The sequence below is a fragment of the Aedes aegypti genome, chromosome 3, assembly GCF_002204515.2.
Source record: "Aedes aegypti strain LVP_AGWG chromosome 3, AaegL5.0 Primary Assembly, whole genome shotgun sequence".
Taxonomy (NCBI): Eukaryota; Metazoa; Arthropoda; class Insecta; order Diptera; family Culicidae; genus Aedes; species Aedes aegypti.
This window is the reverse complement of record NC_035109.1, coordinates 350290198-350434376: the sequence shown is the minus strand read 5'-3', so window position 1 is coordinate 350434376 and position 144179 is coordinate 350290198. Positions and strand designations below refer to the sequence as shown.

At 37.7% G+C, this 144179-nt stretch overlaps 1 protein-coding gene across 1 annotated transcript; it reads left to right on the top strand.

Moving 5' to 3' along the window:
- The first annotated feature begins 39047 nt into the window (after positions 1–39047).
- On the top strand, positions 39048–90928 carry LOC5578124. Its single transcript, XM_001656773.2, has 5 exons — positions 39048–39865; positions 54505–54662; positions 64677–64926; positions 85791–86112; positions 89147–90928. The coding sequence occupies exons 1-5, from the start codon at positions 39817–39819 to the stop codon at positions 89973–89975; spliced, it is 1608 nt and encodes a 535-aa protein (XP_001656823.1). The 5' UTR covers positions 39048–39816; the 3' UTR covers positions 89976–90928.
- The last annotated feature ends 53251 nt before the right edge of the window (positions 90929–144179 follow it).

Genomic DNA, 144179 nt, shown 5'->3' with positions numbered 1-144179 from the left:
ACCGTCTTGCTTGGGCCTTCCCAAATACGTACCCAGCAAGACGCTCCAAAACAAAGGGGAAAAAAAAAAAAAAAAATCTCCGGCGACGAAAACACGCGCGAAACCGTCAACAAACTCTATCGGACGACGCAAAACCGAACCGTCCTGCTTGGGCTTCTCGAAGCACTACCCAGCAAGACGCTCCAAAACAGGGGGAAAAAATTCTCCGGCAACGAAAACGCGCGAATCCGTCAGCTAAATCAATCGGACGACGCAAAACCGAACTGTCCTGCTTGGGCTTCACAAAGCACTACCCAGCAAGACGCTCCAAAACAGGGGGAAAAAAATTCTCCGGCAACGAAAACGCGCGAATCCGTCAGCTAAATCAATCGGACGACGCAAAACCGAACTGTCCTGCTTGGGCTTCACAAAGCACTACCCAGCAAGACGCTCCAAAACAGGGGGAAAAAAATTCTCCGGCAACGAAAACGCGCGAATCCGTCAGCTAAATCAATCGGACGACGCAAAACCGAACTGTCCTGCTTGGGCTTCACAAAGCACTACCCAGCAAGACGCTCCAAAACAGGGGGAAAAAAATTCTCCGGCAACGAAAACGCGCGAATCCGTCAGCTAAATCAATCGGACGACGCAAAACCGAACTGTCCTGCTTGGGCTTCACAAAGCACTCATGCAAAGCAAAATGATGCAGTTTAGTCACACTAACTTTCCGACAAAGTTCATTATTTTGGCAATTAGTGATTATGTCAAATGAAATTCCATTATCGTTTTGATTCATATTCCGAACAACAGTGGTGTGCCGGTCCCATTTTACACTTTCGGTTCGGATAAAAAGCACCGTCAACCAAAATATAATTCATTTTTTTTTTCATTTCTCATCGCCAAAAACCTTGTTTTATTATGGCTAATGTCAGATATCGCATTATTTATTCCACACCAAATGATCGAGAAAATATGCTGTTGACTTCACAGTCGTGCTATTCATGTCGCTAGGAATATAGACGCTCCAGTTTAAATTTCAATTGAACTAGCCCAAGATTCCTAAGACAATTTTTAGGTTATCATATGCAATCCACGACACCTCGTTGGAAATATTCAGTGCTCAGTTTGGTATTCCGATCCAAATTCTCAGCATTACGAGTATTAAACAGATGCAATTCTCTCTGAAAATTGTTATACCTATATGAATTATGGCCTAAAGGATAAGTGTTAAAGCTGCGCTGCTCAGGAGTTGTCACTATAGTCTTCCTCAAAATTTCTAATTTCTTACTGCGAATATGTTTTACTGTATTTACATATAATCTAATCCAAGTGTTCATTATTGCCACAACCCTAATTATTAAACTCTCATATCTTTCTAATCGTTTCGGTGACTCAACTGAAATCAATTTGGAACAATGGATTTTAAATGTGAATCATCGTTATACCGACGAAGTGCATTTTATTTAATATGCACACCGCCCAATCCGTTCATATCTACTAATTCATGCTTCTATCAGTCCACCCATCAATTGCAACAGCAGCATTAGGTAAAGTGGCTGGAAAATCGTGCCTAACATCGGTAAATTGTTTCGAATTCAAAATTCAAATCAATCTACAACTCCGATGTATGTTGGTCTTCTTCAATCCAAGTCAAACACTAGAGCTTCGTCATCGACTGCACCGGTGTGCACAGTGTTTTAGTTTTTCGATTTTGTGCGCTTTTTTGAATAGCTTATCAACCATTTATATTAGTGATACGGTCTGTTCCAAGAAGTTTAGTATTAGTATTTAGTATTTTTAGTATTATTAACCCGTATAGGCCTGAGTGAAAACAAAAATTCTATAACCTTCACCGCTCAGCGAATTCTTAATGGATTCAAATGATTTTTTGTCAGTATACTGGCACAAATATCTAGTTTCTAAAAGTTGACAGAGGAACTCGGAAATATTCCGGTGGATCACTGGGTCAGGTCGGGTGAGAAAGGTACTGTGCGTTTATGCCCCTGGCGATAGGCAAATTCCAAGACACAGATAATTTCCGGAATCGGTTATAATGTGGCCACTACATGACGGAATTTTAAGAAAATTGCATCAGTGTAAACCTTTTGAGAGACGATTGAATTGAATAACTATGAGTTTTGCATTTGATTAATACTATCTGAACAACTGTGCCAAGCTTATGGGAACGCAGTTTATTGCACAATTACATTTGATTTTTACTTTTCGAGCATTGAAACGGTTTAGTATCCAACAAATCTATAGCGGGATCTTCCGGGAATTGCGTCCAAATAGCCACATCCAGTATATTTTAAAAGGTGCAAAACTCTTCATTTATAATGTTGAATATCGGATCTTAATGATTTCTGCAAAATAAAATAATTTCATTATAAATAAATAAAGGTGACTTGGCATGTCCCAAAAATAGCCCTTTTTTACCTGACATGATCCAGTGACCCATCGGAATAACTCCGGCCACAGGAATATTTCCGAGTTCCTCTGGCCACTTTTAGAAACTAGATATGTGGACCAGTGCACTGACAAAAAATCATTTGAATCCGTTAAGAATTCTCTGATCGGTGAATGTTTCAGTATTTTTGCTTTCACTCAGGCCTATACGGGTGCAGGGCCTATCGAGTTCTGCAACGAGTTACGTACAACATTTTTTGCAATTTTGTAGAAGACCACTTGAGTGTATCAAAAATTATATCGGAATGCATTCACCATTATTTTACAATTTCTGGAAAAATTGTTGTGTTGTGATTCATTACGCAACTCAAAACTTACGACTCGTGCTGTAAAAATCATCATTCTGCAAGTTGTTCCGTAAACTACTATTACAACACTCCATGTTTTTGTGCAGGAAACTAGACCGTGTCATGACAGATTAGCGTGATGAAAACAACTTATTACGGCGGAATTCGAACCTATGACCCTCAGCTTGAGCTTGCTGAAAAGCTGCGCGTTTACCACTGGGCCTTAAATTTTTTTATCATTAATGAATATCAAAAAGAAACCTATAATTTTTAGGGTTAGGTGTCTGGTACTGGAGGATCTCGCGCTATATCGACAAAAATATAATAAACAGAAAAACCGTCTCTTCGACAAAGATGTTCAAAGCTTCCATTTCTACAACTTTGTCCAAGACACCATACGTCTTTAAAAAAGTCATGAAAAATTATTATTTTTATCTCACTATATTGATTACAAAACTTTCACACCCATTAGTATCCCATGAAACTTCATTGAACAAACAATATTGCTAAAATTAACTTATTAGACGTTATTAAAAAAACGCACGAAATCGACAAAATAAAACACTGTGTGGCTTTGTGTTAGAGGATAGGTTGGGCAGTATGAATCCAGTAATGTTTGTTTGGTCGCTTGCAATAGAACAAAAAGCATGCCGCCACCCGCCCGGAGCCAGAAGGGGGTGCCACGAGAGATGACTCGATGACATTTGTCTCGGGGAAAGAATTAACTTCATCATAGGCTCCAACACCACAGGTAACAACAGGTGCGGTCGATAGATTGACGTTGCAACAATCGACAGTGCTGCACGGTGGTACCGTTCACAGGCCAAAATAAAAAAATAACTTATGGTTCATTCCCATATGTTTTCATGGGTCAATTACGATCTCAAAAAAGTGGATACATAAATTACTTAAATTGTTAATGCTCTAAATAAAATTGTCTTATCTTCATGTGCTGAAATCATGCTACAAGTTTTCGAAGTGATTTCAATAACAACAATCAATAGTGTTTTTCTCTAATCAAAATATATCAAATAGATTAAGAATTTTCTGATTGCATTTTTCATCACATATTGTATTCGACAATTTATGATCATTTCTGGACAAACATTTCAAAAGGGCACATCGACATTGGTAAACATTGGCTTTGCAAGACGCTGTTGAGCCCAATTCAACTCGATCACGCTCACCAATACCACTATCAGGAAGAGCTAACACCAATCTTTCTGATAGTGGTGTTAGTTTGCGTGGGCGGGCCAAAAAGGGCTCAACAGCAACGTTTCTAAAAAAAGGCTCAAGACCTCTTGAGCCCTTTTCAAATGTTTGTCCACATTTCGTTGTACAAATGGAATCACCATGCGTCGGGGGCAGAAGCCGGAGGAAGTTCCTGCGCTCTCAGATATTGGTAGGAACATGGCAGCTGCGGGTGCGGGTGGTTGTTCGTGTTGTTTGACGAAGATTTTAAGACGACAGAAACAGCGCGAAACACATCGACCACGCGGACGATTGCGGCGGCGGTGCGCTGCTTGTGGTTGCGACACATCGAAAATGTTAATCATTTCGTTATAAGGTGGCTTCATTTTTGCATAATTTGTGCATACCGCACGATTCGTCGCGGAGACTGAGCTTTGCGATCGTTGAAATTTGTCGCTGGGTTGGCGAGGGTTTTGCAATAGCATGGTGATGGTTCTGATGAGTGTGTAGCATTGTTCTTCATTTGAATATTATTAAGTGGCAATTGCAATTGAGTTTATCTGATATGCTGCGAAATTTGTAAAAATATACGAACGATATTTTTCTATTCTTGTTATAACTGACAAATGTGCAGTTGAATGCATTTAGGCAAATTGTACATTCGGATGCATTAGAACTTCTATTAGCCATTTTCATACACATACCATGAAGTTTTAAACGAACAGCAGCGCTATAACCTAAAACATAACCCTTTGATATGCATAACACATACACAATCTTTCATCCCAGAACTTATGTTTTGTTCTTGCATCATGTTGAGTTGATAGAAGATTGCGGCTTAAAGTATTTTTCGTTGGCTTCCTGATCTTGAGAAATCTTTAAAGGATTTTTCTCACATTTTTCAATCGATTTCTCGTGAGATGCTTTGTGAATTTATGGCTTTCGGAACTTAAAATGTTTGTATTTACTAAATTTCTACTATTCTGAATATTTTCTTCAATGAATGTGTAAGTTACCCATAAATAATTATTTGCCACAAGATTTGAATAGATATATTTCGAAGACCTGATCTAAGTGTTATTTCAGCAAACTATCCGTTCTGGCAAATAATAAAAGCTTGCTGAAAGGATCTTCAGTGTTTGTGTCAAAGATAATAAATTTCAATAAATCAATTATATTTGTTTGTTTAATACGCTTTTGAAATTTAAACTGTTACACTGCGGAACACGTTTTTGTCTCCAGCACCAAAAAACCGCTATTCACTTAATTAAGGGTTGCTGAATGCATTGCCGTTTTCAGAAATATCACGTCTTGTTTTTGAGATATTGGCTGTTGAAAATGCAAAAATGACTATTTTAGCCAACTTGCATGCAAGTTTGCCAGCTTGTAAGGTAATATATTGGCCTAATTTGCCACAGAATTCAATCTTTATATGTATAACAATACTTATCATCAAAGATTGTAATACTTTCGATGCGGAAAAGTTATTTTTTGATGGTTTACAGAATTGTTGTATTTTGCCATATAGAAGAAACGAAGAATTTTGTATGGAGACTGCAAGCATGTTAGAAAAATCGGTTTAATCGAAATTTCATCGCGCAATTTCAATCAAATTATGTTTGAAACGAAGGTTCAAGTTCTATTTTGCATGTTTGGTGAATTAGATTACAAAAAAGTTCGATAAATTGTACTTTAAATTTCATGTAAACATTAACAAAACCAGTATTTTATACAACTTTAGCGACCTGTAGCTAAAAATTGTGACGTGCTGGAACATTTCTGAGAATGGCACCAGATTCAGCAACCCCAAATCTACTAGAGACACATAATTTGATCCTTGAGACACGCAAAAATGTCATTTTTGTTACGCTGTGTTATTAACCGATAGTATGTTTCATTATTTTCAATGGAAAAATGAAAAATATGTTTTGATAAGTTCTATGTATTACTTAATAAGAAACATCCGATTGCTTGCTGAAAGCTGGAAAAATAAAAATAAACTCGTCTAAGAGTTACTAATGAAATTCAAATAATCCTCTACTCTACATAATTTAACTTATATGTAACTGCAATTCTCGCTGAGACTGGCCCACTATTAACACTTTGTCTTTCAAAATGTTCATATTTATGCTCATTCGAAAGCTCCTGTTGAGTAAGTAAAGAAACTGCATTAGGTTGGTCAAATTTATGGGCCCCTTGGAAGTTATGATTGAAACAGTTTTTAAGGACCCCTCGATTTTTGACAATTCTTGGCTCACTGAAACTGCCATATCTCAGAATATTTCTTAACAACCGCTACACAATAACGTAGGAGTTTCATTTGCAAAAATAAAAATATTTGGCGGCCATATTGGATTTGGCGGCTATATTGGATTTTATCGGAAAAACTAAATTTTCATTGTGTTCGTAACCACTGATTTTAAAAGTTTTTGCAACATTGGAAAGCTGAGCTAGTTTTACACAAAATATGAGAAAATCATAGGTGTATGTTTTTTGATCGAAAGTTATACAGCGGCCCAATTTCATATTCGTACAGGATACTGTTTCCACATCAAGTTAGTAAAAAACTATTAAATGAAGTATTGAGCTACAAATACTTTATCCACATTGAAGGTAACAGGTGTCATCTATTGTTTGCCAATCACAAAATGTTTCCATTTACATTCATCTTTGGATTAATAGAAAAGTATTGAATTGATGTCTAAAATTCACCCAATTCCATATTCGTACACCTACCAAAACTCATACGCACAACGATCAAAACTAAATTTAGAAGCTCTATTTGATTACTAAAATGCTTTATTATGATGTTCAGATGTAGTGAAATACATTTGGACAATTCATTTGTGGACATATATGAAATTTAGGTAAAGTTATGAGAAATGCCAGTTTTCCAATGATTTTTGCTATTAAATCTTATAATTCGAACAATAACGTTTATTTTTGTCATTGGATCCAATATATAGATTATACTCGTAAGCTCTGATAGAAATTTAGTTGATATACATATAGTTTACAGAAATCATAAACGGTTTTTATACCTTTTGAGTTCAGAAAATTGTTGTGCCATAAGTTCAAAACTCTTCTAAAATGATATTTTTAATCAATGTAAACCAAATTTTCATTCTAAACAACAGGTAAATGTTAATTTTGAATTTGTCTGTAAAAATAATTTGAACTACGAACTTCGTTTTACAATAAAGTACCGTAATCCGGGGTAACATTGATCAGCGGGGTAAAATTGATCGCAATGACCCTCTTCGTAAAAAGCTCGATTCAACATTTGTTGATGAAATATTTTCAATGCATGAATGGCGATTCTCTTTCTTCTAATCATGAGCTAATAAACAATAAGGTTTTTGCGAAAATAAAGTTGTGTTCATGCGTAAATTTTTCAACTTTTGTAAACAATGATTTTCATGATTATGGATGACACCATAAAAGAATCATGTTTCACATGTGTTCTGTAAACGATATGAGCAAGAGAAATGCGGTTGTTACTAAAAATGACATCGCCGAAAACGACTCCGATGTCAAAATTTTCATAAATATGTTCAATAATACATAATTCACAAATTATTATAGAGCGTGAAGAATTTCCTTAGGAAATTGCATACATTTAGGCGTATTCCACAATTCAAGGTGTTTTTAATTTTAAAATAACTCAAAAAGTAAATGACTTATAAGAGTTTGACCTTCATATTCGGCTTCAGGGACCATGGTTTTAGTAAGTAATGATATTTTCAATATTACCGAACGATGTTTTCATGGTGTGATCAATGTTACCCCATATCAGCTAAATCAAAAACTCACTTAAAACATTTTTTTAAACATGCTTTAAACTTTCAGAAAACAAAATACAGTACATAAACACGAACAATGGGTGGCAGTACTTGTTTTAAAAATATAAAATTTGCAACACATGCATTTTCAAAACAAATGTTTAAGAAATATTCAAAAAAATGATCAATGTTACCCCGGATTACGGTACCCTTAACCTCGCTGTACATACCTCCACATAATTGATGTGATATTCAATTATCTTTGAAATAATATTCAAATTATATTCAAAATTGCACCCAATTTTGCAATTTATTGATTTTATAAGAAAAATACAAAATAACTTGAATGAGCAGAGAGCATTGATATACTATTTAATATATTCTATATCCTGTTGTTTTCATCATTTTAAAAAAAACGTTTGTATTGCGGTTATGGCAATAATATTTATTCTTTAAATCTCTATAATCATGTTTGGTAGTAAAATGTAAATTAAAAATGATAATTGCGCAATGTTTTGATAGGAACATTAACTATGGATTATGTATATACATTTAGGAGCCAAACATAAATAAATTGACTAAAATTTTTAATTAAATAAATAATAAAATTGACTAAATGTTATACTACCTAAGATTCAAAAGTATAAGTTGTCGATATTCACTCCCAGCTACTCTAAAACTGAATATAATTTTTTGAAACTTGTGCAATATTCGCAGTTATCATTCTTAAGGAAGTGATGTTGAAAAAAATGCAATTTATTGTTCGATTTACCGAGTATTTTAGCAAAAAACATGGGAAAACTGGTATTTTTCTTAAATTTACCTAAGTTTCAAATATGTCCGCTTTTAAATTTTCCAAATGTATTCTACTCCATCTGAACAACACAACGAAGAGCTCAAGTAATCATCTAGTCCTTCAAATTAGTTTTGAATGCTGTATATTTCTTTTTTGTTAGGTGTACAAATATGGAATTGGGTCAATTATAGACACAATCTCAATACTTTTCCATTATTCCAAAGATTTAAGCAAATGAATACAGTTTGTCATTCCCAAACAATAGATGACAACTATAACCTTCATTATTGATAAAGTATATCGAAGTCCATGTATCATTTAATAGATTTATACCAACTTGATATGAAAACAGTGCCCCGTACGAAAATGAGATTGAGTCACTGTAAGCGATTTTGTAAAACATTTCTTAACGCGCGCTGGTGCAATTTGCTGTCAAACAATGGTGCTATAGAGATTTACGCTCGCTGTGATGTATTTGAATTTAAAAAAATATCTCTAAGATGTGTTACATGAGAGGGGGGGAGGGGGTCAATGAAAGTGTGACAGCGCATGTATCTGGTATTGGAGAAAGCGAGAGAGAAGGGGGAGGGGGATCTAGAAATTTCGAACACAACAACGAACAATGGACGTCATATTTGAATCTTCCCCTAGCAAGGGGGAGGGGAGTACGAAAAGAGGAAGGATGTCAACATAGGGGACCCCCCACTAATTTGAAAATATAGTTTTTTCTCGGTATCGAGCACACATACTTTGTTGTTCTCAGTCTAGATACTTCATAGTGGTCACACGCAAATCATGACATGCTCTAAGGAATGGTGGAGGTTAGGCAGGGCGTACCGAGCGTTAAACAATCTTAAATGGCCTGTGGCTTTTGTCGACTCAGTTGAAGAAGTGATGAAATTCATTCAAAGCAAATAGCATTCGATATTACTTGAAGGATGGGGCATGGCGCGATTTTCGTGAGACCACTATGATGTATCTAGTTAGTATGTTTGCCCGATACCGAAATGAGTGATCATTGTAAAAGAAAACAATATTTTTATACTTTTTTATACTAGGGGGGGTAGTCTCCTATATTGACAAACTCCCTCTCTTTGAACCCCCCCCCCTTTAGGGAAAGATTCAAATATGATAGCCATAATTTTTCGAAATTTCTAGACCCCCGTCCCCCCTCTCAGTAATTGTGAACACCAGGAAAATTCAGTTTTCCGATAAAATCCAATATGGCGGCAAAATCCAATATGGCCGCCAAATATTTTTATTTTTGCAAATGAAACTCCTAAATTTTCTTTTTCCAAAACCATGTTCCAGTGAAAGGGTTGTTAAATGATTTCTGAGTTATAGCAGTTTGAGTGAGTCAAGTATTGTCAAAAATCGAAGGGTCCACAAACACTGATAATAATAACTGCCAAGGGGTCCATCAATTTTACCAACCGAATGCGGTTTCTTTACTTACTCTATAGGAGCTTTTGAATGAGCATAAATTTGAACATTTTGAAAGATCAAGTGTAAAATGTGGGCCGGTCTTAGCGGAAATTACATTGCTGATTTTAAACAATATCAAACAATCCTTATGCATGAAAATGATATGATGTGTTTATTATAGTGAAAAAAGTGTGATATATTTCAAAATAATTTCAGTAAGAGAAAAATTAAAATCCATGTCCCATATATTTAAATTCTGTATCAATAATATCAGGAAAAAAAGATGCAGTACCATGATATTGTTCGACTTCAAGTTTTAAGGTGTCCAGGAAAAACCCAGGAATTAGAAAACTGGTTTTGAATGAACACTCTGCATAGAAGCTAACAGAAACTAATGTTTTTGCGTAAATTGAGTTTCTTTAGAAATAAATTTTTCAACTTTCAAAGCAATTAATTGAATGATTTCGAATTAAATTACCAAAGATTCATGCCTTACATTAGTTCCACAAACAATATAAGTTTGAAAAATACTGTTTTGCTGAAAACAAAAAAAAAGTTTGTTCAAGTCAGTAAAATTTGCAAATAACAGTAAAGAACGCAGAAATTCTTTAGCGAATTGACCTTATTTAGGCGTATTTAATTCTATTATAACCATAAAAGTAAAAGACATGAAGAGTTTGGCCATCATACTCTGCTTCAGTGGCCATCGAATTATTATTACAACAACAATTATAACAACAATTTTACAATTTATTACACATTTTTTTTAGATAACGAGACATAATAGACAGGCATGATCTTGGGATGCCAGTATTTGTTTTAATAATAGGAAACCTGCAAAATTTGCACTTTTGAGTAATTTTCAAAAATACCACGGTTTAAAAAAAATCAATAACAGTCAACTATCATCAAGGTGACATTTTTCGGTACTCGATGGAATACGTGATCTTTTTAATCCAGCATACTTTGATGATTGAATGAACTGAATGAACTGTTTCCCCGAAAGGTTTTTCCATAGACATGTTCCAGATTTTGTTAAATTAACGGTATAATATATTGAATTCATGCAAGTTTGGCAGGTCTGCTTTATAAATTATGTTAAAAATAGGTTTAATATTTAAGAATCGTCATAAAATGCAGAAAATGTAGAGGATTGGTTTCGAAAGAATATTCGAAAGGCAAGACATAATTAATCTAAATGAAATCGTGCTGGACAATGGCAGAATTATGAAATAAAGTTTGGCTTGTAGGAATCATTTTGCAGGATTCAAAAGAGTGACCCGAAAAGGACATCATGATCTTCGCTGCATAAGAACTTCGAGTCAATTAGTTTATTTGGGAAGCATCTTAAAGATTATGAAATTTTTATCTGTTCAACTGATATTGATTCTCAAAATGTTCTCTCCCTAGCTGATAATTAAGGGCTTGAAACAGTGAACAATTTGTTAGAACAAATCTTTCTAGTAACTCTTCAAATAAACGAGTTATAAAATTTGGAAGTATCGAAAATTTTATACGTATGATTTGCCATATGTAGGAAAGTGGGTGGCAAAGCCGTCTTCCGCATCACCGCCCGCTGGATGGAGGTGTGTCTTCAGCAAATCTGTTAGCTAGTTCAAGGACAACCCCTTAGTGAGCCTATTTTCTTAGGAATTCAACCGCTAGGCAGCGCTAGTGAGCATACAAACGATGCACAAACTCGACAGATATATGCTGGTATCTCAAGATCCTGATCATTTAAAAGGAAGATTTCGTCGACAAGTTTGTTCAGATTAAAAATTGCTGTCAATCATTTCGTAATCCATGATGGCGGCCTGGTAAACAAGATGGCGACTTCCGGTTCATGAAAACCATTTAGAAGGAATATTTCTTCGACAAGTTTAGGTTGAAATTGATCCTGATCATTTAAAAGGAAGATTTCGTCGACAAGTTTGTTCAGATTAAAAATTGCTGTCAATCATTTCGTAATCCAAGATGACGGCCTAGAAAACAAGATGACGACTTCCGGTTAATGAAAATAATTGTACCTCAAGATCCTGATCATTTGAAAACATGATTTTTTCTAGTTCTTTTTTTAGTTTGACCAGGTTGAAAATTGCAATCAATGGAACATTTTGGAATCCAAGATGGCAACATAGAAATTCAGATGACGATTTCCGGCTCATGAAAATCATTGTATCTCAAGCTACTATAAATGTTCACTGTTTCATGCCCTAAATTATCAGCTAGGGAGATAATTTTTAGCATGTTCTTAAAGTACATTTTTCTATTTATTTTTGAAATGGTTCGTTTCCCTATACTGAAAAAATCATTTTCCCATACTAAACTTCAAGTCGCTTGCCGAGTAGCTAAACGGTTTTTTTTTTTTTGATTTTTTTTAATTTTGCAGGGCCTTCCTTAACCGAATGGTTAGAGTTCGCGGCTACAAAGCAAAGCCATGCTGAAGATGTCTGGGTTCGATTCCCGGTCGATCCAGGATCTTTTCGTAATAGAAATTTCCTTGACTTCCCTGGGCATAAAGGATAATCGTACCTGCCACACGATATACGAATGCGGAAATGGCAACTTTGGCAAAGAAAACTCTCAGTTAGTGACTGTGGAAGTGCTCATAAGAACACTAAGCTGAGAAGCAGGCTCTGTCCCAGTGATGACGTTAATGCCAAGAAGAAGAAGAAGAATCAACAGAACGTATTAATTTTAACAAAAAATCAAAATTATGAAAATCGGCCAAAAATTGTTACGAGAAAAACTTTTTTAATTAAAATTTCTCCATCATGAAACTTTGTCCCAAACATCTGTTTACTAACAAGATTCTATAGTGAAAATTGAAAAAAAATAAAATAAAAATGGAGTTTTTGTGTAATTTAAAATTTTAGTATTATTTTTGATTTATAGATGAAAATAAATAAAATATTTTTTCCGTGTATATTTTTTTTCTTGTAGGCCAAACGGTTTATTAAAACTTCTTCATAAAACATTTTTCTCTAAAATCAACAATTTCGGAGTTAGAGTTTTTCAAATAAGTTGCATGCAAAAATGTATAGGCCACACTCTTAAAAATAATGAAAATCACTCCGGACGTAATTCACATTATGACTGAATGACACATGATGTAAGTGATGAAATGACGAAAAATGGTTTCTGAAAGATGTATTGAAAGTAAAATGTAATTTTACATTATGAAGGACATGAAAACGATGCCACTATGATCAGCATTTCTCGAATCAGACACCATCGTATTTAAAATTAGACACAAATCCACGTCATTTGGCTCGCTTCTTTTATGTGCATCCAAAAGACGTGAAATCGCATGATTTTTTCGGAGTGTGCATTTTCATTAGTTATTCTCTAGTCAAAATGATCGATTTTTCTATGGAAAACACTTGTTGTATCAAACCAAACACATTTGCAAAATTTACTGCAAATCGAAGATGGTCGAGTTCTGTGACTGACCGATTTGACATGGAATTCGTCTTAAGTTATTCGCATCTTATTGATTCTAAAACTCAATTGAAGAGAGCAATAAGCTATCCCTTGTTACTCTCGTGATAATCGGCAATACAGTCAAATGCCTGAAAATGAAAAAAAAAAAGAAAAATGCTTGTTCCGGTTTTACTAAATTTTTCATATATTTATGCGATATTGCATCCACGCCATGGCCAAAATCGCTGCACTGCTGCACACCGTATATCTGACCATTTCACTTCTTCGGCTGACCATTTTTTATCGCCCTCATTAACGCTACGATAGTTTATTCACTGGCGAGAGGAGTGATAATAAATTTTTATGGAATCAATTTGGGTCGTAGTGGCAAGACAGGTATTTTGCATTCGCTGAAGGTCACTATAACTCACGTTGGCGCCACCACCGATCACTATTGGGATCGAGTTGCGAGTTGCGATTTCGATTTCGGGGGTGCTAGCCTATTATACACGATTTGGCCTTGAGCGAACACTATCACCCGATTGCGATCTGATCATCGGAGGGACTTTTATCGGATAGCAGCTCTAATTTACTCGTCCTTAGGAGAGACTGGGATGATTTGATCTCCAGGGAGGCTTGATCCTACGCTGTTTTCTCGAATCCAACAGTTTTGTTCCAATTAATTTTGCGCAATACTTCGTCCATACGCAAGACAGTATCAGAGCCAGAAATTCATCAAATGATGGAGCAATTTGTCTTTCTCAAAGAAAAAATATCAACGGAAACTTTAAAAAAAAATCTCGAAAACTTTACTTATATTTCATTAAAACGCCTCAAATATTAAAATACAATTCGGAAACATCAGATTTCTTATAATTGTGATGTCTACGGCGATACACCTTGTTATAAAACAATGGTAGCACTTAGCTTCAGTGCATATAGTAAATAGAAGGGATCAAGTCTCACCAATTGAAAAAAGTGTTTTCTAGAATGTGTTTAACGATTTCTCATTTTTGATCTGGCACACTTCGTTTGTGGTTTGAATAATAGCAAAACGATACTATACCATTTTTTTCCAAATCCAATAACACTTTATATAGTACATTTTTGAAAAGGGAATCAAGGGGCATGAAAAATAAAATGATTTTCAAGACATGTCATTACAAATAAAAGATTTGAATACTTTAACAACATTTCACATCATCTCATTGCAAATGAGACAATATGGCATTGCAAAAAATATTTACAGGAGAGCCTGTGATGAAATTTAATCAAATTTTGATTAATCTGCAGAACCATATCTGTATTTAGCAAAGGGGATCAAGTCTCCCCAGTCTCCCCTACCGTGAAATGGAGAAGATCCGGTAGTCGGACAGACGTCGCGTCGGGACAAGTTTTTTTTTGCTGGCCTTATTTCGGATGGGTCTAAATTGGTTTGGAGGCGAAGCGACGAATAGCTAATGATAGTGAATTCGATTTGAAGGTGATGCTTGCTAAATTTGTGTGAAAGATTGTCACTGCATGCATGCATCGGTTTCATAAAACCACCATGGTATATCCTTGAACCGCACCGGAAGCACTACACGATCCATTTAAAGCAACTTTTTTTCTGGCCATTAAAGTCCATTTACCCATGTCCCGAGAGACCTGTTAAACCGCTCCTCCCAGTTATGAGCAACGTTGCAAGCATTATTGTGTGTCCGTTCAACTGGAACTTGCCATGCTAAAAGAACGGCACAGAGCTTCCGCCAAAGGTATGCGATTCTACGCTTTGTATGTGAGAAAAGGTTTGAATTGTTAAAATCAATCAACCGGGAAACTATTGTGAATGGAAGCTTCAGCTTTCAGTGAATCCATCACATAAAAACCGGAGAACGTAATTTGGTAGGTCTATATTGATGTTGGCACATAAATTCTTTTCTTAGCACTTTCAAAGCAACTATCACGAGAATTTTTGAAAGCTACTGAGCCAATATTTTACAACAATGTGCTCCGATTATGGAAGCATCAAACCACCAAGTTTTAAATAATTAGCCTGAGATCAAAAAGCTTTTGAAAAACAGGCCCCCTTGTAGCACATTTGTTTTTCAGACGATTCATCAATCTTAGTGATCCCCTAACTGCCACATGTTGCCTTCGACAAGGTTTTTAGTGGCTTGCAGATTTTGAATATTAATGTAATGTGGGCAAATGTTTTGATTTCCTGATAGAAATATTTCATAAGTTCATAAAGTCAAATCCTTTAAAAAAAAGTCAACGGAATTCTTCTTCTTGGCATTACGTCCTCACCGAGACAAAGCCTCATTCTCAGCTCAGTGTTCATCTGAGCATTCCACAGTTATTAACTGAGAGTTTTCTTTGCTAAAGCTTTCGCATTCATATATCGTGTGGCAGATACGATGATATTCTATACCCAGGAAAGCCGAAGAAATTTCCATAACAAGAAGGTCCTGAACCAACCGGGAATCGAACCCAGACATCTTCAGCATAGTGGAGATATTTCTATGTGTCCTGGGGACCTAAACTTCCCATATAAAATTTCTTCGATCGTCATTTTGTTTATAATCAATATATCAAAACTAAAATATGGGCTACGCTACAAAATGCAATGTGTACAGGACTTCTCCTTATAAATCACGTATATCTGCTGGAAGATCAGAATATTATCAAATGATGTTTTGACGAGCTTTGCCTCTATAGATCAAAATGATACTATACACATAAATACTGATTGCTCAAAGTTAGTGGTGAACACGACATGGGTGAAAAGAAAAAACCACTTAGATAGAATAAATAATAATTATAATGATCACTCAAAAACGGTTGCGTCAATTGGTTTCATTATTTTCACAAAAGTATTTCATCTACCATCAAAGTGTTATTTTAAAAAATGACCAAACATGAGTAAATTTGCATAATGAGACCATTTGAAAATATCTGTTTCTTGGTAAACGGTAAGAATGACAGAATGAGATACTTATTTTCGAATAAAACCGTTACATAGCACGTCAATCTTCAGAGAATACATTCGTAATGATTCATAAAATCTATGTACCAAAACAGTTACAGGTTAAGCCGCAAAGTAAACCCGAGCAAAATATATTATTTTCGAAGAACATTTTAAGAGATTTAATATCTTTAGCATAGTTGTAGAATATCATTATACTTTTCCATGCTTATATTGCAAAATAGAGGCAAAACCACGTTAGCAACTGTAGGTAGGACAAATAATTTCATACATATATTCCAAATGTTCATGGGAAGCCCACACAATAGAAACCTCAGCCAGCGCAGTTGCTGGCTAGTGTAGTGTGCTATTTCAATACATAAAAAAAAAACAATGCGCTCTCGGGCTAGGCATTGGATATATATAGAAAGCGTTGTGTTTGGATGGGCATCTAATTCTTCCGAAAGAGGTGCACTTTGCGAAAAAGGACCACGTGATTATAAAGCTGAAATCGAATTCAGGTTAACTTCTGCGTTCATGAGTCCTCTCATGGCGTAGGGGTAACGCGCCCTAACTAGAGATCAGGGAGTCGTGAGTTCGATTCTCATTGAGAAGACGTGTAACTTTTTCGCAAAACTTCACATCAACTTGTCCATTTAATCCAATTGCAAAGTATATGTAATGTTTAGCTTTTCGGTAGTTGTTCAAAATGTTGCCAAAGAACTGATTATACAGACTTTTTAAAATGTTTAGAATCTATCTTGAAGAGTTACTCTTCTATCAAGTGGGTTGGGTGACAAAACGTCGTTTTGTCTTTCAACATTTGGTCGCTAAACGTCTCAAGTGACGCTCTCAAACTGTATTTCAATAATTTACTCTTTTAATCAAGAGTTTTAATCTTATATCGCACATATTGACGAATTGTTCTGAGATTGCTCTTGGAACTTAATAGGGGTTTGTCCCAGAGTTGTCCTAAGAGCTCTCAAGGAAAACTGTAACAGAGTGCTCCGTATAAACGATGGACCACTTCCTCAAGGCATTTGATATACTTTTCTAGTTATTTTTCCTGTAGTTCCTATAGTTATTGCTCTAAACGACATAATATTCATATAAATATATTCTTATGAGATTCTTCCTAGCGTTCTTTCATGACTTTTTTTTAGAGATACATCACTTAAATTCATGAAGAAGTTCTTCCTCAGTTTTACAATAAAACCTCATATATTAACAAACATCAAAGTTTACTCATCAATTTGGAGGCGTATTAAAAAATTCTTGATCTAAGTAAAAAACATGCAAAAAATCTTTGATAGTGAGCTAGAACTTCAAGAGAAATTCGATCCCAGTTCTGAGACTTCACAGGCTGAATTCCAACAATGAAGCCATGTCAAAGATACTTGCAAAAACATCTTGTGCAACCTCTCTGCAAACATCGGAGTAAATTACAAGAAAACGGAAAGAAAATCACAATATTGTTTGTCACCAAAATGTTCCAAGAAAGAACTTTCTCAAAACTATTTTGATGATTTCTAGAACATACATTTTGATTTTTGTTTTTGTTTATCGCATTGCATTTCACGAGCAATTAAATATCGAATTTGTGACGAAAACAATATATTATTTTTATAAAACATCCTATCTAAGAAATTCAACAGACTCTCATTAAGGATTTTTTTCCCCACACCACACCGTATTCTCACATATATTCGTCAAAATAATTTACATTTGAAAATATACCAATATGACACAATATTGCAACATGTGTAATTGAAGTATTCTGAAAAATTTCACCAAATTTTGTCCTAAGCTATATAAAATCATGGGTACGATCCATTGACTGTCCCACCTAGGTATTGTGTGCGTAGGATATGTCTTACCTGTCCTACCCACTTCTTGCGCCACTGTCGCCTAATATCTTGACGGAGTGTTTCACGAACCTTTTTGATAAGTCAAAAAACGGATTATTTGCGTATGTACCAACTTTATTAGTAAGATGACTTGTTGTATTTTCGGCAACTTTGCTACCTTCGTCATGGGTGGTTTTCCTAAAGGGTTGTGCTACTTTTCCCCGAGTGTGGCTTCTCCGAATGTCGTTTTCCCAAACGCCGGTTCCTCGAATATCCCAATTCCCCGGAAAAGTTTTAAAACTCAGAATTGTCATGACTTCATTCATTTCAGGGTGGTGAATGAACCGGTTATCTGATATGTATCCTTTTAAATTTGATAGACTGTTCTTTCAAGGTTCACCATCCTCAGCATTATTGGCAGCACGGACCTGGTGTTTTATAATTTTTATTTTTGAACATCCCTATCCTTTTTCATTTTTTCTTGAAGCCTCTTCTGGTTACTGATTTTTGGCAATAATAAAAGTTTAAGTTTTCAGGGTACTTTTAAAAATATGAAATTTTTAATTTTTTTCTGTGATATTTTTTATTTTCCGTGTAATTAACGGAACAACAGGTTTAAAATTATTTTAATACCACCAAGCTCTTCTTCAGTAATAGGTTGATCGTAGAAAAATGAAAAAGGTTCGCATTTTTATATTACACGTTAAATGAACACCAGGCATTTGAAGGTTATATAGGAATACAATTTTTCAAACAATTTTCAAAAATAGAAAAAAGTTTTAAAAGTCATAAAAAACTTTTCTTATATGCATGTTATGAGTCAAGGTTAAAGCCACAAATAAAATCATTTTGATTTCTGAGATACGAAAAAATACACAAAATTCCAAAGTGTACCCCGTCTAAAGGCGGGGTTGGGTATTAGAGGGTTAACTAGTAATAAATGTTTTATCGAAATCCTTCGATTCGAAAAAAATCACTCAAAATTCAAAGCGTGCTCCTAAGGGATGGTACACAAATTATGTCACGCTAAATTTCAACTTTTTCGACCACCTCCCCCCCCCCCTTTGTCACACTTTTTGTATGAGCCCTCCGAAAATTTTGTAAGGCTTGTCACGCTTGGCTTGACCCCCTCCCCCCCCCCCCTTGGAGCGTGACGTAATTTGTGCATGACCCCTAATAAGTGCGAAAGTAATATGTGTGAAAATCCGATTTTTGTCTGCACTAGTATCGAAATGGCAGTTTGGTTAAATCGTGCCCATACTTTCTGGGACACCCTATAGATCACCATTCTGCCACTGAAGATGATTTTTGCATCAATACTTTTAGCGTATAAGCGCATCTTACTGCTGAATTTCAGAAGATTTGGTCGACAAACCCCCCATGATGAGGAGATCATAACGGCTGAAAAAAAGTGCGCATCGTACCTTCGTGCTGTGCGTACACGAATTCTCTCTGCTCTTGGAAGTTTTCTTAAAAACTACCTAAAGCAATAAAACAGTACTTTTCAGTGCTAAAATTAAAAACGGTACTTTTCAGTGCTACTTAAACAGTACTTTTCAGTACTATTTTTTCTACTATTGATCCCTTTACGATCCTTGTTTGGACCCGTGCCTTCGATTTTTCGTTGGACCCGTTGGCGAAAGCTAGCGGTGGTAATCCTTCTTGGACACCGTCTAGGGAAAAAACCTCTCGAAGGTCACGTCTTTCTCGTTTATTAACTAAACATGGTATCAACAACTAACAAAAGGAAGGGTGAATCTCTGAATTCACTACTTCCTTCCAAAAAAGTGGGTTTTAAAACTGTCACTACACGTGGCAAGAATGGAAGAAAGGACGCTTCCCCGGAATGCGAAGTTTCTTCCAAGGGTGAAATGAATAATTGTATTGAAATGAGCAATCAATTCGATGCTCTAGACAAATTTTCCGAACACCAAATCGAAGCAGCCTCTAGCCCAGGCTCTTTGATTCAAGTGAGGAAGCAAAGAGTGCCGCCTATCGTGGTCAGTTGTTCCGAATTTGGGGGATTTAGGCAGGAGATCTTGAACTCCATTAGGGGAATCAAGGTTTCCTTCCAAATCGCAAAGAAAGGAGACTGTCGCGTTTTGCCGGAAACTCTTAAAGATCGCGAACTTCTTCTCAGATATCTTGAAGAGAAGAAGCACAAATTTTTTACTTATGACGACAAAACTGAACGTTTGTTCAAAGTCGTCTTGAAAGGTCTCTCAAGTGACTATAAGTCACCTGAAGAGATCAAAAATGGAATAAATGATTTACTTGGATTTTCACCAGTCCAAGTAATCATTATGAAAAAGAGAACCCAATCTGGCATTGTTCGGAAAGGGCTTTCTCAAGAATATTATTTAGTTCACTTTAACAAAAAAGAACTAAATAATATTAAAGCTTTAGAAAAAGCTAAACTTATGTTCGATGTCCGTGTGACGTGGGAACATTTCCAGAAACCTGGAGGAAATTACCAGAACCCCACTCAGTGCCGTCGGTGCCAAAAGTGGGGTCATGGTACAAAAAATTGACGCATGGATGCTAAATGCATGATTTGCGGAGGTTCTTCTCACGCTAAGGACGATTGTCCTGTGAAAGAAGATACCAGAAAATTTCAATGCGCCAATTGCAAGGGCCCTCACAAAGCTAACTTTTGGGAATGCATTTCACGCAAAAGAGTCGTTGAGGCTCGTGCCAAGCAGATGAAGGATAATATCCGTTACGATAACGGTCGTTTCCGGAATTTGCCTGGTAGAGTATCGAACAATGCTCATTTTTCAGTTAACGATCGCTTGATTAGGAATCATACCCACCAGGAAGATCATAATCATGCTCATTCACAAACTAATTTTAATCCGTCGGGTAGCCGTTCGAATCTTTCAATTTCGAATGTATCTACCCACGGTAAATCCTTTGCCGATATCGTAGCAGGTAATTTGAACTCTTCCCCTGTTCGTTCCATGAGTACCCATTCTACTTGTTTCAAATCAAATGGAAAAAACCCTACCGCCACAGGTAACTCCTACCCCGCTTCTTCGTCTACCGAAAATTCCAATGGGAAATCATCAGATGATATGTCTGCCTCTGATTTTAATTTTCTAACTGAACAATTGAATCTAATGATTGATGCAATGTTCAAAGCCACCACTATGACTGAAGCAGTCCAAGTAGGTGTAAAATTTACAAATAAAATTGTTATTGGATTACGTTTTTCTAATGGATCCAAATAATAATTTAAATATTTTAAATTGGAATGCTCGTTCTGTGAATGGTAAAGAGGACGAGCTGTTTAATTTTCTTACAGCTAATAACGTGCATATAGCAGTTATTACCGAAACTTATTTAAAACCTGGATCCAAATTTAAAAAAGATCCTAACTTTTTTGTTTATCGTAATGATCGACTTGATGGGGCATGTGGGGGAGTTGCAATCATCATTCATAGGCGTATAAAACATCAACTGTTTTCGTCATTTGAAACTAAAGTTTTTGAAACTTTAGGTGTTTCTGTTGAAACACAGTTTGGTAAATATACTTTCATAGCTGCCTATTTGCCTTTTCAATGCTCTGGACAGCAAGTTAATTGGCTTCAAACTGACTTGCGAAAATTGACTCGCAATAAGTCAAAATTTTTTGTCATTGGTGACTTTAATGCCAAACATCGGTCATGGAATAATTCTCAAAGTAATTCCAACGGCAGAATTTTATTTGATGAGTGCTCTTCAGGATATTTCTCAATTCAATACCCTGATAGCCCTACATGTTTTTCCTCTTCTAGAAATCCATCTACGATTGACTTGGTCTTAACCGACTCTAGTCATCTTTGTAGCCAATTAGTTACTCATGCTGATTTTGATTCTGATCATGTCCCTGTTACATTTCAAATATCGCATGAAGCGATTCTCAATCCTATCAGCTCCACTTTCAATTATTTACGAGCCGACTGGAATATATATGAAACGTATGTTGACTCTAATCTTGATGTTAACATTTCTTTAGAAACTAAAATTGATATTGACAATGCTCTTGAAACTTTAACAAATTCCATTGTTGAAGCCAGGAACATTGCAATTCCAAAATGTGAAGTAAAATTTGAATCCGTGATTATAGACGATGATCTTAAACTCTTGATCCGTCTTAAAAACGTGAGGAGAAGGCAATTTCAACGCACTCGTGATCCTGCTATGAAAATTATATGGCAGGATTTGCAGAAAGAAATCAAGAAACGTTTTGCAGATTTAAGAAACAAAAATTTTGAAAATAAAATTTCTCAATTGGACCCCGGCTCTAAGCCCTTTTGGAAATTATCTAAAATCTTGAAAAAACCTCAGAAGCCTATACCGGCATTGAAAGAGGAAAACAAATTATTACTAACTAATTGCGAAAAAGCTCAAAAACTTGCTATGCAGTTTGAAAGTGCTCACAATTTTAATTTAGGACTTACTAGTCCAATTGAAAATGAAGTTACTCAGGAGTTCGAAAATATTCTCAATCAAGAGAACGTTTTCGAAAATGCCTGGGAGACTGATTTGGAAGAAGTGAAAACTATTATTAAAAAATTCAAAAATATGAAAGCTCCTGGCGATGATGGAATTTTCTACATCCTCATCAAGAAACTTCCAGAAAGTAGCTTATCATTTTTAGTTGATATATTTAACAAATGTTTTCAATTAGCATATTTTCCTGACAAATGGAAAAATGCTAAGGTTGTTCCAATTTTAAAACCAGACAAAAATCCTGCAGAAGCTTCTAGCTATCGTCCAATCAGTTTGCTTTCCTCCATCAGTAAACTTTTTGAAAAGGTTATTTTGAACAGAATGATGGCCCACATCAACGAAAATTCAATTTTTGCCAATGAACAGTTCGGATTCCGCCATGGACATTCGACCACTCATCAACTTTTACGTGTAACAAATTTGATCCGTTCCAACAAATCTGAAGGCTACTCTACTGGTCTTGCTCTTCTAGACATAGAAAAAGCATTCGACAGTGTTTGGCATGAAGGTTTGATTGTAAAATTGAAAAATTTTAATTTTCCAACATACATTGTTAGAATAATTCAAAGTTATCTGTCAAATCGTACACTTCAGGTTAATTATCAGAACTCCAGATCTGAAAGACTTCCTGTAAGAGCTGGTGTTCCCCAAGGCAGCATCTTGGGACCAATATTATACAATATTTTCACATCTGACTTACCTGAGTTACCTCAGGGATGTCAAAAATCTTTGTTTGCGGATGACACAGGCCTCTCCGCCAAAGGACGAAGCCTGCGTGTCATCTGTAGTCGATTGCAAAAAAGTTTGGATATTTTTTCTTCATACTTGCAAAAATGGAAGATTTCTCCTAATGCTTCCAAAACTCAACTAATAATATTCCCACATAAACCAAAAGCTCTTTATTTGAAACCTTCAAGTAGACATGTTGTCACGATGAGAGGGGTTCCAATAAATTGGTCAGATGAAGTTAAGTATCTAGGACTCATGCTAGATAAGAATTTAACTTTCAAAAATCACATTGAGGGCATTCAAGCCAAATGTAACAAATATGTAAAATGTCTCTATCCCCTTATTAATAGAAAATCAAAACTTTGTCTTAAGAACAAGCTTTTGATATTCAAACAAATTTTCAGGCCAGCCATGTTGTATGCTGTACCAATATGGACTAGCTGTTGTAATACCAGGAAGAAAGCTCTGCAGAGAATTCAAAATAAAATTTTGAAAATGATTCTGAGGCTTCCTCCCTGGTATAGTACCAATGAGTTACATAGGATATCCAATGTTGAAACATTGGAACAAATGTCAAATAAAATAATCAATAATTTCAGGCAAAAATCGTTACAATCTTCTATTGCCACGAATAATACGTTATATGATTAGGTTAAGTTAGGTTAAGTATATTAAAAACTTTTTTTTTTCTCTTATAAGCAGGTGAAATCAACTCACCTGTAAAAAATCTGAACTGCTACGGCAAATGAAATGTAATATGTTGTTAACAAAATGTTAATAAAATCTTAGATTTGTTTTACCAAATTAGGATGATAGTGTTGTCTGAATGTAATGTTTGGAATGATACTAATAAAGAAATTAAAAAAAAAAAAAAAAAAAAAAAAAAAAAAAAAAAAAAAAAAAAAAAAAAAATAACGGCTGAAAATAAGTCACCCTACTGCAAATGCTTTGAAATTTGAAAAACTATCAATATTTAAAATTAAGTCAAAGCTAAAACATGATATGTCTAAGAGATATATCGTCCACATCTAAAATGGGATACCTCTTCTCTTCATAGGTTTAACAAACTTAACCAAAAATTCTTTCAAGGAGTTCTGCAAAAAATATCACAAATATACCATAGTTTTATAAGTGTAGAACTAGCCCTCGTGTGTTAAAATACACTCAAATAAAGATTTATAAAAAAAAAAAAAAAACATAGTTTTATATTAATGGTAGCTATTGATAAAAAGTCGTAAATATATTCATTTGGCTATGTTCTTGATCTAGATCATCGTTTCACAAACTTTTTTGGAACGTACACACTTAGGGCCTATTCACAAATTTCATAACGCTAAAGGGGGTGGGTGGGTGTCCTAAGCGTGTTACAACTCATACAAAATTTGAAAAATATTCATATAAATTACGTTACAAGGGGGTGGGTGGGTATTGAAAATTGTAATTTTTTGCGTTATGAAATTTGTGATTGAACTCTTAAACAGACTTTATGAGTTCGGTACACGAAATCACCGAAACCGATCTGTAATTCATAAAAATACTGATGTATCGGTAAATGGTCAGCTTTTAACAAAATTACTGAATTTCGGTAAGCTGGGGTAAAAATTTACCGAACATTTTGTAAATGTAAGACATAACCGAAGTCTGTAAAATATTACACTGACAATCAATGAGTTAGACTACCGACAACTCAGTAATCTGGCTCAATCGAAACGTCAAAACATAGCTATCGGTATTCACCTATGGAGCTTGATTTTTAATTTTGTGTAGCTACTCGCAAAACATTAATTTTGAAGATTTAGTGTGGATGTTAAGGTCATATTGCGTAGACTATATGAAATATTTTATAGTCCATGTTCACGTCCGTCTGCAGTCTACCCGCTGCTTCTTAGCAGCACTACCTACACCAAGATGCCACGTTACAGCTTCATTTGCTGCATTTGGTCGAATTTGGTAGCATCAGCATGTCCCCAATAATTGCCAAGCCAAGTGATAATAATGCTCTACAAGATAATCTGATAATAAAGTGTAGTGAAATAATCCTTTACGTTTGTTTTTATTCTTGTTAGAAACAACCTTCCGGGAAAATATCACGGGTCCTAAGTTACAGATTTTCGGTAAACGATTACCGAATGTTCAGTATTTTTCACTGATTCCATCCCAATCGCAAATTACGGACCGTTCGGTAATCTTTTCATTTACCGAACCGGTTACCGACCGCTCAGCTGTTGAGATTTCGGTAAATATATATTGTCGATAATACATGTTGTCATGCTGTTTAGAATAGAAACCATGTCAATCAAATCATCTCAAGTAACTAGGCTAATCATTTTGGAGGACATGTTCTTCTTTTTGATCATAACTATAACCTCCCGTCCTCCTTTGGGCTGAAAATGTCCTCCTTTTCCAAAGAAATCGCACATTAAATTTCATATTTACCATTCCCTTAGAACCTATCGAATAAGGATGACGGGATTTTAACTGTAATCCCAATTTTAAAATAAACAAGTTTTCACCACTGTTTTAGTACACTTTTGTGCAATGCAATGTCAAATTTTAAATATTTTTATAGATATTTGGTATATACATCGTATCACTTTCGAATCGAATATGGAACAGAATAAATGATTTCTTAAGCCTCCAAAAAAAAATATTTTTGCGGTTGCTAAGCATGTTCAGTTAACAGCGACCTTTGGCATGCTTTCTGGAGCATTTAATTAAAAGGTTGAAATGCCTTTGGTTTGTTTTTTTTTTTTCACAAAAAATATTTTCACCTAGGATAATGTGTTAATTAAATAGAACCCATTCATTTAATCTTAAAACAATTGTGTGAAGAAATCGACAACCCTCGTTGGACAAACGTACAACTTGTGCTGTAAAAATCATCATTCTGCAACTAATTGAATAAACTCCTTTTTTGCAATTTCGTTGAAGACACTTGAGGGTATCAGAAATCATATCGGGATGCATTCCCATTATGTTTGCAATTTCGGAAAATTGTTGTCCAATGATCCATACCGCATCTCAAAATAGTTGCATAATGTTAAAACGTTGCGTGTTATTTATTTCACAACTGATTTGAGTTTCGTAATTTAACCTGTTAAGATGAGAAATTTCAATAACAAACTTTTTAAATCAGTTACCAAATAATTCTTTCCACTTAAGCTACTACGATTAAAACGTTTTGCACTTCTAAGAGCAACACCCTTTCTAATTTACGAAATTATATACGAAAATAACCTCATCCATAAAAAAATGTCGTGTCGTGTTTAAGAAGTAAAGAACTAATATTTGTGTGGTCATTATTATTATTTACATAAAAAGATGGCTTTTCACACTAAGCGAGTTTACCCTCAAGGTTTAAACTTCTAAACAAAACAATAATTAAGTGGGGTAAAACTGTTTGGTTTTTAAAAAAAATTCCCGATGGGTTTTGTAGTTTTCTCAATTAATGATTCAATTCGCAGTATTTTCAAAAGATTTTCTTCTAATTTTAACAAGAATTGAATTTTTGTTCTGGTAGGAAAAAGTTTTGAAATGTCCGTCCTTTTCAAAATTTGTCAAATATTTTTAAAGAGAACTATTTTCAGGTTTGTATCATTAAGCGATTTTTTATAATATATACACTTATTTAAGCTTGGGTTATAAATATTTTATGATTCTAAGACCACTTAAACATCTTATATTAAACATCAATGCAAAGAGTTGTGGAATATATTTTGAAATTCCTAGCAGTCATCAACTTCAAGTTTACTTTAAAACCATGTTAAAAATTACATTTTTTAAATAATTTATCAATTTATATTTTACGAAATTTTCAAAAAAAAAAAAATGTTTTAGGACTTGTAAATATAATAACATTTTCTAGAAGTGAGCTCTCAGAGAACTCAGTTATTTCTTCATGGTATCAATGTTTCGGTACAAGTTTGCTTCATTCATTCAAACACAATCAAACATGCTACATTTTCTTAAGACTTTAAAAACAAAAATTAGAACTGACTTCGATACTATACCATTCAAATCCACTTGTTTTCGATTCTTCTGTGTCGTATACTAGGCTTGACTTAGATTTTTTACTTTTAAGTCGAGTCTAGTACAGAAGACGGCCTAACAGTTGAGGTCAAATTGCGCAATCTCAATACAAATTGATGATGAAAATCGGAAAATCTAATTACGATCTCAGCTGTCTTGTTTTTCACAAATATTAAATTAAAATAAAGATTATTACTTAACATTAAGTGACCTACCATATAAACAACTACTTTTCAAACCATACATTATATCGAAATTATCACAGTTATTAGAAACAAAACTGACATGCTTAAACATAGTTATAACAAAAAGGTAATGTTTTGATTAACGAGGCTTTCTCCATAAAACCGGTTATTAATATATGAAAGGTGCAATTAGCAGTCAACGTACTGAAACTCGATTTGCATATTCAATGAGCTTGAATAAAAGTAATAAATTTGAATTAATTAGAAAATATCATTCAACTTATTAAATCACCATAAATAACATTGTTGATCTGAAATTCTGAATAAATTTCTGGTAAAAACTAACCTTTAGCACAACCACTTAAACAACACGTGTACTGCTCGCTCTTACACTCACATTCCGGGGGCTATAATGAAAAACAAGAATCAGGAAGCCATTATCATTCACCGTCATGATTGAGAACACATTCTCGCCATTCGATCGGACCAGTCCTCGTCAGTGGCAGCAGTAGCATTCATAGTAACTATAGATCGGTCTTATATGTTCGGTAGAGAGTGAGAGTGGTGAAACCTGTTCGATACCATTGGGACAACCCTCTTGGCAACAAGTTGAATCCCCCTTCTTTTTCTTGTTTCTGACGTTACATCCCAACTAAATTAGAGTCTGCTTCTCAGATTAGAGTTCTTATGAGAACACAGTTATTAACTGAGAGCTTTCTTTGTCAATTGACAATTTTTACATTGTGTGACAGGTACGAAGATACTCTATGCCTTGGAAAGTCGAGAAAATTTCCATTACGAAAAGATCCTCGACCGGTGGGAATCGAACCCATGACCCTTAGCTTAGTCTTGCTGAATAGCCCCGCGTTTACCGCTACGGCTATCTGAGCCCAAAAGTTGAATTCCCCGTTGTCCCCAAATTCCTGTCGTCCACTTCTGGCGTGTTGATGTAGATGATATCCACATACTCCCGATTCCTGATATCCGTCACACTATCGTAATCACGTTAACTTGCCCAGCAGCTATCTGCCTATCCAATCCAGTAGACGCCCGACTGGATGGGATGTGTGCGGAAAATGAGATTCAAGATCAGTTCACCTTGAAATTATTATGCAAATCAATTGGAAAGATGTATGTCGTCGCCCCGAACCGGCGACGACCAGGATAAGTCTTTATAAGGCAAAAAAATCAGCACCCGGTCACCATCTCGTTGATATTTGGGAAGAAAGAAAAAAATCTTGTTCCACCACAGCGAAATGCCACTGCCGAGATTACGATTATCAATGGCAGCTTTCTTAATGCACCAATAAAAAATTGAAAATGTTTTATAGGAAATTTAAAAATGTCACCTAGCATAAACAGTTATACATCATTAAAATTTGGGACATGAAAAACAAATAGTAATGCTTCAGTGGTACCCATAGATTCAGGACTTCTTCTTATTTTCTTCTTCTTGGCATTACGTCCTCACTGGGGCAAAGTCTGCTTCTCAGCTTAGTGTTCAATGAACACTTTCACAGTTATCAACTGAGAGCTTTCTTTGCCAAAGTTGCCATTTTCACATATATCGTGTGACAGGTACAATTATACTCGTTGCCCAGGGAAGTTAAGGAAATTTCCGTTACGAAAACATCTTGGACTGACCAGGAATCGAACCCAAACATCTTCAGCATGACTTAACTTTGTAACTGCGGACTCTAACCACTCGGCTAAGGAAGGCTCCATTTGTTTTTTTGTCGTTTATTCATGGAACATGATATACAATCTCATTTTTCAATTTTTGGATTTATATGAAGCATTTTCATCTTATTATATGCAAAAACATTTTGCCTTTGCCACTTGACTATCCAGTACATAGTAGCGTAAGCAAAATTGCTGCATTTGAAGTTCTTTTTCTCTGTTTGAAAATAAAACAGAGCCCCTGCCCCTTAGAAGAAGAAGAAGAAAGTGAACACGAACGGATAAGTGTAGGCAAATTTCAGTAAGTGCATGTATTTTGATGCCACTCACGTTGCCATCGCCATCACTGAGAATTGCCGCCTTGAGTATCGAGCGGAAGATGTTGCATTCACTCGGATTGAATGATTAACGATGCAAGCGTCTAGTGTGTTTAGCACTTGTGAGGCCAACTTTGTTGATGATCGAATCGGCTGCGCATGGCTAATGGTAGTTCTTGTGGTTGTTGATCATAAACAACAATATCACAAACAGAAAACCAAACAAATCTTGAATAATGGTGTTCACTTTCCATGGTGCATTATTACGAGGGAATATCAAAAATGTACTCAAAATAGTCGGAGAAGGTATTGGTAAGATTTCTATTTGTCTCTCTTGCGTTACGTCCAAACAGACTGCTTCTGAATTGAGTGTTCTAAGAGCACTTCAGCAGTTATTACCTGAAAACTTTGTCATCATGTTGAATAAGTATCGTATCATAACTATTCAATGGGAAATACAGAAAATAACAAACCTGATTATATCCTCAAGATTCAAAGCTAGCAACCTCAGAATGAGCTATCATGTTAAATTCACATCGTTTAAAACAATCAAATTATCATCAATATTATGTAAAACTGGGCTGCCCAACGTGCTGACCCCTTCCCCATCCGGCTCGCGACCACGTTTTGAACGGCCCGTGGAGGACTCAAAGATTCTTCTCATATTTGGTCCGTTGACTTTCCTACTAACCCAGAGTTAGAACAGACCAAAGCTATTTGATTCTTAATTTGGTTTCAACCTAATATTTTTTTTAATTGTTTTGTTTTCTTCAAATCTACCATGACTTCCTTTGGCATTCAAGAAATACAGCCTGAACAAAACTAATGGACAAGAGGCTAAGTTTTCATACATAATTTCACTGAATCATTGAGTGATATTCTCATAGAATCCTGGAAATAAATTTTACCGACACCTGGGCGTTATTTACGCAAATTTATTGACAAGATTATAAAATGACACGATTTTTACAAAATCTTGAAAACATAACATAATTTTCTAAAATCCTGCACCAGACTAAAATAAACCACTATGTAACATTTTGCTAGAACCATAAGCGAATAAAATAAAATTTTGAGCAGCTTACTTTTGAACTACTTTTAAACACTCTCCAAGTTTTCAAGGATGCATTTCGAAATGTTTTTTTGAGTGAGATTCTGAAGAAATCCTAGGCACTATTCTTGTAAAATCCTGGACATCCTGATCAAGATTTTCGTAAAAGCTTGATCAGGATTAAGCACATTCCGGGTTGGATTCTGACAGAATTAGGAGTACATTTTTTATAAAATCCTGGGCATTATTCGCACAGAACCCAATTTTTTTTGGAGAAGGCTCTTCACAATATTCAGCACTAGATTATTATACAGTTTTGAAAGAAACCTTTACAATATCCAGAAGAATGGTTTGCAGCAATTATCTGTTGCTCAATTTCTTCAAATTAAGTTTACTTCATTCGCTGATTTTCTCAGATTATAGGAACTTCATTTATTTGCTTTAGTTAGACTTTACGCGAATATTTGAGTTTTTTTTTAAATGTAGCCCGCGTTACAAAACTGTTTCTGTGATTTAGCCCACGGTTCAAAAAGAATGGGCAGGCTGATCATTTTGCAAATAGGGCTAAACATATTTCTAGGCGTTCTAATTTTACATGAAAATATCAGATTTAGATCACAAAACTGGCCCCGATTGCGATAAAACAAATAATAAAGTTTAACGCCATATTCAAGTTCAAATATAAGTGAACTCTTCATGATTCCATACAAGTGAACCGTGCATGATTTCATCAAATAGTGATCATAGAACAGTTCACAAGAAATCAATATACGGAGTTTGAAAAGATTTATATTTCTCAATGTACACTTATTTGGATTCCGAACATCAACGCTAAAAAAGGTAAGTAGTACACTGTAACCTCAATTTACGAACTAGATCGAGGGTGCGTAAATTGAATTGGTGCGTAAAATGAATCAGTGCGTGAAACGAGGGAGCATAGTTCGCGAAACGAAGTTTTGCCGTATGGAGTCTGCAAGTATAAAATAATGTTTTTATTATTTAATGAAACTGTGCTCTTTTAACTTCATTTCCATATTATTGATATTTTTGGTCCTTAATCAGGCTAAGATGTGTGCTAGTTAAGGTCTTCTAAGAATTTTTTGGAGTTAATGACATTTTACATGTGGTAATGGAGATCAATTTACCATTTTTATGTAGAAGAATATCTCACAATACTGGACCCTAGAAAATTGTTATATCTGGAAGAATCGTTTGTATTGTCTTATCCGAGTTTTGGTAACTAAGTGAATACAACAGGTGTTCTATCGTAATAATAAGTTCTATAAGTTCTGTAATATTGCGAAGGCCCCTAACTATCCATTTAAGTAAACGAAGTATTGTATTAAGTTGTGTAGATGTTCAAGGACCTTCAAGGACTGCACGGAATATTGACCTGAATATCTACAAACGTAAGTAGTTGTAAGGACTTCGTTAACTGAGGTTTGAGAGAATTGGATTTCAAAATGGCGTCGGACATCGATTTTCGTCATCCCCTCGTCGTGTCTGTTCCTAGAATACCCATACTTCATGGGTTTTCAATGATATACTCCAACTGGATGTTGCCATCTTGGATTTCGAAATGGCGTCGGATATCGATTTTCGTCATCCTCTTGTCGTGCCCCTTCCGAGAATACCCATAATGCTTAGGTTTCCAAACTGGAGGTCGCCATCTTGGATTCCAAAATGGCGTCAGACATCGATTTTCGTCATCTCCTCGTCGTGTTCGTTCCGAAAATACACATATCGCATGGGTTTTCATGCAATGATATACTGCAACCGAAGGTCGCCATCTTGGATTTCAAAATGGCGTCGGATATCGATTTTTGTATCCCCTTGTCGTGCTGTTCCAATAATACTCATACTTTCCATTGATATTCTCAAACTGGAGGTCGCCATCTTGGATTTCATGGAATTGGAATGGCGTCGGATATTTATTTTCGCCATCCTCTTATCGTGCCCGTTCCGGGAATACCCATACTACATGGGTTTCCAACATTTTTTCTCAACCGGAGGTCGCCACCTTGGATTCCAAAACGGCGTCGGACATCAATTTTCGTCATTCTCTTGTCGTATCCGTTCCGGGATTACCCATATTGCATTGGTTTTCAATGATATACTCCAACCAGAGGTCGCCATGTTGGATTTCGAAATGGTGTCGGATATCGATTTTCGTTATCCCCTTGTCGTGCCTGTTCCAAAAATGCATATATTGGGTTACCAAATATTTCACCCGTTCCATTATTTATTTTCCCACATAATTTTCAAAACTCAATTTACGCGTTTCGTTAAAAAGTTGCGTTAATTGAGTTTGAGTAAAAGATGACTTCGTTAATTGAGGTTCTAGTGTAAAACGCCCGAACAAAATAACGAATAAAATTTCTAACAAAAAATTACAATTTTCACGTTAAAAAAACAACAAAAAGCCACGTCAAGAAACAACGAAAGCTATTGTTTTTAAACTCGTGAATGGAAAAAAATATTTTGTTCTATTCTAAGCGCTCGCACAACCAATATTGGAAAGGTTTCTAGAAATATCAGAATATCTCCTGGTATTTTATTGTCAACATTAATACTTGCAACACATCGGTAATGTAATACAAATATTAAAATGACCTGGCCCACTGTTCAGACTTGGTGTTGAAGGTAAATTAAAAACTGAAGGCGATTACAATATTCACTTATGAATAACATGATACCACCCTACCAACCGTTTCATTTTAGGGAATAGGTAAGATCGTTGGGAGTGGCTTTGCTAAGAATGATAGTGCACACTCCATTGTATGTTTTCCTTTTCCTGGGATGGGACATAGGTATTTAGGCCTCATGTCCTGGCTCTAGAGCCTTGGCTTAAGCGCCATTACTCGCCCTTTGAAATGGAAAGAAAACTATCACTTTCCCGTTATGCAATATATTGTATGGAAAATGGTGGTAGGTCATTTGGCATAAAGTAGTTTGGAATAAAGCCATTTGGAATGAAGTCGTTTGGCATAATGGTCATTTGGCATAAAGTCGTTTGGCATAATAGTCGTTTGGCATAATGAGTCTGAAACCAAGAATTTCTCAATTTTTCGTTTTAACGTTTCTATTGAATCTTTCTGATGACATCAGGCTTGTTTTGGAGTCAATTGATACAAAATGACACACTATTCAACAATCACTCGCTCTTGAATAAGTTCAAGCATATTAGGATACTTATTGCCAATAGTATTTTATTATTCTTCCAGACATTACCCTTCTTTCAAATATTAATTCTTCTGTTGAAATTCGCTATTGGAACAAATTTTTGCACTGAAGATTTTTATATATTTAGCACAAATTTACCCTTCTTTTAATTGTTTTATTCTTTGTTCTCAATATGATGTAACCATAATTATAGCTATGATAACTGTTGATTTAATATTACAATAAATTTCTCCTTCTTTTATGCATAGGTGTTCTTTAGAGCTATATTTTTAAGTATTTTTTGTTTCCAATTGACGAAAGGGCGGCAATCGATAACATTGATCTGCTCAAATTATCAGCGAAAAGGGAAATCGATTACTGCAGTTACTTCGATGGGTTGTGCTACTTTTCCCCGAATGTTGTCTCCCCGAACGCCAGTTCCCCGAATGCCAGTTCCCCGAATATCCCGTTTCCCTGACTAGCCCACTTACTTGGTTTGAATATAAATTTTGCCTTCTTTTAAAAATAGGCTGTTCGTTATATTTATACTATTTTAAATTTTATTATTTAGTTAAGCTAAATGGTAACCATTTTTTATATTTTGCTGTTTTATCAATTCTTGCCAGATGTGTTGTTAGAATAATAATTTCTTTAGAACCTGCCAATATTCAACATATACTTTATTTTGGGGAAAACGCATGATTTACTTCCGAAATATGCTGGAAAAAATATTATTTCAATCACAAATTTTCCCTTCTCTCGATAATAGACGGTGTTTTTGATGCTCGCTTTCAAAATAAGAATTTATATTGAACCTTTGAAAAGTTTTACCACAAATGTTTTTTTTTAAGATGTGTTGTTCATTTGAGCTATGCTGTGAAAAGATTTTCTTGCGTTAGAGCCTTAAATATTTTAAACCAAAAATAATCTGCTCTCGTATATAGGCTATTTTTGCATTAAGTCGCATTGGTAGATCTTTGCATTAGAGCTTTTGATATTTAGCATAAAAAAATAGATTCTTTTATCAAGTAATATTCATCGAGTGTTACGTGCAAACTGGGACAGAGCTTGATCTGCAGCGAAAAATTCTATGAGCGTTCCCTTGATGAATAACTGCGAACTTTCTTTGCCAATTTTCTCTTTTTTAAAATATGTACATTGCAACAAGTTCAAAGATACTCTATGTTCTGAGATGTAGAGACCCGTCACGAGTTTTATTAGTAATGCTCTCTAATGTCACAACAATTTTTGAAATTCTTAGCTTGCAAAATCTCTGAACGCACCACGCTTGTTTAGAACCTACCAAATTTTTCTGCTATGAGCTCGGTGGTGTTGATCTCGGTAAAAGCTTAAAAAATGCCGATATTTATTTTAAGTCAATCACTAAGACGGCCATTATGCCAAACGACCATTATGGCAAACGACTCTATGCCAAACGGCTTTATGCCAAACGACTTTATGCCAAACGGTACAATTAGCATTGGGCGATTTTAAATCGATGTTCCAAAAATCGATGTTTTCATTCCGATTAATCGATTTTTTTAAAACGATGTTTGGAACACCTAAAATCGGGTGAATCGATTCTCTTCGTCTGATTTTTTGATTCGATTCATTTTGTTAAAATCGATAAACATTTCCTTATAAGTTGGTGGAAGAGAAATCAACATTTAAATTAGTTTTGAAGTAGTAAATCTGCTCGATTGATTTTAAACACTGATTGAGTAAAAGACGTTGAAATCGAATGCAAATGCATTTGGTCTAATTTCAAACTTTATAAATTTCAATTTGTATTCGATTCGAATCGATTCAAAAACATCGATGCTAACGATTCGATTAAATCGGTGAATTTATTCGGCAGTTCAAATGTGAATCGATTCAGTAACATCGATGTTCTGGAAAAAATTGCCCAACACTAGGTACAATCATGGAAAATACAGGGACAAGGGTTGCTATTCAAAAAACAAAATTTAAGCTTACCATGAAGAATCAACCAGAATAATAGTACTCTGGTAAGAACAAGCTACAGCCTCAGCAGTAAAATTTTTATCGATACAGTGCCCTTTCGGTTTTAGAAACATTCCGTTCGGTTTTAGCAACATTCGGTTTTTGTACCATGCCAAATTCGAAAGGTTTTCCAAAATTTTAAATTTCGGTGTTTATTATCTACAATTTCTATAATTTTATCAAATGTTTAACGTCTTCACTACAAACATAAATCCAAATATATCCCTATATGAAGGTAGGAGGGCACTTGCTTCAAAGTATTTTTTAAATTATTTTATTAGTAATCAGTGATATAATTCACATATAATTCAAAATAGAAAATTGTGCCAATGCAACTTAAGAAACTACTCCTATAGTCAATGTGACTTCTATTATTGTGATTTTGTACATACAATAGTGTCCTGGTGTACAGAATTGTGGAAGTGGTGGAATAATCTAACACCATCACCAGTCAGGAAAAGCTTTTTGTCAATCGGAGCATTACAAATATAAAGTCGATAGTTTTTCCGCTATTTTTCCGACAGTTTTCTCCATGGTGAAAATTTTTCCGGGAAATGTTTTCCTTTTTATAGTTTTAATAGATTGCTGAGGATTTCCTTTTGATTTCACTAAAAGTCTTTTGCTCTACGATGAATAGTTCAGGAGATATGAATTTTTAAAGTTTGATGAATATAGGGGAATCGCGAAAATTCATCTAGACTTTTCCGGGAAAATAGGTCACTATAATTTTTTTGAATTTCACTTTTGGTCATATATCCACGAGCTTTACCACTGGTGAAAATTTCATACAAATCGGAGAACCTCCGGCCCAAACCTGTCCGATAATTTAAAAAAATGCCCTAATGGTAAAATGTTCTACATTTTTTTGTTTCACATTTCTCAATAATATTGCATATGGAAAGGTTGTTTACCTAGCAAAAACCCACAACTTTGCTGAAGGCAGCATACAGTTAACTTTAAGATCTTGTGAGTTTCAGGCAAATTTCGAGTTTTTAAGGTTTATTTTTTAAATGAATTTTCTAAATTTACAAAAATTACGTCCTTAAAGATTTTGCAGCAAAAGTTTCGTAAGATATGATTTCTCGGATGCCACTTAAAAAATATCGAACCAACTCCATGAGTTATGGGCATCTAAATATTTCATAGTTTTTCACTTAACTTTGCTTATAATGTTAAAATCATAAGAATTACATCCTTGCAATGTTCAGAACAAGTGTGTATCATTACTTTCTCTACAACTCTTCTGAAGACCACATTCACTTAAAACTGAAACAAAATAGTTGAACCAAAAATAAATGATTTTTCGGGTCCACTCTAAGTTTAAGCTTTCAGAATTAATTTACTTAGTTCAAATCAAGAGTTAGATCAAAAGTATCTTCGACAAAGTTTGAACAACTTTGAAAAACATTTTCTAAAAGTTTGCAGAAGAGCGCAGCCACAAGTTCCATCGAACAAAAAAATTTGAGTCAAAATTCGAACTTATATAATGATTACCCTATTCATTTTTTTTTTCTTAGAAAATGCAAAACTCAATTATGAATAACTGCTCTGAAGGCAAAGAACGTCTAAAATCGACGAGAACAGAGAAAACACCTTTTTCCTGCTAAATTGTCGATGCAATGTGTCATTAACAACATTTGAAACATGGTCAACGCCTAATTAATCGATTTAAAATTAACGTTTTTAATTATCATACCTCACAAAGGGCGTAGCTTCGAATTTCGACTATCTTCTCATTCAAAACTCCGCCCAGAAGTGACAATCAACTACACAAATCAACCTTTAATGTTATTTTTAGGTTGTATTCTTTTTCATAATCATGGTCAATAAAACCCCGTTTAAATATCTCAGATTTACTTTAAAAAAAGAGTTACACAATCAAAAGGACGTAACTTAATAACGATGTTAAATATTTTTTAAATTTTTCCCAGACTGGCAGCTTAGCTACAGAAAACGGCTAGTGAACACAGAATTGATGGAGTTTTTTATTCTGATGATAACGGTCAGGGGAGCACCGTGGCAAAAACTAGTGCAAACAAAGAATCACCTGCAACTGTTTTTGTCATTGTTTTATTTATTTCAATTCATGATCCCACATTGATTTATCTTGAGAATGATGGATTATAATGCGAAATAAGGTGCAAAGACACAAACATTTGAAAAAAATAACGCATTATTGTATGCTACTTTGTTAACGAATTTCGATAATTCCGAGAATACTGCCGTATTATTTCTTAGCAAAATATGAAAACTGAATGATTTATGCCTATTTGCATTATAAGACGGTATATAATTAAAATTGACGAACGATGATTAAAATTGATGACTACGTCAATGATTCTCTGTTGCCTATTTATTTTTTGTTTTTTCAATTCTTGGGCTGTTCGGTAGGTCACAAAAAACTACAAAACTCAGAAGCACTCTAATTGACCTTATTTTTGTTTCAAAATTTTCTGGTTCAAACACATAATAGAAACGTGTTGATCTGCATCGGATGTATTATATGTCCACCTGTATATTACCTTTATAGTTAATTTTATCTTCTTATTCGTAGAGAACACACCATACAGTCCACTCGTTAATGTTTCCATGTTTTACGAGCCCTTAGTCATGCGATTCAAAAAATAACCAAATGCTTAACGAGTAAAGCTAATGACGAATACCCTTTAAATGGCAAATTTGAAAATGTATTGCTCAGCTTCAATCATCAGACTTAACTGCCCCGTCGTTTACGTTCATAGAACGCAAACCTGATCGCACCATGAAAACATGTTTGAAAGTTCCTCTATGATCATAGTCATCATCGACTGAAAGACCGGTATAAAATAGCCCCTGGGGAAAAAACACCCTGCGACCCAATCCATTTGCGATAACAATTATTAGTGTTTCGTGTTCGATACGAATCAGATGCCTTTTGCGCATATCACGACACATCGTGATATGATTCTACAAGCGCCAAGATGTCATCTTATTTTCAGAAATCTTGAGCGTTTGAATGGCCGACAGCAAGCACAGCGTTTTCTGCATTGCTGAGTTCAAATGCTCTCAAATTGAACCCAACCACTCAGATTGTTATATCTATCACCTTCATTCGCACTATCAATCAGCGAATAGTCGCTCTGGTCGACCACTTGAAGACTCGCGAACTCACTCTCCGAGCTCCACCTGTTACTCGCCGCGAGTGCCATTTCCCCTTCTGGACCCCAAAGAAACTGCGCGCCATATAAAAGCGTGATTCTTGCCGGTTGCTCTCTTGCGTATACTTAACAAGTTCGGCGTCGTCGAATCGGACGCCTTAAGCAGTAGCAGGCAGCATTACTGTACTAGATCGTAGCCTTTTTTCATCGATTCACCCTCACCACCCAGAAAAAAGACTCTCTCGCTGCGTGCCGCGGTGCTCACGGGCTTTTTTCTCACCCGAGGTGCGATTCGGTTTCTGGTTACTCACGGACATTGCTCCCCCGAAGATTCGCGCGACTGATCCAAAAAGGCAGCCCTAGTGGCCAACCAGTGCCAGTGTGCTTTCAGTGTGATTCAGTGCCTCAACGTCTTCGCCAGCATCACGCTCCCCAAGCTCGGGGACAGAACAAATAACGCTTGGCGCTTGGACGACGACGACGCAGACACGTCGCTCACAGGTTTCGGTTCCCGAAGAAAACTAAAGCCAGAAGAAGATCAGTAAGAAGCAAAAAGGATATTTTCCCCGCTAGCAACGGCGACCAACAGCCCAGTGTGTGAACACTAACCGTGTGGTGTGTACGAACGGTTTCCTCCAAACCTCTGTGGTGAATGTGTTGTTCAAGTGTTCGGTGATCCAGAGCAAAGATTCGGAAAAAACTCGTCCACTGGGAAGATCGACGAGAAGTTTGTTTCGTGGATTTTTTCTCGTAGTGTTAAGGTTTCCGGGATCGGTCCGGATAGTTTCATTTTTTTTTTTTTTTCTTGCGCGAAACCGTGCAGTGAACATACGTAGCACAACAGGGCGCACAGACACACGCACGCACACAGCGGTACCGGGAAATATGGTGAAGTTCTTTGCCTTAATAGGCGTCCTGGCCCTAGTAGCTTCGGGTGAGTATTCGAAAAAAACCGATAAGGGATATGGTACCATGAGTGAGATATGAATGACTGTGTTGAATGGTGACTTCATTGAAATATAGACGACAAAACCGATTTGGAAAATTGGACGATGCTAAAAACACTGGATCGAGTTTAATCGGCGAATACACCTCAATGTAACACACAAATGCATATAACTCATACTGTGAGTTACTTATACGCGGATGATTGAATAATTTCGTTCTTCGATTCACATATTTTTTAGTTTGAATTAGAACAACTTGTCATGTTTCAAATGAAATATTCAAAAATCTCCACCATTTTTTGCACATTAACTGAACGCTGTCACAATTTGCAAGTAGCTGGATCATTTTTACACAATTTCAGAACATTTTTTTTCTTATTGTTTTAACGTCACGTTGTCACATATTGCATTATTTCTAATTTTTGTTCCTATAGTAGTACTGGTACCACGTCGTAGACAAAACACAAATCGTTTTTTACACCGTTCAACATATTTTTCTTTTGAAGAACGAATCAAAAATTTTGATTGATGTAAAAAAGTTCTCAATTCTTCCTTTACTTTTTTTATCAAAACAAAATTCTCTTAATAATGCTAATATAGGTTAATTAGGTCTACTATAGGTGCAAAGGAGCCTAAATTTTTATCAAAACTAGTTTTACCGATTATTTTTTGAAAAATATCGAGCAACAATTTTAGCAAGACGTGCCAATAGTGCGACGATTAGGGACTGTGAAAGGATCTATGGGCTGATTTGCCAATAACTGACGATTCGTAATATCTATGAAGGCTGATCATATGTACCGTATTTAACAGGACAGTAGCATTTTACCGTCTTATTAATTAATTTCCGCAATTTGTCCCGTATTTTCGAAAATAATGAGTCATCAGAGATTTTAAGATAATAATGAAAACTTGAAAACATTTGAAATCTTTGAACGCATTGAAGTCATTTATTTCTTTAGAAATTTTCTGTTTATCTCTGCAGAGGGCAAACTTCATCTATAGATAACTATTCATATGTATTCAGAGGCACTTTATATTAATGGTGTTTTATGTTCTTTCAACTTTTGTTCAAGAAACTGGAAAATGAATTGATTAATTTTTAGAGCCTATAACAATTATCAAATGCAAACATATTTCCAAAATCTGATTTGCTTTCTGCGAGCAAAACATTCATATTACTGTAATTTTTACCTTTTTTCAAGACAAAATGGCGTTTTTTTTTTTAAATGAAAACTGTTGTTATTTGGGTATAGCAAATAAGTTTTCAAGTTCGATAGTTTCAGATCTTCTTCAGACAGATTTGAAGTTAATGTATAAATTAAAAAGAGAAATTCTGAGGAAAACTGTGGCAGAACTCACTAACTCTAAGCTGATATAGATTCCAATGAGTTTTATCGAAAACTCGACAGCTTAAGAGTTTTGAAATCTTAAATACTGTATTTTTAAAAATTTCCCATTTTTTTAACGAGAACTCAAAGTTTACCGTTTTAATTTCTCATTTTTGGACTTAATGTGTATCGTTTTCTTCCTATCACGTTATGGTCAGCTTGCATCTATCAATTGTCAAACACAAGTCATCTTCAAATATACTCTTGAGTCTTCTGAATTAAATGTATTCAATAAATCATTGATTTTATCTAAGGTTAGATTCAACATGTTTTGACTGAATAAACTCGAGTAGTTTTTTTGAACAGTTAATATAAGCTTTTGATGACTCCCTGTAATATTTTTAAAATTATTGGTACCCAAGCCGAGCAAAGCATTGCAGCAAATAACTTCAAATTTGGAAAAACTTTGGATTCCCAACCGAGTTCTTAATATTGCACAGCAAAAAATAAATTGAAATTTCACGAAAAATTTTGATCTGCTGATCGAAATGTGTTTTTTAGCATTTTCGTCAATCGAATCCATTTATGTTTTGAGGACATTATAGTTCTGAAATGAATATGATCGAAATCATCTAGGTTAATTTGTCCATTATTTAGGTATAAGAGTTAAACCCTCAATATTATGCGAAAACTTAATTTTCATGGATATTATTGATGATGATGAAGCCTATCGAACTCCCAAGCTGTACCAGATGAATGCATTTAAAATAACATGATTTTGATCGTTAGAAGAACAGTTTTAAATGATGTATCGAGAAAAGCCTATATTTTTAACCAATCCCTCTATCTACGGAACCGTTTTCATGAGCGCAAATTTTAATGTTTAGAACCAAAACAGTTATATGCAGCGGTTATATCATATATATGTTCATGATAGGTATTGAATTTTAAATAAAAATTCTATATTTTTGTGATAAAGCTATACCGCAATAAGGACAACGAAAATAGTTTTTTTTTTCTATTATTGCGGTATATGTAAATCACATTAAAAATCCGAAAGTTCAATAATCACTAGATGAAAAAACCGAATTTAGTACTATACCATTTAATTCCACTAGAGTTTGTATCCTTTGACAGATACGCGTATTTCGACCTCAACTGTAAGGCCGTCTTCAGTGTCGTGTACTAGACTCTACTCTCGTCGTAGTACACGACACTAAAGACGGCCTTACAGTTGAGGTCGAAGTACGCGTATCTGCCAAAGGATACAAACTCTAGTGGAATTAAATGGTATAGTACTAAATTCGTTTTTTTCATCTACTTATAGGTATTCTACTAAACAGCTCTAATATTTATTATAATTCAATATTCATTCTAAATGCAATTGCTAGAAACATTTATCATATATATATATATATATATATATATATATATATATATATATATATATATATATTGAGATACTATGTTGTGATATTATTTTGAACCATTTATACATTTATTGATTCAAACAAAAGATTTCTGTTTATCTTAACCCTGTATTTGCTCCTATTTACAAATACATTGCAAATCAACACAATTTTTACCAAAAAATCACGAGAACTGATTGAAAATTGCTCAAAATACGTTGAAAAACTGAAATACAAGGTGATCGCAGGGAAGCAATCTTTTTAAATTACATTGGATTGGTGAAAATTATTGGAAAATCTATTGAAAAGACACCAAAATTGTAAGGTAAACTTAAGTCTACAAATTAATTTCTTATTTGGCGGCTAGTGGTCTCAGATAAATAACCTTATCCTAAGAACCTAAAATATGGATTATCTGTAAAAAACATGATTTTTAAAGTATTTTGAAGAATGTTTACAAAATATTATCAACAAAAAATATTCATTACAGAAGTGACCAAAAAGGAATGGAAATAGAGAGATTTGTTCCTATGATTTTAATTGTTTTGGCGGTGTATTTACTTGCTTGATAATTCTTATAGAATGGTCGATGGTCCCTTAAACATCGAGTTATGGAGAGTTGACTGTATATAAAATCAAAGAAGAAAGTTTATGTTGTCATTGACAAGCTTTGGCGCAACTTGTCGCAAGTATAACATACTGATTTTTTTCGTTTCCACATGAATGCTTCGAATGTTGTTCATTTTTTTTTCTTTTTGATTTCTGGAAATTGAAAGAGATTAGAAGATCTTTGAGGTTATGAGTAAATTTGGGAAGATTATAATTTCCTCATTTATCTTCTTATAAAACAGCCTAATTTTCATCTAAATCCAAATTTCTGGAATATTTCAAACCCCTTTTCAAAAGCTTTTCTATGCTGAATCTGATAATTATTAGATGAATGCATTTCTGTTTTTTGTATCAATCTCACTTCATTCATATTTTTCAAATTTATTTTGCTATGCTTTACATAAATTTTCCACTTTTTCCATTTCGAAATACATGACTGAAAACTCTTCGAATTGAAAAATAAAAACTCTTTATGAAAATATGCTAGTGAATAAAACACTCATTTTCTTATAAATGTTTTCATATTCCGATCTATGACTGAATAAATTATTGCGTTTCGTAGCAGCAATGGACGATTTCTCTTTGAACTTCGTTAGGTTTTACCTGACCGACAGCTGACTTAGATTGCGAGCTCCTAAAAGTCACGGCAACCTGTCACTGAAAAACCTCACATTCGAAGATCTGAGCGTGAAAAACCGTCAAAATTCAAGTAGACGTAATTCAAATTTCTAGATATTTTTCGATGGTTTCACATTCTAAAGAGTTGAATACCTAATTATAGGCAAACTGCTATTGAAGTGAATATAACTATAACTAAAATAAGTTCATCCGACCGTTGTACACAAACCAAACATTAAACAAAGAAGCCAAAGAAGACAAGAACACGTGCCAACTGTCAGTGAGCTGGCTTCTCTGCTTCAGGATTTTACAATGTAGAACTATTGATGAAAACTAAGGATAAACAGTTCGAAACAATTGCCAAGTCACTTGACCTACGCGAATAAGAAAATTGATTCGTGTATATCGTGTAGTACGTCACTACACAACACACAAGTTGATAAAAAAAAAACGATGAATCGATGATCGATAACTGCAGAATCATCGTTTTAAAACTAAATGCGTAAATTGTATGTTTTTCTATATTTTGAAGAAGCGATAAGTTCGAAAACAAAATTGGAGCAATTATGAGCATACTTAAAAACTGGGGAGTACCTTGTTGATTCGAAGTGTCCGGATGCTTCGAATCCCAGACACTGGCCTGAAATCACTGAAAAATGTGTTTCTCGACAACTTTTATGCATGGAGAAAGAAGAAGACGTCATAGTTGTGGATCCTAGGCGGTAAAAATGTAATTTACTCCAAAACACCGTGGAAAAGGCCAGTGCCCGTCTTTCGAAGCGTCCGGAAATTCGACGCAGCACGGTACCGTAATTTCGGGTGAAATTGATCACTTTTCACTATCTATGATGTTGCCAATTCCAAACAACTTAATGCAGGAAAACATGTACGACGGTGAGCCTCATTGGTTTAATAATTTAATAATTTTCATAGAGTTGTGAATTTAATGCTGAAAATCGTCTCTAAATAAAAAATCAAGGAATTCCATTTCGGGGTGAAATTGATCACCTGTCAAAACAATTATCGTTAGTTTTGAAAACAACTTTACTTATTTAATTTGGGCCTCCTGAATCCAAATATGCTTGCCAAATTCTTAACAATGCAAAATTTATGGAAATAATAAACAATTAATTTTCAACAATACCGCAGAAAATGCCTAAATGTAGGCAATTTCCGAAGGAATTTTCTGACATCAATAAAAAATTCAATTATTACAACAAAATGAACAAATTGGTACGAATTTTGATGATAAAATTCGTTTTAGGGATATATTTTAAGCATCCTTACAAATTTTCAGGTTGACACCATGTCCAAATCCCTGTTTAAAACTATAAGTTTATTGATGTCTGCCAATACCACACAGAACACGATTATGGAATTTTCTATTATTTTCATAGAAATGAACATTCATTAACACAAAAAGCTTCACAACATGCAATTCGACAATAGTTAAGACAAACAACGTTCATTTACATAGGTTGCATTAATTTCTGTGCTCTATTAGAGGGAAATAAAATCGTGTGACACAGTGATCAATTTCACCCTACTGATCAATTTCACCCGAATTCACGGTACTCATTTTTTTATTGTAAAAATAACATACTTTGTTCTATACTTTGATTTTTGATTTTGTGTTTATCAAATCAATACGAGTTATAATTTTCTATCCCATTGACACTGAAAACCGTAGTCTGGATAAAAATATTGTGATTGCCTATTACTTCTAAGCAATTTTAGTGTTGGTCACGTCAGAATTCAGGTTAATGAGAGAAATAGAAACAATCGACGTTGAACTTACTTGCTTACGGCCCACTGCTCATGATGCTCCTGCGTGAGTTTATGGGGATTGCATAGGTGTCGAAGAAAAAGTTTTTAGCATAGGTTCACTTTGGTTAACGGTTAACAAGCCAATAATATCCAAAGCAGGTATTATAACAATAGCTTACTAAGAATATCGTACACTTCGCGTTCTCAGTAACAGTCATGATCGGCAACACGCAGTTGTCATGTGAATCTGTTCATTAGCTACTGTTACAGCCAATCAATCATTGAATTCTCTAGCGAGACCAAACTCATTTGAGATCTGCTTCGCAAAACTCACGCGTAAGAATTTGATACAAAATCACTTGCTCACGATTATGCCGTCAAAAACGATTCAATCATAGAACTCATCGGACATCTGCCAAAACTCAATATTATTGTTAAAGTTAGTAAGCATTGTTATCTTTCTAGCATAAAAACAAAGAAATAAGTGCTTTGAATGAAAAATCTCAAGTATGAGAAATGATAGTTTGAAATTTTCGTAACGCTGGTTACAGCTAGAATCAGATAAATGTGCTAGCACTGCTTGATCCAATCCTTCTAAAGCACTAGACTTGGGGAACACTACTAGTAATCCAAAAAAAAGGGTTCTGATTGCAGTTTTAAGCAATTTATTAGGCTATTAGAATTTGCTAAGCTTAATACGATCGTGCTTCGTCATTAGTTGACAACGAATCCAGCGATCTTTAATTAGAAATTAGAGATGGACAAAACGACTCATTTTAGTAAACGGATCCGATCCAAATCATTCATTTTAGTGAACCGGATCTTTTGAACGGTTCAGTAGCTCAGCGGCTCGCAAAAAAAGAGCGAACTGAACCGGGCGAACGAAAAAAAAGAGCGGTTCAATCCCTGTTGCGCGACATGTGTCGTACCTTTCGTGTCTTTCGCTCACTCTTTCCCAGACACTCACAACATACACTGTCGATCTCTCCTACCCGAACCAAAAAGAAGAAGCAAAATTTGCTATGCCATTCAAGTGGGCACTTTGTCTCTATTTTTCATTTGTCTGTATGCAAGAGGACAGGGCAAATTATATGCTTGGCTGTGTATGCTGAATGTGCGGAACTGCAGCAAACTGTGTTTACAAGTGTGCCTTGGCGCGCAAAGCAAGACACGTGTCGCTTGTTATAATAAAGCCAAAAAACGAACGCAGGAGAATGGGGTAAAAGAATCGCTTCATTCTTTTTCCGGGTCACTTCTTGTCTGATCCATGCTGATCAAATGAACCGACTCTTGTCAAAAAAAAAAAAAACAAGGATTATTCTTTATTTTGAGTGATCCGAATATTTTGCACGGCTCTGATACTTTTTGCCTATCTCTATTAGAAATATACAAGAATGTAAGGCTGTGGTCGTTATAATGGATCGCTGATATTTCAAAAATTTGACAAACTGAAACTTGGACTCTTTATGAGCTTATGAATCAAGATGCTTTATTGTCGTCCTTCTTTTCACCCGGCCAAAGTGCATGACAAATTGCACAAATTATTATCAAAATACATATTATTGCGAAACGTTCCATTGAATTCCAGCCGGCTTGTACAGCTTGCTTGCAACCAAACATGCTCTACGTAGTGGCGAAACCGAGGTCACAAAGCTATAATTTTTGGGTTCAAGTAATTCAAACCATAGAGCCCATTCGTTTAACTTATTCGGGTCAAACCCAGCCAGACGAAAACCAGTCCGAAACACGGGCAGAAGGTTATGTGAACACATCCGTTACGACCGAAAAGAAAATCGGAGAAACAAGGATTGCATCACAGTCAATTTGTCTGCCGTGACCAATAAACCCTGCTGCTGTGTTGTGCTGTACCTTATGGCTCCCTTCAGGGGTCATAGAGCCTACACTACTTGGGGAGTAACCCAAACTGACGAAAGGTTGTCATTAGAGCATGTCTAAACTATTGATGTACTAACTTTTATTGACATATGCTGTCATGTAGTTGAATTATCACATCATCTCTTTTTCAAAAAAAAATCTGGTGGAGGCAAGCCCAATTTCCATGAGGTCCCCTGTTCCCCCATATTACAGTTATATTTATAATATGTCACAGTAAACGCACGGATTATGGATTTGTTCATAGTTCATCAAGCATTCTTAAAAATAAATTTCCAGACAACTTTAATAGTTGACAATTGGTAGCCCCTAACATACTGAAATTTTCAATGGCGCTTACATCACTCCGTCAGATTATGGCAGTATCTATAGGTCATTGCTATGAACTGACAAAGAACTACAGTATACGTGAAAGGTCCCGCAACACATTATCGAGACTTGCCAAACCTTCTACCAACCACTGCACGCGTGGCATAAGGTTAAATCATAAGTTCCACAGAAAATGATGATAATGCAATAAAACATTAAATGTCACCCTTCGAATCGTTATTTTTTCGTTGCTCCAAGGCGATCGAAATCAGTGCCCAGATTGAACTCCATAGAGCGAGGGTGCGTCCTCTTTGTGCCGGCTGTAGATTGTACACAGGTACTCGACGCGAAGATCTATCCAACCTCAAGGGAAAATAAAAATGACACGAAGAAGACGAGCATTTACCTCCCCCTCCCCCTCCCCCACTGAATCAAGACACGACTTTCCGATGATTATGTTCGTTCGATGCAATAGAGGTGATGCAAGTTCTATCCGAAGGTGCTGCCAATGATGATGATGATGATGTTGCCGATGTTGTGACATATGAACGTGAAAGACTAATGTTTTCACGACATCTGATCTATAGACATTTAGGAGCTCCAGGCCCGTAGCCGACTCAACTGTGCACATAAATTGGCACCTTTTTGCACATTGCTCAGCGAGCGTATGAAGCTGTCTCCGAGGCACCGAATGAATCGAGAGAACTAATTTGGCATGCTTCACGCGCACCCAGCTTATGTATCGAATGCACACGATTTTTGCACAAATCACAAGGAGGAGATTGGCTGTAACACAGAGGTCCAGTTGTCTTAGCAGTCGACAAAAATTCTATTTTCAATTATTAACGTTGTCAAACCCTTCTTGCTTCAAAACTCAAAAACCACTGAGGGCCAAAACAGTTTTTGAATGTTTTTCGTTGTTTTAAGTCCAAAAATCATTAAACAATTTTTACTGGATTTCAAAATATTGTCACACCTCTGAATTCAAATTCTAATTTTGAGTGTATTTTGATTTCCATGTCCCTTCCGAAATGCCAAAAAGAGACAACCCATGTGGCGTTTTGTCGGCTGAGAGAACGTCAGGCAAGATCAAAAGTGTCAAGGTTCAAATTTGGACTTATATAAAATTAAAAATAAATGCCGAATAAGTAGCAAGCACATGCTCTATCGTGTCATCCAATAGAAACAAGATTTATCCAAAATTCTATTGTTTCATTTTTACTAATACTCGTGCAAATTTAGTTTTAGCGTACATTTTTTTGATCGGTTGTTTATTTCTACTTAGATTCAAATTTCTCAGGTGCAAATACATTTTCTTCTGTCAGAATTCTTATTAATTTAACAACTATAATTGTAAGTATGTCAAAAAATAAAAGAACAGCATCTTCTTATTCTAAATATCACACTTCAAATTTGTGCCAGATCACTTGTAATGATCATAACTTGACAAATATTGAGAATGCTTTTATTTTATTTTTTGCAATGATTATTATTTAATCTGTACCACTGTGCGGCCGAAGCGCCTTCCTATAAACGTGCCTCGATTCACCCATTAATCTCCTTTGAATAGAGATTGGTGTTTCTAATTTCTGTTCTGCTTGTTGCAATCTTCAATTTTGATTGGGCCGAAGCAATCAGCGAGAAGGATTTGCTCGATGTTTTCCAGAGTCGCAATGGTTTTTTTTTTTTCATATACCAACGTGCAACATTGTATCGACTTCGTTCAAAGCCGTAAACATTTGGAAAGGTGAATAGGAAAGGCATTGTAGGTGCGCTCTTGAAGACAATTGCAGAATGTTTTCTGGTGAAGGTTGCTGCCGCTGACATTTGCCTCGCGTTTGTTGGGGTTTGGTTGCATGACTTTTTCATGTCCTGTTCTGAAATCTACGTTCTCTGAAAGACATTTTCTTAGACATGGTTTCTTTTTTCAAGAAAGTAAATGCTTCCATTAAATTCAACCAAATCATCAATTGGGTCCTAAAATTTTTAAAGAATTCTTTTTCTGATTAAATAATACGAAAAAGCAGGTTCTTTCAACTACTTTAGCAATTTCTCCAGCTCAAATAATGGCTATAACATAAATAAACTTTCATTTTAAAAATGGTTCCAAATATGAACCTTGACGCGTTTGATTATGTTTGACGTCACTGTGTCGACAAAAATGCCAAAGGGCTTTTAGTTTTAACTCTGGGGTTGTTACTATCTGACATAGCGACATGGAAAACAAAATATACCCAAAATTTGAGAGGTGCGACAAAATCTAAAAAAAACATAAAAAAAATGTTTTTGGACCTAAACCAAAGAAAATCATTTAAAAAATTAGTTAACACGTGTTTGTGGCCTAAACTTGGTGCTAAAATTGAGACAGGGCTTAGGACCCTATTTTCAAAAAATATTCCTTAAAAAACCACTGAAATCACTTTAGCGTTAGCGTTGGCTTAGTTACGATATACCTCGTAGATTGGATTCTCACAAAATGTATGTTCCTTTGTGTCATTCTCACCCGGATTGCTTTCAGGAACAAGGTTTGGTAAACCATGATCTGATCTTAAACAAGAAAACCAAAAGCAAGGATATTGGTAATATATATAAATAATATATAAGTCGAGTCTAGTACACGACACTGAAGACGGCCTTACAGTTGAGGTCGAAATACGCGTATCTGTCAAAGGATACAAACTCTAGTGGAATTAAATGGTATAGTACTAAATTCGGTTTTTTCATCTACTTAAGGATATTGGTATCCCCGGCCACGCCAAGCTTTACCGTCACTTGGGTTACGGGAGAGAAATGTGGTTGCAGCTCTTACTTAATGAGAGGCCACCGAAACTTTTGACCGAACTAATGCGTGACGGCTCACAGCGCAGCGAAAACAATCACAATCAAACGAATCGTTTTCTACGCCAAACATCACGCACACATTGATGCACACAAATTTTTTTTCTCAGTCCGAATGAAAAACTTTGTTAACGTTTCCAATTACCAACCTATATGCGGCCTTTGAGGAAATTTCCTAAAATTTTGTGAGATTTTGAAGTTTTATTGAGTGTCGCCGGAATGAAATACTTCAGCGAAATTGTACCAAGGTTTCCCATATTGTATTGTATGTAAGTCCTGAAATTCACACTACAGTAGGCAAGCGTAGCAAATCACAGTCAGCGGAGCCAGTGAAACTCACATATCTGTTTCAATAATTTAGTTAGAATAATTATATAAGGAATTTTTCATTAAAAAGATACTTAAGACTAATGGAATTCTGTGATTCATGATTAGAACGTGTATCCGGTATTATTTATTGGCTTCCTTGGAGATACTCAATGCCATTTCAAAAACAAATTTAGCGTTTTCAAAATTTAAATTGAACAAATAATGAATAATTATTCCGGACTTCAAGCTCAATTCAGCTGAAACAAATCTACAAATAAGCTACGAAAAAACGGGCTCTTCTGGTCCAACATACCCATGTGTGTAATTTAAACACATCTTGTAAAATTAATTCTTTGATGATTTCTGCTTCATTTTCTCAAATTTCACGGCACCGTTGTTGTAAGCAAACACAGTAGTCGTTTATTTGACATTGGACAGCCTTTCCCTTTGGCATTCACAACAGTAGAAGCATTAACCTAATTAATTACTAATATTCCTATTTTCACAACACAAGCAATCAAGCGAACCTACAAAAGACAAAATGTCAATTGAATGCAGCTGACCGCGATGACGTCACCAGAAAACGGTACGGTTTTGTTTATTTCTACCATTTTTCCTATTTTTCGTAATGAGAACATGTCATTGTGTGTGTATCACATACGACATAACAAACTAGATTGAACTGTTTTTGTTACTTGTGATCCGACATATCCGGAATCTATAAAAAAAATATGATTTATGATAATCTCGTCATGTCAGACGACATTCATTTAGAAGTTTGTGGGTTTTGATTTGAAAGCATTTTTTTTAGAATTTGGACACTTGATGTATTGTTCTAGAAAAACTTGATTTTTTTTGCGAATCGTGCTTAATTGTGTGTAACTTGGTTTGTGTGTGACCATTGCTGAAATCTACGTCAATTTTTTTCTTGATTGTAAAACAATGCATTAACCCATGGCAATCGAGTAGCAATAACGTAAACATTTCACTATGAAATGAAAAAAAAAATTATGCTCTCTGAATGTCGGCCATAAGGTAAAGTATTTCATAATCAGAGTATACTACCTCTGAAACTGGATTTTATAGACTGAAAGTCTAAAAACATAAGTTTCGAACGAGTGTTAGATTTATGACCTTACGCCTTCTTACACATAAATGAATGACTGCATGCAATTCAAAGTAGAACCACCATAACACTAGTAAAACTATCACTTTAATGACAATCCGTTCGACATGGTACAGTTAAACCTGAACGCTCAAGGGGGCTGAACATTGTTTTTCTCCCTCATTAGAGTAAGTAGCCGGCAATTGCCTTGTGCATTTAATGTTCTGCACGCCAATCAGCGTTTTTTTTTCTATATTTCGAAGAGCGTCGATGTTTGATCGTATGGTATGCACTTAATGCGGCGAACACCTCTTTTTTACGATTCAATTAATGACATCACACTTCAATTTTTCGCCTGGCTAGTACAACATAGTCGTAAAAGGTTTGCATTTGACTGTGCATTTAGCCTTGCATGATCCATGGCTATTTGGATGGTTGTAAGAATTAATTTCAATATAAACTTCATTGAAACATTTTTTATTTTGATTGCCTGTGTTCGCCATAGAATGCTAAATATTGAGCAATTGATGAGAATGGTAGGATTGAATCCCGCCTATCGAGGATTTTCTTAGGATGGAAATTTTTTGGACATTCCAAGGCGTAGGGTATCTTTATCAGGGGTTGAATTCTGGAAATTCAGAATATCACTTGTCGCTCGCTGTAAGAATCATGATCCGCAACTCACCATGAGAGTCCTTTCTTTCGTCTACTGCTACAGCTCTGATTGTATCGAGGGGTTAACAGTGCCTGATAAAACCCATCTAAACAAGTTCCAAATTTAGAGGACACTATAAAACAGGTACCCCAATGGTAAATAAGCGAGAAAAAATGGGTTTATCATCGCTTTCTCATTGCGGATCATGGACCAATACATATGCGATGTTTTTTCTTCGATTACGAATTCTGCAATGATTGTTCCCTCGGTAAAAATATTATTGGTTTTCAATCAATAATGAAAAAAAAAACCTATACAGCGCCATCGATGGCCGAAACCGGCGGAACCGTTTTCCCGTTTGACAAAATTCAAGCTTATTTACCCCCCCCCCCCTTCCTCCTTCCTTAGACGCATTTCGCTCAAATTTTCACAGAAGCTTCTGGTTATCCAATTGAACAAATTTGTGGAGTGTAGCATAAGATTTTTTAATTGGATCATTGTGGAGCTTCCTACTGGCAGACTGTTAGTGGAAGCAGTTCACAATTTGTGCAACTAGATATATTCTTTGAATGATTGAAACTAAGTCAAGGATTCCAATAAAGCAAGGTTTAGCTTCCCAATCTAACCATGCAGTAGATGATGATCGAGCTCTCCTGATATTTTATCGGTCATAATTCTCACAGAGAGTGGTAAGATATTCTAAAATTGCTCTGTTTTCAACCCCTGTTTCTGAAACGAGCAAAGCTGGCAAACGAATATCGAAGAAAAAAACTTTTCTCCGATATTCATGCATTTCGCATAAGCTATTTAATACCGTAGCAAGTAAGCTCAAAATTAATTACTTCATTTTTTTTTATTAAGTTATCTTTTATCGAATGCGAAAATGGCAACCTTGGCAAAAAACGCTTAACTGTGGAAGTGTTTATTGAACACTTCACAGCTAAAAAAAGTAAATTTAAGTTCATTTTCATGCACATATTTGGAGCATAGAAATAAACCTAAATGTCAACGACCAATCCATTATTTTTCAATTGAATTCACACGATCATGTAATGTTCAACAATTTTTAGTTGAATGTTTATTCTGTACAACACAAAAATTTCATTTATTTTTACAGTATACTTCAGTTTACATCACATTGAAATAGTTTACATCACAGAAAACAGGATGGGGTCTAGTATCCCTGGGGATCACATCTATCCATTATCCTGCGGAATTTTTACCGACCATACTGTGGTTTCACATATTAGACCATCCATGAACCACTATTCTGTGGAAAGACATGCTATACCTCATTACAAACAAAGCACCCCGAAACCGGATTTTTTACTGATCCAATTATCGCTACTTATCGTTAAAAATAAACATTTGCCGAAAAAAATGAGGTAATTGTTACTCCTATTAGATAATTTGATCATACAATGCGTGTTAAGCAACCGTGTACAACGTCCCAGCCGCCAAGAGCTAATTCGACAATCAAATTTGTGAATGTGTACATTGAGACGGAGATGATCTCAGCAAACGATTATCATCATCATCATCAAATGGGGTAATTGAGCCAAAAAAACAGGTGTCGATCTCAATTGGGCTGTTGTACGATGATCGATCGTCACAAACAACAGGTTTTCCGGTTTTGAGTGATTGATTGAAGGATGCACGAGTGTCACACTTCTAATGGTACCCGAGACACAAACCCACTTATCGAAATCAATTTCCATCGAGGACCATTGACTTGAATCTATGTTTCTGATTGTTTTCGAATCTTTTCCTCTCTATCCAACAGCCACGGCCAGCGGGCGAACGAAGCGACAGTCGGACGAACCCAAGAAGGAAGAGTCATTCGAAAAAGAGCTTTGCAAGGACAAAGACGCCGGTGAATGGTTCCGATTGGTGGCCGGCGAGGGCGACAACTGCCGTGACGTCATCCAGTGCACATCGTCGGTAAGTGTGCAAATCTTATAATTGCCGGGTGCTTGCCGGGAACTGAACTGAAGCTTTCGAGAGTGTCTGTCTAATGATGGACCATTCGGACCATTATAAATGTGCATACGGAGTTGGTGGAATGGCCTTTTAAGGATCGCCCTTGACGAAGTTGATGATGTGCTGCATAATGCGGTGGTTTGTTGCCGATTTAATGATTGTTTGCAGCTAAGTGGGACCTAACAACAAAGGAGCACATTGACTGAGAGTTTAAATAGGAAATCAAGATAATTGGCATTTTAATACTTTGCCTTTATTCTAGATTCATTTTATAGAGCGATATTCGTTAAGGTAGAAGTCAACAAAACAAAAAAAAAACAAATTTTGTATATTTTATACGTAACATCCAGGAAAACATAATCATATTTAAAAAAACTGTTTGTGTATTATCATTTTACCTGAATTCGATGGAGAATTCAAATAAGGTACCGCGGGGCAAGTGGGAACGAAAAAAACGGTAGTTCAAACAAATTGTTCAATAACATTTTCATATGTCAATATTTTTCAAATCCAACAACACAATCACGTTTTGGCAACATATTTGCTGGTGTGTGCATGAAACTAATCGAATAATTTCGAAATTGTGAAAACCTTGGAAGAAAGCTTTAGCATGAGCCATTGGACGCAGTTGCCTCGCTAAACGGGGCAAGTGGGACACATCCAGTTTCATGCGTCAATCCGCATCAGTAAGTCAAGCATTACAATAATAGGATTAATAAGTCATAGATTTTTAATTTTAAGTACATATTTGATGTACATAAGGGATCAACCATAAAATACGTTACGTTTTAGGAAGAAACCCTTTATTTAATAGTATGTTACCTCACATTTAATATTAACAGAAAATTCCTCAATAAAAGCGTAAAGAGGAATTAAACGTGTTCAAAATATATCATTTATAAGTTGTTAATTAAAATGTAGCACATAAACAATCAATAATTGACGAAATTATAAATATGTTTTGTTATTATTTATATGCATGGCAGAAAACCACCTTATGGGATGGAATTGTTTTCCATCACTACTTAACTTGGTAGAAATGACAAATAAAGTTCGAATAAAATATAAAATTAATCGTTATCATGATGCATTTCAAATTTCAGCTGTGTGTTTGTTCAATTTTGAAGTCGTATTTCAAAAATAAAAAATTAAGAATAATAACACTTTTCTTTTCCCTCTTATGCAATTATGTAATTTGAGGTTGATCTTTTTTTTATAAAAATTATTTGTTTGAACGTTTAAGTGCTACTCTCTAGGAAAATGTATGAAACGTGTACGAAAAGTTTCGATTCTGGTTTTTGTTTTGATAGGTCCCACTTACCCCAGGTACAACTATATTTTGGGATAAGATAGACCATCGAAAATTTCATATGAAATGAAAACAAAATACTGGTTTATCGTTAGCAGCTTGTAATAATACTTAAAAATATAGCTTACTGATGGAAATTCGATTTAAAACACATTAATTTTTTGCGAGTCAATGCAAGACGTGAAACGTGTCACAATTTATCATGCAAGTTGAAAATGGCGCTGAACTGACAACTGTTACATGAACCACATGGTAATAAAAATAACAATATGTTTAGTACTAAATACATTCCTTGTCATTGTATCTTCAACTTTCAAGAAGAATACCCCCATGAAAAACTTTTCCTAGTTGAGCTATGACGAAACGCCCCACTTACCCCGGATTCTCACTTGCCCCGGGGTACCTTAATAATCGCCACAGTGATCTTTTATAAATGCTGAGAAGAATGTACCAATGAAACAATCTGCAGACATATTACGAAAGTCGAATTGCTCAAGTGTTGTACAAAATGCACAGACATTACCCTTGGCCTTAGACACTTTTCTGCCCGGAACCACATTACAGAATTTCTTCGGGAAGTGGCCAGTACATGTAGCACTTCATACATGTAGCAGAAATAGCCTAGGCAACTGCTCTGCTCATAACTTTTGTACAACCCATATCGCATACTAGGTGAATTATCAGAAAATAAGTCTGAGAGAAATTTAATTTCTATCACATTACTAGGCTCATTTATAATCTCAATGTGATTGTTATGCGGTTATAGTTACCAATGTGACAAAACAGCTTGGTATTTTTTTCGAATTTTCTAGGACAATCTCACAGATTTCAGTAAGTTGATCGAAAGTATTTATCATTTGATGACTCTCCATGGTATTAACTCCATTTTGTCAAAAATGTCGAATGTGACTGTTTTGCAGTTATGGGCAGCTGCTTCTCCTAGCCGAATTAAACAATTTTACAGGTGCTGAAAATCCATAATGTGAGCATAATGTGAGTGATAGCCGTAGTTAGTGTATTCAAGCACTCGGCATACGCACGCATTATCTGGTTTATGCTGTCCCCTCTGCATGTAACGAGGATCTCTTTCAACAATGAAACGCGAGCATTCGAACAGACATGCTCCGCTGTTTTCTCCACACCAGCCCAATTGGGGCACGCAGGAGATTCTGAGTTTCCAAACCTCTGCAGGTACTGCCTATAGCAACCATGTCCTGAGATAAACTGAGTCTGGTGGAAGCTCACTTCTTAATTGTTTCTTACATACCAATCTGACACATTTGTTATTAGCCGATTTGTCCATGTGCATGTGGAGTTATACCATTTCTGCCGCCAATCTCTAATTGTTACCTCTTTACACGCGATGCGGTCTCCCTTGAAGCCCTTGTACAGGCACATTCAACGAGACTAGCGAAGCTGAGCTTGTCCTCGATCATTACCCCAAGATAACTAAGGGATCGCTTGGACTCTATGGTGCCATCATCTACCGGAATAAGCGCCCGTTTTTCGAATTTGTGGTTGTTGACCACCACCACCGCCTCTTATGACTATGAAGATAGAGTGCACAACTGTCAACTCCACTTCCTCCATCGATTCGCTATACACCACTAAGGTGAAGTTATCGACGAAGCCAACAATCTTAACACCCGCAGAAGGATCAGCCTCAGTACATCATCGTACATCGCATTCCATAACATTGGGCACTGCGTTGAACTTTGAAGAACACCCGTGGTTATTGATACCCTTTTTTCCTCTCCTCTATACATATACTAGAATCTTGTCATACACTAGAATCCTACCATAAATATCAAGAAGCTTACACAACTTCACCGGTACCTTGAGACGCTGAAGTGCGTGGGTTATTGCTTCCTAGCTTGCGCTATTGAACGCATTTTTCATATCCAGAGTAACAACCGCCCAGTTACGGATGCCACTTTTTTTTATGCTCCATTGGCACCTCAGCTGTCTGAACGTCTGTTTGGATAGCGTCCAAAGCAAATTTATTTACCTTACCTTCTATATACGCCTCGCCTCGGATCAACCTCTCCAACAACTTGCCCATCGCATCTAGTATCTAAAAAGGTCGCCGACGGGTCACCTAGTGGTTTTCTCGCATCAACTTCTGTCGCTTCCATACATTCGGGAATATTCCTTGATCAATGCAGCGTTGCATCGTTGTTATGAACATGTCCGGATCCGCTTTCATTGCCGCTTTTAGGGCAACATTCAGGATACCATCAACATATGGCTAGTTCTTCACCTGACTAGGAGCACCGGAAAAGGGGCCCAAGAGAATCCCAGATGGGCATTCCATGAAAAAGGGGTAAGGCCAGAGGGGGCATCCTTTGATCCCTACCGAGAGGTCTCACCACCAAGAATGGTTTCCTTTGCAAGCTTTGGAACCCAGCTAGCAGCAAGCATGGGAAAATTCACTCACTCATCCGAACGCCACCGATAAAAAATAGCAAAAAATCTGCTGCTACCGAACATTCAGTGATAGCTGAATCGTACTGGGTGGAGTGTAGCATGAAAGCGTCAAAACCGATTGTGTTAAAGCAAGAATCGGAAGGACCACGAAGAGAAGTGAATACCAATACACTTGTATCTGCGAGGCACGAGTGAAAGCATTAAGCATCCATTCGCCGAATGCATTAAACTGAGTGAGCGGATTCCCACTCACTGAATCATTCCGTGGTGTGGATTGCCAATCAGTGAACACTCATCAGCACTCAAATCCGAATGCCACTCCAACGGAATCAGAATGTAAACAATCATTCGGTATGCATTCGGTTGCCTTCGGCTTTTAGAATCGGTAGCGACTCAATCAGTTGCCGTTTTTTGTTTCGCTTGGCGCTCGCCGAAGCAGCAGAATGGGCACTGGAAATTGAAACGATCGGCATGGTTAGAGAAACGGCTTTCTCGCTCCCGACTGTGCGTGGAAGCGAGTGAGAGAAACACAAAAACTGAGTGAGTGTTTCCCATGCTTGGCTAGCAGAAGGCTAGGACGGATCTGTCACCAATGAAATTTCAAACAAACTTAGACGACGTTGGACGATAGACAACACCACTTATCAAGAGGGTTACGTTCGCCTTCGCTGGGCCGACGACATCTTCTTCTTCTTGGTATTACGTCCTCACTAGGACAGAGCCTGCTTCTCAGCTTAGTTGTTCAATGAGCACTACGAAAGTTACTAACTGAGAGCTTTCTTTGCCAAAGTTGCCATTTTTGCCCATTCCTGGACCGACCGAGAATTGAACCCAGACACCTTCAGCATGGCTTTGCTGTAGCCGCGGACTCCAACCATTCGGCTAAAAAAGGCCCACTTCTGCAAGCCGAAATGGAAGAGGAGGGATTGTTGGTGTGGTTGCGATGATGAATTTGTTGTTGGGGTCTTGGGAAATCGTTGCGTACGGGAGTAGAGTCTGGCTTCCTTAAGAAAGCAAATTATGGTCGCCAATAAAGCCAATGAAGTTTGCGAGGGCATCGCGGATGCTGCCGGGAATGTTATTTGTTCTTCTGTGGTGTTCGTACAGAGGGCAGTGGCAGATTGCGTGTTCTGCTGAGTTGTGTACACTACATTGATCACATTCTTGACGAAAAGATCTGCTATCAAAGTTATAGGCAAAACGGGTGTGTCCGGTCCTAAGGCGTGAAATAACGTGCTGGTCGCGGAAGCGAGGAGAGCTCTTCCCAGCTAGAGGTATCGCCATTTATCTTTCGAAACTGTGCCAACGTATTTTGATGCCACTCTTGGGCCCAGTATCAGCTAATAAGTCTGCTGCCTTCAATGCTGCTTGAATACCACAATGCCCAGGGACCCAGATAAAGGTGACTGTCCCAGGAGTATGGGCACGTATACCCTGTATCCACGGGTGGGACGGCCGCTCTGGCAGCAAGGCTGATAGAACGCTGGCGGAATCGGTGATGATGAGAATTGGAGCACTCGCAGATGAGATGGCTGCTGCTTCGGCAGAGAAAACCGAACATTCAGTTGACACACTTTGGCAGAGTGTTAGATCGGCGCCGGAGATACCGATACCAACTTCACGCTGGTATCGGTATCTTCTGTTTAACGGTGTATGTGTTCTGGGTATATAGTCCGCAGGAGTTCCATTCCAGTCGCACGTTCTAAGCACCGTGGAGTCGTCGCCACTACGGAAAGTCTGTTTCTCTGCTCGTCTGTGTTTGGAGGGGGTAGCTTCCAACTGCTCGCGCCATGCCAGTAGACTCAAGCCACAGGGGGGAGCTGGATAGGCAATCTCGCGGAGGATTCAACAAAGAGCGCGACCCTATAGTTTCTAGCTGTTTTTGAAGCGTAAGTAGTCGCTTTGTGACAGATGGTTGCGTGCACTCAATGGCGGAACGGAAGAGCACCAGCTTCTGCACACGCAGCGTCGGTGGGGGTTGAGGGGAGTAAACCGTAGATAGTGCGAACGTACTTGTTGAAAATCGCTGAGAGAATTTCTTGGAGATTCTGTTGGCTTAAGCAGGTTAACCTTTATCTTGAGACCGTGAAGTAGCCTGCTATCTACGATAGCTTGTGCTACCCTGGACCGCGTAGAGCGATTATTTGCCCTGTGGCTGACAAGAACGACAGTTTATCTTGACAGCATTGAAATGCTCCTTAAATTACAGGTTACGGTCAATCAGTATTTCTAACGTCCGCACAGTTTTCCTATTTGGAATGGGTTGCCCGTCAATTTTGGTTCCTGGACTAACTGGTTCTTGGACACAAACGTAACCTTGTAGCGCCTAGTAGTATGACCAATGGCTACCAGCAAGATGTCGTCAGCATATACAAAAATGTAAATAACTAATGGCAAACTTTTAAACATTCCGTTTCCACGTAACTGCGATGATCGAGCCTTGTGGGAGTCCAGTTTGCTCAGCAATTGCGCTAGAGCTGTGGTTCCCTACTGCAACCCGGAATGAAAGTTTTTAAGGAAGCCAATCTGAAGAAACCTCATTCCGTCAATTGTTTTAGTTTCAAAAGCGTCCATGTTCTATTGAATGCCTTGGAAATATACAGCAAAATCCGCGCATCCTGAAAGAGGTGTCCCGAGTGAGGCAATGTAAGAATCATTACCGTATCCCGGTCTGAAGGCATGCTGTCGATGCCCGATGCGACCATCCGCTTCAAGCTGCTTTTTAAACCGCACGATCACTTTCGAGAGGCATCACGTGAGATATATTGGGCGACATTTGGTTGTGTCCCGAGAGGCTACGTTGTTTCTGGGAATAGGGATGACGAGACTTTTTATCCATCGTCCGGGAATAAGCGCTGGTGTAGCTCTTATAGTTTCACACTGGCTCCGAGGGGGAGGTCGATGCCATCAGGGCCGACGGATTTACCGGAACTAGAACCGAGAGCAAAAGTTGAGCTCTCGCATGGAGAAGGAGCAATTCATCGGAGAGGTGCCATGGTCCTCCGGAATCACGAAATTTGATAAGTTTGTAATTTTACGACGGAAAACTGGATCGCATGCATCGGAACTGACTAGGCTACCAAAGTAGTTTCCTAGTGCTTCGACAACCGCAGAAGGTTCTGTGATCGTTGAACCTTGGAGGTCCACGGAAATCGGCATGGATTTCCTTGTAAGTACTACTAAACGAGTAAATTTTCCTCCATAAATCTGCCGAGGTTTAGGAAGGATTAATAGAATCAAGAAATGTAATCATAGGATGAACTTTGCCTCTCTGCATGCTGCATTGCGTTCTCCTCTTTGTGCTTCTGTTCGTGTGCGTTGCAATCTTCGTCTAGCCCGAAGACAATTCGCTCGAATATTTGCAATTGATTCGCACCACCAATAGTATACCGGCAGCCTGTCCTCTCTGAGAGGGTATTTTCTCGGCATGGAAGCATCACACGCTCGTGATATCACAGCAACTAGCTCTTCACCGTTTAAGTCCACAGTGTTCCGTTCGCACCTCAGGGCTTCAGTGAATACCTACTTCGCCGTCGAAGCGCGTTATTTGCCAACCTCGTTCTTGGATCTAGTTACATCGCACTGCCCGCCGTCCGCCTCGTATTATACTATAGCGAATCGATTGATGGTCGCTATAACCGTTATCAACGTACTAGTTTATAGACCCTACAAGGATAGGACTGCAGAACGTTACGTCGATAACAATTCCGCACCATTTCTGCAGAAGGTGCTCACTGTACTCACATTTGACTGCACTACATTTGATATGGCCAATATAGGGGATTCCAACAATAGATGGACTCTTTGGTTTGTGCAGCAGCTACCCTACTCCACTGCCCTTCAATCAAAGACGCCAGCTATCAATACTGGCTGCCGATTAGCTAGTTCTACTGTGATTCTGTCGACCGTGTCACCTTGGAGGCGCGTGATATAAAAGGTATGATAGTACAAAGATGTAGACGATGTACAAATATTTTGCAGGTGCATGAACGTATATCGTTTCCTATTTTGTTCTCTTATGTACTCCAAACATGACTTTCTTACTTTTCCATATCTCACACTGTATTAAATCGGTTTCAAGTCATGATTGCAATCTTCAGGCGTCGTCAGCAATATATTGATAATGTTTCAATACGGCACAAACTCATTATCCTTCCTACAAATAAATGGATAACGAATGCTCAATGTCCTTCAAAGATTCCATTAAAACTTCTAGATCTACAGGCGTAACCATAGGTCTTTTGAATTGTAGAGATGTGCTAGGGCACTACAGACACTTTCAACTAGATTCTTCAAAATCATTCAGCATACAGAAAAACATAATAATGTATTTATTTGTACGGCAATCTTGCCTGGGTCTCTACGGTATCTTTGACTGGGATTCTACGGGACTTCAACGTGAGATTTTCTCGAATTCCTGCGTGAGTTTCGATGGAACTCCTGCTTGAGATTCTGCGGAATCTTTCTCGGGGCTTCTATGTAATCCACGGCTGGAATTTTCCAGAACCCCTGACAGGGATTCATGGGATTCACTACGTGAGATTCTTTGGAAGCTCTACCTGCGATTCGTCAGGAACCCTTGCTGAGATTCTACGGAACTCCTTCCTGTGATTTTACAGAGTCCTTGACAGAAATACTGCGGTGTCCTCTCATTCCTTACGGAGGGATTTTACAGAATTCTGAATGGGGAACCCATCCCATGCTTCTGGAATCAATACTTGGAATTCCACAAGATTCCTGTTCTGGATTCCCTGTCTAAGATTTTACGGAATCACAGTTTTTGATTCAGTAGAGTATGTGCCTGGGATGCTTCCTACCTTAGATGCTACGGAATCCTTGTCTGGGATTCAATGGTATCCCCGATCAAAATTCTATGAAATCCTTGCCTGGGATTCTATGGGATGCATACCAGTGATTCTTCGAAACCTTTACCTGGGATGCTACAGAATTCCTATTATCTCGTCAGTTTTTGGCGAACTCGCCAACGACGAAAAATCACTCAAATAAAGATATATAAACGTTATCTCATCAGTTACTCTACGTAATCTCCACAAGGAACTCTACGGAGGTCTTCTACATGCTTTAGATTGAAGGTGTACGCAAATAAGGCAGAAAATTCAATTGAATACTCTAAAAATTCATAACTCTCATGGAAATCCATCTACGGAGATCACAGCAGTTAATAAAGTTATCCACTATGCATAAAACAATGCCATGCATTGGAATCTCAATACAAAAACACGTATTCAGTAAACCAAAGGAGGTTATCTTGAGCGCTTTTATGTTTGATATCAAGTCTACTCAAGTAGATCTCCTAAAAATCGCATTGTTCAAATCCAAATCAATAATCGCAACATCTTACAAGATATTCCCCTTCAAGTCATCCGGTTAATCACAATCTAATTCGGTTGTTAAAACTTACTCGAAACATTGTTCACACCCATTCCAACGCAAACTACACCGGGCCGTGCAATGGAACCTTCATGGGCAGGAAAACCTCTTACTCAAATCAGCAGCAGCTCAATTTTCCTTGGCACCACTTCTAAGGCCTCTCCCATGAAATTGCTAATTAGTTTCACATGCAATCGCATTTACTATGCTGCCCGCTTACTGTTTGCATGCTTAAACACTATGACAACAGCAAACTTCGCTAGCTAGAAATTTACGGGCGCTTTTACGACCTTGGATGAACACACAAGTCGCAATTTTTCACACTTTTAAGCAGATAGGTAGTGTAAAAAAAGGCCGCTAACGATCACCGATTTTCTTTTAATTGCTCGGAGTGGTGCGCTTCGTGCACTTTCCGCGAGTTAAGGCGGAACGAGCGGCTATTAAGGCTGTAGCAGACGTCTGCTGCCTTCCCAGTCAATAAATAACTCAATCTCGTAAAATTAATTGAGCGCGAAACTCTTCCGACAGACATCCATTCATTTGTTGTACGAGCTTTTATCTAGATCCATAAATATGTGAACATACTCACTCGCGCTTCATCTTATTTCACAATGGGCCAGGAATTAAAAAAAAAATCTGGCGTGCAAATGAACTAATTTTATTTGTGTAACTTAAGATTTTTTTCATATGAAACCTAAGCTAGTTGACATCTTTTCACTGTAAAGTTCTTAGAACTTCGTCGCAAAATTTTGAATTCTAACCCATAGTGCATTCCCCCCGCAGCAGCTCGAAAGCAAATTTATTAACCACACCATCTTTGTGTCGTTTCTTTGTCCTCTGCCGTACAGGGTCTACAAGCTATCCGATGCCCGGCCGGTCTGTACTTTGACATCGAGAAGCAGACGTGCGACTGGAAGGACGCCGTCAAGAACTGCAAGAACAAAAATCGCGAGCGAAAGGTCAAGCCCCTGCTGATCACCGACGAGCCGCTCTGCCAGGACGGATTCCTGGCCTGCGGCGATGGCAACTGTATCGAGCGTGGCCTTTTCTGCAACGGCGAGAAGGACTGTACCGACGGTTCGGACGAGAACTCCTGCGGTAAGTGTGCTGTTCAAGCAAAATCCTAATCTTGAGAAGTTCAGTTTTCATTCATGAGCATGGGCGTTGCCAGGTAGTGGAGCAGAGTGGGACCATGGACCCCCCTGGTCAACGAGAACACAAATAGTTTCCTATGAAGATTAATAATAATGTTCAATTTCTCAAAGATTGTATTCAAAAGTCAATTTTGGATTTCAACTAAAAGTCGGACTTCCCAGACACTACACTACGTTTTGATTCATATTACGGACAGCTTCAAATTCCGGACTTTCTACTTTGTATGGGAAACATTTCAAACGAAATGTTTCAATTTTTGCCGTTCAAAAGTTCTCAATTTCGAGGCTCGTTTTAGTCAGCTTTTTCATTGAATATCTTTGAAAATTTATAATGTCCAACTACCTTGAATGTCTCTTTAGGAGTTTGATGATTTCAATTGATGATTTGACTGTTTTCCATTGATGATTATCATGAGCTGTCCGAAATTCGAATCAAAGTGTCCGAAATATGAGGGAAAAGTAAGGAAGCGTCCGGAATAAGAATCATGAAAAGGCCACACAATTTGATTTATTTAAAATTATTCAAGTTGCGGAAGTGTATTCTTTGCCCACCATTCGAATGTTCAGGGCTTCCGACGCTCGATAACGCTAAGGAATCATACAGAATGATTTATTTTGTATGATCTATCCTGGGTTATACTTCACTGAGGCCTTAAGTGTCCGTAATATGAATCAAAACGATATTCAGAGATTTCAAGTTATCCTTTTTTTTTGGCCGATGATAAAAAAAATCTAGTATTTGAACTTCGAGTCATGATCGTTTTTGACTGAAATTAGTGAATGAACCATTGAGGTTACTCTCCCCGCTCCTCCTGATGGAAATCCTGGCTACGCCCATATCATGTGAATCCGGTGAGGTCCAAGGTCCAACACGGCACACTGACCATATGTGGTCTCGCGTCCAACAAGTGTCAAACTCGGTTCGTAATAGGTCAGTTGACTAGCGGGCCACTACACTCGGACAACTACACAGCAGCTGCACTATGGCCAAGTGCTACGGCCCCGACGAAATCTCGGCCCGCATAGATTCAGGTTTTTTCTGCGCAGAGCAAATTATAGTCCGGCTTTGCGGCAATAGCCAGTGACAGCAGCAGCCGGCGAGCGATTCAAGCGAGGAACGCGCGCGTGCGACTAGGCAAATATTTGTTCAAACGAAAGCGAAATTTTGCACCCAGACTGCTGGCAGGTTGAGATACGGTGAGACGGTATGGCGCGCGATTGCGGTGTGGGTCTATAGGGTAAAATGGTCCAAAAATGCCTCTTCAAGGATTTGTGGCGTATGCTTGTAATGGGAGCCACCTTTTTGGGCCTTTCGAAGTACTAACAGTAACTGTGAAATAATTGTTAGCGTCCACCATGAAAGTATTTTCAATATTTGAATTATGTTATGCTTTCAAATCGTGTCGAATAGTTGGTTAAAAAATGGAGGTGGTTCAAAATGATCGAATGGGTGGTGTAATCGCTATTTAGTATGGAGAACATGAAGTAAACAAACATGCTCCTCCATGAGTTTGCTTGGTTTCATGTAAGCGCTCATTCGTTAATGAAATCATCGAAATATCATATGACTTAAGCAAAAAAGTGAAATTTTCATCAAAAGATCGAAGTAAAATTTGTGAGTTTATCTAATAGTATCGTTTCGTTGAGTACGAATTCAAAGATTCTATGAATGATTCAATGAATCGAGCCATCTAATCCCATCTATACGTATTGGGCCATGCTCCCCTAATCTTTTCGAGATAGACTTGGATTAGGAGCCTGAGACTAGTTTTCTGTCCCCGCACGTTGCACGGCAGCCTCCACCGCATGTCAGTTGGGTGGACTCCTCAACAAGTTGCTCTAACCTGCCGCAATAGTGTGGAGTAAATTGCCTGCTAGCGGTAGGTTAGACAGGCCTTCTGCGCTTGGAAATGCAAGCAGGTTTGTAGGTTACGGTGTTGCTAGGTAAATGTGGATTTTGTGAAAGACTCTCGTTCGACAGGGTTTTTACAACACTTTCAATTTTAATTCGCTCGTTTGGGACTTTTTTCAAGCTACTAAAACACTTTACTTTTAAATAGTGGGTGAATATTTGGATTTCACTGCTTGTATTACCTAAAATAAATAAAAATTAGTGATTTTTCTTGATTCTTTTTCCGGACGTAACGTCACTTATGCTTCATATTACGGACACTTTGTTTCGAACGCCGGACAGCTCACGAGAAGCAAAACTAAAATCATTAAATTAATAATTATCACTCCCAGTCGTGAGAGCAACGCCAAAACTAGTTGCATATTATGAATTTTCATGGATTGCTATGGATAATGCTTATTATAACGCACCTGGAAGTTGGGAACTTTTTAACGGAAAATATTGAAACATTTCCCATACAAAGTTGAGAGTCCGGAATTTGGAGCTGTCCGGAATATGAATCAGAACGGTATTTCTGATTATTTTTCACGTAATTTTTTACAGCTTTTAGTGTTCTTCTCAATTAGTTAGACAGGGCCATGTTTGGACAAATTATTTTTAAGACTCAGTTTAACCCGTATCCGCCCAGCAAAAAAGTTTAAATTGCTGCCATTTTGGCAATTTTTGACAGATTACTTTTGTTTTAGTTCAAACCGAATCGACTGGATGTCTAAATTAACAATAATTATTGTAAATATCCACCGTTTTGGAGTTATTCGAAAAAAAAATGACTCCAACTTCCTTCTCAATCAACTTTCAACCAATTAATCTGTATGAATCTGACTCCATTTAAATTTGTTTTGGAAGAACTAAATTGAAGAATAGATCCTGCTTTGTACACTGGTATTATTGAGTTATTTATGGGACCTCCGTGGAACCGGCCCCAAATAGGCCAGTTTTATTTTTCCGGCAAATTTGAGTATTAAACATTATTATTAAAAAAAAAACAGGTCAGACCTAATATTCATTAATACTTCTAGTATTTCTAGTATTCATTAAAGGTGTCTTGCCCCTAGGGTCAGACCCGATAGTCACATGATTATTTTGAGGGTATTGGCCTCCTAGAAATAAAAGAATAGGTGACCGAATTCCCTAATCTCGAAATTTTCGCATTTTGTAAATAAAACATGGTTCACAACTAAGTGGTCCAGTGACTTTTACTTGTCATCTAGGTGGCCAATATCCTGCAAATGATTTCCCACGAGTATGTCTGTGTTAGCTTTTGCAAATGATGAAGTTCAATACCAAAATTTCGACGGTAAAGAAGATAAATCAAACTCATCTATCTTCGGCCGGTTCTAACGAGGTCCCATAAATAATCGATAAAATACAGTTCTCACATAAAGTTTGTAGTTGAAACTATAAAAACATGGCTTCGTGGCCGTGCGGTTAGTGTTACCAAGCGTTTAGCCGCATCGTGTCAAGGAGTGTAGGTTCGATTCCCGCTTCAGTCCGGAAAACTTTTCATCAGGAAAGTATTTTGACTGTGCCACTGGACGTTGCGTTGTCTAGTGTGGTGCTTCCTTCAAAGGGCAAATCGTCCACTGGAAGCATCTACGTGTCTTAAAAAAAAAAGTTGAGTTGGAGTTGTATTTATACTTATAAGTTGAGTATAAGTTGATAGAAAAGGAAGTTAAGGTCATTTTTACCCGACTTGACCCAGTGATTCGAACTAAAACGAAGACAATCTATCAACAATTGCCGAAATAGCAGCAATTTTTCTTATTTTTTCTCATTTGCTGTGCGGATTTGAGTTAATACACTATTTTCGTAATTTTAATAATCATTTCGTGGAGAAATCGACTGTATATTTTAATTGTGGAATTTACGGCTACGCAGTCCCAGTTCCTCAGTCCCCTGAGGAAGACACAATCCCCGTGTCGAAACGTTGGGTTAAAATAAAACTCGTTTTAATCATTCCAACACTGCGTAGCCGTGAATTCCACAAATAATCATTTCAAATGAAAAAAATATATATTTGAAACACTATCGTAAAAATATCTTATTTCACGAGGCAAACCCAAATTTGGCATAACTGGCATAAAGCTCTCAGTGAGTACAAAAGAGAAAACCCAACTCACTGCAAAGTTTTTTCTACCTACCGTTAGCTTTCGAAGTCTCATGAAGTTGAAATAACTTTAATTTAGGTAATCTTGAAGGAAGGAACCCAAATTTGGCGTATTCCACGGACATTCGACGCTGGGTCGGTGCGTCTCTATCTGTTTTTGATTATTTGATCTGTTTCTGATTATTAACTTTCAGCATTGGCGTAGCTAGGATTATTTTCTGGAGGGGGCCTAGGGAGGTCCTAGCAAATGATTATTTGTAAGATATAATATCGGTCGCAATAGCCACGATTTTCACAAATTTTATTATTTATTTATTTATTTTAACTAAATAATTTAGAAACAGGGAAAAGCCCCTTTGAGTGATTATCATTGAAGAAATCGTTCTCAAAAAGGCATAAAACCTCTTCATCTTTTCTAAAATCGTTATAAAAAATATTATAAACTAAAGGCTCAAACGACATTGCACAGTGGTCCAGGAATCAGTTTTACGCGGAAAGATGCAATTTGAGCTTTAGAATGAAACATTAGACAAAAATGGTCTTCTACAAAGTTGTTTGTATTAGTTAAGCCCTTTGTTTGGTGTTATTGAAAATTAGGGTGGACCACATTTTCATAGAAGTAGTGTAACTAACTTTCTTATTTGTAGAAGTTATATTATACATGCTTCAGCAAAGTTATAGACCATTCAATTTCAAGCAATTTTGCCAAAAAAAGTTTTTTTGTATCTCTTAAATTGACCGATTTAGAGCTTTTTTCCTGCAGTGACATAGGGTGGTCCGAACAAAACTGGTTTTCTGGCTCTAGAGTTTTCAATTCAAATTTCTCATCAAAGTAGTCTATGAAACACTTTTAGAGCTTTAAAAAATGCGTAATTTGGTGAGTGAAGAAACTCGCTATCTCCTTTCGTTTAGGAGTTATTGTTGTTTTTCTCTCAAAAACATGCCTACTTTGATTGTTAATTTCTCTGATTGGGGCAAACATAAAAAATATCTTTTGACGGCATTCAAAAGACAAAATAAAATTGTATATTATATCAAAAAATTACAGATGTGTTATTTTTGTAACTCTAAAAATGCCTTGAAAAACAAAGGTTTTTAAGCAGAAAAACTTTAATAACTTTTGAACTAAAATAGATATCATCAATATTTTTGCATGAAAATTTGCGTTTTGTTAAGTTCTTAAAGTCGTTCATAGACCGCTTTGACGAGAAATCTGAAATAAAAAAGATAGGGCTTTAAAACTATTTTGAAGATTTTCATGGTATGTATTTCTTCATTATTTTACATTTTGAGCATGAAAATGAAATTTTAGACAAAAATGATTTTCTACAAAATTGTTTCTAAAAATGTAAGCTTCCATACTGTGTCATTTGAAACTAGGGTGGTCCACAATATCACACATATCATATAATCAACTTTTTTATTTGCAATAATACTGTTATATGCTCTTAGGCAAAGCGGTAGAATTTGAAATTTTGATCAACTTTGCCAAAAAAAGTTTTTCTGTAGCTCAAAATTTGACCAATCTAGAGCATTTTTTCCTAATCATCGCAGGGTGGTCCAACAAAAATAAGTTTTTTACCTCTAGTTTTTTTAATATTATTTTCTCGTCAAAGTCGTCTATGAATGACTTTTAGAACTTAACAAAACGCAAATTTTCATGCAAAAAGATTGTTAATATCTATTTTAGTTCAAAAGTAATTAAAGTTTTTGTGATAAAAAATGTTTGACTTTCAAGACGTTTTATTAGAGTTACAAAAATAACACATCTGTAATTTTTTGATATGATATACAATTTTATTTTGTCTTTTGAACGCCGTCAAAAGATATTTTTTATGTTTGCCCCAATCAGAGAAATTCACAATCAAAGTAGGCATGTTTTTGGAAGAAAAACAATAATAACTCCTAAACGGAAGGAGATAGCGAGTTTCTTCACTCACCAAATAACGCATTTTTCAAAGCTCTAAAAGTGTTTCATAGACTACTTTGATGAGAAACTTGAATTGAAAACTCTAGAGCCAGAAAACCAGTTTTGTTCGGACCACCCTATGTCACCGTAGGAAAAAAGCTCTAAATCGGTCAATTTAAGAGATACAAAAAAACTTTTTTTGGCAAAGTTGCTTGAAATTGAATGGTTTACAACTTTGCTGAAGCATGTATAATATAATTTCTACAAATAAGAAAGTTAGTTTTATCATTTCTATGAAAATGTGGTCCACCCTAATTTTCAATAAAACCAAACAAAGGGCTCAACTAATACAAACAACTTTGTAGAAGACCGTTTTTGTCTAATGCTTCATTCTAAAGCTCAGAATGCATCTTTCCGCGTAAAACTGATTCCTGGACCATAGTGCATTGGTACATAGCAGAGCCAAAATCTTCAAGGAGGACGAGGAACCAGAATCTACTTGAAATCATCAAAACGGGACAGATCTGGGAAAATTTTCATCAAACCAATTCTGAAATAAAAAAGAAACAAGTACCGTAAATTCGGGTCAAATTGATCAGTAGGGTGAAATTGATCACCGTGTCACACTATTTTCTTTCTTCCTAATGGAGCACAAATATCAATGTGATCTGCAGTGAATGAACGTTGTTTGTCGGCACTACAGTCGAATTATGTGCTGTGATGTTTTTAGCGTTTTAGAATGTTTATTTCTATGAAAATAACGCAAAACTTCAAAATCATGTACGGTGCAGTATTGAAAAACATCCATAAACTTCTTGTTCTAAACAAGTTTTTGAAAATGGTATAAACTTGAAAGTTTGTAAGGATACTTAAAATATATTCCAACATCAAAACTCGTACCAACTTGCTCATTCGTTTGAAATAATTGAATTTCTGTTCGATATCATAAAATTCCTTGGGAAATTGCCTACATTTAGGCGTTTTGCGCGTAATTCTTCAGATTTAATCATTCATTATTTCCATGAATATTGTATTGCTTAGAATTTGGCAAGCATATTCGGATTCAGAGAACTCAACTTCAGTATGAAGAGTTATTTTAAAAACTAACAACAATCATATTGACAAGTGATCAATTGCACCCGAAACGGAATACCCCGATTTTTTATTTTGGAGATGATTTTTAGCACTAAAATTAAATGTGTTAGAAAATTTCGTTACACGAGTCAATGAATCTCACCGTTGTACTTGTTTTCATATAGTTAGTTGTTTGGAATTGTCAACATTATTGAAAATAGACAAGGAAAACCGAGAAATATGATCAATTTCACCCGAAATTACAGTATCAAACATAATATGACGTATCATTTAAAAATCTATAAAGTAATTTCAAAGATGGTAGAAATCTACTTCCTAATATGTCTCGTCACAATTATTTTCATGATCATCAAGCACAGAATCCTTTCCAGAAAATTTACAAGAGTTCATCAAGAGTTTTTCATCTTTCTTTAGGAGTTCTTCCTAAAGTTTCTGTTCAGATTCCTTTAGCAAATCGTTTAGAAAATCTCTCAGAAGTTCTTCAATTATTGCTTAGAGAATTCACAAAAAATAAAATAAACAAATTGTATTTAATGTTCTTAACGATATATCAGATAAGTTCTCCACAGATCAATCTGCATTTAAACAGAAAATTCTCTAAGAGTTTAAGATTCCTCTAAAAATCAATCTGATGTTGCTTCAAAACACTCTCAAAAATAATATACTCAAATTTTTACGAAAATGCCTACGGAAAAAAAAATAAATTAAAATCAAACAATCCTTTACCATTTTTAGCGAAATACCTTTAAATGTTCTTTCAAAAACTCTCCTGCGAAAACACTCAAAAACTTGCCGTGCGATTTGTTAAGGGATTTATTCATAGAATTATCCGTACTCTTCATACAAATTGTATTGGCATTTTGTATGACGTGTACGGATTTCAATCCCACACGGTGCCTATTTTGGAAATATTTCTGAAGGATTAAAACTCCTACGAACTACGCAAAAAACTTGTAATATAAACTTTGGGAAAACTATTTGTAGGAATTCACAGATAAATATTTAGTAGCATTATCAGTAAATTAAATTATACTCATTACGTGTGGTAATGATGGACAAACTATGGGTGAAATTATGAAAAAAAAATCCACGTGCTCGGCTGGGATTTGAACACAGAACTCTTGGATTGGATTACCGAACAGCTCAATAGAAGTCATTTTTGTTATCAGTAAAATTTCTTAGTATAAGATTTTACAGAATCAATGGTTTTTTTTTCGGAGAATTGTGAGAAAAAACTTGGTATTTAAAAATCAAATATTTTTTGAAAATTTCTTCAAAATTTTAAAAATACACAGTCGGCTCTCTATAACTCGATATTCAAGGGACCATGGACTTTAATAATTATCGAGTTATAGATTATACCGACACTAAAAATCCTCAAATCATAGGATCGAATTTACTTTTATGATCATTTCTGCAAGAAAGCGACATTATTTTGTTGATAGTATTTGGAAAACTATTATTTATAAACTTTTTTCAATTTATTAATATATTTCTTTTTATATTTTTCGACTTTCATTACAACTTGCAAGTATGTTCAAATGCAAACTAGAATAAGTTCAAGTTTCCCCGTATAAAATTATTTTTTAATATATATATCGAGTTATGGAGGGAAATTTATCTCTCACGTGACATCGACTAGTGGAGATATCGAGGTATGAAAATATCGAATTATGGAGGACATGGTGATGGAAATTTGAAGGGACATAAAAATCCATAGATTTATAGAATATAGCGAATTATGGCGTATCGAGTTGTGCAGAGTCGACAGTAATAGCATTTTTTAAGCATGTTGTTAAAGTAATAAGTTTTCAATTGCCAAAATGTTCAAAAGAATTAAATCAAAATTAATGAAAAAATATATTGATGAAAAAAAAACTTAAAAACGTTAAACTTTTTTACACCAGGGTAAATTTCTGTTATGCATATGAATAAAACTAAGAACAGGTTTAAGATCCTTGAAAAAAAAGCTGTTATCAAGGTTTCTCTCTCTCTTTCTTAGTGAATTCTTATCGCCATACAACTCAAGCAGAAACCCCTCCAAAAACATTGGAAATGAGAATGCAGTAAACATGGTGCTTCGTGCTAGAAAAATTCGAATTTTCGGAAATCGAATTTCCAGGATACTAACCTTTTTTTGTTCGTAAATATTGAAAAATTGAGCTTATCGCACAAAACGACAATGTATATCGAGTTAAGCTGATAAGCTTTTGAGCACAAGCTGAATGGTTAATCGTTTGGTTTTCACGCGATTCACAGAAGTTGGAGCCTCCACGTTGATGCTGTGTACGACAAGTGAGATTTTCCAACTATTATTGTACAACATAAACTAACGTAACTAGTGAAATGTTTCTTTAGTTAAGTTTTCTATAAGTCGTGTAAATTGATTCATAATATTTTTTCCACGTAAGGATATTCATTAAATTAAATTCTAGAAGGAGCCTAGATGGTTCTAAGGGGACCCCCTGGCCCCTCTTGTTCCTACGCCAATGACTTTCAGCTGATCCACAACAATACCTTAAATGACCAATAAATCGTTTATATAAATTTAAAAGGCTTTTTAAATATCTTGGAATAAATTTTAGCAAACTCTTAATTAGTCAAAGTATGCTATGTTTTTTTTCAGTGACTTCATTGAAATAAAAAGTCAAATAAAAAAGGATTTGAGGTTTAATAAAAATTTCATCTTAGCGCAACTCTAAATACCTTTATATTTAATTGTAAAAACATTGTAATGTTGAGTTTCGCTTTTATTTCAACAAAAATACTAGTATTATTGAAAATCTCAGAAATCCCGGGATTCACAAGTTTCTTTTTTTGTACCGAATCGCGGGACGAACAAAAAGGCCAGGAAGTAGACAATCTAGTCCTCCTTACATGCCTTTGGAATCACAGCGAAAATTGGTTATGGTATGTCATTGAATTTGCAAACGGTTCAATGTTCAAATCTTCCAAAAATCTTCAGAATGATATGTCGAAACAATTAGTAATTGAACAATAAATAATTGAATTAATGTAGAAATGATGACAGAACTATATGTTCCTAAATGTATAATTTGGGAACATATAGTTTCAATTTTCAGATGGCAAAGAGCATGTGTTATCATGCAAATTGAATATATTTAGCTCCACTGGACAAGAGCAGTGCTTCGTTGTGTTTCAATAAATTATGTACCATATCATAATTATTATTGGCTCCAGCATGCATCCAAACATTTTTACTCCTTTGAATTTTATAACGACCCATCTCGAAATGCATCTCCGTAATCAGCTTGCATCATCCTGGCCGGCTCTGCTACCGTTCGTTCGCTATACCCTTTCGAGGGCAGCCAACCTTAAACCTGACTGATGCTTGATCGTGGCCCATGAACATGTGCAGCGCGCGCACCCATTCGCTATGGGTCAATTTTACATAACCCGGTACGGCTGATGTAACCCTCGTGCAAGTAGTGGGCATCAGCGTGCTCTGGCTACGGCGTGGTGATCATCATCATCATCATCTATAAACCCGGGTAAGGGTATGACCGAATCACTTTCCCTTTCACACCCTTACAGTGTTGATGCCGTGGGTCGTGGACACTTAGTCCGGGTATCGATCGAAGAAAAAACTACAGCGAACTGTTTTCGAGAGCACTTGGTGCTTTCACATTTCGCACGGATTGGCGATAAAGTACAACGGTCCTCCACTAAGTCTGCCAAAGTTGTATAATGAACTCCGGCTGACAAAGTGCAGGGTCATTAATCGTCACTGCCGTCGTTAGCTCGACAACACAATGACCCTTTCCGTGGACAGCACACAGCATTGACAGGGTCCGGGTGCACCACAATCGAAGGTTAATTACGGAAGGAGACTTGACTCCGACTCGATGCAATCAGGAACTCCGTCCAGCTTGAAGTGCCCGATGAGTTCAAGAGTTCAAACGCGAATTACGAGATTGCATCGCAAGTGCTATTGATGGCGGAACTCCTCCACGACGCCGGGGTGCTCTGCTGAAGTCTGTTGGTCGTCTTGCGAATGTCGATTGCCATCGTCCGCGTCGTCTTGGGTAATTTATGTAAATTCCAGTACCGTTACATCCATCAAACCGGAGAGCAACTCGGCAATTAAACACAATGCACATCCAAAGAGCACGGCTTGGAACCACTTGATATGCAACGTGCTACGCTGCGCTGAGTTGCTTGGTATACGGCTTAACGGAGGTTTCGTAATCGTATTCGAAAACTGACAGGATGACTGTGTGACGACTGTAAGTTGCTGCTGCTAATGCTACAATCAGGTAGTAAAACACTTGTTTTGCATTTTGAGCAATGGTGGCTTTCGACGGAACAGAAATAGCCGGTTGGCTGCTTGCTGGGTAGTAGTGTTTTGTCACGATTAGTTTATTAATGAGGTGTAACTGATTGGTTCGAATCAGCAAATTGTGCGAGTGGTAATTGTGGGTCTGGGGGTAATCATATGGCTTAGGTTCGGCGTAATAACTGTGTTTAGTTAATTGAAAGGAACTTGGTTTAGTAAACAGATAGGTATGTACGTGCAGGGTGTGGTACTCTGAAGTAACGCCCAAAGAACTTTAATTGAGCTTATTTCGAAGTTGGAGATCCGGCACGGTAGTTCATTGATAACATGAATTTTCAGAAAAGTGGCCGTTCATAAAGCACGTGGAAAATTCAGACGATTCGAAAAAGTTTACCTTTGTCCACGGAGAGGGGGTTGGGCTAATAAAAAGTCCACGTAGTTTTATAACACAAACTATAAATTCAAATCAATATGGCCATCTAGGTTGTTCAAAAGTGTTCGCCCTATTCTAAGTGCTGGCACTGTCTATTGAACAGCATCATGAAAATACCGATGTTCCTTCCAGTATTTTCTTGTTAACATTAATATTTTTAGCATATCAATTATTTGATACAAATATTCAAAAGGCCAAGCCCGCTGTGCAAATTTGCGGTTTGCGATTATTATTCGAAAATTTCCGGGAATTGGATGATTACCATGATAGATGGAAAATTTTTATATATTGTAATAGAAGAAATGGGGCCAACCGTTTCATTTAAAGCAGATGTAAGTAGCGTTTGCTAAGAAAGTAAATTCGCGCCCCATTGTTGTTTGTCCTAGTCCTTTTCCTAGAATAGGATATATGTATTTCTCCTGTACGTCCTGGCTCTAAAACCTAAGCTTAAGCGCCCTCACTAGCTCTCTGAAACAAAAAGAAAACCAACTTTGAACTCCCTCCTGTTTGACAGCAATCTATGATACAGTCAACTCTCCCTAACTTGATATTGAAGGGACCATCGAGTTGAGGAAGTATCGAGTAACATAACACATATTTTTCAATTCTTGAACTTTTCATTATTTTAACACGCTTTAGCTTACGCCTGATACATAGGCAATCTGTTGACCAAAAGCAAGTCACTCTGACATTAAATTGCGATACCCCAACTTATAAACTCCGGCATGAACTGGCGCAGATTCAGTCGGACACAACCCGAGCAAAGCCAAATAACAACCGTATAACACAGCGATAATAGTATATCTTTCATGCATTCATTTTGTTATTTGGTGTTATCAATAGGAAGACTCTTGTTATCAACAAATTTTGAGCTGTCACATCGAGAATGCCATCGACGGATGAATGACATCAAATGTTACCCGACCAGACGGAAGAAACAAGATTATAACAGAATGTGTTCCCCTGATATTATTTTTTTTTATATCACCAATTGTTACAAAACATGTACCGTTAGTAGTTAAAATAACAGAATTTGCACCAAATTAAACTAAAATATAACAAACCCTGTTACAATTATATCAAAATTATTACAGAATGTGCTGCAAGGATATTACAAAATAACAAAATTATTGCAAACTATGTTACTGTTTATGACATCGGATGTTATTTGCAACAAACTTATAAATGCGATGTCAAAAATATAACAAATGTAGTTATAAATGTGTTACTTAAAATATAACAAGTTGAGAACAAAGCCATCTTGATAGCAAAATTTTATCAAGTTCTGTTATTTTTAAATGCTATTGATAGGAATTTGTTATAATCTTGTTATGTGGTTCTGGTCGGGTAGTTAAAATAATTCGATCTTCATAACTAGTTGATAACATAATGAGTTATCAATCGGGGAAATTGGATGTATAGCAGAACTTGTTGTCAACCCGTTTCAAATGATAACACTATGAGATGTTTAAATAACATTATAAGCAATCCTAAACGAATGCCCTCAAATGTGAAGTGTCGAAAATACACAATCAATCAATCAATCTAAAGCATAAACTTTTGTTATCACGTTTGTTACGTTGCCTGCTTATTCAACCATAATGAAAACAAGCTAGTTTATCAACAGTTTGTTAGTGGATAACTCAACTTGTAATCGAGTTAGAAGCTAGATGTTGTTCTAATTTTTGCCCTAGTTTCAAAATTCAAGTTCAATATTGAGTAACCAATAATTTCCCGGAATGTTAGTTCCTCGAATGTAATTTCCCCTAACGCTATTTATTATAACTTTATATATTTGAAGGTCGCAAATGCACTGGTAATCTGATATGTACCTTTCTTAATTTTTAAGACGGTTCTGTCGAGATCATCAACGAGACCTCGGCATCGTTGGTAATGTGTGTTTAGTGGAGAATGAAGAAATATCTTCTTGTAATGATTGCTTATTGTTCTATATAGTTCACCAAACTGTCACTGAAGACAATTCAATCACCTTTTTGAAGTTCCGAGATCTTTCGGGGAAATGGCGTACTGGAAAACGACATTCAGGGAATAATAGCACAATCAAAAACAATTTATTTATTTATTTATTATCGTCAATCAAAGTAGACTACAGGTTAACACTTAAATCTTTATACTACTATATCTTAAAGAGTTAAAGTATATTCTTAGGTTACTACGCGACATTGTTAAGTCTATTGTTTCGCAATAAAAATTGACCTACTTTCCTCCGAATGTCGTTTCCCGAATTCCATTACCTCGCCAGTTTTTCGAATAACCCTTTTCCTCAAATTTCATTTCCCCGAATGACTTGTTTCCCCCAAAAACAGGTTGAATAATAATCTTCAGGGACAGTGTGGTGAACTAAAAGGAACGATAAGCAATCGAAAGAAGAGTATATTTGATCAATCTGGACTAAACACATACCGATTTTGGCAAAATGGAGTGAATTTTATTTTGCCAAATCTGGGCCTTCTTTAGTTCAACTTTTATCTTAAGAGCAGCTTGTACTGAGTACAAGCACCATCTGAAAAGCACACTTGTTGTACAAAATACAAAATATATTTGTGGATGTTCTTGAATTCTAATATGTAGCTTTAAAGCAATATCTTATTGAAAGAAGCTGGTTTCGAATAAAGGAGCCATTGAGAATCGTTTCTGGTGGGATTTTTTTAGACTTTCCTGAAATTTTGATTTTATAGGTTCTTAATTGAAAATACTTCAAGTTTTCATTATTTATTATGATAAAAATATAGCTGGAATGTAATGTCAGGAATGAAAAGAAAAGGACGAGAGAGAAAATATTCATTATTTACTGCAAACACCGTTTAAAAACTACACACTATTTTTTTTTATTTTGGTATATTTTCAATTCTTGTTTTCTAAACTGAATCAATAAATCATCCAGATATATATTTTATCACGAGCATTATATTCGCTGGCTAAGGTTGAGGATAGTTTACAAGCGTCATTTTTTTGTCAAGAATAATTTTGAATTATTGACGAGGTTCGCAACAATTTTTGAGCTCAATTATGCGTGTGGATTCCAACTTTGTGTAATCATAAAACCATTGGACACATGGAAGATAGAAATCCTTGATTTAATCCATGAAAACTGTATAGTCAAGTTATTGGGAGCTCCAGAAAGAATTCAATATAAATATTTTTTGGATAAAAATTTCTACAACAATATTATGATAAAATCTATTGCAACTAGAAGAGTTGTTTTGAGAACTCGTGAAATAATTGTGCAAAAATATCGAGAAACCAAAAAGTTATTTTCTAGGTTATGGCTTTCAGTCTGTTATGCTCAAAATCGGATTTTATGTTTTCATCCGACATTTCGCACTAATAAATGTTCCGAACCTAGAGCACAATTATCACAGTCGTAGCCCCGGGCAAAACAAATTATCGCGATTTGATTTTTTTTTTCTTTTGCGGTAAAATATGAAGCTGCCAATAGAGGGGTAGATAATCAATACCCAGGTAACCAATAAGCATTTAAATAAGCCGCGAAGTAGCCTGTTATCAGAATTTGGGCTGCTTGCTGCTCTTTCAAAGCAGTTCGATTGCAAGGCCGCATTGAAATAGCAGTGGCGCTGCTGTTTTCAATCTCTAAGTCGGTAACAAGCATTTTCACGGCACGGGCTGTTTTCGGACTCTGACATTTGAAATGCTGTATTACTGCTGTATGAGTGCAACGAAAGACAAGTACATGCAATGTGTTACTAATTCGACAGAATATGCCGTCTCTTTCATACTGCAACCATTATGTGTGAGCTGTTTTGACAGCTACTAGAAATGTTGCTATCAAGTGGAGGACTTTAAAAATAAACATGATCGCAGCCATACGAAGCCAGCTGAATCATCGATATTTCGATTTTGCAGCATTGTTCTAGTTTTTAAAAGCAAAAAATATGCAGCAAATGTATGTATCACCGGTAGAATTAATCATTCGATTCCTTCGGTTGGGTTTTTCACAGGTTTTTCAGTGCGCGCTAGTATTAGCACTCTATGAAAGTCTGCCATAAGGCACATAATACGTTGTGTCTCGTAGATATCGATGAAGTGTTCGTAGATTACACGCAGCTATCCGAACAAATGGTTTCTAAAGTAGGGTCTAAAATCACCGCTCGGTGCCAAACCACCTGTAGCCTATCCTGTAGCGTCACCATCTCCAGTTCTATCAATCATCAGGTCGACATTTCAATTCGTAATATTAAATTAAGGAACAAAAATACAACAAAAGCGAAATGTATAAAAATAGATGCACAGGATGAGGAAGAGACAAAGAGAAGGATGGGTAATTTTTTTTTTGCACAGCACCAAGGCGTTACAATTTGTTTGACAACTAAATCCAACGTTCCTGAAGTTGCAGCATTGAAGCAGTCCTTTATTTTGCCAAACCCTGCTATGAGAAAGCACTATAGGTGCATATACATTTGACGATGCTTCGCCGTGTAGACGCATATAATGCTGGATGAATGCTGGTTCAAATGCTTGTCGGTTACTTGGGGAGAAAATAATGTTCAATGTGTTGCTTGAAACGAGTGTGTTCAATATCGGGGGTAGACAAAAGCAGCTGTTTACAAAATTGGGAAGGCACTGTATTGCCAAAAAAGCTGAGTACGGTGCAATTCGGAAGAACTGCCAATCTAATAAAGAAGGGTGAATAACATCTGCTTGTAATCTGTTTGTTCATCACCTTTAAATGTATTAGGTTATGACAATTGTGAGTACCAAAAGTATTGGGAAATGGGCTATTGGGAGAACGACATTCTGGTAAAATAATCATCAAATCAAATAATTGCGTAAATTTTAAAGTTGAAAAGTGTAGGATAATTTTTACCCGTTCTGTCAAATTTAACACTTCTGCAGTAACATTACAGCTTTGAGGAAGTTTTACAGTTTTTTTCAATGGCCTTTCAAACAAGAAGTTTTACCTTGGCTTTCATCGCTAACATGCCTATCTCTTTTGTGCTGATACCTTTTGCCCAACAAAATCGAAATGAAATTCCATCTCCTTCTTTCATGAAAGACTGCAATTACTCGATTTGGAATAAAATTATACTCAACTACTTTTAGCTGGGTTTTGGTTTGTTTCTATGTATTAATCAATTGAACTAATTAAAACTCAATAACAAATTTGTACTTTTAAATCGGAACGAGTTCGTTAAAAATCCCTTCTATTTTATTCCACTTTTTTGGTTTATACTTTCATGAGACCGATTGAAAGTCATTCGATCGTAATACATACCGACGCCTAAATTCAGGAAGCAGACAACCTTTGAAACTCAATCCGGTTAGTCTGGCGAAACCGGGCGTGTCGCTGCAAACATAAAACTCACCTATCGTCATACAACGAGTTCCAGGAGGCAACTTTCAGCCCTTGAACCGTTGTAGTGATGATGATAGTCGGCGGCGTGTTGCCAGCCGAATCAGGAAGTCATTAAAGATATATTACAGATATTTCTGGAATGAAAAAACAGGCAAGGTTCAGATCGGGAAGACTCCAGAAACAATAATTTCTTATCGTCGGTATCCCCACATTTATGCCGATCATCAGTTTCGCAAAGGATTCCACACTAAGCACAGATGACACAATGACCCGAAGAGAAGATCTTGCGTATATAAACTTCTTATTAACATATTGGACATTCGCAACACTGATTTGCATAAGGTCGTTAATATTGGCTACGCTATCAGAGCGTGCGAGTTGAACAAGTCTAAAACCATTGGATCCGGTGGTAGGGTAGAAGCACCGGTTTTGGTCATAGCGACAATTGTAGCCTTAGTGGGTTATACACCATATTGAACTAAACTTAGAATCCATACGATAGAGACACATTTATTTATTCATCTGAAATGATTCAACAAATTGAATAAAAACATAACATCCTCACTGGGATAGAGCCTGCTTCTCAGCTTAGTGTTCAATGGGTATTTCCATAGTTATCAACTGAAAGTTTTCTTTGCCAAAGTTGCCATTTTCGCATTCGTATATCGTGTAGCAGGTACGATGATACTTTATGCCTAGGGAAGTCATGGAAATTTCCATTATGAAAAGATCCTGGACCGACCGGGAATCGAACCCAGACACCTTCAGCAAGGCTTTGCTTTGTAGCTGAGGACTCTTACAACTCGGCTAAGGAAGGCCTCATAATAAGAAGTCAATGTGATTGGTCAATTTATGAACCGGAGTTAATAATTTAGCTGAAACTGGTTCTGCTGGCCTATATTGACTGACGCGATTTTCAAGGCGAAAGTATGCTTTATGCTCAGTTCTCACATTTTTTCGTACAAAATATGGATTGAAACCTTTCCTTTGGCATGTTTGCAATACATGTATGGTTCTCCATCTATTTTTTAAAAACATTTTCTCTTAGCCTGTCCAAAACCGGTGCTTCCACCCTAGTCGTAACAAATCGAACTGGTAACCGTGAATTCGCACGCGCGTTCGCTGAACGCTCGCAAGATGAAGAAGAAAGCAATCTAATCCGCTCATTTCACACTTCGGTAACGAATGTTTGTTGTCAACGTGGAGGAAGCCGGTTCGATGTGGCTGTCCTTGAAACTAAAATGTGTGACCGTGTTTTTTTCTCACTTCTCCTTTTTCTTTGCAACGAGAGCGATTCACTTTCATTGTGAAGTGTTTTGTGGGCGATGAATTGGGTTTTCGAGTTTTTACACAAGTTGTCAAATTTTGTTCCCACAGGCGAAGCTTAGAATAATACTTAAAAAAATATATTGAGCATACTTGGTTGAATGTTTAGACGAAACCCTTTTTGACACTCCTTGATAAAAACCTTAACTTTTTCTTGTAGATGCCCCTGAGGAAATCTTTTCTCAAGGAATCTTTTGGGGAATCCGTAGAGGAATCACTGAAGGAAACTGTGAAAAAATTCCTCCTTATTTTTTTTTCTCGAGATTTTTTTTGCAAAATTCTTTAACTGTTCCTGTAGGGAACAAGTTTATCTCTAATTGTAAAAATAGATTTCAAGTAGGTACTTGAACGACGATGGTACCATGCCAAAGTGCCATAATTCAATCCAAACATAGATACAAGGAAATAAAACCACCTTATCAAGGACGTCTTCTGGTGCTCGCATGGTAGCCAGCGAGCGTACATTCACTCGCTACCCGCCACTAGCCAATTAGCTACCGCGTGAAGCAGAACCGCACTTCGCACCCGTCTCGTGGTGATCGTCTCCGAGTCTTGGATGGCCACGGTTCACGAAACCAATTAAAAAAAAACGTCATCGCATGCTGGTGCTTCGAAAGAATGCAGCAAGAATCTTTCGAAACAACACTGACTCGATCACCCGTTGCCACGCCGCACAGTGGCTATAATTCCATGCAAAAGTTTGCCAAACGTACGAATCTCGCGTATCTGTTCAAAATGACCTATGTAACAATGAGAGATTATCTCCACCCTCGCTCTATATCGATTATAATAATGCAATACTGAAGCTTTTAGGAAATTTTTCACTATAGATCGAAAGACACTTGACTGGCGTTTCATTTAAAAAATGTAACAGAAGAGGCTACTGTGACTCAGTTATAGTTTTAAGAGTTATCATACAAAGAGAGCCTCTCAATGATAGACATGTCCTTTTGAAAGTTACTTGAGAAAACATGTTCAAATCGTTAAAATTTTCCTACCTTGACGTAAAACTGGGCACGTCATACCAACTCAAGTCAAATACCATATAGGAAACATACATCTGCTTTGAAAAACTACAAGAAATGTTATCAAGTTTCACGTTGTACACTTGTTTACATTCTCAAATGATAAACATTTAAAGTACGGTTCGAAACACCATCAAAAAAGAGATAAAGGTTCATTCTGTCGAATGAGAAAAGTTGATCTAGGTTTGATTGAGATTTTGTACAGAAACAGCGGATTTAAAGGACCAGCATCCAAGAAATCTGAACATTTTAGGATGGTTAATTTTAACGAATTGGGCTGATGTAAAAATTTGAAGTATACACAAGTTGATCTCTAAAATTTGGGGATTTATCAAACAATACTAGAGAAAGCAAGGAAAGATATTAATGAAATGTTTTGACAACTTCATTTTTTTTTACTTTTGGCCAGCATTGGAACACTGTGGTGCCGGTTCGGATTGAAGGCACCAGAACATGCACGATCGCATGTCGTCGAATCAGTCGTCATCGCGAATCGAAAGGGTGGAGCCCGCGAGCTTTTGCGCAATTCTCAAATATCTTAGCCGCACATCCGCCTCCTCGCCGTCACGTTAAGTGCCTACAAAGTAGGGGTATGCGCGATATATTGAATGATTCCGTCAAAAACTGAAACATTATATTACATTACACAGTGCAACATTATCAAACTTTGGGAACTTGGGGTCTTCGGAACTATTTTTATGTATCTAAAAAAACAAAGAGATACCTTAGGAGCTCTTTGGAAATCCTTAAGAAACTTTGAAACCACTATGAACCGCTTTTGAAAGTGTGATTGACAATTCTTGACAATCCCTAGAGCGTACCTTAGAAAGCCCTAAAAAGCTCTTGAGAATGTCTGAAAACAACAAGGCGCCTCTTGAAAACTCCTGAGAACCTCTGTAGATACTTTTGGAATCATGGGAATAACTTTGAAAACCCTTGGAAATATTTGTATCGCTTCGTTCCGTATCGTCATGAAAAAATGCATGTCGCATACCCTTACAGTCCAAACGACAAATTGCTTTTCTTTTGTCTGTAGGACCCCAACACTCAAAGCCATTTGTGCACTTACCTACCGGTTAAATTTATGGGAATTATCTTTACCGCCGCCAATATGAATGTTGTTACCCCTGTCAGCCCTGGTAGTGCTTCGATAAATCATTCTCCATTGTTGCACAGCTACATCTTATTCCTCCGCCCAGGGCATCGCCACCGCAAGCCACAAATCTAAACCCAGCACGCCTGTCAATCTTGCGTTACGGATTTGCGTTAGACCTTGAACTGAAAACGACTTGTCTTAGAAACACGCGACACGACAAATAATCGCAACATACATTGATGTTCTCCTTCTCCCTCCTGCTCCTCCTCACAGACATTGAGAGCGATCCCAACCGCGCGCCACCATGCGACCCCGCCGTGTGCGTGCTGCCCGATTGCTTCTGCTCCGAGGACGGCACCACCATCCCCGGGGACCTGCCGGCCAAGGATGTCCCGATGATGATCACCATCACCTTCGACGATGCCATCAACAACAACAACATCGACCTGTACAAGGAGATCTTCAACGGCAAGCGCAAGAACCCGAACGGCTGCGACATCAAGGCGACGTACTTCATCTCGCACAAGTACACCAACTACTCGGCCGTGGCCGAGACGCACCGCAAGGGACACGAAATCGCCGTGCACTCGATCACGTAAGTTTAGCTTTTTTGAGATAAAGATTTTTTACCAGTGGCATCTCTATAAACTTGTCCTGTGTGCCCTTCCAATTCACATTGTAGAAATTCGATATCAAGGGTGGTTACAAATGATAAGCTGCCCCTCTACGCCTACCTGTCCCTGTTCTATGTAAAGCTTATGGACCGCGGGACAAATATGCGTAGAACGGCAGTAAGCTTCCCATCATAATGTTTTGAAAAAATATTCATATATTCTTCTTTTTTCTGGCGTTACGTCGCCAAAAATAAATGAGAGTGACTCATATTGTTAATATAATATATTTGCTTTATCAGTCTAGTCAGTTTCCCAGGAAAACCATTCTCGTCCATAAATTTCCATAGCTCTTCGCAGTCGATGGTATCACAGGCTGCTTTGTAATCGATGAATAGGTGGTGCGTAAGAACTTGATAATCGCGGCTTGGAGAATCTGTCGCATGGTCTGTTGTCGATCGCCCGTCCGGCTTGATAACTTCCCCCAAATCTGCTTACTAGCGGCGTTTAACGGCGGAAGATGATCTAGGAAAGCACTTTATAGGCTGATTTAAGAAGGGTGTTTGCTCGATAGTTCTCACATTCTAACTTGTCACTCTTTTTCTATAATGGGTATAGTACTCCCTGCCTCAACTCCTCCGGTAGCTGTTCTGTATCCCAGATTCTGGCTATCGATCGGTGTAGACAAGTGGCCAACCTGTCCTTGCCCATTTTAATAAGTTCCACTCCAATGCTACCTTTTCCAGCTGCTTCATTGTTCTTGAGCTGTTTGATAGCATCCTTGACTATTGTGGGAGTTGGCACATCTCTCTCATCCGCCGTACTGATGAAGCCATTCATTATGCTGCCTTGGTCTTCCTCCTCTGCGCCATTCAGGTGTCCATCGTAGTACTGCTTCCACCTTTCAATCACCGCACGTTCATCCGTCGGCTCGGGCACAAAGTCTTTGCGGGATGCATTGAGTTTCTTGTAGGACTTACACTCTTCAAGGCGGCTTTTTTATCTCGGAATAGATGGGATTGCTCTCTTTGCTTCTGTTTGTATCGTTCCACATTTTGACGGGTGCCTTGTTGCAGCATAATCGCCTGCTCTTCCTTCTTCTCATCCAAAACCGTCTGACAATCCTCGACGAACCAACCAATGGCACCTTCTGCATTGCCAATGGCTGCTCTGACACTGCTCCAGCAGTCCCCAAGAGAGGCTTCTGTGATCTATCCCTCGTCCGGCATCGCTGCTTCAAGGCTTTGCATGTAATCAGTTGTGACTTTGGGTAGCTTGAGTCGTTTCAAATTGTACCGTGGCGGGCGTCGGTACCGAATGTTGTCCACAACGGAAAGTTTTTGGCGCACTTTAAACATCACAACGTAGTTGTCCAAATGAATGTTTGAGCCGCAATAGGTTCTGACGTCAATAATTCCATCAATCAAAACGATATATATAATGGTCGATTTGCGATTCAGTCTGTTGGGGTGGTCTCCAGCTGTACCGATAGGGAGACTGTGCTGGAAGTAGGTATTACGTATGGCCATGTTCTTGGAGGCGGCGAAATCAATCAGTCTAAGGCCGGTTTTGCGTGTAGGCTGGTGAGCGCTGAACTTCCCTATAGTCTGAATTCCTCCTCCTGGCCAAGCTGAGCGTTGAGATCTCCAATAACGATTTTGACGTCATGACTTGGGCAGCTGTCGTATTCACGTTCCAGCTGCGCATAGAAAGTGTCCTTATTGCCCATCATGATAAAAGCTGTGTCCAGCTCATGCCTGTTGCCGCAGCCCTGGTAGATGGTATTACTATCTCCATACGTCGGACCCTCAATAATTCGGAAAGAATGCGGGAACTTCCCAAGAAATTGAAAAACTTACAGTTCTATGATCCGAGTTTCCAATCGTTAGTCCGTTTTCGAGCCTGGGTCTAGGCCGATTGTTCCAGTGCGAGTTTACATTATAAGCTTCCTGTACTGATGATTTTTACGGTTGGCTTGTAAGGCCTGCACCAACCCCCCGTCTCGCCGGAGGACCATCGTGCACAGCACTGTTTAGAGTCCCACGCTGGAACTAGGACGATGATCAGCTGCTCCTAACATGCAGAACAGACGATGCTTTGAGCCGCCCCTAACATGGAGAACAGACAATTTGTTGAAAAGGAGGTTTCAATAACGATTTATGTCGGAACGTTCTGTGACGAACGTTCAAATTTACCACCCTAGAATATGAGGATAGTCAATCCGGCCATGCATATTATTGGCTACAAATAGAGCTCTCAAAACGTTTCTTTCCAGATATGCTACTGTGGTGAGCTATCTGGCACTAGAGGAGTTGAAAAAAAATTATTTTCTCACTAAACAATCATGTTGAATTGTGCTGAAATAAAGTGATTACAACAATGAAATAACAAGAAATCAAGAAAAAAAGACAAAACATTGTGCAGTATACAAAATTATGAATAAATTAGAGAAAAACGTATGATTAAGGGTCGTGAATGTGAATTTACTAGTAAAGAAGAAGAATTGTATCATCATCTGTTGTATTGCTGTAGTTTTGCATAAAGCACCTGAATGTTTCCATAACTTTTAATACATATTATGAATGTCGTTTCGTGTCCAACCAAGTACAGAATTCCCGTCAACATATTTTATTGAATTGTTGCTAATGTGTTGCTTATTATTGCTGATTTCACCCCAAATTACACCTGCACAAAAGTATGCAAGGAGTGTGATAGCAGCTCGAACTTTGATGGTGTTTTCGGTACACTTATTAGTAGTTCAAGGAACAAGTGCACCAAATACGTCGAGACGATCCGATGCAAACGTGTACTTTTATCACACACTTTTTCTGCACTTTACTTGTTTAATAGTACAATTTTGGGTGAAGTACTCAACATCTATCCTAGATTCGTAATTACAATTGATTGGGATGATGTTACAGTAAAATTTAAGAGTTCAAATGACTTTCATATTTGTTGACCAAGCGAACCCGAATCACCAAATAAACAATTCATTTTTTTCTCCAATCCAATCCACAGTCACAACGATGACGAACGCTTCTGGTCCAACGCCACCGTCGATGACTGGGCCAAGGAAATGGCCGGTATGCGTATCATCATCGAAAAGTTCGCCAACTTGACGGACAACTCGGTGGTCGGAGTCCGTGCCCCATACCTGCGTGTCGGAGGAAACAATCAGTTCACTATGATGGAAGAGCAAGCTTTCCTGTACGATTCGACCATCACCGCTCCACTGTCCAACCCGCCACTATGGCCTTACACCATGTACTTCCGTATGCCTCATCGCTGCCACGGTAATCTGCAGAGCTGCCCAACCCGTTCGCACGCCGTCTGGGAAATGGTTATGAACGAATTGGATCGCCGAGAGGATCCCAACAACGACGAATACCTGCCTGGATGCGCTATGGTTGACTCTTGCTCCAACATCCTGACCGGTGATCAGTTCTACAACTTCTTGAACCACAACTTTGATCGCCACTACGAACAGAATCGCGCTCCTCTGGGTCTGTATTTCCACGCTGCCTGGTTGAAGAACAACCCCGAATTCCTCGATGCCTTCGTGTACTGGATCGATGAAGTGCTGTCCAACCATAATGATGTATACTTCGTCACCATGACTCAGGTCATCCAGTGGATCCAGAACCCACGTACGGTATCCGAAGTCAAGAACTTCGAACCATGGAGGGAGAAATGCGCTGTCGAAGGCAAGCCAGCCTGTTGGGTGCCAAGCTCGTGCAAACTGACCTCCAAGGAAGTTCCCGGAGAAACCATCAATCTGCAAACTTGCGTGCGTTGCCCCAATAACTACCCATGGGTCAACGACCCAACTGGCGACGGTTTCTTCTAAGCCCAGTCCTATTAACTCGCGAGGGGCTATTTATACCTTAGTAAATTTCTAGCTGACCTTCTTTTTGATCTTTTTGAACTATTTTAATCAAAAACTTTTAAACACACCTAAACTATCGTTGTGCCCCTCGTTAGCCTCACCCCCTGAATCAACTTCTTTCTTGAATGAAACAGAAAAAAAGACTTGATAAGCTAGAACCCCCGCATCAAACCATCCAACAAACGGGGCTTTTGGCGATATGTTCGAACATAGTGAAAAGTGAAATCAATGAATCGCGCGATAAACCAACATCATCATTGAAAGACAACGAACAGGCCCAGGGCGACACCCCCACGAGAACACCCCTCTCAAATCAATTTCTCTCTCTCGAAAGCAACACCGAACCAACATCGTCTCGTGATCGGGGAAAGCCCAATCGATTAGAATCGAGATTTTGAGAGAACAAAAACATGCTGTGGATATTTTTGTGTCGTTTTTAATTTAATTTAATTATGAAATCAAATAAATACAAAAACACAAACGCACTCCTTATCTAATTGAAGTGAGTTGAAATGTTTATATTTTTAAACGTATTATTATGTTTTCAAACGACATTTTAACTTTAATTACTGCCTTATTCTTCTCCAAACTATACATTTTTTATATTTGTGTAAAATGTAAATACTGTTCAACTGCATAATTTTAAGTGATCTTACTTGATAATACAAAAAAAGGCGAAAGACAACAAACAAAACTCACTTTTTATTAGCACTTTGACTGTAAAATGTTAGGGTAGTGATTTTGATTGTTCTTGAAAAATCTACTACAATTTTTCGGATGAATCCAAGTTAGGCTCTTCATCGAGTAAGACCAACATTAGAAACAAATCAAAATGGAAACTCACGAAGGTGAGCTGTTATAAATGAAAAAAATCATAAAATTACTACGATGTTTTGGACAGAAGAAAAAAAAAATCATTGAAAATGTAAAAGTTTTGACTTCCCCCAACAAACAGGGGGTTTTTACTCATCGTAATAAGTAATAAATTAAAAATTTAATAAAAACTGAAACCCGTTCTCGTACTAATTACGCTCCGAACCGCACACTCTCCCTTTCACCATTCGGCCGTCGATTCTTCTATTTGTTTTTCCTCCCTGTGCTGCAGCAGTGACCGATCGAGCGACCCTATTCCGAAACCGAACAACAACCACCACCAGCACACAGTGACCGCACTCCACACAAATTTTGACCAAAAGTACGTACCTCGTTGAAAAAAACAAATAGAGTTCTATGACAAAACATGATTTTCGAATGTATTTAGAATGAAATTATTGCTGAAACAAAAATTTGGCATTTCCGGAACATAAGTTTATAGACCAATATCAACATTGAAGGTGCTAAAGCCCTAATAAAGACTGCATTGAAAATTTTGGGACCCTATTGCAAAAATATCGCTGAAGTTTGTTGATGCTGACACTCTCAAATAGAAAAATTTCAAGTAGGATTCGAAACACCTTCAAGACAAAGAATAGAGTTTATTCTTTCGAACGAAACCGGTTGAGCTAGATTTTATTGAGATTTAGTGCATTTTTCACTTTTGATCAGCTATGGACCACTGTGCATCAGCGGCAGCAGTGAGGCATCAACCTAGATCGCCTTGCGGAGAATGAGTTGTGGAGGCAGCAGCGCAGAAAAAAGTGTAATTTTCTTTCTTCGCTAATATGATCGAACTCCAAGGTGATCGGGTTCGCTAGTTGCTGCCGCACACCAATGGTTGGTTGCTCGGCGATATTTTCAGCTTAAAAATCGCCATCCGGGTTGTCGGGGAGCGCGTAGTAAAGTCAATCAAGTGGGATTACGTACGCAGCCAAAGTTTGCATAGCAGTTACTATCTGAGCAAAGATTAAGAACAAAAAAAAGGAAATCTAAAACATGCCTGTTTTTAGCATACTGAAATCAAAATAAAACTGTTTTCGAAAAATTCAATTTATTTCATATTTAGCTAGATTGAAACTTCAGTAAGATAGTTCTATAGATTAGAAATATTCGATGAAGATACAAAGCTCGAAAAAAAAATCAAATAGCCGTATATCCGAAAAGTAAACAAACTTGTAGGCGAAATCCATACCAAATTGGTCAGTCCCAGGACTCGACCGTCTTCTTTTTGAAATAAATTTTGCGTCGTTTTGAAGCGCTTCTTATTGCAAAGTTTATGACAATTCGGCCGAGAAAAAAAACCATGCCAAAGTGAATCCTGGAAGTGTCCAAGTGGTTCTGTACCCTATAATATATGCACTGCAAATTATTTTATTATTTTTCAAGAAACCACATTTTTTATATTTTCAAATTTTTACCGTATGATCTAGATAAGAAAGATGTTTGGGACTTAGTTTTGTGATGGAGACTTTATTAATAAAAAGTTTTTTCTAAGAAAATCTTTTGGTCAATTTTCATGATATTTTTTTGTGAAGATAATCAAACAAGAATATTTAAATCTTTCTGAACTATAATTATAACTGGTCGTCCATTCATTACGTTACACAATTTTGGCGGTGTTTTGACCCCCTTCCCCATGGTAGATTTGTGAATTAAAATGCAAAATGATTTGTATGCGTAATAAATCTCAAACACCCCTCCCCCCATAACCACTTACGTAATTAATGGATGATCCCTTATCATTATCACTTCACTAGAAAAAAACCACTTTTGAGTTATTTGAAGCGTAACGCAAAAAGTAATAAATTAAATACTGAAACAGGCCGTTTTTACTAGTTGCTTTTGCTTCTATATCAAGAACGATAGGTTTTCGAGAGTATATGTCATATTCCTTTGACTAAGCCATTTCGAATGACGTTGTCTGGCGGACCGCTCATTATTATTGTTCAAAAAACTGGCTCGATATATGAATGGCACTGATCACATATTTATCAGTAATGACGTTCACGTCTCTTTCTGGGCATGTTTCTACTCGGTTTCCATGGTTTATGTTACCAGTAGGTAAAATAAATTCTTCCCCACCTACAAATTTTAATTTTACAAGAAGAGATTAAAAAGTTTGTTGCATAGACGGTTTATGGACAAAATGTCGAAAGACAAAAGGGTGAAAGGACAAAATGTCGAAAATTACTTGCTTGGTGTGAAATTTTTCCTTCTTTGAAACAAGATTTTCGACCTTTTGCCCCTTTATTTTTGTTCTTCGAGATCTTTTGTCCTTTTGTCTTTCGACCTTTTGTCCTTTCGACCTTTTTAATTACGGCGTTTGGCATTGATTCCCCGCCAGGAAGTTTCGAAGGTGGTAAACAAATAAAAAAACATATGATTCGAAATGTCTTATAACATGGCTTCTTGTTTTTCTTCATGGAGAATCATGAATAACTTACTAAATTAGTTAATGAGATAATTTATGCATTATACTTATAAGAAATATAATAACTCGTAAACGGCTACTTCTAGTGAAAAGATCATGAAAATTTTCATGGTTCACAATAATTTGTATTTCATCATAAACGCATATTTATTTTAGCAAAATACGTATATTTCGAAAATCGATCAAAAACTGATTTTAGACAAACTTTAAAAAATAGTTTCCATCATGAAACTTTGTCCTGAACTTCTGTTTCCGTGATAATTGAAAAAAATATAAAAAATGGGTGCTTCGTAGTTTAAAATTCAAATATAATTTCTGAATTATTCATGATAGAAATTGAATATTTTTCAGCGTATATGTTCTTTCATGTAGCACCAAACGGTTCTTCATAGAACGTTTCTCACTAAAAACAACATTTTCGGACCTCATTTTTTTTTTTTAATAAATTGCATACAAAACCCATAGGCCATGTTTAAAAATTATTCTAGAGTCGAAATGTTCGAATTTCAATGGAAAAAACATATTCTACACTCTTAAAATAATCAAATTTACAAGTGACCTAATTTAATTGGCACTTAAACATATTATGTTTAAACGAGTTTACATCGCAATTTTATGTTTCTTTTGATTTACAGTTCAAAATTGCAAAGCTTACTATGATCTTGAATAAAACTAAATCGAAAATTACGTCCAACAATTTTTTTGTACAAGAACATATAAGGTTTGTGTCAATTCTATATTAAAAGACGTAAATTTACAAGATCTTTGACTCTGGCCAAAGGCCTTTGTGCCGGCATCATGCGAATCATTAAGTTTGTTTTCAATCATGGCCGGAATGTATGTCGCGAGATTGATTTTCCGATGGTAAACGAGAAAACAATACCAAATTTATTACCTACAAATTCAACATTGAATTCGATCCGATTCTGCCGGAAATTCCATTTGTGTTCAAGTTGTTTAAGTTGTTGAATTTAAAACTCCAAAATTTTCAAGATGTTTTAACCTTAGTTTGATACTGGGGTCATTATGACCCAAAATCGGATTTCAACCTGCAATATCTCTGTTGTTATCAAACGGATCTTTCTGAAATTTCCTGACTTTTAATATTTTGTGGAAACGAAGCGCAAGACCAAAAAATTTTTTTCTTAAGGTGATTCTAAGATGGCGCCACAAAAAAACAACTTAATAAGATACTGGGGTCATTATGACCCAGAAATGTATACCCCTATAAATCAGCGAAATATCAACCGAATAATGAAATTTATGCCGCATTCGAAAGATATACTCCTCAAGATTCTGATCAGTACCTGGAATACCGGTTCCGGTTCCAGTGGCCACCGGGAATCTGCTACGAAGGAGACCATGTTGGCCACGTGGAATTTCAGTACACCCAGTCCAGAAATCTGCAGTCATCACCATATTGTATGAGATGCAGGCCATATAGGAACGTACTGCCTTCAGCAAACTTGCTTCAGGGACCGAGAACTTCCACATGGGATACAATTTAGTTCAGAACTCGACCACCGCGTGGCGCTAGCGTCGATATGAACTTCCGGTAGGGACTAATTATGCGATAACTCGAGATTGCGAGCACATAGAAGGTTGCTGTCTTCGGCAAAGTTGCTCAGGAGGATAAGGACTTCCACATAGAATACAATTCAGTTCAGAACTCGACCACCGCGTGGCGCTAGCGTCGACATGAACTTCCGGTAGGGACTAATTATGCGATAACTCGAGATTGCGAGCACATAGAAGGTTGCTGTCTTCGGCAAAGTTGCTCAGGAGGATAAGGACTTGCACATAGAATACAATTCAGTTCAGAACTCGACCACCGCGTGGCGCTAGCGTCGACATGAACTTCCGGTATGGACTAATTATGCGATAACTCGAGATTGGGAGCATATAGAAGAATGCTGTCTTCGGCAAAGTTGCCCAGGAGGATAAGGACTTCCACATAGGATACAATTCAGTTCAGAACTCGACCACCGCGTGGCGCTAGCGTCGATATGAACTTCCGGTATGGACTAATTATGCGATAACTCGAGATTGGGAGCATATAGAAGAATGCTGTCTTCGGCAAAGTTGCCCAGGAGGATAAGGACTTCCACATAGGATACAATTCAGTTCGAAACTCGACCACCGCGTGGCGCTAGCGTCGACATGAACTTGCGGTAGGGGCTAATTATGCGATAACTCGAGATTGGGAGCATATAGAAGAATGCTGTCTTCGGCAAAGTTGCCCAGGAGGATAAGGACTTCCACATAGGATACAATTCAGTTCAGAACTCGACCACCGCGTGGCGCTAGCGTCGACATGAACTTGCGGTAGGGGCTAATTATGCGATAACTCGAGATTGGGAGCATATAGAAGAATGCTGTCTTCGGCAAAGTTGCTCAGGAGGACAAGGGCTTCCACATAAGGTACAATTTAGTTCAGAACTCGACCACCGCGTGGCGCTAGCGTCGATATGAACTTCCGGTATGGACTAATTATGCGAGAACTCGAAATTGGGAGCATATAGAAGAATGCTGTCTTCGGCAAAGTTGCCCAGGAGGATAAGGACTTCCACATAGGATACAATTCAGTTCAGAACTCGACCACCGCGTGGCGCTAGCGTCGACATGAACTTGCGGTAGGGGCTAATTATGCGATAACTCGAGATTGGGAGCATATAGAAGAATGCTGTCTTCGGCAAAGTTGCTCAGGAGGACAAGGGCTTCCACATAAGGTACAATTTAGTTTAGAACTCGACCACCGCGTGGCGCTAGCGTCGATATGAACTTCCGGTATGGACTAATTATGCGATAACTCGAGATTGGGAGCATATAGAAGAATGCTGTCTTCGGCAAAGTTGCCCAGGAGGATAAGGACTTCCACATAGGATACAATTCAGTTCAGAACTCGACCACCGCGTGGCGCTAGCTACGATATGAACTTCCGGTAGGGACTAATTATGCGATAACTCGAGATTGCGAGCACATAGAAGGTTGCTGTCTTCGGCAAAGTTGCTCAGGAGGATAAGGACTTCCACATAGAATACAATTCAGTTCAGAACTCGACCACCGCCTTGCGCTAGCGTCGACATGAACTTGCGGTAGGGGCTAATTATGCGATAACTCGAGATTGCGAGCACATAGAAGGTTGCTGTCTTCGGCAAAGTTGCTCAGGAGGATAAGGACTTGCACATAGAATACAATTCAGTTCAGAACTCGACCACCGCGTGGCGCTAGCGTCGACATGAACTTCCGGTATGGACTAATTATGCGATAACTCGAGATTGGGAGCATATAGAAGAATGCTGTCTTCGGCAAAGTTGCCCAGGAGGATAAGGACTTCCACATAGGATACAATTCAGTTCAGAACTCGACCACCGCGTGGCGCTAGCTACGATATGAACTTCCGGTAGGGACTAATTATGCGATAACTCGAGATTGCGAGCACATAGAAGGTTGCTGTCTTCGGCAAAGTTGCTCAGGAGGATAAGGACTTCCACATAGAATACAATTCAGTTCAGAACTCGACCACCGCCTTGCGCTAGCGTCGACATGAACTTGCGGTAGGGGCTAATTATGCGATAACTCGAGATTGGGAGCATTTAGAAGAATGCTGTCTTCGGCAAAGTTGCTCAGGAGGACAAGGGCTTCCACATAAGGTACAATTCAGTTCAGAACTCGAACACCGCGTGGCGCTAGCGTCGATATGAACTTCCGGTAGGGACTAATTATGCGATAACTCGAGATTGCGAGCACATAGAAGGTTGCTGTCTTCGGCAAAGTTGCTCAGGAAGATAAGGACATCCACATAGGATACAATTCAGTTCAGAACTCGACCACCGCGTGGCGCTAGCGTCGATATGAACTTCCGGTAGGGACTAATTATGCGATAACTCGAGATTGCGAGCACATAGAAGGTTGCTGTCTTCGGCAAAGTTGCTCAGGAAGATAAGGACATCCACATAGGATACAATTCAGTTCAGAACTCGACCACCGCGTGGCGCTAGCGTCGATATGAACTTCCGGTAGGGGCTAATTATGCGATAACTCGAGATTGCGAGCACATAGAAGGTTGCTGTCTTCGGCAAACTTGCTCAGGAGGATAAGGACTTCCACATAGGATACAATTCAGTTCAGAACCCGACCACCGCGTGGCGCTAGCGTCGACATGAACTTCCGGTATGGACTAATTATTATCGCATAATTATTAAGGACATCCACATAGGATACAATTCAGTTCAGAACTCGACCACCGCGTGGCGCTAGCGTCGATATGAACTTCCGGTAGGGGCTAATTATGCGATAACTCGAGATTGCGAGCACATAGAAGGTTGCTGTCTTCGGCAAAGTTGCTCAGGAAGATAAGGACATCCACATAGGATACAATTCAGTTCAGAACTCGACCACCGCGTGGCGCTAGCGTCGATATGAACTTCCGGTAGGGGCTAATTATGCGATAACTCGAGATTGGGAGCATATAGTAGAATGCTGTCTTCGGCAAAGTTGCTCAGGAGGATAAGGACTTCCACATAGGATACAATTCAGTTCAGAACTCGACCACCGCGTGGCGCTAGCGTCGATATGAACTTCCGGTAGGGGCTAATTATGCGATAACTCGAGATTGCGAGCACATAGAAGGTTGCTGTCTTCGGCAAACTTGCTCAGGAGGATAAGGACTTCCACATAGGATACAATTCAGTTCAGAACCCGACCACCGCATGGCGCTAGCGTCGACATGAACTTCCGGTATGGACTAATTATGCGATAACTCGAGATTGGGAGCATATAGTAGAATGCTGTCTTCGGCAAAGTTGCTCAGGAGGATAAGGACTTCCACATAGGATACAATTCAGTTCAGAACTCGACCACCGCGTGGCGCTAGCGTCGATATGAACTTCCGGTAGGGGCTACTTATGCTATAACTCGAGATTGCGAGCACATAGGAGGTTGCTGTCTTCGGCAAAGTTGCTCAGGAGGATTAGGACTTCCACATAGGATACAATTCAGTTCAGAACTCGACCACCGCGTGGCGCTAGCGTCGATATGAACTTCCGCTAGGGGCTAATTATGCGATAACTCGAGATTGCGAGCACATAGAAGGATGCTGTCTTCGGCAAAGTTGCTCAGGAAGATAAGGACTTCCACATAGGATACAATTCAGTTCAGAACTCGACCACCGCGTGGCGCTAGCGTCGATATGAACTTCCAGTAGGGGCTAATTATGCGATAACTCGAGATTGCGAGCACATAGAAGGTTGCTGTCTTCGGCAAACTTGCTCAGGAGGATAAGGACTTCCACAAAGGATACAATTCAGTTCAGAACTCGACCACCGCGTGGCGTTGGCGTCGGTTTGGACTTTCGGCTAATTATGCGATAATTCAAGATTGTGAGCATATAGAAGGATGATGTGTTCGGCAAAATTGCTCAGGAGGATAAGTTACATGATAAGTCACATGAGATACAATTTAGCTCGGAATTTGACCACCGCACTGTGCTTGCGTTTTATGAACTTACAATAGGAGCTAGTTATGCGATATTTAGAAATTGCATACACATAGAAGGATGCTCGTTTTTCAGACAATTTTCAGACTTACCATGCATTTTTGAGGAAGAAATATTTTACCAAGTACGAACATTTTAGTGTTCTAATAATTAACAAAAGCGAGATTTTCTTAACCCTCCTAGAGGAACTTGAAAAAATTACTGGAAAAATATCAAGAGAAAATCATGAAAGTATCACAAAAAGCGGGACCCATTAACTACATCCAACGAAACCTCTTATTAAAAAAATTAGCAATAGTTGCAAACTATTTCTTGCAAAAGTGAAGAAACAATTTCTGGAGAGATTGTGGAAGGAAATGCATAGGTAGATAATTTGTGCAAGGAACTTTCAAACAATTTTCTATGAAAACAGAAAAACAAATTGCTGAAAGAAATCCGTGAGAAACTCCAAAATGACCTAAACAGTAAGGAGTAATTTTTAAAATCATTGGAAAAATAAATAGATTGATAAACTTACGCCTTGAGGAGTATTAGGGGCATCTCTCCTTGGAGATAATTTATAAGGATGTCCTCAAAAAATATTCTGGGGCGTATCCCTAGAAGAAGTTAAAGATAGAATTCCGAGAGAAACTCTTGAGCTTGTTTTTGTTCTTAAGAAATTTCTTACCTTTTCTTACCTTTACTTAAAAAAGTGCACGTCGTAAACTTTAATTTGAACGTATTCCTCTGCGTGAATGGTGATTATCTTATCACTTAAACTATTCTTCGCAAGTTAGAAGTAAGAAGATTTGCTAGCATGACTTGAAGTACAAAGATGTGGATGTTTTCGGATAGTGATAATCATCAATGTTATTACAGGTCGGACTCGATTATCCGGAGTTTGTTTTTGATATTCTTGTTTTCAGTTTTTATGCATAAATTTGAGATAGTTTAGTATTGTTTTATACAATATAAATGGTTAAGCAGTTTTAGGCGTAGGTAAGAAAACGAGAGCTTGAGAAAAGTTTTTTTTCTTGTGTATACTAGTCAAATTTTTTTTCTTCTCAAGCCCCAATGTACCTAGAAATAATTTATGGCTACGCCACTGCATCATATAAATAAAAACAACGAAAAACGATAATATTTAAGTAATTTTATCGCAAATTTAAATTTTTCTTTTAGCGATTCGATTATCCGGAGGATGAAATAAAAATCGATACTCCGGATTATCGAGTCCGACCTGTATTGAGATAAATACAAGTTTGTAGTAAAATGAAAAGGTGCGTGAATTTGATCTAACGTTAAATTTAGTGCTGAAGTAGTTGATTTGTTTCAGAATAAATTATTTTTGCGTAAGTAAAAATAATTAACAGGATAGTAATGTCAACATGAAAAAATTCTTCTTCGTTAACTTCTGCAAATTTCAACATATATTGCGTACAAGATTTAGTGTAAAAATTTTGTATAATAACAATATTACCATGAAGAACTTAGAGAAATTTCATCACATTATCTTGAAAGAAGATTTGTACAAAAAATCAATTTTCTCGTAAAATTCCATAATAAATTATTAGAAGAATCAAATTCAACTCATGTAGAACTTTAACGAGACTTTCAGTAGACTTACAGAGCAATTCCAAGAATGACCGTGGAGGAATTCATACATTAACTTGAACGAATGTTGCAAACATCTTTTGGACTAATACTAGAAAAAGCAGCTGGAGGAATTCCAGAAATAGCTTCAATGGGACGCATTATTAAACTGTACCCGGAAGTGTTTTCAAGAAAACCCTCTTGAGAAAATTCAAATCGTCAAATCGAAAAATAATAACTTGTAGAAGAATTCAATAAAAAAGACCAGTGAGGGATTTACAAAAACTCTGAAGAATTCGCTCCAGATAAAAATTTTGGAAAATTTCAAAAGGTACTCTTTTATAGAGTTTATAGATTTATAAGATTTCTCCGGGAATTAATCCATCCTCATGGAACTTTTCCAGGCATTATTGCAGAGATTACTTCAAGGACTTCTACAGCGATTATTCCAAAGATTCTTCAAGCTATCTCTCCTGACATTCCTCCAATAAAAATTACAGATTCCCCTAAGGATTCCTCCAAGAAGATTACTTAAGATATTTCTCCAGACATTCCGTAGGTAGTCCTCTCAAGATTCTTCTAGGAATTAGTCCTAAAATTGCCTCCAGGAATTCTATAACGAATTATTCCAGAGATTCCACCATTCAATTGGGGATTTTACAAGAAATTATTTTATGAGTTCTTATAGGGATCGCTGAAGAAATTCTTGCGGGAGCCTAAGAAGGGATTCTCGAGGAAAACTCTGGAGGAATTCCTTACAAAAATTCCCGGAACATCAAATATGCTTTTCAGTTACGCAGTCTTTATTTTTTTCAACATTCTATTTATAATAAAGACTACGTAGACGAAACTCATATTTCATTTATATAAACAGTCAAATCTCTACCAGTTCATTCCTAAAACGATATCTACAGTAAATTGTAAAGATTTGCATAGAGAAATCCCTGGAGGAGCCTTAGGATAAACTCCTGCAAGAATCCATGAAGGATTCTATAAGTCAATTACTGAAGGACTCCTGGAAACATATTTGGAGGAACCACTGGAGAATCCTTGGAGGTATCCCAGGAAGAATCGTTATAAAGATTTTGATGGTGGAATCGTTAGAGAAATCCCTGGAAAATCCCCTGTAGATTTTTTTCTGGAAAAATCTCTGGAAGAATCTTTATAGAAATATTTAAATGGAAAAACATTCTGGAAAAATATAAGGAGAAATATTCGAATGAATCCATGAAGAGATTTAAAAAAAAAATGTAGAGATTTAACTGGAGGATTATATGTAAAGATTTTCTTAATGTAATCCATAGAGAAATATTTAGCATAAGTTCTGATAATATTCCAGCAGGAATTTATGGGAGAATCTCTGAAGAAATTTCAAGAAGAAGTCTTGGGGGAATTCATGGAGTATTATTGGACCCAGAACGAATCCCTCAAGAAATTCTTGGGGAATTCTGAAAGATTATCTTGGGAAATCCTTGAGGCAATTCATGTAATTTCCTTGAGGAATTTGTGAGTTTTAGAACGGCTGCAGAAATTCCTTGTGAAATCCTTGTAGAATTTCCTCGAAGAATCATCCCTGGAGCGATCCGTGGAGGAATCCTGGAAAAAATCTCCGGTATAATTTCTGGACGAATCTCGAGAGAACTGCTTGGGGATATCTTTGTATGTATCCGTAGAGGAATCCTCGGAATAAATTCTGGAGAAATCACTAGAGAAACATCTTTAGTAATCCTTGAAGAGATTGTTTTAGTGTAACTCCTGGAGAAAGCCTTGAAGATATCTGTGCAAGAATCCTTGTAGACACATTTTTTGGAGCAATCCTTGCAAAAGTCTGTGGAAAGTTTTGTAAAGGAATGCCAGAAGAAATTACTTAAAAAATCCCTGGATTTCTCGGAGAAATTTCGAAGCATTCCTGAAACGAATCCTGGAGGAATCATTGGGGAAATTCCTGAAATAATCCCAGTAAAGATTTTTCTGGAGGAATCAATGGAGGAATCACTAAAGACATTTCTGCTGGAAATCTTTGCGAAATCGCTAAAGTACATATTTTCTTGTAGGAATCCTTGTGAAAATTTCTTGTCAACTCCCTGGCCTGGAGAAATATGAGTATGGAAACCAAGAATCAAATATACTGTAAGTTAGTTATAATCTTAGCTCTAAAAACTGCTTTGAGGAAAACGTCTTCAAATAACTACAATTTCATGCATGGCGAACAAAAGTTCTTCCTGGTAGAATCTCTGGCAAAAGTCCTAGTGGATCTCCAGGAGAAATCACTGTAGGGATTAAGGTAAAGATCAGCTTGGATTATTTTCTGGTAAAATCCCAGGAGGAATCTTCGAAAGATTTCCTGGAGAAATCTCTGGAAGAGTCTCTGAAGATATTTGTAGAAGATGATGAGCAGAAGGGCTTGAGTTTGTATACCATCGGATGAGCTCTCGGTAAAAAACTGTAGAATTCATCATACAAATCATTTAAGGTTACTGGACTATCTCCTTTGAATAACTCTGTTCACCGTCTTGCGATCCAGATGATTTTTTAAAGGAATTCCAGAAGGAAATACTGGTGTAAAGTCATAAGATTCCTCCGGATCCAATTAAAAAATAAAGTGCACAGGTAGTGCTAAAACTTCTAAAGAAATTTAGAAGTATTTTTTTCCGCAACTTTATGACATTATCTGTATCTAACTCTTGTTGGAATTTTAGAAGTGACTACAATATAGTTCATATCATATCATAGAGCTCATTTCATATTATATAGTTTATATCGTACCATATACTTCATTTCAGATCGTGTAGTTCATAACATATAGGAGCAATATAATGACGAGCGTCACGCGGAATTTACTACGCAGAATAAAAAAAACTTAACAAGTTTGCCGAAGATAAAACCTTCAAAAGAGAGCTCCTTCGGGAAATGCATATGCGTTGCCAGCACCACATGCCGGTCAAATTTGAACGTATGTTCATGCCGAATTCCTTATTCTCTCGAACAATTTTGCCGCAGACAGCATCCTTCTATAAGTTCACAATCTCGATATATCGCATAATCAGTAGAGATGGTCGGGTCTCGGGTTTTCAAACCCGAACTCGACCGGTTCGGGTCGGATTTGCAGGCTAGAAATTTTTTTTGGATTAAGTCGGAATCGGGCTTGTAAAAAATCGGGTTTATGTGGAGTTTAGTAAAAGTTATGGAAAGATTAACATCCAGAAAGCTTCCTTATGCATCAGAAACGATGAATTTATCTATTTTTAAAACTCTGTTTTTTCTTACAAAAATTTCTTGGGTTTCGAGTCGAGTACGGATTTGAACAGAGGATTTTTTCAGGTTCGGGTCGGTTCCGGGTTTGAAGAAATAAAGTAAGTAGAGTACGGGTTGGGTTTGGGCTTGAAAAATGTGAAACCCCCCTCTAATAATTAACCTCTACCGGAAATAGAAAACGACGTCAAATCCACCGGATGGTCGAGTTCTAAACTGAACTGTAGCCCATGTGGAATACCTTATTCTTTTGTGAGACTGATTCTAATATTGTGGTTGGTCCACAAACCCCTCACGCTGAAGACCTGGGATCAAATCACATAACCTGATGGTCACTTTAAAGCCGTTGGTCTCGAGATAAACTTGCTATGGGTTAAAAACCTCATTATAAGAGACAAAAAAATATCCTCTTGGGCAACTTTACCAAATACATCCTTCTATATGCACATAATCTTGAGTTATCGCATAACTAGCCCTTACCGGAAGTTGATACCGACGCAAGCGCTACGCGGTAGCCAAGTTCTGATCTAAATTGTAACCAATGTGGAAGTCTTTATCCTCCTGAGCAGTTTTGCGGAAGACAGCATCCTTCTAAATGACCCATAACGCGGGTACATTAACTTTTCGTGGTGCGTTATAGGGAAAAGATAAGTGAACTAGTGAACCCTAGTTCTGACTGCTTCAAACAAAGAGAACAGGATGTTCTAGTAATGAAAGGAACACTTATTAGTCCTTGTAACATTCGAAACCTTGTTAAAAGTGACAAGTCTCGGTTTTCCCGGTTGCCGAGAAAGATCTGACAATGATCGAGACACGGAAAAAAATGGAGTCTAATTCAACAATTTGTTTTCTAATCCTTTATTCATTTAGTTCTCTAGTTTGAACAAGTAAGGACAAGGATTCTGATGCATGGACAATATCTGTTGAATTTCTTAGCTTTATCAAAGGATCCGATTTTGACTGACAAAGGTGCACTCACCACACTCTTCGAAGGGAATAAAAAGCGAAACCTTCCAATTAGAATCCTTTCCAGCGATCGAGTTACGAATTACAACTGTAAGAAAACCGAATACTTTATCTCTTCTCAATAGTGACAGAGTAAAACGATATGAACTAAACAAAACACACGAGATACACTACAATAGAGCAAATGTTGGTCGCAGTGGTTATGTTCCAGACAGAAAAAAAATCCTTCTATATGGTCGCAATCTCAAGTAATCGCATAATTATCTCCAACCGAAAGTCCATATCGACGCTAGTGCCACGCGGTGGTCGAGTTCTGAACTGAATTGTATCCTATGTGTAAGTCCTTATCCTCCAGAGCAACTTTGCCGAAGACAGCAACCTTCTATGTGCCCGCAATCTCGAGTTATCGCATAAATAGTCCATACCGGAAGTTCATATCGTAGCTAGCGCCACGCGGTGGTCGAGTTCTGAACTGAATTGTACCTTATGTGGAAGCCCTTGTCCTCCTGAGCAACTTTGCCGAAGACAGCAACCTTCAATGTGCTCGCAATTTCGAGTTATCGCATAATTAGCCCCTACCGGAAGTTCATGTCGACGCTAGCGCCACGAGGTGGTCGAGTTCTGAACTGAATTGTACCTTATGTGGAAGCCCTTGTCCTTCTGAGCAACTTTGCCGAAGACAGCATTCTTCTATATGCTCCCAATCTCGAGTTATCGCATAATTAGCCCCTACCGGAAGTTCATGTCGACGCTAGCGCCACGCGGCGGTCGAGTTCTGAACTGAATTGTATCCTATGTGGAAGTCCTTATCCTCCTGAGCAACTTTGCCGAAGACAGCAACCTTCTATGTGCTCGCAATCTCGAGTTATCGCATAATTAGCCCCTACCGGAAGTTCATGTCGACGCTAGCGCCACGCGGTGGTCGAGTTCTGAACTGAATTGTACCTTATGTGGAAGCCCTTGTCCTTCTGAGCAACTTTGCCGAAGACAGCATTCTTCTATATGCTCCCAATCTCGAGTTATCGCATAATTAGCCCCTACCGGAAGTTCATGTCGACGCTAGCGCCACGCGGCGGTCGAGTTCTGAACTGAATTGTATCCTATGTGGAAGTCCTTATCCTCCTGAGCAACTTTGCCGAAGACAGCAACCTTCTATGTGCTCGCAATCTCGAGTTATCGCATAATTAGCCCCTACCGGAAGTTCATGTCGACGCTAGCACCACGCGGTGGTCGAGTTCTGAACTGAATTGTATCCTATGTGCAAGTCCTTATCCTCCTGAGCAACTTTGCCGAAGACAGCAACCTTCTATGTGCTCGCAATCTCGAGTTATCGCATAATTAGCCCCTACCGGAAGTTCATATCGACGCTAGCGCCACGCGGTGGTCGAGTTCTGAACTAAATTGTACCTTATGTGGAAGCCCTTGTCCTTCTGAGCAACTTTGCCGAAGACAGCATTCTTCTATATGCTCCCAATCTCGACTTATCGCATAATTAGCTCCTACCGGAAGTTCATGTCGACGCTAGCGCCACGCGGTGGTCGAGTTCTGAACTAAATTGTATCCCATGTGGAAGTTCTTGGTCCCTGAAGCAAGTTTGCTGAAGGCAGTACGTTCCTATATGGCCTGCATCTCATACAATTTGGTGATGACTGCAGATTTCTGGACTGGGTGTACTGAAATTCCACGTGGCCAACATGGTCCCCTTCGTAGCCGATTCCCGGTGGCCACTGGAACCGGAACCGGTATTCCAGGTACTGATTAGAATCTTGAGGAGTATATCTTTCGAATGCGGCATAAATTTCATTATTCGGTTGATATTTCGCTGATTTATAGGGGTATACATTTCTGGGTCATAATGACCCCAGTATCTTATTAAGTTGTTTTTCTTAACATCCGCGGAAGGTTAAAATGACAACATGTGGCAGCACTCATTAGAAAAATAATATGAGAAACAGGTACTGGCCCAGTCATGACGTAGCGTAAGAAAGAAGAAGCTGGCCTCCAAGACCTGACTTAATCTTAAAGATGATTCAAGTTCCCAAACAGCACAGTTAGTTTCAACTAAAAAATAAAAATATCTCTTGAAACTAATCACCGTTGTCAAATGTTGAAAATATGACTTACTATTGCACTGAATAGTAACGCAAAAATCGAAAGCGTTGGAGTCTGTTTACAACATAAGACCGATTTCACGACAACTCGACACGCGATTGGCAGCACCCCTTCAGATTTCAATGAAACTTTCTGGATGTCAAAAGTATGTGAAACTAAGATACTTTGCATATTTTGTTTTTTCAAAATCGATCTAGACTAACATTTGGAAAGGCTTAAAGTTGTTTTACTTTTTTATAAACCCGTATAACTCGAAAACGGTAAGACCTACAAAAAAGTGTTATATGAGGGACTGTCGTAAAATTTCCTTAGAAAAAATATTGAAAAAATAAAACCAAAAAAATTCTTCACTGAAAAAAAAATGATTCAAAACTTTGAAGTTGATTCAAAAAAACGACCATTTCAGATTTTGATCAACCTTAAGCAAAAAGTTTCGTGATTAAATTTACTAAAAGTCGTCCATACATTGCAAATTGGGCATATATTAGGGAAAAAGGTTTTTCCAACATCAAAGTTTTGAAGTCCAAAATGAATTTTTTAATTTATTTTGATTTCGCTTTAAAAAGTCTAGTAGGGGAAGTGGTGGTAAAATGAACAGGGGTGGTAAAATGAACACCTAGCCTTTTACTGAGAAAAAAACAAATTTCGATGAATTTTTATCACGCACGGACGATTTAGAGCATAAATCTGAGTGTTCGAGTTGATACGTAGGTCAATTGAAGTGAAAATATCAACGAAAACTAAGATTTTCGAAAACCACGTTTGAAAATTAGAACTGACGTAACTTTTAGCTCGGAAGACTTGAGGTTTTTCAGTGAGGTGAATATCGTTATGATATGATGTCAAATCTGATACCTTAAGAATTCTTTTTGAATGGGTTACAATCATTAATGGATGTATTTTCGGTGGGGCAATGAAAATTTTCAGAAATATTTGTTTTGCTTACGTTTTTTGCATGGTGTTCGTTTTACCACCAACCGCTGTTCATTTTACCCACATAGTGCAGGTAAAATGAATATTTGCATCGCTTTTTGATAGCGATGAAAATATGTGAAAATTAAGCTATTTTAGTCTGAATCCATGTCGCTGCTGTAGATTACATCCCTATTTTTGATGTTGTGCGATAGAACTATAAAAATTTCTCGTTTTTCCATCAAAAACAAGATGATTTCCTTAAGGTGTTCATTTTACCACCCCTTCCCCTATCATATTTTCAAGTGATAAATGAGTTTTAATCACAAAATAGATTATATTTGTTTTATTGGGAGCAAGGATGGAAATCTAGTGATCATGACAAATCGTGGATCATCGCGGTTGTTCTTTATCGTGCGGTGCTAGCAACAACGATTAAACTTTTGTCGTTAAGATATCACAACAAACTACGCTCCGCGATTAATGCATCGTTCTGCGTGTGGGCTAACGATTAAGTATTCGCGAGCCATAGTTTTATTATTCTGAGGATTGTTCCATTATTATCTGTTGATTTCCCTTCGGATATATTGTTTGTGATTATAAAATCAATCGGGCATGGTTTTAACGAAAAATAATAGCGCGAATACGCCATGATTCACGTTGATCGCTACTTGTTACCACATCCGATAAACTCTTTGTCCCACGACAAACATTGCATCGGATGCTCCTTATGTCGGCATGTTGCGCGCGTGGTGAAGTTTTCAAATCATGTTGCTGCAAGAGCAACGGCCCTCTTAGACCGTTCGAATACCGTGTTGTTTGTCGCTAGAGACGATTTTTTTCCATCCTTGATTGGGAGTAGTTAAAAGAAATAAAACGAAATTATACAGAGTTTTTTTTTTATAAATACAAATGATCTCGTACCGCTTATGAGAAAACCAACTCCGTCTAACTATCCAATGGGTTTTTTTATGGTTGAAAAGACATCACAATAATATTTCATTTCTTATTTGGTCAAATTCAATCTTAACAGGTGTCTGGAAAGGGTCAATATTATGCTTATGAAAAAAAAAAATCGTGGTTTGTGTTTATCATGCATTATTATTTTTATTATTGCAATATATCCGAAAACGTAGTATCTGCACATAAATATTTACATTATTTTTGGGCTTTACTGAATAAATTTAATATTTTTGGTTCATCCTCTGAATTGGTATACCGTTTGGCTGCAATTTGTGTATCACTAATAGGCATAAAACAATGATATTTTTGGGTACCAGGTACAGTTTTAACCTTATCAAACAATTCCACCAATTCCTCTGACATTTAAACATGATGTTTATTAGATATATAACAGAAATTTTTTTTGGTGATACATGTATCAGTTGGTTTCACTGCCTAGTGGAATATTTTGAATCATTGTTTTTTCAGTGTAGAAAATGTTTTTGTTTCTAAAACTTCAGGAAATTTCACGACAGTCCCCCATACAACAATTTTTTGTAGGTCTTGCCGTTTTAGAGTTATACGGGTTTATAAAAAAAAGAAAAAAAAACTTTGCCCCTTTCCAAATGTTAGTCTAGATCGATTTTGAAAAAAAAACAAAGTATGTAAAGTATCTTAGTTTCACATAGTCTTTACACCCAGGAAGTTTCATTGAATTCTAAAGGGGTGCTGCTAATCCCTTTTTCGAGTTGGCGTGAAATCCGTCATATACACGATCATGTAACATTCAAGCATCTTTAGTTGAAACGTGATAACTGTAACGTGATGCTGTAACAAAAGATGAACGTTATTTACTTTTACTATACTCTTCTGTTTATGTTACATTTAAATTTAAATATTTTTAACTGTGTACTATTTGTACGATATGAAATAATTTAAGTGCATCTCTGTAATTCTAAACCACCAACCAATTAAGCAACATATGTATTTATTTATTTTTTTGTTGCCTGTGATTAAATGAAGAAAATTCTATCGAAGAGCACCTTTACACTGAATCTATCCAAGCAAATTAGTTGCTTGATCATTGTCTATCGATCAAGAAAAATAATAACCTTTGCCTCGCAATAATCACTATTTGCCACGATTCACCGTGCAGTATCAATGTCAACCCCGTGAGCATATTATTAAGCACAAATAGTGTGTAACCTATCACCTACCCAAATAACCACCCCCCTCGGTGGTATCGATTGGTTCGGAAAATAATTAACCGACGTGAGACGTCGAAAAATTCCAGGAAACCTACACCGAGCCCACGGCCGCCGCTGACTGGCACCGATCAACGTGTAGTTCGATCGCCCTCTACCGAATAGCATAAACACAGACAAATAGACGTCCCTATCTCTCCATGCCAAAAGAAACCTTCCCAGATACTACTTTGCTGAAGATTACATTTTGGTGGGATGCCAGGAGAAATTATTATTCGTTATTATAAAGTGGATTTACATATAGCATGCTTCACCAACTGTTCATCTGGCAACAATGGAGATCTAGGCGGGAAGAATAGGGCTCTGGACTGTTTTGATTTTGTATGAGATTTTGACTTTTATTGCCCCTGTTGTTAACAACATTTATGAGGAAAATAACCATCATCGTTTTACAAATTTCCAAAACCAGTTTTTTTGCTCAAAACCGTAGCAATGTTTATGAAAATCTATCATTGCATTACACTTGCTATCTGCAATGTAGTGAAGGTTTTTATTAGGATATCTTTCAATTTGAACGAAAAAACTGGTTATTCATGTTTAATGATTGCTGATGATTGAATGATGGATTCTTGAGCCTTATGGAAGATTGAACGAGAGAGGTATATTTTTATGGGTCTCTGCACAAAAGTCATTCCCTCTCTTTCAACAAAATTTGTTTATAAATAAAAAAAAACATCTTATGCTATAAATTTGTGTCCCCTCAAAATGTGTCTAAATTCACACAATTAGTAAATTTTGCCATCAAATTGCTAACATAAACATTGGAAAACCACATAAAACACATTTAAAAACTAGAAAGCATTGAATGTATGTGGTGAAAACGAAACTGAAAGGAAATGTAGTTCGGTTCCGAACTGGTCAACTTCCCCCCAGTGATTGCACAAAATTACTTGGAATAAAACTTCTAGCTTCTAGAAAATAGGGTAGGAAGACTTCCCGGGGATCAAATCTACACGCAACTATGATTTTGATCGCAATTCATTCTAAATTTTACGTCTGTTCGTCTGTGTCAAAAGCTTCCCCTCGACAACGCACAATTAACCAGACGATGCGCGAACTCGCAAAACTCGATCTTCGAGATCTCTTGAATATTTCTCGGGGTTGCACGCAGCTCATCTCATCTCCTCTGCGGTTAGCTAGGTAGCTGCGGCGGCGGCGGATGTCCTTGGCATCGATACGACGAATGAGGGTGCATTTAAAATGCTATTTATTATTCAACTAAGCAGCAAAAAATAAGCCAACCTCAGCCAGCGACAGAAGTGAAAAAAACCTGGCTCTTCCAATAACGATCCTTCGCCATGCATAAGGACGGTCGAAGAGTCGGAAGGTTGAAGAACATGGGAACCAAAACTTCAACGTGTGCGCACCACCATCATCTCGTCTGGTGGGAAGACTTGTGCCGGTGCATAAGAAGAAATCATGTTGAACATGTGCAACTTCGATTTCGGATCCGGTCTGGAGTATTAGGCGATCGATTGAATCGCAGGTATGCATCCTTGTCATAATAAGTGGAGTTCTTACAATTGTCACTCGGTACAGTACTTAAAAACTCTCATCTCGCGGTAAAATACGTGTATGATTCATTATCGAACTGTGATAATGGATTGAACGCAATTTATAGAATGCTAAACGTGAGCCAAGGATACAGCATGACTGGATCGTATAATTTATGACTATTGATGGTTAACATAGCTGAGTTGGCCATAAGACAAGCTGGTTCTGACGAAGAAAATTATACAGCGGGAATCCCCAAGCTTGGGAAAAATCGTATGCATTATTATAGTCAGCTTCGTAGAAACAATAAAATTGGAAAGATCCATTTGAGATTTGGCTTCGATTCATTTTCACCTTAACTTAGGTATTGTTTCTATCATCATAAATTTAATTAGCATATTTCACACCAACTGGTGATCGATTGATTTTACGAAAATATTGAAATCAGTTCTGATTATTATGCACTAACATATTTTAGACCACCCTATAACATTGTTTCTGAAACTCAGCCCGCGTTGCAAAAAGCTGGACAGACCTGGTTAAACTTCTACCATTTCGGAGCAAAAGGAAAGATACAGTTGTAGGCTTTAGAAAGTTTTGCGTGATTTTTGAAGCCTTTGACTTTTGTTGATATGTTTCGCAAAAAAATATTTGGTAATTAGTTTGGATTATGTACCTCTTACCGTTCAACGTTCAGTTCGTGGCATTCCAGAAAAATATGTTTCAGGAGTTTTTTTTTTTTTTTTGATGCAGTATTATATAAATTACTCACACAAGTGTTACTGTACAAAAAGCTTCTTATATCAATAAAAGTCTGAATAGCCTTATAATTACACGAAAATATTTTTATTACTTGTTTTATTTTATGAATTGCATAATTACCGTGCTACTGATTTTAATGAAACTTTTAGATGATATCTTGACAAAATCTATGTTATTTTCCCAACCGTGGTTTACTGGTGTCAGTCGTTTAGCCGCATTGTGAATGCCACAAAACCGAAGGTTCGATTCTCGCTCATGTCGAAGGAAACTTTTCGTCAAATAGAAAACTCTTCACTAAGCTACTGTTCCGTGGTGTCCGTTTCCGTTTTTAACGGCTGCTGGGATACGTCAGGAGTTAATCATCAATATTAACCTCATTTTCCCGAGCAGCCTAGATACCCGCGTAGCGTCGGTAGCTATTGTTTCAATTGGCTAAGAATTAACACTTCGGACTGCCTGTTCCGGTGGTAAAAGTCCACCTCACAGGTGACCCCTTCTTCAGTCTCTAATCTGAGGCTAAATAAAGGTGGTACCGATATATGGATTCGCATTATGCATTTTACACAGTGCATTTTGTACACTTTCGCCTTTGGCAAATTTCAATAGATACCGATCTGTTTTTTTCGCTGCTGGATTTTTTTTTGTGCTGAGATTGCAAAAAGCTTGATCCTGCCTAGTTTGGGTAGTGGCTACGGTTAGGAGAGATTAGATCAATTTTCAGCATAAAAGAACAGCAACGATCAATCTTTGCAGATTCATGCAAAATGGTACAGCCCAAGTGGCGCTAGTTCAAGAACCTTACTTTCGTAACGGGAACTTCTATCTAGGTAACCTTGTGGACCCAATTTTTGCTACTTTCAGCAAACTTGAAATGGCAAACTCGCGCTCCTTGCCTCGCTCATGTGTGCTTGTTAATAAAGCAATCGTTGCTACACTCATTTCTGAGCTAACTATCAGTGATGTATGTGCTGTCACAATCGATGTTTCTGTTGGTGACCTCAACAGGAAATACGTCTATTGTTCGGTATATTTACCATATGATAAACCATCCTTAACGGATAATTTCGTACACTGGCCTTCCGCTGATTGTGGGTAGTGATGCCAATGCTCATGACATCATCTGGGGCAGCTCAGATATCAATTTGCTCGAAAAAAAAATCAGTCACGAGTTGACGAATTGGCATGTTCTAGATGAGGAATCATTACCTGCCCGACTATGGGCACTGTATGTATGTTTGTTATGTATGTGGTATGTGTTCTATGCATTGTAACATAAATATAACAAAATGTGTTTTTAATCTATCAAAAACATATCAAGCCCAGTTATAATGTTTAATACTGGTGTCACAATTATAAAACTGTATAATAAACGGGGCAAATCATGAAGTTAAGAGCTTTTTGATCAATTATATGAAAATTCTTACAAAACATGATATTCCGTGCAATAAACAGAAACATATATGATAAAACCAATATTTTTATCAATTACTTAAATAAACATTCTAATAACACTTCATATACGGTGCAATAAACATACATATGTTTTGATGTTAAAACAAGGGATTCAAAGTCGCAACAAGTCATTTTTAATCACTTGCAATTAGTCAATAATTAAATTAAGATCATAACATTATGTTATCGCTTGGCTGGTTTTACAAACCCAAGAGATTTTTATTCATACTTCTCAAGTTGGTTAAAATGCACAAATGTGGACATTCAAATGTAACTGAGCAGACTTGGCGTTTAAGGGATCCCCGGTCAACAAACAGGGAACTCAATATTGAATTGGTTGCGACCAAATTTCATGGATATTCCCGTCCATTGAAAATCCAAGTGATTTGGATGCTGCCGTTGATACTATAACATCCTTCATTATGGAAGCCTTCGAAGAAGCATGTCCTCTGCGGTCTGTGAAGACAACAAGAGGGACCCCATGGTGGAATTCCGATCTGACTAGACCCAGGAAACAATGTAGAAAAAGTTGGAACACACGCCGTTCAGCTGGATCAGAGTCGATCAAGTTGGCTTGCAAGGCGTACAAGAAGGCTTCGTTCTGCTGAAAGATCCGGCTGGAAAAACCTTTGTACAAATGTTTCCAGTTTGAGTGATATTGCAAAATCTAAGGATATCAAAGTGAACGAAATTTGCTTACCTCATGCTGACTTTAACTTCTTCTGATAAAGAAGTTTTAGAATGTTTATTCAATACACACTTCTCCGATTGTGTGGATACAGCATCTACGGATGAAACAAATTTCTTTTCAAGTAGTTATGAGTCTCTGGCTTCGGCTCGCAGTATCGTAACTACTGAATCGATTTAATTGGCACTCAATAGTTTTGCTTCTTTCAAATCTCCAGGAGCAGATGGGATTTATCCTGTTCTGCTCCAGAAGGGATTTGAGTTATTCAAATATGTTTTGAAAATGCTACTTGTAAGCAGTTTTGCTACCGGGAATATTCCCAGATCCTTATCGATCATCACATCCGTGATGTTTATTTGGCACAGTGAAGGTAAAAGGGTGAAGTGAGAACAATCCAATCAATATTGGGCTATCTCCAAAGGATGTGCTTGATGGCGATGTCTGGTGCGTTCTCTACGACTCCCACAACAGCGCTCGAGGCTCTTATCGACGTTGTGCCACTACACGTACATCTTAAACAAGAAGCACTTTTTTTGCTCTTACTGTTCATGGGTACTGGATCTACTGGAGAGAAATCCGGTGAATCGTAGATCTGCACTGCATCTTCGTTGTTTCCACAGCTCGACATTCGTTGGTCTGGCTCAGGATATTCCAATTTCGAAGTGCTTTTACGAAAAAAAAGTGTTCTTCATTGTTTCAAATTAAATCCCAATCTTCGTAATCATTGGTTAACTCTTAGCGAACTAATTATTAAATATATTCTCAATTAGAAAATAAGCTCAACATTGCAATACCTACCTTACCTTGATACCTTGATGGCTACAGCGTAGCATCACGCCATTGCCGGGCGTATTGTAGAGCTCCATCTTCGTCGGTCTTGGGCGAAACTTCTCCAGTTGCCCCGAACGTTTAGGGTCGCCAGGTCCTCTTCCACTGCGTACAGCCAGCGTATTCGTGGTCTTCCCCGAAGCCGCCGGCCTCTACCTGGTTCCCTGCTGAATATTATTTTCGCAATTCTTTCTTCCGACATTCGCACTAAGTGACCAGCCCACTGAAGTCTGCCGTATTTTACACGATTGATAATATTCGCATCTTTGTACACTTGATACAACTCGTGATTCATGCGTCTGCGCCACACACCATTTTCGAGTTTCCCACCGAGTATTGTCCGCAGCACTTCACGCTCGAAAACACCGAGAGCTTTCCGGTCTGACTCTTTCAACGTCCACGCTTCGTGCCCGTAGAGAGCCACCGGAGGAATCACTGTTTTATACAGGGCGAATTCAGTTTCGGTTTGCAAGCTGCGGGACCTAAGCTGGTTACGTAGTCCGTAAAAGGCCCTATTCGCAGCCGCAACACGTCTTTTCACTTCGCGGGAAACGTCGTTGTCACATGTCACAAGTGTTCCAAGGTAAACAAATTCTTCAACAACTTCAAACACATCCCCATCAAACACTACCTCAGCACTTACACCACCATGCCTGACTCTATCTCTACCTGCAACCATGTACTTCGTCTTGGTAGAATTGATGGTCAGGCCTATCCTCGCTGTCTCCCTCTTCAGAGGCACGAAGGCCTCTTCCACTGACCTGCGATCGATTCCAATCAGGTCTATATCGTCCGCAAAGCCAAGGAGCATGTGCGACCTTGTGATAATAGTGCCATTTCTTTGCACGCCAGTTCTCCTAATGGCACCCTCAAGTGCAATGTTGAACAGTAACATTGCAATACCTGCTTGCAATTTTTTTCATCCTAGAATTACAAAAAAGATCTTTTATGGAACTTGTCTGCTGTGGTTCACTTCACTAGGGGCGCTAGTATTTATAAGTAAAAGAAAGTCCTGACGGAAGAACCAATATTGCCTTGATAAAAAGAATAATTTACGCCTTCATAGAGTTGCTTATCGAGTCCCCACGTCATATTGAAAGCACAATAGAGAGAAAAAAATACGTTTTCCAGAAGAACTCTCAACGCACAATGAAAATAATCAAAATTGGCTACACTACACTGCCGTAAATCGCAAGTCAGTCCCATCTGTAAAAAGTAGGCATTAAGAAGATGGGCTGTAAAGTTTCCAAGATCGTTTTACATTCGAATATTCAAAAAATTCCAGAGGATTGGAACATGCTCAAATCTTAATAAAACTTTTGCAAGTTGCTTTTCACTACCAAATCTTTCCGTGAAAAATATAAAGATAGATTACCGTTTGAAATATTTGGGAAAAGCTTTTACAAAATGCTGTAGATCGATGAATGTTTTTAAAAGTATGAGATTTTTCAATAAATCTACCATAAAGAGTAAAATTAAAATATTGGAATGCGGTTAAGGCTCACGATTTAGCTATTTACTATACATATATAGCTTCATTATTTAGTATGTTGGTGGGGAGGATCGTTGGGTAACAGGATACACTTTGATAAGTAATTAAATCATGAGAAAAAATCATTTGTGATATACAAAATTTGCTTGTAAATAAAATATTTTTAGAAAATACGGGAAGAAAATTATTGCCGACACTTGAAGTGACGATCCATTCAGAGTAAGTTGAAAAAACTACATAAACGCAACATTCTTACCACTGTCAGGACCAAGTATGTACCACGAAAGAAAAAAAAAGCATGAAACGAGCTCACCAATTTCTAATCCATCCTTGACTGAGCAGCCATAAATTCCATAATCATCAAACGCACAAGCTGATGTAAATATTAAAGCACACAAACTCGATTGCTTGGACCCTCGCAAAACACTCTGCCCAGCGATACGAGCGAAAAAGAAAAAAACATCTCCACCGACCCAAAAATGAATCGCATTGCTCGGGTTTCCTGAAGCATTTTTTAAAGACGACCTTACATTTGACGCCAAATTACGCGTATCTATAAAAGGATTCAAACTCTAGGGGAATTAAATGGTGTAGCACTAAATTCGATTTCCTTTTACTTATAGGTATTCCACTTAAAGGGTCAAGTATTTATTTAATCTTTAACTGATGACATTTTGCGAATCCTGGAATAAGCAAAATGCCCGGGAAACTGATACTCTAAATCAATGTGAATAACAGATTATCAAATAGAGAGTCCCAATCGCATAAGGAGCGCTGTAGGTAGCCAATGAAATGCTCTTATCAACAGAGAAGAGATTACAATTATCTGAAAGTCATTTTGTTAAGAAATAAAAACGTTATAAATAACGTTAAAAATTATTTCTTCGAAATAATGGTAGGTCACGGTATTTCTTTTCTGGATTGGGTAAACTGTTGTTAACTGGGTGTGGGTTGTTTGAACAGTTGGTGACATTACGTAAGATCTCAATGTTAAGCAGAATTTCCATGGGGGCTAGAATAAATGTGAAGATTAGTGATTACAAAATTGAACATGTTTGAAGTTCTGGGGAGAAACTTTTAGCTTTGCTGCTTGTTAAGGAACAGTATTAGAGCACATCAAAGTTGATCATTTTGTTTGAAAATTGAAACTGCTATCATTCCAAACAGCACCGTAGGTACCTCCTGATAGCATATAATTTCGCAATTTACCAGCGTTGAGTCACGTATACTCGGAGAAGCAATTAGTTTCTGTGGTCCAGTCGCACATGTGATCGAGACACACATTACCGATGTTTATGCGCAACCTGATTATTTGTGGTAATTTCTTTCTCTTTCCGATCGTGATGCATTTTTTTTTATTATCGTACGATTTTTCATATCGGGTGCAATTCTATTGCATATTCACAGCTGCATCGAAGGCGTCACCAATATGTTTGTTCGGTAATAGTTGTGAGTCAAATTGACTGAGTGATAACAGTTCACTATATAGTTTTGTTCAAGTGATTTATGTAATTGATTCTGTGCCAGCGTATTAGCCATAATTCAGTACAGTTCATTAATCTGGGATTGTCCTCAAAATTCTTGAAGTGGTTACTGATGATAAAACGTAAAGGAAACTTAAACCATACTTGTTGAACCTCCAATATTTTGAGGCCTGTAACTCTGTTTTCAGAGTAATTTTGATAACTTACTTTATTTCTAAAGCTTTTAGGCGCTTCCAAAATTATACTTTCTTGAAATGTTTGTCGAAGTTTAAAAAAAAAATGGGAATCTTTATAAAAAATGTACAAAAACAGGTTTTTCCATACTAAATACAACACAAATTTCAATCGCTCTCGATTACATGTTTTTTTTTCGTTTTGTCTATCAATCCTAGAATCCTTCTTTTTTAGTATTATTAGCTTCATTCGCAATGAGAATATACCAATCAAATTCAATCAGAATAGAAACCTTGAAACGCCCAAAAAACAACGCGTAACTAATCAACAACCAACTACACAGTACGTTCGATATCTTTCTCGCCTATGTTAGTTGTATATCATTTCATATAACGACAATCTTGAAGAGAAAAAAAACAGCAATGCAACTAGTAACCAACAGACTCGACCCACTGGTCCAAAAATAAAGCCCCGAAATGACCCATTCAATTTTTGCTCAATACACTATCACCTCTTAACCCGATCGGCCTCAACAGCACCCGCTCGAAACGACCATGTTGCATATCTACATATACCTACCGATGCCAGCAGCAATTCGTACCTCGCTTATACGCCACTCTGGGCTGTTATTCGCCCAAAGAGAAAGATATATCCGATGCGGTAATCATTTAAATTAATCACATTGCATAATCTCACGCGTTCGCGCGCACTCCTTATGCCTGGTCCGACAACGACGACGATGACGATAACGACGACCAAGACGCACAGTGGTTCAGATTTTAAAAAATTACATGACAAAACCATCACAAGAATTACGCTTTCCTTATATTTTACTCTTATTGTATGTTAAATGTATTGTGGAACATGATTTAGGCTTGCAGGCCTTATTTTGGACAAATTGAAAATTCTTTGATTTTTATAGAATGATGTTTTTTATCATAAAAATTATATTAAAAATCATCTTTCTGCAACATGGTGCGTAAACTACTATTTTCAATTTAAAATCATATTTGGAAATTGAACTTTTTCATAAGCTTTTCAATGACCTGTACCTCTGTGTAACGATGACAACGATGCAGTGGAGGCGTTGAAGACGCAGGAAAAACGGGGACTGCGTCGAAGTCTTCGTCATCGTAGTCAGTGTTGTTTATCGTGACCAGAAAGTCAGCCACGCCAATAACGCGCCGAGGTTCACAAATTGTGCAGACTTAAACCACATGCATGCGTGCCGTTTGGTTGGTCAAGTTGGTGCCACCGCAACGCAACTGGTCATGTGTGCATGCATAACGTTCGAACTCTTTTGGCCTGGTCCACTATCATCGTCTCGTAATCAACCAGCCACACTGACCGACCAACCCGGCTGCAGATGGGCGCATTTCGACGGTGCCGGAATCTTTGGTTTCCGCTTTCTTTCGGTCAAAATGCAGCTTGTGGCCCCGAGGGCAACATGGCTGAATGCTGGTGGGCATTTGGTGCAAACGCATTTGGAATTCGAACTTAAGGCTGAGTACACGTGAAACCTTCGATGTTAAGTAAATAACAAGCTAAATGAAAAAAAAAGTTAGTATACAGAATTCATGCTTATAGGCAGTGCAGTTGAATGTCATTTTCTTTTTTTTTAGAAAAAAAAGTTTAATGCACCTTTCCTTATGAAATATAGTATCAGCAAGCGATAGTAATGTGGAAAAGGTCACCGGGAAAAACATTTTCCGATGACTTTTTCCACGGGCAACAATGATATTGGCTATATTCAATTGCCAAAGTCACGTGATATTCATGACATTGAACAGCTCTGCTTATAAGAGTAACGTGGGGAGAAAATTTGAGTAATAAAAAACATTATTTTCAAGACTTCAAGAAGTAGGGGGAGATCCCCCAGTGCCGGACAGCACCCGGACAAAGTCGAAACATTGAGAAATCATGGTCCAATCAATATGGTGTATTAGTAGAAAAGAAAACTATTATGCAGACTAATGTTTGCGTAGAATAACACAAATATGCACGCCTTTTTAAAAAAGTAGAATAGTTTGAAAATCTTTAAAAAATTGACGTATCCTCTTAATTTTGAGCCTATTTAGTAATTATTTTGAATATGAAAAATACTTTGGATCCCGCGAGCATGATCGAACATAATCCTTGTTTGATAGTATGAATGTATTTCGTATCATAATTGAACTAAATATGGACAAATTACAATTTTGGTTGAGCACCTCCTGTCGCTCAGTTTCGGACAGCTTGATTTGTTGTATGATATCGTTGTAATTATTGCATCAGTGTCTCAAAATACTTTCATTTTTCATGGGTTCCGTCGATCATGGTATCAAACATGCAATAAAATTAAAAAGAATGAACATTCAGAACAACATCGTAAAATGTGCTATTTTTCATCATATATGAAAGTGGTTTTTAAAAGGCATCTTGCAAACTAAGAAAAACTCAAATTATTCTAGTAAATGTTGCAAATGCATTGAATTGGTAATTATAAACTATTCCTATAGTGTACACATTCAATGATGTTCAAATTTACAGAATTCGAGGCATTTCCAGATCGTGTCTGGTATTGGGTGCCACCTTCCAAGATCGATCAATTTGGTACTAAAATCCATCATCAAAATGCAATGTCAAAATTCATATTTATATTTTCAAATTTATTTTTGTACACTGTAAAAATGATAATATTTATCATAATTGGTAACACGAGCCCATAAAATCAATATTTTTCGAATTATGAATTTAGTGGCTTAAGTGTCCGGTACTGGGGGATCTCCCCCTATAACTCAGCAAAGAGCATACTAAATAAATCATTCTGTATGATTTATCAGCGTTATAGAGCGTCAAAAACCCTTAACTTTCGAATGGTGGGTAAAGAACACGCTTTCGCAACTTGAATAATTTTAAATAAATATAAATGTGCGGGCTTTTCATGATTCTTATCCCAGACGCTTCCTCACTTTTGCCTCATATTCCGGACACTTTGATTCTAATTTCAGACAGCTCATGGAAATCATTAATAGAAAAGTCAAATCATCAGTTGAAGTCATCAAGCCACTAAATAGGCATCTAAGGCTATTCGGCATTAAAAGTTTGCATAGGTTTTCATAGACAAAGCTCATTCCCATGAGCTTCGAAAGTGAGAACTTTTGAACGGCAAAAATTGAAACATTTCGTGTGAAATGTTTCCCATACAAATTAGAGTGTAGCTGTCCGTAATATGATTCAAAACGGTACTCTATGCTCAGGGATGTCAAGGAAATTTTCATTACGAAAAGATCCTGGACCGACCGGGATTCGAACCCAGACACCTCCAGCATGGCTTTGCTTTGTAGCCGCGGATTCTAACCACACGGCTAAGGAAGACCCGTCTTCGTCATATTCTTCTTTTTCTTCTTCCTCTTCTTAATGTTCTTCCTTTTCTTCTTCTTCTTATTTTCTTCTTCTTCTTCGTCTTATTTTTTCTTCTTCTTCTTCTTCTTCTTATTCTTCTTCTTCTTCTTCTTTTTCTTCTTCTTCTACACCATGAATGCGCATCGTACCCAAGTGCTGCGCGTACACAAATTCTTTCTGCTCTCAAAAGTTTTTAAAACTAACTAAAACAATAAACAAAAAATTTCAGTGTCAGTTTTTTACCTATTGACCTATTGATCTATGTTTGAGGCAGTGTTTTGGAAAGCCCAAACAAGACGCTTCGTTTTCGGGATGCCGGGAGTTTGGTTTTCGTTTCGCGGGTTTTGCTGGGCAGTGTTTTGGAAAGCCAAAACAAGACGCTTCATTTTCGGGACGCCGGAAGTTTGGTTTTTTGTTTCGCGTGTTGTGCTGGGCAGTGTTTTGGAAAGCCCAAGCAAGACGGTTCGTTTTCGGGGCGCCGAGAAGTTTTGCTGTTCGCGCTGTGTGAGTGCGAAAAGAGATTCGTGTTCAGTCGCGGATGGATTACCAACTGGTGAGCTCGTTTCATGCTTATGATAACACATTTTTTCATGAAAGCGTTACTTTTTTGTAATATTCAATCAAATCATACAATGGATTCATCACTACAAGTGTCGGCATTATGCCTGTTTTATACAATTCTAATATACATATAAAATTTTTGACATTACTTAAAATATTTTTTGAATTGTTCGACATTATGAATGTCGACGTTTATTTTAAAACTTCTACCAAAGACTTTTCTTCTTGAGGCATAAATGTTCAATAATACTTTTATGTAATTTTCAAACAAACTATGTATGGTTCGTCACTACAAGTGTCGGCATTATTCCTGTTTCATATAATTTATAATAAACCCATATATTTTTCTCTTTTCGCCATTAATAAAAACTTGTTTTGAATGGTTCGACATTATAGATGTTGACGTTTATTTTAAATCTTCTACCAAAAACTTTATGAGACAAAACTAAAAACTAGCTTAAAGTATAAATCGTATTTTTCCTCCTTATCCATGGATCGCATCACCGACCAAAGGTGACTCCCAGATCTTTTCCTTTTCCACTAATAAACACACCTTCCCGTGGTGATTGTGGAGATGCAGAGGTATTCTCGGTCTCTAGAAGCAACAATCATTACACCCTAACATTCCTTTCCTATCCCAACTGACTGTAAGGACTTGGCCGGCGCCGTTATTGATCAATAAGATCTGCTAAAATTGCACTCCGAGAGTAAGCGGAAAATCCCATCCCTTATTCATTTGGATCGCAGTGCAATTATTACCAGTTCTGATCAATCACGGAGTAGCAACCATTGACATGTACAGTCAGTCTATGCTATGCTATGCTATTGACCTATTGATCTATGTTTGAACCCGTGGCTTCGATTTTTCGTTGGACCTCTTAGCAAAAGCTAACGATGTTGTTCCCTCTTGGAAACCTTCTTGTGGAAAAGCCTCTTCGAAGGTTACTTCTTTCGTTTATGGTGCCATGTGCGCAAACACGAAGACTATACACTCCTGTGCATAAGTTTTGTTTCACCCTCTTACATACAAACGGAAGTATTTTGTCCATATCTATGGGCTTACACGTCCAATTGAAACTCTCTATGCCTCATTCGAAAAGCAATCGGGCCTGTGGCAGTCAATCTTACTTCGTAGGAATTTTGAGAGCAACATTTTTCGAGTTTTATTTATTTAGTATTTAATCAAAGTTGTGACATTTTCGAAAAAATACACTGAACAAACTCCATGTTGAATATATTTTTTGCTTGACTTTCTTCCGGCATACGTGCAACGTGACCAGCCAAACGCAACCTGTCGTGTTTTAAGCGCTTGACAATATACACCTCTTTGTACACTTGGTACAACTGGTACCGCCAGATGCCGTTTTCTAATTTACCGCCAAGTATTGTTCGCAGCACTTTACGTGGAAGCATCCCGAAAGTTCTCTGTTCGACTTCCTTCAATGTCCTTGATTCATGGCCATATAAGACAACCGGAAGGATCAGTGTCTTGTTTAACGCGAGTTTAGGTTTCGTTTGCTGGCTACGGGACTTAAGCTGGTTACGAAGCCCGTAAAAAGCCCGACTTGCAGCTGCAATACGTCTTTTCACCTCGCGGCTAACATCATTATCGCACGTCACTAGTGTGTCAAGATACACAAATTCTTCCACCACTTCAAAGTTATCACTACAAGATATCATGTACTTCGTTTTTGTGGTGTTGATCTTGAGTCCGTTCCTCACTGTCTCCCTCTTGAAAGGCACGAACGCCTCTTCTACTGCCCGACGATCAATCTCGGTGATGTCGATATCGTCCGCAAAGCAAGTCGTGAGCCGGTACACCGACTCACCTGATAGCACCTTCGAGCGCTATGTTAAACAGCAAGTTAGAAAGAACGACACCCTGTTTCAATCAATCTAAGGTTACGAACGATGACGAAATCTCATCCACCACCCGCACACATGCTTTCGACCCATCAAGCGTTGCACGAATCAGTCTAATCAGCTTCACCGGAAAGCCATGTTCGGGCATGATTTGCCACAACTCGTTTCTCTTCACAGAATCGTACGCGGCTTTGAAATCTACTAACAGAATATGAGTCTGCAAGTTGTACCGGAATTTATGTAAGTTTTGACGCAGGGTAAACATTTGATCCGACGTTGATTGGCCCTCTCGCAAACTAGCTTGGTATTCGCCGACAAAGGACTCCTCGTGTGGTCTCCAAACTTTCTCTCCATATGTCGATATGAACATTATCAAAGGTTACTAGACCACATCTAAGCGATTCAGAGCAATTTGGAAACTCTAAATGAAGTTTGTTTGTTTATTATTTTCCTAGTAATGGAGTTATTTTCAATCTAGTGTTCATTAAATTAATTTTCTCTGTTTTGATCTCTCCCTATCTCGATCGTCCCTTCAAAATCGAGATGTGAAGAGGCGACTTTAGTAGGCATTTGTTCTTCCATATCCTCGAAACGATACGGTGAAGTAGTTCGTGCAGCTGCTCACTTCGGGCGGGAGCTCATCCTTCCCAGCAGCTTTGTTGCTCTTCAGTTCATTAATAGCTTTTTTACCTTATTTAGCGTTGGAGGTTCTACAGCCTGTCCATCGTCATCGACTTGGATTCTGCTACCAGGTCCACTTTCGTTATCTCCGTTCAACAATGACTCGAAGTACTCTTTCACCAGGCGGCCACAATTGTTTTATCTGCCAGCAAGTTTCCTTCACGGTAATTGCACATGGCAGAAGACGGCGCTGTTTTTCTCCGAACACCATTGACAGATTCGTAGAACCGTCACATGTCATTCTGTTCCATAGCTTCTTTCGCCTGAGCAAGTACTGCCTCTTCATGCTCCTTTTTCTTCCTGCGATGGATCCGTTTTTCGGCTGCCCTGAAATCCTTGTATCGCTCTCTGCTCTGACGGGCACCAGACACCAGCATCCGGCTTCAAGCCTTGTTCTTCTATTTCTATTTCGTCATTCTCTGGCACTCCTTGTCGCACCAACCGTTCTTTGGTCTTCGTTCAGTAATACCTATCGCTTCTCGTGCTATTGTGCTCACCGCTCCGTGAACTGACTCCCATAGATCGCAGAGGTTGATGCTCTCGTTGATTACGGTAATCCGCTCGTCGAGCATCTGATGGTAGTCAGCTGGATATTGAAACGCAACGATTGCCTATTTTTAGACTCTAAAAGGTTGATAACCGCGCTCGAATTTTGCCTACAACGAGATAGTGATCTGAGCCGATATAAGGACCCCTTAAAGTCGATAATAGCGATGACGTCGGAAAAATGTCGACCGTCTACCAGAACATGGTCGATTTAATTGCAAGAGTCCTGGGTTCAAGCCGAGCACGTCGATTTTTTTTTTCATAATTTCACCCATAATTTATCCATTTTTACCACGCGTAATGTGTATATCAATTTAATACTCATGCGTATTGGATTACCGAACAGCTCAGTATAAGCGTCAATTTGCACATTTATGCTATTTGGAATAAACATACTCTTTGATCTCAAGTTGGTTGGGCATATTTTGATTTAATTTTGTTTATTGCGATTTTTGTTATTTAAACTACTAACTAGCCAAAGTTATAACATATTTTGTTACAAAAAACACGCAAACCGAGTAACAAAATCTGTTACAACTCTGTTTTAATCCACTGGTCGGGTTCCCCTCGATACAAGCTCCATACCGACGTCAACCTGTAATCTAATGGAAAAATGTGGTGACTGTAATGAAGATCACTTCGTTACATGTCACTCGATGTAGCATTTTTTTAACTGGGCAAAACAGCATTTTTTTAACTGAGCAAAACAGGCTTAATTCTAATACACACAATAATAGCAGTTTTTCGTAAAACTAAGGTAAAATATCCAACTTTGGTGACATTTTTAAGGCAATGATGTTAGTATATCGTTTGATTTTTTGCCCCACTGCTATCCACAAATTATCACCAAACATTTATGCCAAAACTAATACACCCCTACGCATCCTTACGATAGACCTAGCTACGTAAATAGATTTTAAATCGAAAAAGATTTAATTATTGTTTTGTTCCATGCAATGAGAGCTCGACGGAAAACTACTATTTTCGCGTCAGATACAACAAATAGCCATAACTTTAACGACATTTGAGGAAAGTGTACCCGTTATGGCTATATTAGTTCTCTATTTGATGATGTGTGAATTAAGGTACAGTGGGGGGAGTGTATCAGTGGGGTAAGTCGATCATTCGTCAATATCACTACGGAACACGTTTTTGTCTCAAGCACCAAAATACCGCTATTCACTCAATTAAGGGTTGCTGAATCCATTGCCGTTTTCAAAAACATCATAGCACGTCTAGTTTTTGAGATATTGTTGTTGAAAATGCAAAAATTGACTATTTTAGCCAACTTGCATGCAAGTTTGCCAGCTTGTAAGGCAATTTATTTGCTTAAATTGCTACAGAATTCAAACTTTATGCATAAAACAATACTTATCAACAATGATCGTAGCAAGCCGTGCGCGCGAGTGGATGCATTTTCGATTTTGCTGTCACGATTAATCTCGGATCCGCTATATTTTGGATTCGGCCGAAGAAGTGTTGAAATGGATGATGGTGCTATCAGGTCCGTCACACTCGGGCTCAGATTGGGTACCACTTCTAGTACTGCATTTGGTCCCTCGGTAGTGCAAAAGGTACCCAAGTTTGACAGATCGCAGTACACTTTGAACGGCATTCTAGATTACCTTATGAGCCATAAAATTTTGGGCAACTGCAAGGGACATGGAGGTCTTAAATTTGTCTTTGGTGCTATGCCACCTAGGAAGTGTTTTAAACTGAAATTGATAGTTTGTCTGGTGATACCGTGTGCTGCAGTGAACCTTTGTATTATGCCCCTAGAGAAGAAGTCTATAAACATTGATAATGATAAGAACAAAATGTTTAGTAGTACCGAAACGTTGTGAGAAAATTGATTTTCTTCATTGTGTCGGGGTTTTGAGGAAGCAGCATTTTGACAGAATCTGTGTGTGACACGTGGTCATAAAATGACTGATTATTTGTACGATAAAAACAAAGGGTGCAAAAAACCAGCAAATTAAATTATCATTTTCATCGTGAAAAGTTTTCTCGACCGTGTTTAGTTTCGCTTGTTCTTATTAGAATTTTGCAACTCTCGGCTGACGGTGATGATGGCTAAACCGTTACGCATTGAAAAGTGATAATGTACCTATATGGGGTTTGAATTTGTGAAAGTTGTACAAATCTCGGTCTATGATGTCGGCGAGGGAAGTGAAAAAACCAGCATTGCATTTTACAGCTTGGAGTTGTTCTGGTGAGTTCGTTCCTACTCATCTATAGTTATCTCTGTTGCCCTACACAAACAAGTCCATGAGTCTCCTTAGTTTTTCGTAACACAAAGGTAATACAAACCCGCCATAGAAAAAAAAACTTGTCAGCTACATCTCATATAAAATAGTTTTACGAACTACTGTTAGTTCTACATTTTTTAAATTTTACACAATCAATTGTAGTTGAATCATATAAACAGTTCCACTACGTTAAATAATCTTGTTTCAAGTCATGAAATATTATCACAAATAATGTATTTTTTATTATTATCTCTGTCTATTGCGGGACAGAGGTCAGAATAAGTTTTCTTCTCGTTTCCGAGAGCGAGTAATGGCGCTTTAGCCTAGGCTTTACAGCTAGGACATGAGGAAGAAATACCCGTGTCCCATTCCTGGAAACGGAAAAGGACCACAAACGGAGTGCGCATCAACATTCTTAGCAAAGCCACTCCCCACGAATTTATCTTTATCCCTGAATTGGAACGGTTGGTACGGTTGTCCCCGTTTCTTCCTCAAAAATTTGAAAATTTTCGTCAATCATGTTATTTATACGTGAATAATCTGATTGCCGTAAATTTTTGAACTATCTTAAAACCCAAGTCTGCACAGCGGGCCTGGCCATTTTAATATCTGTATCATATTTCAGATATGCTACAAATATTAATACTGACAAGAAAGTACCAGAATATGTTCTGGTATTTCCAGGATGCTTTTCATTATTGGCTGTGCAAGCACTTAGAATAGAATAGAATAGAAAACAATACTTATCAACAACGTTTATAATACTTTCGATGCGGAAAAGTTATATTTTGATATTTAAAAAAAAATGTTTTTTCTCATGTTGAAGAAACGTAAAATTTTGTATGGAGACAGCAAGCATGGTGAAAAAATCGGTTTAACATAAATTTAGTCTTGCGATTTCAACTAAATTATGTCTAAAATGAAAGTTTAAGTGCAAAATCGCATTCTTGTTGGATTAGATCACAAAAAAGTTTGATGAATTATACTTTGAATTTTATGTAAACCTCGATAAAACCATTTTTTTACACAACTTTGGCGATTTGTAGCTAAAAATTGTGACGTACTGAAATATTTCTGAAAGAGATTCAGCAACCCCAAGTCTACTCGAAACACATAATTTGGTCCTTGAGACACGCAAAAATGTCATTTTTGTTACGCTGTGTATTAAGCATAAATACTTTAATATGTTGAATGTATTCGAACCACTGCTTCGTTAGGTTATATTCTTACGCTCACACTGAAACTATTGAAAAACAAGTACTACACGTACACTAACACTAGTTGCAAAAAATAATTAATTTGAAAATTATTTTCCATCAATAAAAAATCCATTGTATCTCTGTCTAAATTCGAATACTATTATTTTTTCGACACGGATTTTTATAATTAAATACAGATATATTATGCATGGTACACTTAACCCTACTTTTTAATGGGGTGGGGTTAGTGGATCAAGTATTATTATCATTTATTAACAGGCTGCTCACGAGAATTTTAATAAGTTTTAATATCTGCAAATGTTGTTTTCCTTTATTTTTTTTTCCATTCCCAGCTTAAATTTGACCTTAGAAAATTTAAATTAATCCATATAAAAGATTCTGGTAAAAAAAAACTGTATAAAATAATAATAATTTTGAAATTCACACGAAACTTTCCGTGGTTTATCTAAACTGAATTGCAAAAGAGAAAAATATACTCATTTTGCAATTGAAAGCATAGTATCGTACCTTAATTTGACCATATTAATTATTCTAAACAGATGATACAAATATATTCATAAATTGAATAGAAGGATTTTAGTTTGTTACTCAAAAGTATATGTAAGTAGTATTTTGAAACTACGAGTGTTTTTTGAGAAGATCGTTAGGAATATTCCTACAATACTTCTGTTTAACTCATGTGTAAAAATGGATGAGTTTTCTCCAAATGTGTTTTTTTTTTTGTTCGAATTAGTGTGAACTACTGTAATTGATTAAATAAAGATACTTTTCAATTTGAAAGTATTAAAATGTAGCATTATTAGCACTAATAACAAGAACGAGAGTAATATCATTCTTACCATACATAATTACACCACATTTATTTTGAGAACAAATTGTTTTTATTGGTGATCCATTTACCCCACCATGGTGGGGCAAATGGATCATTTGGCGCAAATTGTTAAGTAATGCTCAATATATAACAATCAGAAAAATCGAAATAAATGACGGTTTGAAGTATATTAGTCCCTCATTTGTTATCCACAGAAAAAAGTTCGAATTACATTATTCACGTTAGCTGTACATAACAATGAAGTTGACTATTGATTTTTCTGTGTCCACTTACCCCACGGTACCTCATACAAAAATTTAACATTTTAAATATTGTTCAATGTATTCTTCATGTCTTTTGGCTTTACTTTATAAAAATGATTCTGATTCGTCACTTTCATTACCACTGTGACACCCTCAAAAAATACAAATAGAAAAAAATAGATTAAAATCAAATTGGATTAGAACTCCAGGAAATAATGAAGATGAAATTAACTTCAACTTCACTATCATTTAGCCCATAATTTGCGTCACTTCTCTGCGATATCACTAAAAGTCCCATAAGTTTTGGCACTTGCAATCTTTATCCAACTAACTATACAGTGGATAAATGTTTTGCCTATTCTTCGAAGAAAAAATGCTCCCCAAGCAGAACCACATTCCTAGTGGATTGCATAAGTGTGACATCATGAAACCACTCCTCTGCTGCACAACAAGCCCACTCTGCCCGAGGTATTAAAAATGTTGTCTGTCAGGGATCGTCTGCCATTTTCAATTAATTAGTATCACCGGCACGACCGTATCATGCATCCGACCCCATGGACAGCCCAGGGTTGCAACCTCCTCCTCCTCCTTCTCTGGTTAAACGATCCAAAAGGTAACAATCTGTTAATTTGTCATGATCGCATTTCACAGAAACCCAAGGGGGTGGCTAGGCGATCGATGATTGTGGAATACGACGGTGTGATCGTTTGCTACTAACGACCATTCCTTAGCGGGAAAAATACGGTAGATCACTATTCTTTTGTGGCACTATGATTGCTGTTGCTGCCGCTGCTGCTATATGTCAAGTTCGTGAGGTTGATGTTTTCCCCTTCTGCATGCCGCCGGTTTTTGTCTTACAGCGTCGATTGACACTGCACGGTGCCCCGGTCTAGCCGTTAAAAAGAAAAAATGTCTATCAAAATTGTGTACAGAACTCGATTCCTGAGATTATTCTACACCTCTGGACCAACAATTAGAAAAAAAAAATCCTTTGAGCAACCACAGGAAATCTTGATTTTAAATGTTTACCCCCTCTATCAGCAGCTTCAAATTTTTAGAACAAAAAAATATTGAAATCGCGATGACTTTTTTCTGCTTTTCAATATTTTTACTCCATTTTTCTTGATTGTCTGCATTTCCCATATAATATTTTTTGGCCACAATTTTGCTATAGTCGTTTTTCATTTTGAAAATATATAATAAAATGTGGACTATACAATGTCAAAAATTAGGAGCTTCTTTGAAAAATTAAAGCAAATCGTTAAACTAAGTTCAAATCTTGAACAATAACATACTTATGCCAATTTAATAAGATAATTCAGCTGTAAACATTTGTAATTATAACAACGACAATGGTAATTTCCTTCACTTCCCTTAGCATAAAGTTTATACGAATTCGACATTGGAATTGGAAAATGGCAACTTTGGCAGAGTATCAGGCTCTGTCCCAATGGGGACGTTATGCCAAGAAAAAGAAGAACAACAATCTTTGTTCTCAATTTTGATTGATATTTTATTTGTAACACCGGTCTAGCGGAGCACCGTGCACTGACTTGCATCTTACGAAATACCGTTGCGGTCCATCGAGCGATCGATCACGACGTCGTTGACGATGACGTTGGCTGGTCCTACCTTCACGGTATGAGATTGTAATAGCGGTTATTTCGCCGTTTCGATTATTGATTATCGATTTTCCATCGTCATCGAACTGTGATATTTGGATGCGATTAAGCCGGCTGGATCCCACCGAAAACTCTGACCTTTCGGGTGCTGAAGAGGAGGCATCAAGAATGTCAGCAATCTTCGAGCACACCGCAGTTTGATGCTTCTGAGTGAATCCTCAAGGACATCTGCTGACGCTGTACGCATAGTTGACCTATGTTACTTCTTGTCGGTTTTATTCAGTTAATCAAAACGAATGCAAAAGTAAAGAGTACTAGTATGACTTCATGTCAAATCTATTTATGTCTAGTTATAGTAGAACTTGAATACGGTCTCTAAGTTCCTATTGAAAATCATTTTTTCAACTTGAGGCCATTTATGTGATCAAAGTCTGAAACGTTCTGAACCGATCATTGCAGAACCGTATCGGGTTCCTCCTGATTACGACAATTGGGAAGCAGACAGAGCAGAGATACGGCCAGTGCTGTAAACATTCGACACTTTGCGCGACGTTCGATTCGTTGCCATGGTCAGCAGTCACAGCACGAGCTTTAGAATGAACGTCGGCAAACACAAAAAAGTGTCAATTGAATGTCGTCTGACACGACGACATTTGCGTAAATCATTAGTTTTGCGTATAATTCAGACATCAGATAATAAACAACTTAAATAGTTTGATCTTACCTGGTAAGTTGAATGTGGCACACATACAGTAAAAGCAGAACAGAAACAAACAAAACCGTAACGTTTCCTAACGAAGCTATCGTGGTCAGTGGCATTCAATTGACATTTTTATTTTCGACATTCGTTTGATCGCTCGTGTTGTGAATGTTTAAGGGAAGCGCTGCCGAATATCAGCGAAAACGTGTCGACTACCGTGATTGCTTACAACACTGGATACGGCAATCAAACTAATGGGCCGATTCCTCATTCAGGAAGTAGTGGAACGCTCATACGATGGTTTCGTGATCGTCAAAATCAAAGGAAACTTCGTGTGAGGTTATGTAGAGAAGGTCATCCTCGGCAGGCGGGAACGGATTGTTGAAAAGGCAATTCGGATTCCGAAAAAAGACTTCGACGGTGGATGCTATTTGGATGTCGTCGCGTGCGCGAAGAATTTGTTCAAGCAGAAGGAGAGGCAATCGATACTGCGCAGTAGTAACAATAGATGTTAAGAACGTGTTCAACAGTGCCATTTTGGAGGCTATCGCCACAGCCCTATACAGAATGCGAGTTCCTGAATATCTGTGTTAAGTTTTGCAAAACTACTTCCAGAACATGGTACTGGTTTACGACACAAACCAGGGACGGATGGCAACGAAAATAACGGCAGAAGTTCCACAGGGAACCATACATGGTCCAACACTGGGGAATATGATGTACGATGGAGTGCTAACCTTGTCACTGCCGAATAGAGTCGAGATCGTCGGGTTCGCAGATGACGTCGTTTTTGCGATAACTGGCGAGAAAGAGAGCAGTTTGAGATCAACGTCGGAGGACACGCAATCCCATCTAAACGCTATCTAAAGCACCTCACGACGACAGGCTAAACTTCAACAGCCTCGTAGACTATGCCTGCGAAAAGGCAGTGAAAGCAGCTAACACTGTAGCTAGCATCATGCCCGAGATTGGAGAACCAAGAGGCAGTACGATACGTCTTCTGTCGACCGTATCATCGTCCATATTGTCCATATTGGAGTCCCGGCTTGGGCTGCAGGGTTGGAAACCAAACGTAACCGAGATGACCAGAAAACATGGAGAAGTTAACTTCTTCCTGACCCAGTTTTTGACAGACCATGGATGCTTCCGAAAGTATTTCCGCAGATTCGTAAACGCAGAGTCTCCACATTGTCCGGTCTGTTCAGATATCGAGGAGACCCCGAAACATGTTATATTCGACTGTCCTCGATTCAGGGATATAGGAAGCGAGATGATGTCAGAAACTGCAAGCGTTCTAAATCTGGACAACATCGTGCAGAACATGTGCCAGCATGAAAGCACTTGGAATGCGGTGAACAGAGGGATAATGCCAGGGTGGGTGTACGGCTGTCAACTACAAACAAAGCTCGCCTAACAATCATCTCTCGGGCGGGCCGTCCCAAACAGCATCAACTCTCACACGGGGCGACCCAAACAGCACAGGTCGAACGCGGGCCATGCCAGACAGCAAATGCTGATGCATTTCAACACTCAAACAGCGGGATGCCTAGCAGCGTTGTGAGCCAAACGAATACACCCACAAAACATGTACGGTAGGCGAACCTCGTTGCGTATACCCCCCCTGGATAATGCAGATTATCCGGTCGTTTCAAAGAAGATGGCGTGAAGACCAGATAGCTCCGGGCCGTGATCAGAGTAGGCTAGATCCTCCGTCGGGTCATCGGGGCACCTGCAAACCGGATGTCATCCTCCAACTGGAATTTCAGAACCGACGCTGGCACTTGGCCGACCAACGTCGAGTTGGAGTAGGCTGAATCTACCGCCGGGATCTAGCTGAGTAATTCGTGAAACAGCACCGGCAAATGGTTGTCGGGGCGCCTGTGAACCTGAAGTTTCCCTCCACCGGAATCGCATCCACCAACCTCGGCATCTGCCGAGTCAAGGGGCAAGTCGCTTCGCCAACTCAAGAGGGGGCAACTTACTGGAGGCCTTAGTAAGCCTAAACGTAGATGTTGTCAACGATGGTACCACCAGCACATACCGTCGAGATGGCTGATAGTCAATTATTGACCTAACCGTAACCCTGGGCTGTCAGGAAGTTTGAACTGGCGAGTAAGTGAGGAGTATACCACCAAGCGATTCGGTACAATATAGGTAACGGTAGTTACAAGCGCGTACGACTCAATCAGAATTGGAAATGTAATGAGGTTGGAGCGCCATTCATTTGGTAGATCTCGATCGTGACGGACGTGTTATTTTTTTCCGGAAGTGAAGAAAAACGTGTCCCGGACGCCATTTTGAATCCACGAAACCGTTGTGAAAAAGCGAATTTAATACCTCCAACGTGAAATACATTTTTGTTTGTTGGAATGGGATTAAACTACATTATGTGACTGAGTTTCTAGTGCCGAAAAGTGTGAAATAAGAAGAGCGGAATCCTTACCTCGCACGATAACGGAGCCTCCTGACAAAAGTCGTAATGCGGAACAGCAGCAGAAACTTTACACCATCTACACTGAGAGGCAAAATAAAGTGCCCACCTTACCAGTTTTCAAATTTCTGTCGTTGATTTGGTTCAAATTAAAGTTAACACTCTTAAATCTTTTTTGATATTTTATTTTTGATATTCTTTTAAAGTTGCACTTACGAAATTTTGATAAAAAAAGAATTTTACTCAAAGAAAAAGAAAATCAATTTGTATTGGAAAAAAAATAGTGACAATATAAAGTGCCCACTTCCTTCTTGGCCCCAGAAAAGATGATTTAAGAAAAATAAAAAGCAATTTAATAGTTAATGTGTCCTCCTTTGGCCTTAAGGACTTGCTGGAGGCGTTTCGGCATGCTTTTCACCAGGTTTTGTAGGTGTTGTGGTTCTAGTTCTTCCCAGGCGCGCTCCAAGGCTTCAAAATAATTATTTTTGTTGGTAACACCAGTTTTGTCAACCCTGGCATCGAGAATCGCCCACAAATTCTCGATGGGGTTGAGGTCTTGGCTTTGTGGAGGCCATTCCAGCGGTTTAATCCGACAAGATCGGAAGAAAGACTTGGTCTTCTTGGCAGTATGCTTCGGGTCGTTGTTCTAGAGAAATATGAATTTCTCTTCAAGGCCCGTCTGGATCAGCGAAATCTCCAGATTTTCCCGCAAGATGTTGATGTAGGAATCTGCCGTCATTATTCCGTCGATTTTCACGAGGCTTCCTACTCCACTCCATGAAAAACACCCCCAGACCATCGAGTACGAGTATCATCAACAGGATGAGTTCCCGTACAGGGTGATCGTTCAACTCGCAGACGACAACAAGGAAGAACTAAGGATCAACAAACTTACCCTCGAATACTGGTCAGCAAGCAGAACGCCTACAAGAACAGCATCTACAACATGCGCGCGCTGGGTCGAAACAAAATCCTTGTCTTCCTGAAGGATTATCAGACTGCGAACAAACTTCAATCGGATCCCATGCTGAAGAACAACAACTACAAGGCGTACTTTCCGCGCAGCTTCGTGTCGGTGTCTGGAGTGCCTACTGACATGGACCTGGAAAATCATCAGCAGCAATTTCCCCATCCTAGCGATCAAAAGATTGCACCGATACGAAGCAGGAAATAATATCCCGACAAACAGGATCAGTATTGTGTTTCGCGCCAGCAAACTTCCGACCGAAGTTCGGCTGTTTTGCTGCATAAACTCGGTCAGACCGTTCATCAACAAACCCATACTGTGTCTGAATTGCCTGCGATACAATCATAAGACGGATAGTTGTCGGTCGAAAAAAAGATGTGTTCACTGCAGCACGAAGGGCTCGGAACTAGCCAATGCCAAAACAGATCGAAATGTCTCTACTGCAGAAACAACGATGAGCACAGGACAACCGACCAAATACGCCAGAAAAACATCAAGAGCATAATGGCGAAGACAACACTCGCATATATGGAAGCAAGAGAACAAAATCCTACGTTTACGCAGAACCGGTATGAAATCCTGGAAAACGCTGACGAATTTCCGACGATTCCCGAAAGCGACGCCAAAATGACAAGCGGAGTCTACAAACCAGTCAACGCGCACCAGTACAAACCACAGAAGGCAAAGCGTCCCATCGAGTAAGTCAACATTGCGGAACAGGTGACGGTTTTTGCGGATAAAAAGAAGAAGAAGGATGATGTTGAAGAACAACGTAATGGAGTGGCGTTCTTCAACAAATACCGAGTCGACGATTTTGAGAAGTTCGTGCAAAAGTTCGAGCTACAACAGAAGCACAAAAATCAGCAGCAGCAAATTGGCAACGATGGGGATGGTAATACAGCATCTACGAGCGGAAATGTAATCGCCAGCCAGCAGCTCCCGATGATACAGCGCAAGAACAGATCTCGAGACAGATCCAAGCAGGGGTCTGAAAGGTTTGATTTGTCTATGGATGTCAACGACAAAATATAAGTAGACATGACAAAACATTTCTTGAAATTTCCACAATTAAATATACAGAGCCTTGAAACACATAAAGATGAACTAGCTAGAACACTATTAAAAGAAAAATATGACGTAGCATTATAACAGAGAGTTGAACAAAAAAAGAATACGAAAAGCTTAAATATAAAGTGCCAGGGTACTTCACATATCTTGACTCCAGGGATGATGGATACGATGGTGCCGGTTTGATTGTCGACAGAAACATGAGGACGTGTGAGGTAGAGATTATGAGTTATCCGAAGATCCAGGCAAGAAAAATAGTAACAATGGATATTGTAATGGTTTCAATATACGTCGCTCCAAATGTATTTCACCTTGACCTAAAAGAAGAGCTGAAAAAAATCACCACACTCCCTGGGATCCCAGACACTCAGATAATAAAGGAACAGCTTTATTTGAACTTATAAACGAAGAAAATGTTATCCTGAAGAATGACGGCCAACAAACATTCGTTCCAGCAGAGTTGGATAAAACGCCATCTACTATAGACTTGGTACTAGTGACTCCACAGCTCTTCATTAGTACAACAATGAAAGTTCTTGATTATGGAATAGGTAGTAGGTATCTGGCTATCGAAAATAGGATTTATTTAGTCGAACCTAGGAGAGCAAAAACCTTCGTAAACAAGGCCAAGGTACATGAGGCTTTCAAAAAGATCGATGTCAGCACAGCAGCTACTTTCCAGGAACTTCAGAATGTGTCTAAAAGGATTCACAGAAATGCTAAGGCAGAAGAACAAAAACGATCCTAAGTTTTGGTGGTCTGATGAAGTTGAAATGGCCTGGCAGGACACACGTAATGCCAGGGCGGCGTTCAACAGGAATGGAGGCAATAGGAAATTGATAGAGTTCAAAAAAGCGGAGGCTATCTTCAATAAAAAGAAAAAGCAGGCATCAAAACAACGATTTGAAGAATTTTTGAGCAGCTTTGACCCCCGAACACCGTCCAAAGAAGATTGGCAGAAACTGAGATGTTTGAATGGCAGGAAGAAGAAGGTCAATAATGTGATAGTTTATAACGACCTATCGATGGCACGGGTCTCCTGGACAAGCATTTCCCGCAGGAAGACTATCTTAATTGTAAACCATGTTACTTACCAACATATGATATTATCACGCCTTCGTTCTGGGAAACAAGTCTTGCGTCCAAAAAGAGTTCGTCTCCCGGTCCTGATGGGATTTCCTACAGTCTGTTGACAAGCTTGAGCCTCGAAGTTCGAGATAGCATCATTCGGGATATGAATCACATGTGGCGAACGTGCTCACTAGCTGAGGAAATAAGAACCATAAAAATTGTTGCTATCCCTAAGGCCGGTAAGAACCCGGAAACCGTAGAAGGAACCCGGCCAATTTCGCTGATTAATTGCGGCCTGAAGATGCTCAACGCAGCGGTGCTAAATAAGCTACACAGAAAAAAATCCGTTCTCGTATCCGTGAACAGCAGACGTGAACTCGTCAACAACAAAAATACACCGTGAACTAGATCATGTTTATATGACCATTTGTGGTAGTTCATGGTGTATTTTTGACAGTTCACGTTTTTCAGAATTCTTTTTTGAGCGTGTACAATATCATTTGTAGAAGAAAGCGTTTCTGCCAGACCTGTTGTTTGGTTTCCGTAAGCGAATGTCCGCGGTAAATTGCTTGGAGTTTGTGACTAACAGGATTATGCTGATTAGACGAATAAACCACATTGCAGCAGTTGTGTTCATCGATTTATCCAATGCGTTCAACGCTGTGAAGGTAGAAGTAATGGAACAAACACTGTTGTCTAGCGGAATCCTTCCGAAATTCTCCAGCTGTATGATTGCTTTTTGGTTAATAGACTTGTACATTTACGTTACACTTTGTGCTAATCTTCGTGCGTTCAAATGTTACTAAGCTCTATATAGCGAAAAAGCTGTGCCGTCCCTACACGCAAAAAATTGTCCCGTAAAAACTACCATTTTAGGGGGTTAACTTAAGCGCTCGCACCGGCAATTTTCAGCAGACCAGAAATGCGCTTGATTTTACCATGTCCGTTGTCGAAATCAGATTGTTGTAAATTATTTCTGTCAAATGTACCAGCAATGTGGTGGGATGTACCGTAAACATAGTAAATTGGTCTAAAATTCCATGGTAGTTTCAAGAATGGGCATAGTCAGCTACAATAGTAATTTTTACTACAGAATTTTTTTTCCGTGTAAATGCCATTGAAAAAGTGGCGACAGAAGAAAGAATAAGAAGAGGTTGGAGTGCAATGCTCAGCAGCTTACTGCGAATTAGTTGACAGTGGCGTTAGCACAAGCGTGCAATGCAACCATGCCGAGGGATGGCAAATCGAGACATACCGTTTTGTCTCAAATTCCGAACAGACTCATATTCCGAACACTCGGTTTTTGTATGGCGACTTGGTTGAAATGTTTCGCTGAAATATGTCATCAAATCACTACGAAATGGCTGTCAATTGCAATGAAATTTTAACGTCTTCAAATCTATTTTATAGCTCTGGAGTAGTGATGATTCTCTAGTTCAAGACCAGTAAGACTAGCTCAGATAAATTTATTTGTGAAATTATTCATTTGAATAAGATTTATTCGTGCTGTTCGGAATTTGAGTCAAGGTGATCGGAATATGAGACAGAATGAACACAGTGTTCGGTATTTGAATCAAAATGTTGTTCCATACTTAAATGTAAAAACAATAGTAAACAAGTCTAAATAAATATTTTTTACGGTACACCCAACAGCTAAGGGTTAGACTTAGTGAAGAAATTTAAATTTTCACAAATATCGCCTAATTTATGCCTTTCAGATGCATTTGAAGTCACTGCTGACCTTAAGTGTTCGGAATATGAGTCAAAACGGTACATATCTATCACCCGGCCTACTTGTGGAACTCGACGACTGCTGATCTGCGTGCAAGCTGTCTTCGAGCTAGGAGAAGGATGCAGAGAGCCCACAACGACGCTGAAAGAACAGATCGAAGATCAGCGTGTAAACCGCTCTTCAGGCAAACCCGCAAACAGAGAAATCAGGCTGTCTGGAGGAGCTCTGTCGCAACGCCCATTCAATCCCGTGGGGTGACGCGCACAGAGTTGCAATGGCGAAGTTAAGGGGCCCAGCTGTACAACCCAATATGTTTCCGGATAAGATGAAAACTACCGTTGAAGTGTTATTCCCGCAGCACGAACTGACGATCTGGTGGTTCACAGCGTACGGAGCTCAGGACGACGATGAAGACCAACGAAGAGCTGATCGCGGTGACGAAAGCCTTAAACACCAGGAAGGCTCCGGGACCAGACGGTATCGTCAAAGTAGCTCTAAGATCCAAGAAAACCCAGATGTGTTCAGAATCGTGCTGCAAAAAATTTAAAAAATGCCTTCAACAGTGCCAGTTGGACTACGATCGCTGAATCGTTGCACAGATTGGAAATCCCAGAGTATATTTGTAAGATTTTTAGAAGCTACTTTCAGAATTGTACACTTGTCTACGAAACAGACGATGGAAAAATGTGCACAACAATTACGGCGGGTATCCAACAGGGTTCTCTTCGTGGCCTGATTCGCTGGAACACTATGTACGACGGAGTTTTGAAGCTAAGCTGCTCCCTGGGTATGAGAATCGAACTCATAGTCATTGGCGAATCACTAGAGGAAATAGAAATACTTGCTACTGAGGCAGTACACGATATGGAAGTATGAATGCGATTGCAACAAGCTTATTTAAATTGATCACAAACCTAACCAAAACCAGGCACAAATTTGTTAAAATCCTTAAACGCGTTTCTTGAAAATGCACATTTTGGAACATAGGACTATTATACGTCTAATGGCAGACCTGCAGCTTCAAATCTCCAAGATAATATGGCAAAAAACGTTAAGTTGTTTGATACCGCAAAGAACTTCCTTGTATGCACGTTCTTTCAAAGCACATCACAAAACCGCCCCAAAACTTGATCCACACTAGGAAGTGTGAGCAAATCGGTTCCACCATTAACTCGCAACACGGCTGTAGTTAGTTAGCAAAGTCAAACCTTTCATATCAACTTTGCACGAGTTGCGATTGGAATAAATTGATTCCAATAAGTGATTGCTGCTACCGAGCTCTACCAAGCCACAGGCTGGCTAAAGTTAAGTAGGTTCCTTTTACAATCCTTTTCCAAATCGTCGAAACCAGTTGAACCCGTTCACCTGCCACACGTTGTTGGCTACATGGCCGGCTATAGCTGAGTGTGCAAAGGTTTACACAGCTACTCTGCCGCTAAAGTCGGTAAGTCAGACAAATCTGAGAAACAGAACTATTCAACCAATGACGTTTTGCCTCTACATAGAGTAAGGTGGGGCAAAAGTGCGATCATAGTGGAATGATCAATATTTCCAAAATAAAAAAAAAAACTAACGCCCTAAAAACAACAAATAGTTATACTTTTCCAAATCTCAATCTACTTTTATAATGTTTGAAGTGAAAGTCTCGTACTTGAAGAGTTTTTAAACCACCATGACATTTGTAATATTTATTTTGAATTGAGCTGGAAATCTAAAAGAGAAACTTTTGCCCCTCTCGAATTTTTGCCCCACCGTACTCTATACTGCTGCTTAGACACATTCAGCTTAGAAGAACCGGTACATTCTACTCAGCACGTAGCTAGTACTCAATGTGGCATAGTTTGTGAGACTCGGAACTCGACACATGACGATAAATGGAAATTGTGTATCCACAGACATGGCTCAATTAAGTCGCGCTTCGGCACATAACTGTTAGGGGGGCATTAATATTCCAATTCCATACAGTTATTATTGGTGGGCAGTACAGTGTGTCGCTTTTTATGTATGCTGCGTTTTCGATTGTTCGAAGAATAGTGGGACGATTTGTAGTAAGGTATGTAAAATCGGAAAACACTTGCACAGGAAGGTGTAGGTACTGCTGGTAGTTGATTCATTTGGGGTATGATTTCTCCATTAGGAAATCAATAGCCATGTGTGTCGAGCAGACAAACTTTTTGAATCATTCATGAGATTCGAAACAAAAACTAAGGTGCGACAAATCGTAATAAAGTATACAGAAAAAACTTTTTTTTCGGTTCATCTCTATTTGACGCTCTTTTCTACGCTGAAATCTAAATTCATGCTTTTTAACGCTCCCAATATGAAATGCAGTTTATTTGTTGGTTTTACGCATTCTGAGATATATGTATAACTGTTGAGCCTTCTGTGGAGACTTTTGAAGAAACATCTGTGAATACAGTTGTATTCATAATAATTGTAGTGAATGCCGATTTTCATACAACATGCTCAACTTTGGCATGCTGTAACTTTGTTACCCTATGAGCAATCGGCATGAAATTTTGACAGAGAACTACAAATATGCTCAATTTTATTATTGCAAAATTTGAATATTTTCACACTACCGGCTAAAAAGTTAAGCACCAGGTAAAATCGCTCAAAATAATAGTAGTTTTTCTTTTGTTAATTTTTGTTCAGCAACAATTTTGTAAAAGAATTCAAAGCTTGGGTGGATATGGTTGAAACGATGAGTGAAGAAAAATTCAAAACCTCAAAATACAGCAGATATTTAAATATTTTAAACTACTATTATTTTGAGCGATTTCACCTAGTGCTTAAATTTAGTGCCAGTAGTGTGAAAATATTCAAATTTTGCAATAATAAAATTGAGCATATTTGTAGATCTCTGTCAAAATTTCATGCCGATTGCTCATAGGGTAACAAAGTTACAGCATGCCAAAGTTGAACATTTTGTATGAAAATCGTCTTGCACTACTATTATTCTGAACATAACTGTACGTCTGTGGAGACTTCTATAGAAAGTAGTCTTGCATAAAGTATGCCACGTTCGAAGGAGATAGGAGGAGAGCTTATGAAAAATATTACTTCCTCTATAAAATATCCAGAGGATTCATACAGAAACCATGGATAAAGGGACGAGAAGGTCGAGAATGTCCAATTTTTGTATGTATTCCTGAATTACTGTAAAGACTTCTGTGGAGATCTCTGTAGAGACTTCTGGAGAGATTTCAATAAAGGCTTCTGTGGAGATCTCTGTAAAAACTTCTGGAGAGATTTCTATGGAGACTTCTGTGAAGATCTCTTTGGAGAAATCTCCGGAAAAGCTTTATACCAAAAGCGTTCCAACGGGAGGAAGCTCCAGAAGGTTCAAATTTGACGCGAAGTAATGTGTGTACGTAGTGGCGATTCTGTGGAGACTTAGATAAGTGCAGAACTGCTCAGAAGCAGATACTGTCCCAGAGGGAACGTAATGTGAAAAAAGAGAAATAAACTGTGGAGACTTTTTGGAGAGGCCTGAAGAAACTTCAATGGAGATTGCTGTAAAGACCTATGTCCACAATTCGAAAAGTCATGCACAAATCCAAATCCAATCCAAATCCAATCCAAATCCAATCCAAATCCAATCCAAATCCAATCCAAATCCAATCCAAATCCAATCCAAATCCAATCCAAATCCAATCCAAATCCAATCCAAATCCAATCCAAATCCAATCCAAATCCAATCCAAATCCAATCCAAATCCAATCCAAATCCAATCCAAATCCAATCCAAATCCAATCCAAATCCAATCCAAATCCAATCCAAATCCAATCCAAATCCAATCCAAATCCAATCCAAATCCAATCCAAATCCAATCCAAATCCAATCCAAATCCAATCCAAATCCAATCCAAATCCAATCCAAATCCAATCCAAATCCAATCCAAATCCAATCCAAATCCAATCCAAATCCAATCCAAATCCAATCCAAATCCAATCCAAATCCAATCCAAATCCAATCCAAATCCAATCCAAATCCAATCCAAATCCAATCCAAATCCAATCCAAATCCAATCCAAATCCAATCCAAATCCAATCCAAATCCAATCCAAATCCAATCCAAATCCAATCCAAATCCAATCCAAATCCAATCCAAATCCAATCCAAATCCAATCCAAATCCAATCCAAATCCAATCCAAATCCAATCCAAATCCAATCCAAATCCAATCCAAATCCAATCCAAATCCAATCCAAATCCAATCCAATCCAATCCAATCCAAATCCAATCCAAATCCAATCCAAATCCAATCCAAATCCAATCCAAATCCAATCCAAATCCAATCCAAATCCAATCCAAATCCAATCCAAATCCAATCCAAATCCAATCCAAATCCAATCCAAATCCAATCCAAATCCAATCCAAATCCAATCCAAATCCAATCCAAATCCAATCCAAATCCAATCCAAATCCAATCCAAATCCAATCCAAATCCAATCCAAATCCAATCCAAATCCAATCCAAATCCAATCCAAATCCAATCCAAATCCAATCCAAATCCAATCCAAATCCAATCCAAATCCAATCCAAATCCAATCCAAATCCAATCCAAATCCAATCCAAATCCAATCCAAATCCAATCCAAATCCAATCCAAATCCAATCCAAATCCAATCCAAATCCAATCCAAATCCAATCCAAATCCAATCCAAATCCAATCCAAATCCAATCCAAATCCAATCCAAATCCAATCCAAATCCAATCCAAATCCAATCCAAATCCAATCCAAATCCAATCCAAATCCAATCCAAATCCAATCCAAATCCAATCCAAATCCAATCC

Excerpts from the sequence above, each read along its gene's own strand:
- LOC5578124 (XM_001656773.2), top strand. The coding sequence starts at position 39,817 with ATGGTGAAGTTCTTTGCCTTAATAGGCGTCCTGGCCCTAGTAGCTTCG. Across the intron at positions 39,866-54,504 it reads CCTGGCCCTAGTAGCTTCGG|CCACGGCCAGCGGGCGAACG; the intron begins GTGAGTATTCGA and ends TCTATCCAACAG. Across the intron at positions 64,927-85,790 it reads TTCGGACGAGAACTCCTGCG|ACATTGAGAGCGATCCCAAC; the intron begins GTAAGTGTGCTG and ends TCCTCCTCACAG.